The following is a 144179-nucleotide window of genomic DNA, read 5'->3' on the forward strand; positions in this document are numbered from 1 at the left end:
GATAATGTTTAGAGTCCAAATATTACTAAGGGCTAATAATATTTGACTGTTTCTATTTTTAGCCTGGCTGTCTAAAAATAGACTTTGATCACTCCGCTGTGAACTAAAAATAGAAGTCCATCTATTTTTCCCAACATGACCAATCATCCATAAACAGCATCCTGCAACTCATAGACCATGATCCATATGTCTAAAAATAGACATAGTCTAAAAATAGACTTTGCGCCAAAAATAGCCTGCGGGACCACTTAGTGAAGGCGACTCCTTTCCACTAAGATCCATCATCTTGTTGCATTTTCAACAACAAACTCTTGGCGTTCCATCTCCTAGGGTTAGTGTTTTTGTTGTTTGGGGTTTCTCTTTATTGTTCAATAATATAAAGGCCATTAAGCCTCATTGTAACACAATTCAGAGGCATGTATCCACCACATCTCTTCTAAGAGATAAGCTACCATTACCCGAGCTAGTTTATTTACATTTTGTATGTAAGCATCATTCAGTTTTTTGATATTAATGAAATGATGATTTATTTTTGTTGCATTTATGGGTTTATGTTTATATCGGTATTCTGTTTTGTTCCTACATAACTCTGGATTAGTGGAAGACCCAAGGGTTAGCTCAACTGGTCAAATAAGTGCCTCACCGTTCGGGAGGTCACAGGGCCAATTCTCCCCGAAGCCCTTGGGGTTAGGCCTAACTATTGGCTGCAGGGCTTGACACCCTTGATCAAGCTCAGATATTTCTGTGGACATAGCAGTCACCCAGTGACTGCGGGTGTCTGTGAACCACACGTAAAAAAAGTAGTTCGGATTAGTGGTATCAGAGTGGTCTGCTCTTTCTTTGTCTTTTTGTGCATGTCCCCAACGAGGTCGGGGTATAAGGAGTTAGGGCTCGAACTGGTTGAACCTTTTCAAGATGGACCTTTCCGACCTTGATGACCTCCCATGGTGGAAGAAAATAAAGACAAGGGAGCAATGGATCCTTTCAAAATATTGCTCGAAGAATCCCTCGAGCGACAAAGGAACGCGATGATGGATAAATTTGCTCATATCCTTTGGAAGATGCCCACATACGACACATCTTCATCCGAAAACCACTCTGGAGGTGCCACTCCCTTTAAGGTACAAGTCAACTTTGAAATTCCCATATTTGAAGGCTAGATACATGCAGATGTCGTATATAAATGGTTAATTATGTTGGAAGGATATTTTTCGGTTCATGATTTTTACAATAGGGAAAATATTACTTTTCCACTGCTCAAAGTCACTCCCCATGTCAAAGAATGGTGGGAAACCTACTATGAAGAAAGGGACGAGAGGGAATCCTCACCGTTCTTAGCTGCACTCACTTTGAATTATTTTCGAGAAGCCATCAAAGAACATTATTACCCTGTTAGAAGCTATGACGACAAGTACATACAATGGACTACATTGCGGGAAGAAAGGGATCAATATGTGCATAAGCTGACGCATCTTTTCCATACCTTGCACATAAAGATGGGTATCAACAATTCTAAGAAACATTCGGTGCTCAAGTACCATAGTTGTTTGCACAAATACATTCAGGTGGAAATGGAGTTCCTAGACATCTCCTCGCTTGGTGTAGCATATCGATATTCTGCCAAGATTGAACATAAGTTCAAGCAGAATAAGCAAGATTTTAGTTTTGCGAACCCAAAGAAGAGAAAAGGTGCCCCCAAGCCATAGAGAAAGTGGTCTGAGTTCCATAAAACTCCCACTCACAAAATGAATGAAAGTCGCATAAAGTAGGCATTGGTGACTGACCTAAAAGACTTAGAGACGTATCCATGCTCTGATTTTGAGCTGGAAACTAAAAAGGGAAAGCAAGTCATTGACACAAAACCCACTACAATGCTAGCCACCACCAAGCTCCAAAAGGAAAAAAATAAGGATCCAGAGGAGGGGGAGTGCCTCTTCCACTCGTAGATATGGGTAAAGGGTTCATAGGTGCAGTTCATCGTTAATAGTGGGAGCTAAAATAACCTGATCTCAGCTGAGGTCATTAAGAGTGTGAAGCTACCAACAATGCCACACCCACAGTGGTACACCATCGGGTGGCTCCACCAAGGGTAGGATCTCCGTGTCAGCCAATAGTGTCGCTTGCCTTATAGCAGTAAGCCCTTTGTAGATGAGGTATTGTCGATGTTGCCCCTCTGGAAGTTTGTGATATTTTATTAGGTTAGACATACCTATGGAAGTGCCATGCTGTATATGAATCCATACCATGTTCTGTTTTATTATTTTGGGTCAGAAATTGTACAGGATACTAGAGGTAGCATCGCCTACCACCTTTTATTTGATATTTGCTAAACAATGTAGTAAGATCATTTTCTAGACCCGGAAATTTGTCTTCCTTATGATTTGCCCTCAAAGAAAGAGGAAGATTGTGGCCAAATCCACAACCTCAAAACATGGCTCATCTGCACAGAAACAATAGATGGACAAGGTCATGGAGGAGTACAGGGACATCTTCACCTCAACTACAGGGGTACCCCTACAATGTTAGGTCAAGAATTCTATCGATCTAACCCGGAGCATGTTGCTACCTAATGGACTGGTCTACTGACGCTTTGTTTTGGAGAATGATGAAGTCAAGAAGCAGATTCATGACCTATTGCAGAAAGGGCACATCAGGTTAAGTTCATCACCCCATGGGAGCTCGATCGTGTTGGTACAAAAGAAGCATGGAACCTGGAGGTTTTGTATTAACTATCGAGCATTGAATAAGATCATTATCTAGAATATGTATCCAATCCCCCTGATTGATGACCTTCTAGACTAGCTCAAGGGGACCAAATATTTCAACAAGATTGACTTGAAGTATGGTTATCACCATATACCAATTGAACCCTCTAATGTGTGGAAGACTGCCTTCAAATCCAAGGAGGGCCTTTTCGAGTGGTTGGTCATGCCTTTCAGCTTAACGAATGCCTCAACAACCTTCATGAGGTTGCTAGGCAGTATATTTGGCCCTTCACCAACTCATTCTTGGTAGTGTATTTGGATGACATCCTGATCTTTAGCCAAAGTTGGGAAGAGCGCCTACACCATATTCAACAGGTCCTCCAAACCTACGACAACACAAATTGTGTGCCAATTTGGAGAAATGCACTTTTGGTATGGCCCTGGTTCAATATCCAGGGTACATTATTGATGAGCGAAGTGTGCATGTGCACCCAACCAAGATACAAGTTATTTGGGATTGGCTAGCCCCAACCACTCTAATGGAGCTGTGCAGCTTTCTGGGTCTTGCCAATTTCTATCACAGGTTCATGTGGGGATTCTCTCATATCACTTGACCTTTGAGTCAAGTCACCAAGGGCGGAGCAAAAGAAAAGCTGTTTTGGTCTAAATCCCAATAGAAGGTGCTTTTCGAGTTGAAGAATCACCTCTGCTTTGTAGCAATGCTCGCATTACCAAACCTGCAACAACCATTTAAAATTGAGACAAACACCTCCAATTATGCTATTGGTGCAATTCTTACCTAACAGGGGCATCCAATGGCATATCACAGTGAGACACTTTCAGATACAGTCTGAAAGTATTCCACCTATAACAAAGAGATGTATTCCATTGTGTAGCCTTGCTGTTAATGGAAGCATTGCATTCTAGGGAAGGAAACGGTCATCCACACTGACCACCGACCCTTGCAGTTCATACAGACACAAGGAAAGTTGTAGAACAATCGCCATCAAAATGGTCCACATATTTGCAACAATTCCAATTGAACATTAAGTACAAGAAGGGAAACACCGATAATGTTGCATACTTCCTCATCGGACCGCCGGTTATGGCATTGACCAATGTGCTCGAATCTTGTGGACATGAGACTTCAAAATGGACACATATTTACAAGAGTGATCCATAATTTGACACCACATACCATATTCTCTTGGAAGGCAAGCAAGTTCCAAACTTTCACCTCCAGGACGCATTGTTATGCCACCTGGGACACCTTTGTGTTCCTTCAAGCGAGCGCGCCAAGATGATTTGGGAGGTGTACTACAGTCGCGTTAGTGAACATTTTGGGTAGAAAAAATAATGGCAATGTTGTAGAAGTATTTTTATTGGTCGAACTTTCGACAAAATGTTGTGAAGTACATCAAAAATTGCACTTCCTGCACCATTGCCAATCCTACAATCAGGAAGTAAGGCTTGTATACTCCTCTGCCTACTCCTAACTGACCCTAGGAATCCATCTCCATGGAGTACATGTCGGTGCTTCCTTCTACCAAGCATGGCAACGATTGTGTTTTCATCGTCGTGGAGAGATTCTCTAAGATGGCCATTTTGGTGGTATACAAGAAGAGTATCACAACAGAAGCCACCTCCAAACTCTTCTTTGAACGAGCATGGGTACACTTTGTGATCCCACAGTCCATTATCTCAAATTGGGACAATAGGTTCCTAAGTACATTATGTTCAAGCCTCTAGTCATTGTTGGATACCAAGGTCACTAAGTCCATGACCTTCCACCCCCAAACTGATGGCCAAGCAAAGGTTGTCAACATGATGATCATGCACATCCTGTGCATGTACAACTCGAAACATCCATGCACATGGGATGAAATCCTCCCCTATGTCCAGCATAGCTACACTAGATCTCTCCATAACTCAACTAGCCACAATCCCTTTCAGGTGGGGTTGGGATTCCAACTGCTATGTCGCATTGATATTGACATACCACTTATAGCTACTCAATCAGATTCGGCTCATGTCTATTCCAAAGCTAACATAGTTACCAGCTTCATTGAATGCATTTAGCACATCCATCAGTATGTCCATGACATATTGGACCGAGCAAATGCTAAGTACAAACATCATCACGATTAACATCAGGTGCCACACAAGTTCAAGGTGGGCGACAAAGTTTGGTTACATTTGTGAAAAGAGTGCCTTGCTATGGTCCACTGCAAGCTTCAACCACTCTGATATGGGCCTTACACCATCAATAGGGTTGTATTAGACAATGCTTTCGAGCTTAGCATTCCATATTACCTTGTCCTGCACCCAATATTCAATGTGGACCGACTTCGACCATATTTTCCTCCACTGTTGGACACATCAAACATTATTGAGCTACTGACACCAACAGAGCTCAACCCAAGTTGTATCGAACAAGCCAGGAATGATATTATCATGGACACACAAATTAAGAACACTCACCAACAGAGGATCCATCTATATCGAGTTGTCAAAGTAGGCCAACTCCTTCACTAAGGCAAGTGGTTCACAAGGGACCAGGTTCAACAAAAAATTCCTCACCTCATGGATGCTCTACACGCAATGGGGACCATTCCTTCCTAAGGAGGGAGGACTAATATAGGTGGATATTGGTGGCCACCCACCTGTTCCACTTGGACCTCCAGCTGGCTTCATCAGTTTCCTTGATTATAACATAGTTTACTATTTTTAGCAGTTTTCAGGTCTTGAACTTCCGGAGCTATTTTGACCCCCTAAACGACATTTTTGGGGGTCCACAATAAGCCCATTGCCATTGGCAAGGACTTGCTGCAAATATTCAAGTACTTTGAGAGATATTTCTAACAAGGTATCGTACATGTAACAACCTTGGTTAAAAATTCATATAAAAATATATAAGACCACATCACAGGACACATATTCCAAGATGAATGGTGGCAAAACATTGTAGTGGGTGTTCATTTCAGTTATTATGGCTAAAGAAATTGGCAAAGGCTTTGGAAAGGCAAAATTGCATTTTGGTACATTTATTTATGAAAATAAAGGAAATTAGGAGAAAAGGGAGGTGAAAGGTCACATGTTGCATGTGAGGAGGAAAATGAAAGAAAATAATGGAAAATGAAGAAAATAGAGGCCTCATTAATAAAAAGGCTTCAGAGGATCAGTTGGAAAGTTTTTGGCTCAAGCTTTTGACAGATTTTTGTGGAGATCTCTTCTATTCTCTCTCTCTCTCTCTCATGCTCTTGGACACTTAGAGTTTTCTTGGAGCACTCTTGGAGAGTGTGGCATACTTGGAGTTTTGGAGCAGGAAGGCATAGGAAGAGTAGGAAAGTGCAAGAGGACATCGGGATCAACAACTACAAAATTTTTGCTTGTAGGTACTGAGTTGCATGTATGTTTTCCTCACTAATTTTGGCATGCATGGCATATGCATGTGGTTTATTGGTCATGATCTATCATTGACATGGAGGATTGACTGGATTGACAGTGGATTTGCCTAGCCTCACCATTTCTTGAATAACCATGATGTTTTGGGTTCATTTCTTTATTTTTTTTGGTTGGTTCTCATGTTTCCTTTAGCTTGGGTTGAGTTAATAGTTCTTGGAGCCTTGGTTGGACAAACACTCTCGATCCCTGTAACAACTTGGGTTGATTTACTAGTCCTGGAGCCTTGGTTGGACAAACACTATGGAGCCCTTTGTGGGTTGAGTTACTAGTCCTAGAGCCTTGGTTGGAGAAATGATCTGGAGCCCTGTATAAGTTGTGGGTTGAGTTATTGGTCCTGGAAGCCTCGGTTGGAACAAACACTCTAGAGCCTCAGAAAGCTCGGGTAGAGACCAATCTGGTGATGGTTGTGATGTCTGATAGTGAGGTGGAATCACTATTTTATGGGTTGAGGTGGTTTGGCCTCTAGAAGCCCTAGATGGTTTTGATTGATGTGTTTTATGAGATCCCACATTCATGCTTGTAATATGGCATGAGGGTGATTGGCTAAATAGAGATTTGGCTCAACCAATCTATGGTCAGGTGGAATGTGGTAGTCCCATACCGGGTTGGCTTTTACATCATTAATATGAGGTAATTTCTTTTTTTTATTTCATGAGTATTATACTGGTTTACATGTGGATTCTATGGCTAATGTATCCTTGATATTTTTGTTTTTATTATGTTGGTTATAAGCATGTATTATGACAATGATGATGTATGGATCTCCTCATGTTTTGACTTGTAAATGAATATATCTATGGCCTAATAAATGAAATTACAACTAATGATATAAGGGAACAATGCTTCTTAGTCACTCTCAGATGAGTATGAGATCCCTATGCTCAAATCTATTATTTAAACCTATAGATTACATATTTGTGATATGTTTGACAAAATGCCTGTCATGGCTAGTAGGGGTCCAGTTTAGTCCTTGTTGATGTTTTTGCCAATGCATCATTTTTATGTTGTGTAAATTCATTTCATAAAGTGTCATTGAGTTCTAGGCAGTGGCCTGGGCTCTGGGCCTGAAAAAGTGGCACAAATCTAGGAGGCGCGAGCACAATTATGGGCTAAAAGTCCTTAGACACATGCATACCCATGTTGTGGGAGTGTCTAGAGCCTCCTGGACTCATGCATGCCCATATCAAGGGAGCGCCTAAGAGTTTAATGGCCTAAAAACTCAGTGGGACCCAGGGGTTGATTACTTGAGTGGTTGGGATGGTTCCTGGGAGTTCCTGTTGTTGACGTGGAAGGTTTGTATGGTGTGTTTTTGTTTGTTCCACTTCCTTAAGGTGACTTAGGAGGTCGAATCATATCATAGTAACTTCTCATCACATGTTTACCCCGGTTGGCCGGTTACTTGGGTAGATGTGGGAGGAGGGTGTTATAGAGTGGTACCAGAGCATGGTTCACCCCTCAGGCTAGATGGGCAGTGTGTTGGTCATGCATTCATGTCGGTTCCATATGTGTTGCTTATGCTTATAGTCCATGTGCGTGTTGCATTTGCATGGTGTTGATCATGGTTGTAGTGATGTCACCATATGAAGGTTGATGGTGTTGTTGTGGGATGTGTCGTCATGAGTGTATGGTTGTATATGCATTTTTTAAGCATGTTGGTATCTATATCTTGTTATGCATGCATTGTCATGGTTATGGTTATGCATGTATGGTAGATCGGACATGCATTGTGAGGTCATTGTATGTAATTAGGTCATCGTGACGATATTGGTATGTTATGATGTTAATGTGTTGGTTGAGATAGAGCAAGAGATGTAGATCATCAAAGTGAAGTTGCAACATTGGACCTCGAGGCAAGAACATGTCGTCCTATAAGTTGTATGTGGGCATGTAGGTATGAAGGTTAAGGATTGTTATATGCATTATGGTTATGTCTTTGCCTTTCATTCTATTGATGTTATGGTTACATACATGATAGACGATATTTGATTAGTGTAGTCATAAGCACATGTGTCAGATAGTCATGAATGATAGTAACATGTGGTTGTATGCATTGTTATTGTTGTTTTATGTTAGATAACTTGATGATTAGGTTATATGTTGCTGATGAGCATGATATATAACTTGTTTTTATTATATGCTAGTAACTTGATGATTAGAGTTATTACATTAAGATCTTCATGTTATATGTATCATACTAAGTTGGATTGGTCTATGCAAATGATTAGGGTTATGACATTCATGTATGAGTTAATATGTTGTGACATTATGTCATACTAATCTAGACTAACTGTGCATATGTGATTATTATGTATGAATGATAAATTATGTGAACATGTTAGTTAGTTACTGTTATGGATATCATGATCTTATTTGTGCTTGGGCTGATGTGTTGTAAAGTTATATTATGCTAACTAGATTGCTTGTGTAGACAAGATAACCTCCCCTGAGATACATTAAGGTATGAGTTTTCTTATGTCGTATATTTGTTGCTTGATTGTTTGATTATGTTGTCTAGTTGATTAATTTAACATGGTATGTTTGCAAGTTGGTTGGATGTTTGATGAATTGAGACACTTGATATGTACTTGACTATAGTAGGTGACAATTGTAGCATTATGTCTAATGACTATGAGTTGACTATGGATTATGACATGAATTTTAGTCTTGGTAAAGGTTGATTTCAAATTGATAGATATGATTGTCTTGATACTTGAAACATGTGGTTGACATGTGTAAATAGTTGCAGGAAACATGCTTGGTATTAGCGTGACAAGGTAACAATTGATGTGTTTATATAACTAACAGTTGGGTGATGTGACAATACATAGTAAGCCTCGATTGCAACAAGGTGAAAAGGTTAATGAAAGGAATTGGGCAAGAATTCCTTTGGCTATGTTTGGAAACCCAAATTCCAAAAGAATGAGTGCTTTGCATACCGAAAGTCTTCTTAAACTTGATTTCGTTTGACATTATGTCAGTGTGTGTTATATTCATGGACATGTATTTGATAGGTATAACAACTAGTGTCTAGTTATAGCTAGATATGTCAAATGAGTTGGAGTCCCTTGATTGATGGCATGGATGTGTTCAGTTGCAAGATAACATGCTTGGCACAACAAGGTAAGGTAGCCATTGTATTGTTATGTTTATTTACGCATTGATAGTTATGTGTTGATGGCAGTATGATGCAAGGGATTGCATGGAAAAGAGGCTTCCATGAAATCTCGAAGAAGGATCAGGTTGAGCTTTCCCTTGGAAGCACTGGGAACCATGGGGATTGAGTCATGGCATCTGTTGTCAGTCTTGTGCTTTTGGTCTTTTGGTGATTTGTTGTGTTTGATTGCGGTTTTGTTTATGTCTTGTGCATGGCCATGCCACTTTGTTTATGGTGTCGTATTATTTTTGGTTTTCCATGGTTTTTTTCTTGTTTGCTTCTTAGTCTTGCCTTTATTTTTTTTAGAGTCTTGGGAATTATTTGGGAAGGAGGAAGTTAATGGAGCTTGGAGGGAGCTGTGTGGTACCTGGCAGGTAAGGTAAGACTCCGATGAAGCTCGGTGCATGTATAAGGGAAGAGTATGACAACCAGTTGGATTGGTTGGGTCCATTGGTGTAAATGGACAATGGCAGGATAGTCATGGGAAAGATAATCAATAAAGGTAAGGTGAACGGATTTGAGGCGTCGTATGCCTTGGCTATGTTGGGAGCTGTTATTCTCGATGTTGCGCATGTGTTGCACGCATAAATGGAGTTCTCTTAACCTTGACCTTATGATATCTAGTGATTATGTTGTGATCATGACTATGCTGATTTCTATATGTGTATACATGTATGTATTTCATGTCTAATAGGGTCATCATGGACCATGATTATTAATGCTAATATTTATATGTATATATATGTATGTATATATGTATGTCATTTTCTGACAGATTGTTTAATGATAATATTTATATGTATATATATGTATGTATGTATGTTGTTTTCTGACAAGGTCGTTAGGAATCATTCTTGTGAAGGAATGATTGCTTACCCGGGTGAATGACATGACGAGATTCTTGGTTTATGAGGAATTAAGTGGGAGAGTAGTCTTGAAAAATTTACGAGGTCAGTATCATGTGGTTATGAGTTGATATTATGTGATTATATTATGTCTATGTTATGGACAGGCTATATCGAGGGATATATCAACAAAATGAAAGCAGGGTTGTCTGCGACATGTTGGGACAAGCATGGATAAGACACTAGAAGCAAGGCTGCGATACTACTGTTGTGCATATGGTAACAACCCTCATGAAAATTCAATGTAAAAATATATATAAGGCCACAGTTGATGGGACACTTATTCCAAGCTGAATGGTGGGGGAAACATCCTAGTGGGTGTTGATTCGGTTTATTATGGCTAAGAAAATTGCTAAAGGCAATGGATAAGGCTTTGGAAAGGAAAAATGACATTTTTGGCACATTTATTTACGAAAATAATGGAAATTAGGAGAAAAGGAAGGTGAAAGGTCACAGGTTGCATGTGAGGAGGAAAATGAAGGAAAATAATGGAAAATGAAGAAAATAGAGGCCTCATTAATAAAAAGGCTTATGAGGATCAGTTGGAAGCTCTTGGCTCAGACTTGGTTAGTTCAGTGTTGGAGCTCTCTCATTATTCTCTCTCTCTCATATTCTTGGAGAATTAGAGTTTTCTTGGAGAACTCTTGGAGGGTGTGGCATACTTTGATTCTTGGAGCAAGAAGGCAAAGAAAGAGAAGGAAAGTGCAAGAGGGCATCATGATCAACAACTATAGTAGTTTTGCTTGCAGGTGCCAAGTTGGATATATGTTTTCCTCGCTAGTTTTTGCATGCATGGCACGTGCATGTCGTTTCTTGGTTATGATTTGTCACTAGCATGGAGGATTGCCTGGATTGACAGTGGATTTGTCTAGCCTTACCATTTCCTAGATAGCCATGCAGATTGTGGGTCTACTTTTAGTGCTTGATTTGGTTGGTTCTCATGTTTCCTTTAGCTTGGGTTGAGTTAGTAGTTCCTGGAAACCTTGGTTGGACAAATGCTCTGGAAGCCCTGTAACGACTTGGTTGAGTTACTAGTCATGGAAGCCCTATAACAACTTGGGTTGAGTTACTAGTACTAGAAGCCTTGGTTGGGCAAACATTCTAGAAGCCCTTGATGGGTTGAGTTACTAGTCCTGGAAGCCTTGGTTGGAAAAATGCTCTGGAAGCCCAAAAATGTTATGGGTTGAGTTACTAGTCCTGGAAGCCTTTGTTGGACAAACGTCCTAGAGCTTGGAAGCAACCGTGGGTTGAGTTACTAATCTTGGAAGCTGGGTTGGAGAAAATATTGTGGATCCCTAAAAGGTTGGGATAGAGATCGATCAGATGATGGTTTTGGTGATGTCCGACCATGAGGTGGAATTACTGTTTGATGGGTTAAGGTGGATGGCCTCTAGAAGCCCTAGATGGTTTTTAATTGATGTGTTCTATGAGATCCCACATTCATGCTTGGAATATGGCACGAGGGTGAATGACTGAAGAAATATTTGGCTCAACCATTCTACGCTCTGAAGGAATGTGGAAATCCCATCCCAGGTTTGGATTTTGCATCATTAATGAAAGGTTATTTCTCTTGGTATTTCTATGAGTATTATGATGGATTATATGTGGTGTATATGGCTATGATTTCATTGATATTTCTATCCTTATTATGTTGGTTATGTATATGTTTTATGACAACAACTATCTATGGCTCTCATCATGTTTTTTCTTGTAAATTAATGAAAGATGTATCTATGGCCTAATGGATGGAATGACAGTTAAATTTATAAGGAAACAATGCTTCAAGGCAAATCTGAGATAAGTATGAGACCCCTATGCTCAGATATGTTATTTACGCCTGTAGGTTTCATATTTACTAAGTGTTTGAAAAAATGTCTATCATGGTTAGGTCAAGCCCTTTATCAAGTTTTCTGTTAGAGGCTTTGCCTTCGTGTCATTTATTGTCTTGGAAAGTCTCATCAAGTTCTAGGCATTGGTTTGGAAACTAGCCCTAAAAAAATGGCTTAAATCTCGCAGTCTCTGGCACAGAACTGACTGAAGCAAACTACAGTCTCTCCCTTGCAGGCATTATGGGAGCAACTATAGGGTTCCAGTCACATGCATGCCTTGTCATGGGAGTGAATTTGGGTTTGGTTAATTGAAATGCTAGGTTGACTCAAGGGTTGGGCACCTGGAGTGGTGGATTAGCTCCTGGGGGTCCTGAAGCACCTAAGGGAGGTCTGTAAGGACTTGTTTTGTCGACTCTATTTCCTTAATGTCACTTAGGAGGTTAAGTCTTATCAAAGTGGCCTCTCGTCGCATGTTTATCCCGGCTGACCAGTTGCTTAGGTAGATGTGGGAGGAGGGTGTTAAAGAGTGGTATCATAGCATGGTTGCACTCTCCTTGGGCTATGTGTTGATCATGCTTTCATGTTGGTTGCATATATGTTCCTTATGGACTTAATCCATGTGCTTGTTGCATTTTCATGGTGTTGATCATGGTTGTAGTGATGTCGCCATGTGAAGGTTGAAGATGTTGTCGTGGAGTATGTCTTTATGTGTGCATGGTTGATTATGCATGCACATTAGTGTTCACATGTTATCAAGTGCACGTAATGTGGTTATTGTTTCCATGCATGAGGTCATGGTTTCTGTAGTCGATATTGTCATGCATTGATGAATGGACTCTAGCTAGAATGGTGTGTATATGGTTTTGTACGCATGTGTTATATGTCTATTTTAGTTGTTATGGATGCATGGTATTGGTTATATTTATGTATGAAATGTAGGTCAAACATGCCTTGTGAAACCATGGTATGTAATTTAGGTCATCATGGTGTTATTGGTTGTTATGATGCTATTGTGTTGGCTATGTTATGGCTTAAATCTACCTCAGGCTAAGAAAGGCAGGATCTAGGGTAACATCAAACCATGCTTATCCCGGTAGCTAGCCCTACCATGTTGGGAGAGGGCTCTCTCCTTGTCAATATTAGAAAGGATGGTCAATAAAGCTTGAGATGATTGATATTAAGACTGATTTTAGACTAGGTATGTGTACCGAGGAGTTTGATTAAATTTAAGATGGGTTTGCTGGCTTAATTGTGGAAGGCAGATTTGATTCCGGGGAATGGACACAGCCTTGCAGAGATCTCTATGGGGCGAGGTAGACAAATGGTTTAGTACTTCAAATTGAGTGATATGGAGAGCTTTTAGACTGGTGAGGATTTGGAGAGGGCATGAAAGTCTTAGGGATCCTCTTCAAACAACTGAAAATATAAATAACTAAACAAACCCTAGGTAGAACACTGCAATTTCAATGGATTCTACCTTTATCCTTGTTTGATTTAGTTAAGATGAGAAAATAGAGATGATGGAATACATAAAATACATGTAAACTTACAATTACAGAAGGAAACACAATACCAAATCAAGATGCCACAAGAATCCCATAAAGTGCTGCAAACCTTGGTCAATTCCTTTGCCAAACTGCTGAAAATAAATGTACAATAATGCTCAAAGCATTCACAAGAGTCCAACCTTTCTCAATGACTGAAAAACTACTAGATATAGACATCAAAAAACTCATGCTAGGATTTAGGGGTCGAGTTCATGAGTTTAGGAGCTGTTTCAACAAGATCTAAACTAAGAAATGAAAAGTAGGCAATGGAACAACATGCCTCTAAAACCTAGGAAACCGATTCATTCAGTTGAAAACTACCTTTTCATGATGAATCTACCTCTATGAGTGAAAATTTAGCATAATTACATCAAAATCCATCAAGTCACATTAAATTACATCATGATTTTGACTATTAGAAAGAGAAAAGTCAAACTATGAGGGAACTAGGTGAAAAACAGAGTTTTTTGGCCAAAATGAGCAAATTTCATCCTATGCGCCGCACTACTTTGGAGCTGCTTTTGGAGGCCTTCCCGTGCACCAAATTTTCTCCAAGTGGGCTTGTTTGAAAGGTATACCTGTCTACTTTCCAAAACAAGTAGAATTTCTTAATTTTGTCTTCATTTTCCCCTCCAAAACTGAGTTCTCCCAACAATGCTTCCCGTGTGTCCAAAAAGGGGCAGAAAGGTCATTTTTGAGGTGTTTTTGACCTTTTTGGAAGGTTAAAATTTGTCAAAATTTCTTGGCCATTTGAGCGAATTCATATTTTTCCATGAGAAATAAAAAAATGCTGAGTTTTCCTCAAAAGGACGTCTCTAGCAAAAGCACGTGCCAAGTCGCGCGGCGCATCAGGCAGAAAAACCTATTTTTTAGGCCAAAATTTTCAAAATTGCAAAAAGCTTCCCAAATTTCTTGAAGTGTTCCTCATCAGGTGCTTTGTTGGGCTAAGGAAGCCTCAACCAATATTTGGAGTCTATCTTGCTCTTTTCTCTTCCTCATGGCTTTCTTCAACTTGGCCTTCAAAATCCTGATTCTCGCTTTGCACACCTTGTTTCTCGCCAAGTAGTGGTATGCCATGTGCCTCAACATGTTTTTCTCTCTGTTGGCCTTCTCTAACATCCTCTCCAAGTGAAAATTTGTCCTCTCAAGCCAAGATTCATGATCAGCTTGAATTTCTTGTTCAAGTGTTGTCAACTTGATCTTCCTCCTCTTGGCAGCTTGCCAGTTTGCCTTTATGTTTTTGAGCTCCATGATGGTTTGCTGATCTTCTAGCTGTTTATTCCTCTGCTCCAAATAATTGATTATCCATTTGGCTCTTTCCAGGTTGAGGGACAAATGATGAATGTCATCTTGCTGCTCCCGAATGATCTCTTTGAGCTTTGAGCTTTGTGAGCCCAGTCATCATCCTGAATGACGATGAAATCTGCCTCTTGACCTCTTGAAGGTCCCTCATCATGCAAGGGTTGGTTACCCTTGTCCTGTACCTGCTCTGCTGATGGAGAAACTGAGAACCCTTCTACCCCAAGTGGAGATAGTACTCGTTTTGTTGCTGCAAACAATCTTCTAGTGCCCTTTTGGTATGTGACAAACACTGGCACACTAGTGGTTTGTGTCTCATGAACCTCCTGCTGATGTGAAGGCTCTCCTACCTCATGAAAAACTACTGGGGGTACTTGAGGACCTGAAAAGACCTCATGTGCTATGAAATCCTCCCATGAGATGTTCAATAAACCAAGCTGATGCAAGACCACAATTTTGATTAGTGCAAAATTGATATATGCTGTTATACTGCTGCCGAGGAGGCTTCCTTTGCACTAAGGTGGTCATCTTCTTAATTTTCCAGAAAATGAAATAAGGGAGGTTCATCATCCTCACCCTAGTAAAGTGCATCAACAATCTGATATGATAGGCGTACAGACGAGAAAATATGCCCTCACGGCTGAAATATCTAATTATGAGTTTCATCAAGGGAGCATATGTGTCCTTTAGATACTTGAATGGGAAAACTCTACTGACATGTCTCTAAAAACCAGCCTTGATATAAGGCTCATAATGATCTCTGTCTATTCGCTGCCTCTTATTCCACTGCTCACCTACATTTGGAATGCCGGTTGCTTGAGCAATAGTCTCAGGTGTCAAGGTGAATGTCACACCTGCCAAAGTGACTTGGCCATTATGAAGATGGAGCACAAACAATCTAGCCAGCTCATGGTGGTACTTGACTCTCTCCACCATCTCACAGAACTGATAACAAGATTGGTGTTGAAAACATGTAACAGCAAGAGGACAGGACAACAGTTCAGCAAGTGAAGTAGGCTCCTCTGGATTATGTTTTCCACTCTTATGAGGCCTCCTTGGTGCATGCATTTCTCTAGAAGAATCACTAACTGTTTCCTCATTTCTGTCATAGGAAGAATCTAACTCCATGTTTGCCAATGTTTGAGTTTTCTTAGATGACTATGAAGAGATTTGATGGTGTCTTTAGGTTTTTTGCTGCAAAAGATATGAATGTATGAGGGACTATGGAGGGAATGTGTATGAGGGGTTTGGGAATGCTACTGATAGCTTTTGGGGGAATGAAAGTGTTTAGGGAATAATATTTAAGCTTTGGGACAACAATTAGGGTTTGGGGATATTTGACTAGGGTTTGGGATAGTGGGATTAGGGATTTAGGTTTAGTAGTTTAGGGATATGGGGAATATGGAGTGGGTAAATATGAATGAAAAGGGGGGAGTAAATGAAGTGGGGGAGTGAGGGAGTAAGGGAGTGAAAATGCTTAGGAGTGGACTTAGCAACAAGAAATACAATTTATAAACCCTATGTAATGCCTTTTAACAAGCAATACAAGGAGGTAGGGTTTCAATTTTTTTCCCATTAAATCACCATAAACAGCAAGATAAACTCATTCATGGGCAATGAAGGAGTGTTAACTTACTTGGATAATGAGGAATTTGCCAATTTTGTGAGTTTGGAAGAGGCTGTGAGTGAATTCGGGCCTTGTAGCCCTGTGCGCGTGCCACCTCATAGGTGTGCCATGCTCTCTCAATGCGTCGCGCCAGTTATAAAATTACACTGCAGATCACTGCCCAATGCGCCGCGCTGGATGAGTGCACCGCGCTCCAACCCCAGTGTGCCGCGCCAGTGAGAATGCCAAACTTGCTGCGATTTTTGCCTCCTTTGCTTCAACACAACTTTTCAATTGCTCACTCTTTCTCCCTTGGACACAAATGAACTTTTTAAACATGAAAAATAGTTTATATACATATAGTTTTGATTTTTCATTTACAAAAACCCACTCTTCTAATGTTTGATTTTGACTTGCTTTTAAAACTCTGTTTTTGGGTAGTTTGCTTTATTTTTTGCCTTTGATGGACTAAATGCTTTGACTTTTTGTTTTCTTTGCAGGTGGTGGAGTTGCAGAGGCTTGACAAGGTGACCAGGGCTGCCTCTGAAGTTATTACATATGTAAAAAAATAAAATTACATCAAATTTGTACATGAAAACATAAAACACTCTGTTTTTCCTCAAAACAGGGTTTTGAGGAAAAATCAATCACTGAGCATGTGATTATGGAAATTATTGTTTCTGAGACTTTATTTGACCTCCTCATGTGCCTACTGACCGTTATTGAGCATTTACAAGACCTTATTGACGAACCCTAGACCTAATGAGACCTAAAACCCTAAAAATGACTTTTGCAGATTTAAAGACCAAAAATGACTGCAGATAATCTAAATGTATGAAAATGGACCAGTAGGTAAAGGACATGAGGAAAAATGTATAATATGCCCCTACCATCAGATGATCTATGACCCTAATGGAATGCAACTGATCGGGTGAGACACTTAACATGCAATGCAACAAGAGAATTTGATCACTGATGGAGGGATGAAGATACCGACACTAACAGGTTGAGATAGAGCAAGAGATGCAAATCACCATAATGAGGTTGCAACATTAGACCTTGGGGTAAGAGTAGATCGTCCTGCAGGTATTGTATGTTTGGCATGCATGTATGTAGGTTAAGGATTGTTATATGCATTATGGTTATGTGTATGCCTTTCATTCCATTGATGTTATGGTTACATACATGATAAATGATAGTTGATTAGTATAGTCATATGCATGTGTCAGATAGTCAAGAATGATAGTAACATGTGGTTGTATGCATTTCTATTGATTATTTTATGTTAGATAACTCGATGATTAGGTTATATGTTGTTGATGAACATGATATATAGATTGTTTTTGTTATATGCTATTAACTTGATGATTAGGGTTATTTCATTAATATCTTGATGTTGTAATTTGGATTGGTCCTATGGGTGATGGTTATGTTCATTGCATTAAAGATCTTGATGTTATATGTATTGTGTTAACCTAGTTTGACCTATGCAGATGGTTATGGTTGAGATATTCGGGTATGAGCTAACATATTTGTGACATGGTGTCGTACTAATCTAGACAGATCGTACATATGTGATTGTTATGCATGAGCGACAAATGCTTATGAGCTTATGATGTGAACATGTTAGTTAGTTACTTTTATGGATACCATGATTTATGTTTGAGTTGATATGTTGTGAAGTTGTATCGTGCTAACCTAGATTGATTGTGCAAACAAGATCGCCTCCCTTGAGATACATTAAGGTATGAGTTTGCTTATGTCGTATATTTGGTACTTGATTGTTTGATTATGTTGTCTCATTGATTAACTTAACATGGTATGTTTGCAAGTTGGTTGGATGTTTGATGAATTACATAATATGAGTATGCGTTCCAATGATCTTGTTTTAAGATGATTGTACTAACACATATGTGTTGAGACAATTGATATGTACTTGAATGTAGTTGACAGTTGTAGCATTATGTCTAATCACTATGAGTTATGTCATGATTGTTTGTAAAAGTTGATTTCAAATTGATAGATATGACTATCTTGATATTTGGAACACATGGTTGACATGTGTGAGCAGTTGCAGGAAACATGCTTGGTATTAGTGTGACAAGGAAATAGTTGATGTGTTTATATAACTAATAGTTAGGTGATGTGACAATACATAGTAAGCCTCTATTGCAACAAAGTCAAAAGGTAAAAGAAAGGAATTGGGCAAGAATTACTTTGGCTATGTTTGGAAACCCTAATTCCAAACGAATGAGTGCTTTACATATAGGAAGTTGTTTCTTAACCCAAATTTTCCTGACATTATGTGGATACATGCTATATTCATGAACATGTACTTGATAGGTATATTAGCTAGTTTTAGTTACAGGTGGATCTGTCAAGTAAATTGGAGTCATTTGAGAGATGGAATGGACGTGTTCAGCTACAAGGCAACGTGCTTGGCACAACAAGATAAGGTATTTGGTATATTGTTATATTTTTTTATTCATTGACATTTATGTGTTTATGGCAGTATGATGCAGGCAATTGTGTGCAAAACAGACTGCCATGGAATCGTGAAGAAGACTTGGTTTGAGCTTTTCTTGGAAGCACTGGGAACCATGGGGATTGAGTCATGGTGTTTGTTATCAGCCTTGTGATTTTGGTCTTTCATGATTTTTTGTGCTTGATTGGCGACTTTCTTTATGTCTAGTGTATGGCCATACCACTTTGTTTGCAGAGTCATGTTGTTATTGGTTTTCATGGTTTTCTTGTTGTTTGTTTCTTGTGCTTGCATTTTAAGTTTTGAGTATTGGGAATTAGTTGAGAAAGAGGAAAGTTAAAGGAGCTCTGGGAGAGCTGTGTGGTACCAACAGGTAATGTAAGACTTAGATGAAGCTTTGTGCATGAGTAAGCGCAGCGGAAGGTAAGACTATGATAGTCAGTTGGATTGATTGGGTCCATTGTGGTAAATGGACGATGACAAGACAATCATGAGAAAGGTAACCAAGAAGGGTAAAGTAAATGGATTTGAGGTGTCAAGTGCCTTGGCTATGTTGGGAATGATTGTTCTAAATGTTGTGCATGCTATGCACAAATAAGGAATTTCTCTTAACCTTGACCTTATGTAATTATGTTGGGATCATGATTATGTTGATGTCTATATGTGTATACATGTATATATGTATGTCATTGACTAACTAGATCATTATTATTTTATGTTGATGTTTATATGTATGTATGTGTATGTATGCATATTGTTGCCTGATAGGATCATGATTGTTTATGCTAATGCTTGTATATGTGTATGTATCTATGTATCTGTGTCACTGTCCGACAGGGTCATTAGGAATCGTTCTTGTGGAGGAATGATTGCTTATGCAAGCAAATGACATGAAGAGGTTCCTGATCTTACAAGGAATCAATTGGGAAGAGTAGTCATGAAAAATATATGAGGTTAGTATCATATGGATATGAATTGATATTGTATTCTTGTATTATGCCTATGTTTATGTTATGACATGTAACACTGAGGGATGCATCAGTGAAATGAAAGTAGTGTGGTCTGCGACATGTTGGGACAAACATGGATAAGACACTGGAAGCAAGATTTCTTGGTAGAGACAATGTGCTTTTAGATGTGAGGTACTATTGTTGTGCATATGTTGTACATGTTGCATCTGTGATGTTGTGTGCATGCAATGTTGTATGCATATAGTGTGTGTACATGTTGTTATGCAATGATTATGTACAAGGTGGTACATATAGTGTTGTGTGCATATGGTGCTTTGCACATGTTGGATAAGTGGTGCTGTGTACAGATGATGCTATGTACATGTCGGATATGCAGTGTTATGTACATGTGGTGTTGCATGCATGTTGTACATGTGGTGTTATGTACACACGGTGTTGTGAGCATGATTGTACAAGTGGTGCTATATGCACGTGGTGTTGTGTACATGTTGTACAAGTGGTGTTGTGTGTAGTTGGTTTTGTGTACATGTGGCACTGTGTATAGGTGGTGTCATGTACATTTCATGTATGTGGTACTATATACATGTGGTATTGTTTACATGTTGTACAGGTGGTGCAGTGTACATGTGGTGTTGTATACACGTTGTGGAGGTGGTGTCGTCTACATGTGATGAGCATATGTTGTGCAGGTGGTTGCGTGTACAAGTGGTACTGTGTACATGTAGTGCATATGGTACTAGTGTACGTGTGGTATTATGTGCATGTCGTACATGTTGTGTTGTGTACATGCAGTACTATGTATGTGCATTGTGCAGTCATCATATCGTTACATGTGTATTCATCATGTTGTACTATGTGTAGGTACATGTATTGTGTGGTGTTGTACATCGGGTATAGATGTATGAGTTGTGTTGTATATCGGGTGTATGTGTATGCATTTTGTGGTGTCGCACGTTGTGTGCGGAATGTATGTCTTGTGATGTACATTATGTACGTATACGTGTTGTGTTGTGTCGTACACCGGATGTAGGAGTATGTATCGTGTTGTGTTATACACTGGGTGTAGGTGTATGTGTTGTATGTCAGGTGTAGATGCATGTATTGCATGGTGTGGTATGTCGTGTGTGGTTGTATGTGTGGGATGTACACTATGTGTGTGTGCACATGGTTGAGGAGAAGGCACTTGGTGTTTTTCGGGTCTGGCAACCGATCCATAGTGCGTACAGAATAAAGACAAGGTAGAAGCTAATGATCCACCAAAGGATAAGTATCACTAGTTTATTTCAGTTTTATTATGCATGTGATATATGATTCCGGTCTATGATGATTACATGTGATCTATGATTCTGGTTTATGATGGTTGGATGTGATTTATGATGTTGACCTATGATGGTTGTGTTCTGAGCTAACCTGATGTGATATGTTTATACATGATGATTTGATCAAAGATGCTAGTTTGACTTGTTGTGATAGGAAGTAAACAAGATTGCAAGTGTACCTTGTTGACAAGCCACCAATGAGGTATGATGTGGATTTATTTCAATTTAATTTTGAATTTAATGGAAATTATGTTCTTGTTATGGGAATGCATGAAAATTCCCAGTTAGGTGGTTGAAATTGATGGCAAGAATTAGCAGCGCCATCAAAAGGAATTGGAAAATGCAGCAGTATGCTACTAAAGAACTTTAGGAGTAGGGCCATTGTGGGATGCTGGTACCCAATAGTGTCCATTGATTGCCATGAGCATGCTATGATTGACATGATGGTTTGAGGCAGGTATATGCCTTGGTTTTGTATCTTCCGATGCGAGGAAGCCTTGCCAATGGATGGATTGCCCGAGATGGGGGTGCCAACAAAACTTGGAAGGTGAATGATTGCATGGAAGGGGATGGCTGGATTGCCCGAGGGACTATATAACAGAGAGGGGAAAGTCAAAAATGGATTTTTTTTGGTCATTAGCATTATCGGATGGAATCAGATGCACATTGGGAGTGCACCCTGGAATAATAAGCCAATAACTGTTCACTGAGAGGACAAGTGGCGTGAGATTGTAGCACTAGACATTGGATGCAGATTTGAATTGCAGTGGATTCTGGAATTATTGGGAAGGAGGTGAATCCTGGTATTAATTTGAGTGTGGAGGTGTGACCCTCTAGATTCCCTTGTTGCGGATGCAAGCATCGTATCATTTTATTTGCTGGTTGAGCAAATGTGCATATGTGTATATGTGTGTATTATTATAAATATTGTATCAAGTTGGATTTATAAAGCTCCATAGACAATATGGTTATGTTTATATGTGGTTATTGTAAATACCGTAATGAGATATGTTATAAAGCTCTAGTAAATGGTATGATTGTCATGTTTCAACAGTGGTCATTGTAAATACTGCAATGAGCTGTTTTATAAAGCTCCATGGGCATTATTTTTTGTTTTCAGCAGTCTTGTTGGTTATATGTGTCATTGAACACCGAGGACGATGTTCCCCCAAGGGAGAGGGTTCTGTAACAGCCCTGGTCAAAATTCCATGTAAAAATATATATAAGGCCACGATTGATGGGAACGATTGATGGGACATGTATTCCAAGCTAAATGGTGGGGGAAACATCCTAGTAGGTGTTGATTCATTTATTATGGCTAAGGAAATTGGCAAAAGAAATGACTAAGGCTTTGGAAAGGCAAAATGGCATTTTTGGCACACTCATCTATGAAAATAATGGAAATTAGGAGAAAAGGAAGGTGAAAGGTCACAAGTTGCACACGATGAGGAAAACAAAGGAAAATAATGGAAAATGAAGAAAATAGAGGCCACATTAATAAAAAGGCTTATGAGGATCAGTTGGAAGTTCTTGGATCAAGCTTGGTCAGTTCAATGTTAGAGCTCTCTCATTATTCTCTCTCTCTCATATTCTTGGAGACAGAGTTTTCTTGGAGCACTCTTGGAGGGTGTGGCATATTTGGATTCTTGGAGTAAGAAGGCAAAGGAGGAGCAAGAAAGTGCAAGAGGGCATTAGGATCAATAGCTACAACAATTTTGCTTGCAGGTACCGAGTTCCATGTATGTTTTCCTCACTAGTTTTGGCATGCATGGCACATGCATGTGGTTTCTTGGTTATGATCTGTCATTGGCATGGAGGATTGCCTGGATTGACAATGGATTTGCCTAGCCTTACCATTTCCTGGATAGCCATGGAGTTTGTGGGTTTACTTTCTATTAGTCCTTACAATTTCCTAGGCTGAAAAGGAAATCGAGAAGGGTAACCTCAAACCACTTCAGCTCAGTTAGCTAGCCCTACTGAGCATGAGAGGGATCTCTCTAAGTCTCTTATCAGTGATATGACTTTAAAGAAAATGAGTTTAGGCTAGATATATGTATTTTTTTGTGTGTTTGTGAAAATTTGGGTTTTAGGGTTTGCTGGACTAGGGTTTGGAGCCACAAATAGGTCTAAGCTGTAGGAGTGCAGGAGAAAATATGAGAAGGATCTAGATATCAAAAGCCATGGTGTATTTAGAATATTGTCAGTGTAGTATAGAAGATAAAGTGTAGAAGAAACTAATGAGCATAAGTAAACATGATTTCATTAGCTTAGGAAGACATAAACATAACTATGAAAACCAGATAAACAAAGCTTGAGAAACAAGAATTCTGTATATTTCACTGTAAGGAATCCATAGAAATAAGAGATATCATGTAGATAAAGATGTTTTAACCTTTATAAAACAAATAGAATGAAGAAAAAACACCATGAACTCACTGGGCTAGAGTTCCTTGAAAATAGCTGCAACTGTCTCTGTATTAGCTGAAAAGATGATTACATGCAAGCCTCCTCCACAAAAAGTCCAACCCTTCTCTATGAAAGAGAAATGATACATATAGACTCTCTTAGACCACTTTCCCACCTTCAGGAGTCAAATTCCTTGGTGGAGGAACTGACTCCAAGATTCTCTCAACCAACAGGTGAGAGTGAGAAGGTGAAACTCAAACACTTCTTGGAGATTTTGTTTAGGAGTTTGCTTCCTTTATGAGGCCAACTAAACATAAAAAACAACCTATGATGTACATTTATTCATGTCTACATCACCTAGGCTTGAAACTAGTGCCATTACATAAATAGGTTTTACTTTGAACAAGTCAAACTAGAAACTATAAATTTTACATAGTGAAATTTACAAATTAAAACACAGAAAAGTGTAGAAGCAGAGCACTGACTTTGAGATGATTTTCTGGTACCTTCCTGAGGTCCAAATGCAAATTTAAGACAACGACCAACTATCCCTTCACGTCTATTTTCCATAACAGTTTGAATTTTTGAATTTGGCCCATGGGAAGGCCCTCAAAAATCCATCTCACAAGGTCACTCCAGGAACACAACGCCTATCAAAAAAGGGTCCATAATGCTAGTTTTTGCCACTTTTTTGCACTTTTCTCCAAAACTGAGCCACCTCTGGAAAATCTGAGCAAATGGGTTTTTAGAGGATGGTAAGATATTTATAAAAATGTAGACTTTTCCTGAAATAGATGCCTGAGGAAAAATCGTAGCGCCAAGGCGTTGCGCTTCTGGAGCTGCTAATTTTTTGAATTTAGCTCCAAAAGTCACAAAAAACCAAAAGTTCTCAGAATTTTCTCAAAACTTGCTAGGAGTTGTAAAATTATGTATGTTAAACCTTTATATATGCTTCAACAAGCATCTCCAATTTTCCCTCATCCTTTTGGTCCTTTTTGGCTTCTTTGAGCTTGTTTTCAAGCTGCTTGACCTTAACATTGGCGATCATGTTTTGAGCATGGTAGTGGTGCGCCATATGTCGAAGCAACTGATTATTCCTGTTTGCATTCTCAAGGAGCTTCTTCAAGTGTTCATTCACCTTGTTGAGCCAATACTCCTTGTCTTGATTGACCTCAAGAGCAATTCTGTCCTCTAGGTCTATGTCTTCATTCAACAGGATGTGTTCTTCCTCTTCTTGTAATGCCTTCTTTAGGCCCATTGTTCTTGGCCTTTTCCTCTTACATTTCCATTTTTCTCCTTCAGGCTCACTTGGCTCTATGATTTCTTTGTCGTTGCCAACCTGCTGCAATAACTTGGTTTGCTATTTTTCCATGATCAATTGCTTTGCTTTGAGCTAACTATTCTCCTGTTCAAGGAATGAAATGATGTATCTATCTCTCACCATGTTGACTGTAAGCTCCTTGATCTGATAGTCTTTATCTCTGATTGTCTACTGCATGCTTGAAGTCTGATCCTATGCCTTTAAATCAACTAGCTCAAACTCATGCTCAACTGTGTCTTTATCCCGCGCTGCTGATCCATGCTTTGTTGATGTAGAAGGCTTGGCCCCTTTTTCACCATGAGAAGCAAACACAAGCCTCTGTCCTCTCTTGTACATCCTGGTCACGTCAGGCTTAGGTGTTTTAGTTTTCTCAACTGATTTACTAGAGGACCCCACTTCTATTTGCTGTTTTGGTATGTTAGAGGATTGAGTTGCTTCATTGGCTTCATGCCATTTCAAGGCTGTTTCCGAAAAGGTCTCCCAAGTCATACCTTTCTCTCCAAGCTGGTGAAGGACTATAGTCTTGTTCAGACCATGATGAAACAAGCTTGGGTAGTGCTCCTTGTTCTTCATTTGAATCTTCTCTGACATTTTGGAAATACTCTTGAATAGGTAGTTACACTTGTTGAGTGGCTTTTGAGAGTTGAAGTGCATTAGGAGGCAAATATGATAAGCATACAACCTAGAGAATCTTCCTTCACATGTAAATAACTTCATGATAATCTTCATCAAAGGGGCATATTTCTCCAATAAGTATCTGAAAGGCATAGTGCAGCATGTTTTTCCTTGTATGGTGTATTTAAGAAAGGCTTATAATATTCAAGATCTAGGTTCATTCCCTTGAACCAATATTCACCATTGTTCGGTAGCCCTGTAGCAAGTGAAATGGGGGCCACTGAAAAAATGAATTCAACACCAGAAATAACAACAATTTAACCCTTCAACTGAGTTTCCACCCAATCTGGCAACTGCTCATGAAAACCCACCTCACTCACCCTATTGTAGAAATCCAAGAAATGTGAATCTTCAAAGCATTGTTTGATAAAGGGATATGAGTTGATTTCACTGCAATTTGATGGCGCATATATGAGGATTTTCCCTCACTTGTGATATCTCTTCCTCTCTGGTGAAGATTCTGCCTCCATGATGACAAAAACCCTAGCAGCAGGAAAGTGAGAAAAGCTGTGAGGTATGAGTGGAAAATGATGTGATGTGAAGGTGGAGTTTGACAAAATGGTAGAGGAGGTTTGCAAGATGTGGAAATGAATTAAGGAGAGTTGATGAAAATGAGTGGAACAAAAATGGAGGAATGATCTGCTTGTGAGAAGGAAAAAGAGAGTTTTTAGTGAAAGTGCCCAAAAATCCCTAGGAATGAACTAGGGTTTCACTTTTGGAGAGGTAAAATTATGTTTTGAGGTTGATTGAGTGGTTAAAATAGTTTATCAAACATGTATATAGATGTAGGTCAACATTTTAAATGTTTAGAAACCAAGAAATAAAAATGGTCACCTCAACCTATCACTTTCCATGAGAAATTTCACTACAAACCCTAATTGAAAAAAATCACTGGCATGAGATGATTTTGAAAAGCAAAGAAGGAAGAATAATGGTGTACTTACTTGTTGCTTGGCTTAGGAAGCAATGAAATCAGGTTAACAAGCCAAAAAAATGAATTTGGGAGAGATTTGGGCATTTTCTTGATACATTGGCCTGTGTGCAACACAGTTAGGATGAGTGCAACGCAATGTATCTGTGCGCAACGCTAGGCCTCCAAGCGCAATGCCTTGTCTCTGTGCGCAATGCCTTGATATTTTTTTCCAATTTTGCCTAAAAAATTGACTTTTTCTCTCTTTTGGAGTGGAGAGCTCGATACTCAAGAGTGAATAAGAGGTAAATGAAACAAGTTTGGGGCTTTTGAGTTTATATAGGCAAAATTATTTCTCTTTTTAAAAAGAAATGGGACCCACAAACCTTTGAAAAACTGATTTTTTCACTTTTGAAAATAGAGTCACCTTTAATACTGAAACCTGAGCTGTCTTTTCACTTTCCTGAGTACTGGAACTTCTTCTTCTGGAACTTTTCAAACATGAAAACATGATGAATGTGTGATAACTCACAAATCAATACCAAAGAGTTGCTTGTCATGCTCTTTTCACTGCTGGATTTATTCATGAAAATGATGGACCTTGGAAACCCTAGCGACCTAATGGATGACCTGAAACTAAATGGAATGATGATGATGACTGACTTGTTTTTATTATGACACCTTCATAGAAATGTGATAGGTGACTAGCATGAGTGAATTTTCAAAAGAATGACCTCATTTCTAGACTGACCAAACAATGACCAAATTTTACTGTGTAAACCTAGTGACATAAAAATTTTGATTTTGATAGTCCTGACAAGCATTGTAAAAGAACATTTGATCCAGATGACAGGATAACAAGACTGACACTAACACTTTTAGTGTTTGTTTTGCTTGGTTCTCATGTTTCCTTTAGCTTGGGTTGAGTTATTAGTTCATGGAATCCTTGGTTGGATAAATGCTATGGAAGCCCTATAACGGCTTGGGTTGAGTTACTAGTCCTGGAAGCCCTGGTTGGAAAAATGCTTTGGAAGCCCTGTAACATCTTGGGTTGAGTTACTATTCCTAGAAGCCTTGGTTAAGCAAATTCTCTGGAAGCCGTTGGTGGGTTGAGTTACTAGTCTTGGAAGCCTTAGTTGGAAAAACGCTCTAGAAGCCTGGAAAATGTTGTGGGTTGAGTTACTAGTCCTTGAAGCCTTAGTTGGACAAATGCTCTGGAGCCTGACGAAAGCTGTGGGTTGAGTTACTAGTCCTAGAAGCTGGGTTGGAATAAACACATTGGAGCCTTGGAAGGTTGGGATAAAGACTGATTAGATGATGGTTTTGGTGATGTCCGACTGTGAGGTGGAATCATTGTTTTATGGGTTGAGGTGGATGTCCTCTGGAAGCCCTAGATGTTTTTTTATTAATGTTTTCTATGAGATCCCACATTCATGCTTGGAATATGGCATGGGGGTGAATGGCTAAACAAATATTTGTCTCAGCCATTCTACCGTTGGGTGGAACGTGGAAGTACCATACTGGGTTTGTATTTTATATCATTAATGAAAGGTTATTTCTCCTGGTATTTCTATGAGTATTATGATGGATTATATGTGGTGTATATGGATGTGATTTCATTGATATTTCTTTCCTTATTATGTTGATTATGTATATGTTTTATGACAACTATGTATGGATCTCATCATGTTTTTACTTGTAAATGAATGAACAAAGTATCTTTGACCTAATCAATGGAATGAAAATTAAAGTGATAAGGAAAAAATGCTTCATCGTGAATCTCAAATAAGTATGAGACCCCTATGCTCATATCTGTTATTTACACCTGTAGGTTGCATATTTACTAAGTGTTTGACAAAATGTCTGTCATGGTTAGATTTGGTTAGGTCAAGCCCTTGATCAAGTTTTGTGTTAGAGGCTTTTTCTTTGTGTCATTTATTGTCTTGGAAAGTCTCATCAAGTTCTAGGCAATGGTTTGGAGACTAGCCCTGAAAAAGTGGCTTAAATCTCATAGTCTTTGGCACAGAACTGGTTGAAAAATACTGTTGTCTCTCCCTTGCAGGCATTGTGGGAGCAACTATAGGGTTCCAGTAGCATGCATACATTTTCATTGAGCAACTTTGGGTTTAGTTCATTGAAATTCTAGGTTAACTCATGGGTTGAGCACTTGGAGTGGTGGATTAGCCCCTGGGGCTCCTGAAGTACCCGATGGAGGTCTGTAAGGTCTTGTTTTGTCGATTCCATTTCCTTAAGGTTACCTAGGAGGTTGAGTTTTATCATAATAGTCTCTCATCACATGTTTACCCCGATTGGCCAATTGCTTGGGTAGATGTGGGAGGAGGGTGTTACATATATGTTGTATATGTTGTACATGTTGAATCTATGATGTTGTGCACATGCGGTGTTGTGTATAAATAGTATGTGTACATGTTGTTTATGCAATGTTATGTACCGGGTGGTATAGATATTGTTGTGTGAATATTGCATATGAAGTGCTGGGTATAGATGGTGCTATGCACATGTTGAATATGTGGTGCTATGTAAATATTGTACTGTGCGCATGATGGATATGCAATATTGTGTGCAGATGGTGCTGTGCGCATGTTGGATATATGGTTTTGTGTACATATGGTGTTATGTACATGTTGTATATGCAATGCTATGTACATATGGTGTTGTGTGCATGTGGTGATATGTACATATGGTGTTGTGTGCGTGATTTTACATGTGGTGCCGTGTGCATGTGGTGTTGTGTACATGTCGTATATGTGGTGTTGTGTGCAGGTAGTGTTGTGTACATGTCGTGCATGTGGGGCTTTGTGTACATGTGATGTTGTGTACATGTCGTGCACGTGGTGTTGTGTACACATTGTACAGGTGGTGCTGTGTACATGTGGTGGTGGGTACACGTTGTGCAGGTGGTGTCGTGTACATGTGATGTTGTGCACACATTGTGTAGGTGGTGTTGTGTATAGGTGGTATTGTGTACATGTTGTACATATGGTACTGTGTACATATGGTATTGTGTGCATGTCATACATGTTGTGTTGTGGGCATGTGGTACTAGGTATGTGCATTGTGTAGTCATGGTACCATGACATGTGTATTCATTGTGTTGTACTATGTGTACGTATTGTGTTGTGCTGTACTTTGGGTGTAGGTGTAATATGTATTGTGTTGTGGTGTACACCAGATGTAAGCGTATGTATTGTGTTGCATTGTACACTAGATGTATGTGTATGTGTTGTATGTCAGATGTAGGTGCATGTATTGCATGGTGTTGTATGCCATGTGTGTGATTCACACACTGTGTATGTGCACATGGTTGAGGAAAAGGCACTGGGTGTTTGTTGGGTGTGGCAACCGATCCACAATGTGTACGAAATAAAGACAAAGGTAGAAGCTAAGGATTGATTAAAGGATAAATATCAATATTTTATTTCGGTTTTATTATGCATGTGATTTATGATTCTGGTCTATGATGATTATATGTGATCTATGATTCTGGTTTATGATGGTTACATGTGATTTATGATTTTGATCTATGATGGTTCTATTTTGAGCTAACCTGACGTGATATGAATCATGATTATACATGATAATTTGGTCAAAGATGCTAGTTTGACTTGTTGTGATAGGAAGCGAACATAATTGCAAGTATAAATTATTAACGGGCCACCAATGAGGTATGATTTGAAGTTATTTCAATTTATTTTGACTCTAAAGGAAATTATGTGCTTTGTACAGGAAAGCATGAAATGCCCAGTTGGGTGGTTGTAATTACAACAAGAATTATCAACAACAGTTAAAGAAATTGGAACAGGCAACAATATGTTGGTAAAGCACTTTAGGAGCAAGGCCATTCTGGGACACCGATACCCAAGAGTGTGCATTGATTTCCTTGAGCATGCTATGACCAGTATGATGGTTTTAAGGCAGGGATATGCCTTGGTTTTTGTATCTTTCAATGCAAGGAAGCCTTGCCAAGGGATGGACTGCTTGTGATGGGGGTGCCAACGGAACTTGGAAGGTGTGTGACTGCATGGAAGGGGTGACCGGATTGCCTGAAGGACTATTTATCAAAGAAGGGAAGGTTGAGGATGGATTTGTTTTGGTCATTAACATTGTCAGGTGGAATCGGATGCACATTGGGAGTGAGCCCTAGAATAATGAGCCAGTGACTGTTCACAAAGAGGACAAGTGGCACTATATTGTAGCACTGTGCATTGGATGCATATTTGACCTTGCATTGGATTATGGACTTCCTGGGAAGGAGGTGAATCCCGGTACTACTTTTGAGGGTGGAGGTGTGAGCCTTTGGATTCCCTTGTTGATTGATATGGACATCATATCCTTTTATTCTATGGTTGAGAAAAAGTGTATATTATTGTAAATACTATATCGAGCTGGTTTATAAAGCTCCATAGACAATATGGTTATTTATTGGTTGAAGCAAATGTGCTTAAGTATGTGTGGCTGTTATTATAAATATTGTAATGAGTTGTGTTATAAAGTTCCAATAAATGATATGATTGTCATGTTTCAACAATGGTCATTGTAAATACTGCAACGAGCTATGTTATAAAGCTCCATGGGCAGTATGTTTTGTTTTCAATATTCTTGTTGGTTATAAGTGTCATTGAACACTGAGGATGGTGTTCCACCATGGGGGAGGATTCTGTAACAACCCTGGTTAAAAATTCATATAAAAAATATATAAGACCACAGTCATGGGACATGTATTCTAAGCTAAATGGTGGGAAAAACATTCTAGTGGGTGTTTGTTTCGGTTATTGTGGTTAAGGAAATTGGTAAAGGCTTTGGAAAGGAAAAATGGAATTTTGGCACATTTATTTATGAAAATAAAGGAAATTAGAAGAAAAGGGAGGTGAAAGGTCACGGGTTGCATGTGAGTATGAAAATGAAGGAAAATAATGGAAAATGAAGAAAATAGACGCGTTATTAATAAAAAGGCTTTTGAGGATCAGTTGGCAAGTTTTTGGTTCAAGCGTTTGACAGATTTTGGTGGATCTCTCTTCTATTCTATCTCTCATACTATTGGACACTTAGAGTTTTCTTGGAGCACTCTTGGAAAGTGTGGCATACTTGGAGTTTTGGAGCAAGAAGAAAAAGGAAGAGCAGGAAAGCGCAAGAGGACGTCAGGATTAGCAACTACAACAAGTTTTTCTTGCAAGTACCGAGTTGCATGTATGTTTTCCTCACTAGTTTTGGTATTCATGGCATATGCATGTGGTTTATTGGTCATGATATGTCATTGGAATGGAGGATTGCCTGGATTGACAATGGATTTGCCTAACCTTTCCATTTCCTGGATAACCATGGTGTTGCATTTTTTTTTTTGGTTGGTTCTAATGTTTCCTTTAGCTTGGGTTGATTTACTGTTTTTGGAGCCTTGGTTGAACAACTGCTTTGGAGCCCTGTAACAACTTGGGTTGATTTACTAGTCTTGGAGCCTTGGTTGGACAAATGTTATGGAGCCCTTGGTGGGTTGAGTTACTAGTCCTAGAGCTTTGGTTGAACAAATGCTCTGGAGCCTTGTATAAGCTGTGAGTTGAGTTACTAGTCTTGGAAGCCTTGGTTGGAACAAACCCTCTAGAGCCCTAGAAGGCTTGGGTAGAGACAAATATGGTGATGGTTGTGATGTCCGACCATGAAGTGGAATCATTATTTGATGGGTTGAGGTGGTTTGGTATCTAGAAGCCCTGGATGGTTTTGATTGATGTGTTTTATTACATCCCACATCCATGCTTGGAATATGGCACGAGGGTGATTGGATGAAGAGAGATATGGCTCAGACAATCTACCATTGGGTGGAACGTGGGTGTCCCATACTGGATTGTCTTTTGCATCATTAATATGAGGTAATTTCTCCTTTTTATTTCATGAGTATTATACTGGTTTATATGTGGATTATATGGCTAATGCATCCTTGATATTTATGTTGTTAGTATGCTAGTTATAAGCATGTGTTATGACAATGATGATGTATGGATCTCCTCATTTTTTGACTTGTAAATGAATTAACAATGTATCTATGGCCTAATAAATGAAATTACAACTAATGATATAAGGGAACAATGCTTCTTAGCGATTCTAAGATCATTAACGCAAAACCCACTACAATGGTAGCCACCACCAAGCTCCAAAAGGCGAAACTTGAGGATCCAAGGGAGGGGGAGCACCTCTTCCACTCACATATGTGGGTGAAGGGTTTGGCAAGGTAGTTCATCGTTGACAGTGGGAGCCAAAAGAACCTGATCTCAATCGAGGTAGTTAAGAGATTGAAGTTGTCAACAACGTTGCACCAACAACTGTACACTATCAGGTGGCTTCACTAAGGGATAGATCTTTGTGTCATCCATCAGTGCCACCTTCCTTATAGAATCAATCCCTTTGCAAATGAGGTATCGTGTTACGAAAATGCAACAATAAATTCCTAATTTAATTTTCCCTTGATTAAATTAGGAGACAATCGAAATTCCACATCACTAGACAACTTGAATGATTTAATTGAGTTGAAATAGTTGCTATCACTCAGTTAGCTTAGTTAATTCGATTTAGGGGCATGAAATTTAGTTGCGTGAAATTATTCCTAAATTTTAGGCGCCTAAGTTGAGTTAATTTCATTTGTAACAATTTACATCAGTTATATTGAGTTATGGTCAATTAATCTAGTTCCAACTCTTGGAGAAACTAGTGGAGGGTCTAGTAGTGGGGTGTGTTCACCTGTGATCAACTAGTTAAATGATCAATCAGCCTAAATTAGCTCATGCATCCAGATAACTCGAGTTACCCAGTTGAGATTTGAGTTCAAGGGAAGTGTACTATCAGTTGTAGACAATTCCATATTGTACAGGGGGTGCATGCAATTAGAGAAGAGCCTACAGGGATTGAGCAGTTTTTGATGGGGATTTCCCAAATTAATAGGGCGCTAATTCCTTGAGAAACAATGCAAGGAAATAAGGACTTGGGAAGGCTTGAAATTAGTTAAGTATTGACCATATTTAGTATGTGAAGTAGTGAGATAGATTTTAATAGTGTAGAGGTTGCTAGGGCTTGAGAAAGCATTGTAAATCTTCTCTATTTTCTAACTAATGTAATACATAAAAGAAGGGGTTTTGAGTAGTTGCTTTCGCCTTAGATAAATATCCGAGAATTTGTGATTGAATTTTGTCTCATGTTTATGTTGTGATTTCTCAATTGTTTAATTGTTTCCATTGATGAGTAGAGTAGATTCAAGTCTTTTGTTTTAGCACATTACATTAGTAGTTTGAATCTAAAAGGAATTTATACACGACATTGAAGCAGGAATCCCAATAGAAAAGAGAATTCAAATTTTTCTTTGCATGTTAATTGAATTTGCAGTATCATTCTTCAGAGTCAACAAGATGTTGTTTTATGGATTGAGACTTCATCATTCACTTGAAGGTAGCTTGAATTATATTACTTGGAAGGACAGGATGGAGGTAGTGTTGGAAGATAACGAGATGAAGGAATTCAAAGACAATGATATTCCCAAGGGTCCAACATCTGATGCTCAATATCTAGTAGAGTGGAAAAAGTGTGTGGCAAAGACGAGGAGGATCATACTAGAAGGAGTTCGAGATCATATTGTCTTGAATCTCCATGGGAAGGAGACTCCATATACAATGTGGCAAGCTTTTATAGACTTGTTTCAAAACAAAAGTGACCACAGGAAGCTGGCATTGAAGGACAAGCTTCGGAAGATCAAGATGGAAAAGGGCGACACAATACCACAATACTTGAGCAAGTTCACCCAATGTCGGGATGAACTTGGGAGAATTGGTATTACAATTATTGAAGATGATCTGGTAAGCCTAGCACTTCTAAGACTTCCCAAGAGTTGGCATAACTACCAAGATTCGGTAAATGGGAGGGAGAAGCTACCAAATTGGGAGCGATTGTGGTCCAAATTGGTGTAAGAAGAGAAAAGCTGAAATACCAGAGATAGGACCTCATCCAAAGAAGTGGAAGAGGACTTTGCATTAGTCAGCAAAGGAAAGAATTCCAAGGGAAAGAAGTCCCAAGGTGAGGATGATTCCAGCCAAGAGTGAAAGAAGAAATACTTTTCCAAAATCAAGTGTTTCAACCATCATGAATTCGGGCAATATGCCACGAAGTGTCCACACAAGAAGGAGAACAAGAAGGAGCCTATAATAGCGACAACTGGTGAATCTTTGGCTTCATAGTTCGAGCTTGATTTCACTCTTATCGCAAGCATGTTAAACAACATGATGGGGAGTGTGTGGTATCTAGATAGTGGTGCCCCCTTTCACATGACATGGAATATAAAATTCTTCAATGACTTATAGGAGAAATATCTGAAGAGGAACATTGAGTTTGGAGATGACAGAAGGTACAATGCAACTGACATTGGCACTGTTACTTTTTAGAGGGAGTCAAGCTCCCCTCTCAAGCTCAAATATGTTTTGTTTGTTTCAAGTGTAAAGAAGAATCTTGTCTTCGTAGTGGTGTTGGAAGACTGTGGTTATGATGTGATATTTAGTAAAGGTAAAGCCTTTTTGAGGCACATAGCCATGGGATAGGTGAAGAAAATCGATGCTAGAGTCAAGAACTTGTATGCACATGAGGTAGAATATGCATGAAAATCCTTGAGGAACAAGGAAAAGGTTAGAGACATGGTGGTTGAGAAGAAGCATAATTTACCTATCAAAATGGAGCCTCAGAAGCAACCTCAAGAAGTTGTGGATCGGCCACAAATGGAGAAGCAGAGAGGAGACATCCACTTAAGCAAATACCTCCAGTAGGGGGAAATTTTGAGCGAAGTGGGCAGAGGGAGCATATGCATCCATACCTCCAGGTGTGAGGTGGGGCGATATGAAACCTTAGTCGAAGAGTTTTAGAAATTGGGTAGGGTCCATTGAGGTGTGTTTGTCTCATGGATCATTACCTTGCTATGGGGGGCCCACAATATTTAGTAGCAGGAGGATCAGTGTCAGTCAAATACTGAGGAGTGCATAACAATATTGAAAACAGAGTGGGAGGCTCAGTAGCAGAGTCAGTAACAACAAAATTGTCCCAATAGATAGTTGCAGACACAGTTGATTCAATTTGATTTTTTTTTATGCTTCTCAGTTGCATATGTTGCAGTAGCAACAACAATAGAGAGAAGTGTTGCATGCAGTACATTACCATGGTGCTAGATCGGGGTAGATGTTAATCCCTTTCTTGCTGAGAGGGAGTGTTGAAAATGCAGCAAGAAATTCCTAATTTAATTTTTCGTTGATTAAATTAGGATAAAATCGAAATTCCACATCATTAGACAACTTGAATGAGTTAACTGAGTTGAAATAGTTGTTATCACTCAGTTAGCTTAGTTAATTCGAGTTAGGGGCAAGAAATTGAGTTGTGTGCAATGATTTTAAATTTTAGGATCCTAGGTTGAGTTAATTTCAGTTGTAACAATTTAAATGAGTTAAATTGAGTTATGGTCGGTTAAAATAGTTCCAACAGTTTGAAGAACTGGTCGAGGATATAGTAGTGGGGTGTGTTCACCTATGATCAACCATTTAACTGATCAATTAGCCTAAGTTAGCTCATGCATGTAGATAACTCGAGTTACCCTGTTGAGATTGGAGTTCAAGGGAAGTGTACTATCAGTTGTAGACAATTCCATATTGTTTAGGTGGTGCATGTAGTCAGAGAAGATCCTACAAGGATTGCAAAGTTCTGGATGGGGATTTCCCTAATTAATAGGGGCCAATTTCTTGAGAAATAAGACAAGGAAATATGGACTTTGGTAGGCTTGAAATTGGTTAAGTATTGACCATAACTAGTATGTGAAGTAGTGAGATAGATTGTACTAGTGCATAGGTTGCTCGGGCTTGAGCAAGCATTGTAAATCTTCTCTATTTTATCACTAATGCAATACATATAGGAAGGGGTTTTGATCAGTTGCTTTCCCCTTAGATAAATCTCTAAGCATATGTGATTGAATCTTGTCTCATGTTTGTGTTGTGATTGCTCGATCATTTAATTGTTTTCACTCATGAGTAGAGTAGATTCAAGTCTTTTGTTTTAACACATTACATTAATAATTTGAATCTACAAGGAGTTTATATGTTGTGTGATGTTGCCCCTTTGGAAGTTTGTGATGTTTTATTAGATAATATATACCTATGGAAGCATCATATTGTATATGAATCCAGACCTCGTTATGTTATTATTACTTTGGGTTAGAAATTGTACATGATACTAGAGGTAGTGCTGCCTACCACCTTTTCTTTGATCTCTGCTAAACAATGCAATAAGATAATTTCCTAGGTCGAGAAATTTGTCTTCCTTATGATTCACCCTTAGAGAAAGAGGAAGATTGTGGCCACATCCACATCCTCTAGACAGGGCTCCTCCTCATGACAACAGTAGATGGACAAGGTCATGGAGGAGTACAAGGACATATTCACCACACCCATAGGGGTACCCCTACACTTCCAGGTCAAGCGGTCCATTGATCTGACCCCATGTGCGCCACTGCCTAATGGATCGATCTACCGACACTTTGTTATGGAGAATGATGAAATCAAGAGATAAATTTATGGGTTATTGCAGATTGGGCACATTAGGCCAAGGTCATCACCCTATGGGATCCTGATCGTGTTGGCACAAAAGAAGGATGAAAATTGGAGGCTTTGTATTGACTATTGGGCATTGAATAAGATTAATGTCCAAAATAGGTATCTAATACCCTAGATTGATGACCTTCTGGACTAGCTCAAGGGGGCTAAGTAGTTTAGCAATATTAACTTGATGTTTGGTTACAACCAGGTACCAATCGAACCCTTCGATGTGTGGAAGACTATCTTCAAATCTAAGGGGGGTCTTTTCGAGTGGTTGGTCATGCCTTTCGGGTTGACGGATGCCCCCACAACCTTCATGAGGTTGATGGATAATATCTTGTGTCCCTTCACCAACTTGTTCGTGGTAGTTATTTGGACGACATCTTGATCTTCATCTAGAGTTGGGAAGAGCATCTACACCATATTCAATAGGTCCTCCAAACCCCGCGAAAACACAAATTCTGTGCCAATTTGGAGAAATGCACTTTTGGTATGACCAAAATTCAATATATGGGGTACATTATTGATGAGCGGGGTGTGCATGTGGACCCAAACAAGATACAAGTTATTCGGGATTGGCCAGCCCCAACCACTTTAACAAAGCTTCGCAACTTTCTGGGTCTTACCAATTTCTATCGTAGGTTTGTGTGGGGATTATCTAATATCACTTGGCCTTTGAGTCAAGTCAATAAGGGAATAGAGAAAGTAAAGTTATTTTGGTCTGAATCCAAACAAAAGGCATTTGCCAAGTTGAAGCATCACCTCTGCTCTGCACTAGTGCTCGCATTACCAAAACTACAACAACCATTTGAAATTGAAACAAACACCTCTGACTATGCTATTGGTGTCGTTCTTACCCAGCAAGGGCATCCAGTGCACATCATAGTGAGAAGCTTTTAGATACAGTTTGAAAATATCCCACCTACGACAAAGAGATGTATTCCATTGTGCAGGTTTGCCAATAATGGAAGCATTACATTATGGGGAAGGAAACGGTCATCCACACAAACCAATGACCATTGTAGTTCATATAGACAAAGGGAAAGTTATAGAATGATCACCATCAGAAATGGTCCACATAAATGCAACAGTTCCATTTGAACATTAAGTACAAGTAGAGTTGTGGAGTAGGTAAATATCCTCTGCAGACGGAGGTGATCCCTTTAGCCCAAGAGTGGGTCTAGCTGTAAATAGAACAACCTAATGAAAACTTCCTTAGACTAGAATTGAATAAGAGGGCCTACCTCTTAGAATGCTAATCCGCTTGATGGTGATCTCGCTCCTTTGTTCCAGCTTCCTTTGAGTTATTTCTGTTCAAACACCTGAAACAAACACACAAGAGACAACAACAAACGTGATAGCATACAATCACATTCAATCTACTTAAAAAGTCAAGGAATCTTAAGCCATCAAATGTAATATGACACTCAATGTAGGAAATAAACCATTAGTTGTATTGATATAAAACTCAGAAGGAAATACAACCTAAGCCTTAACGTTGCAGGTCTCCTCCGACATATCTGGGTTCCCACACCACTACTAGCATCTCACGGTTAGCCTCAATAATGGAAGTTTAAGGCTTCTTCCCTTTAGTTCCAAACCACACCAAACACACTATTCTCCCTTCACAAACATAAACTAGAAGGCTAAAGTTGTAGATATCTTGTTGGTTATTCAAGCTCGAAAACGACCAGTTCAACTTGGAAAAGGAGGAGTTCATATAGCTTTGATGGAGGGGCGATGGTTCCTCTTATGATGGGATAGGGCTTATCTCTTTGGTTTGTTCCATCTTAATAGGGGAAAGGAGCCCAAATAGACTCCCTCGGATCTATCCAGCCGAACCATTTACCAAAATTCCGTTCACGAAGCTTCTAGACCTGGAAGCTTCGACTCCATTTTTAAAACTTGCCAAAAGAGGGTCGGTGCAAGTGATGAAGGACTCACTTGCGCCGTTCGACGCTAGGTCTGGTTTCAAACTCTGAAAATCGGCGTGGGGAAGGAACTGATCACTAGCGTCGGTCTTGAAAACTGGGATTGAAGGAAGATTCTTGGGAAATTATGCAAGAGGGGAATGTTCTACACATGAAGAGGGATATAAAGGCATGCTATTCATGATGGGAAAGCATATAGAGTTCATTGTAGAGGTCCTCCAGGATCGAGGAATAGGGAGTATAAGGATAGTGACAAAATGCTGTGTAACAAGAGCAACACTAATAATGTTGTAGACTGCCTCAACCGACTGCTAGTTATGGCGCTGACCACTATGCTCGACTCTTGTGGACACGAAACTTTGGTATGGCCACATATTTACAAGAGTGATCCAGAATTAGCCACCACATACCATATTCTCCTGGAAAGAAAGAAAGTTCCATATTTTCACCTCTAGTACACTATTATACCACTTGGGACACCTTTGTATTCCTTCAAGCGAGCGTGCCAAGATGATTTGGGAGGCATAGTACAGCCGGGTCACTTGACATTTTGGGGTAGAAAAAATAATGGCAGTGTTGCAGAAGTATTTTTATTGGTTGAACCTTTGACATGAGGTTGGGAAGTACATTAGATCCTACACTGCTTGTGCCATTGTCAAACCTACAATCATGAAGCAAGGTGTGTGTACTCCTCTGACTACTCCTAGCTAGCCTTGGGAATCCATCTCTATGGATTACATGTTGAGTCTTCCTTCTACTAAGCATGGCCACGATTGTGTTTCATGGTCATCGAAAAATTCTCTAAGATGACCATTCTGGTGGTCTGCAAGAAGAGTATCACAGTAGAAGTCACTGCCAAACTCTTCTTTGAACGAGTTTGGGTACACTTTGGGATCCCATAGTCCATTATTTCAAATCAAGACAACAGGTTCCTACGTACATTCTGGTCAAGCCTCTGGTCATTGTTGGATACCAAGCGCACTAAGTCCATGACATTCCACCCCTAAATTGATGGCCAAAAAGAGGTCGTCAACATGATGATCTTGCACATCCTATGCATGTATAACTTGAAACATCCACACACATGGGATGAAAGCCTCCCCTATATCCGACACAACTAAAACAACGTTCTAAATAGCTTAACTAGCCATAACCCCTTTTAGGTAGGGTTGGGATTCTAGCCACTATGTCCCATTGATGTTGCCATACCACTTGTAGCTACTCAAGTAGATTCAAACCATGTTCAATTTGAAGCTCACAGAGCTACCAACTTCATTGCACACATTGAACACATCTTCCAGCAGGTCCATGACATACTGAACCGAGAAAATGCTAAGTATAAACAATGTTATGATCAACATCAGGTGCCACACAAGTTCGAGATGGGTGACAAAGTTTGGTTATATTTGCAGAAAGAGAGCCTTGCTAGCACCCACCGCAAGCTTCACCTACACCAATATGGGCCTTAAACCATCACTAAGGTTTTAGGGGACAATGATTTCAAGCTCAAACATTCCACCTTTCCATGGCTTGCCCCTAATATTTAATGTGGATCGACTGCAACCATACTTTCCCCCACGGCTAAGCAACTAACACCAACAAAGCTCAACCCAAGCTGTATCGAACAAGCCATGACTGATAGGATCATGGACACATAGATCAAGAACACTCACTAGCAGAGGATCCAACTATATCGAATTGTCAAATCAGGCCAACTCCTTCACCTAGGTAAGTAGCTCACTAGGGACTAGGTTCAACAAAAAATTCTTCACCTCATGGAGGTTTTGCACGCAATGGGGACCATTGCTTCCTTAGGAGGGAGGATTGATCGAGGTGGATATTGGTGGCCACCCACCTATTGCACCTATACCTCGAGCTGGTTTCATTATTTTCCCTTATTATAGCACAATTTACTATTTTTAGTAGTTTTTTGGGTCCTGAACTTCCAGAGCTATTTTGACCCCCTAAACGACATTTTTGTAGGTCCACAATAGGCTTATTGGTAGGGGCTTATTGCAAATGTGGTAGCACTCAGAGATATATTTTTGATAAGGTATCATACGCACCAAACAAATATCATATGACCAAGTTATGACCCTGGGAAGTTGGCTGTTCAACTAAGCCCAATGAGACCCCAAAAATATTGGCGTTCCATCTCATAGGGTCAGGATTTTGGTTGTTTATGGTTTCCCTTTGTTCTTCAATAATTAAAAATCCTTTTAGCCTTATTGTAACATAGTTCATAGGCATGTAGCTGCCACATCTCTTCTCAGAGATAAGCTACCATCATCTGAGCTAGTTTATTTCCATTATGAATGTAAGCATCTTTCAGTTCTTTGATATTAATGAAATGAAGATTTATTTATGTTACATATTTGTGTTTGTGTTTATATAGGTATTTTGTTTTGCTCCTGCATAAGTTCAGATCAATGGTACCAGAGTTGTCTACTCTTTCTTTCACTTTCTGTGCATGTCCCCAATGAGGTCGGGGTATAAGGAGTTAGGGCTCAAACTAGTTGAACCTTTGAAAAACCAGCATTGCTGACCTTGGTGGCCTCCCATGGAAAAAGAAAAGAAAGATGAGGGAGTAGGAGATCCTTTCAAACTATTGCTTGAAGAATCTCTCAAGCGACAAAGGAACGTGATGATGGAAAAATTTTCCCAGATCCTTTGGCGGATGCCCGCAAGTGACACATCTTCATTTGACAACCACTATGGAGGTGCCACTCCCTTTAAGGTACAAGTCAACTTGAAATTCCCATATTTCAAGACCAGATAGATGCAGATGTTGTAGATAAATGGTTAAATATGTTGGAAGGATATTTTTCAGTTCATGATTTTTCTAATAGAGAAAAGATTACTTTTGCACTCCTTAAAGCCTCCCCCCATGTCAAGGCCTAGTGGGAAACCTTCTGTGAGTAGAGGGACGAGAGGGAATCCTCACTGTTTTTAGCTGCACCCACTTGGAATTGTTTCTAAGACACCATCAAGGAATAGTATTACCCCGTCGGGAGCTACGATGACAAGTACATACAATGGACTACGTTGCAGCAACAAAGGTGTAACAACCCTGGTGAAAATTCCATGTAATAAAAGTTAATAAAGGAAAAATAATAACCATGGTTGATGGGACACATATTCCAAGCTGAATGTTGGGAAAGACATCCTAGTGTAGGTGTTCATTTGGTTATTAATGGCTAAGGAAATTGGCAAAGGCAATGGCTAAGACTTTGGAAAGGCAAATGACATTTTTGGCACATTTGGAAATTAGGAGAAAAGGGAGGTGAAAGGTCACAGTTTGCATGCGAGGAGGAAATTGAAGGAAAATAATGGAAAATGAAGAAAATAGAGGCCTCATTCATAAAAAGGCTTATGAGGATCAGTGGGTAACCTTTTGTCAGTTTAGTTTTGGAGCTCTCTCATCTCTCTCTTTCTCATACTCTTGGATACTTAGATTTTTCTTGGATCACTCTTGGATGGTGTGGAATACTTGTGTTTTTGGAGCAAGAAGGCAAAGGAAGAGCATGCAAGCACAAGAAGACTGTTTGTCAACTTAATTGTCTTAAATTGATTACATAAATTATCGATCGGAGTTGGTAAACTTGTGAAGTGTAAGCGCACAATATATTCTATAAGCCTTTTTATAAAGTTGGATTTATTAATTGATTGAGTTATTGGAAATGTTTCTTTAAGTTTTGTATTCCTATTTCAAAATGAAATTAGCATTTCTATCTAGTGAAAATAAAATGATTGTGAATTTGAAGCAATATTTCTTACTTGAAAGATGAAACCATAGAGAACTCACACTTGCAAAAATAAACTCACACTTGTAGAATGATAACTATATTAAATCAAACTTGTAAAAATAAACTCAATTAACTCTCACTTGTTGAATGTAAACTATATTAACTCACTCTTGCTTCAAAGTTGAAAGTTCAAGAAAGTAACTGCAAACAAACCACTCTTCTTCTGAAATTAAACTAAGATTTTTTTTGAATAAAAATGCTCTGAACATAAAGCTGAAAGAAATCTATATACCCAAATATATAGAGAGAAACATCTTATGCTATGAAGTTGAAATGCTTTTTAATGAACTTCCAAAGAAATCACAAGGAAATCACTGGTACTTTGATGATTCAAATAAGCTATAGAACTATAAAAGAGAGTTGTAAAGCTACCATAAGAATATCAACACTATAAATGGCTAGGATTAATATTTCTATTTGATAATTACATACGTGAAAATGCTACAACTAATAATAACAAAAAGGAAAATCTACAAGTTAAAATAAACCTCACTGTTTGTAGGGGCCCTCCATAAACATGCGGTCTCAAAGCTTCAACGAACAGTTAACTGCGCATTAAGTCTTCAAAGGTGCTTCCATTAAATCAAAACATAGAGTTTCAAAATGATTACAGTCACAAAATATTCATTCACCATCGTTGTCTGTTTTGTCTTGCCTTACAATATTTATAAAAGCCATTTAATAAATGTTTGAGGCTTTCATGCCTACTTTCGGCTAACAGAGTTCTAATTCAAACTATCAAATTGAGATTCCTAATTTTAGCTTCTAACAAATAGTGATTCACCCACGATTTGCTATTCGACAAAGCAAATTGTGAGGCGTTTTCATCTTGGACTCTCGCTCACTTGCTCCAACTATGTGTTTTCTTTTTTCCTTTGACCACATGATTCAGGCTTCTTCTAATGATTTGGTGCAGATAAATAGGAGGTGATCGTTGAGGGTATCAACCTATTTTTGCCCATATCTTTCGTGCCTTGAATGGCACCTCTGACCTTGTTCAACAATGGAGTTGGCTGCAAAAACGAATGTTAGTTGCATAATTGCACGAATCCGGTAGGAAATGCAAAATTTAACTTAATAATAAGGAACATTTTTGAAATATGAAAAATAGGATAATTAGTACCTTACCTATGTAAAAAACCTGTAATTTGATGCCTATCAAGTCAAAAATAATGGTTAAGGAGAAGGAAAACGAGTAAAGAAGAGTGTGAATATGAAGCACTCACGAGGCTCTACATTCCCCCACATGGAGGTCATTGCATGTCCTCATGCAAAAATGCAAAAATTAGTGCCCTTGTCAACTACTACATCTCCTTTGAAATTTGATCTAGAGCATCTAAATTTGTCTTTTTTACCTTTTTCCTTTCCACTGCTATCCTTGGCTTCTTCATCAGAATTTTGTATTTCAGATTTATCACTTTTCTTTTAAGGACCTTATTCTTTTGTTTTAACTTCTTATTTTTCTTATACCACAGGCTCAAATGTAAGAGAATATTGTCGTTTTTGGTTCTTTGGATTTCATTCTGCATCTTCAAGGCTTCATGTTCCTTTTGTATGTGTCTATTTAGCATCTCCAACTCAAATATTTCTTGTTTTAAAATATTTATGACTGGAGGTTCTTGTGGGCTACTAGACTAGTCTTATTTTTCAAGCACTGTTGAACCAGATGTCTTTTTCTGCAGCTTTCTTTTCCAAAGATTCAATATAATCATATATCTCTTGTTGTACTGGATCTATCTCTGGTGTTCCTTGGCCTGAGCTTTGAATGGGTGAAATGACAGTAGGTGAGGGAGTCCTCTGCTTCTCTATTTCCTCATATTCCATGAATTTTAGAGATGGTTCCTTCAATGCTTGATTAAGCCTGACACTTATTCTCACATTTAATGGAGGAGTGTTTTTGATTTGAATTCTTTTCTTTTCTGTTTTAACCTCCTCTATCTTCTTGGATTTGTTTTCTTCTTCTCTGTTGAATTTCTTTCTTCTAAAAATTTGCTTTTTTATGCTTCCTAAAATTTTTGCAATAGGATTTCATCCTCTGATTGTTCCTGGGACTGTTTTTGGGGTAACTTTTGAATAGGGCTTTCAGATACTCTTTTTCTCCCTCTTTTTCCTTTACTACTACTGGCATGTTCTTCTTCTTCTTCTTCCTTAAAATGGTTTCTAAGTAATAAGTTTTCCCAATCATCTCTTAAATCCTTTTGTGGAATTCAATAATCATTTTGATGAGGCCATGATGATACATAGTGGTTTCTATAAATTGAATCTTTTTTTGTACATTTCCTGACATTTTTCTTAAGCTAAACAACAAAAATTATGGGAGATTGATCACATTTCCTTCCAGAAAATGCATCATTAAGTGAATGTGATAAAAGAACATGCAGCGAAACCTTCTTTCATAAGAGATAAAATTTTGAATAACCAGTAATAGATTTCTCCATTTACTTTTAAGTGCAGTGCTTGGGATTCCTTTCTTGAAAATGGATGTGTCCATACCTGGATTCTTTAAGAAAATTTTCCATTCTTCACTTTCTATGCCTCTTTTTTTAAATCATCGTTCTCCTCCTCTAGATAGGGTGGTAGATTAAAAAATAAGGGACTTTTTCACTGTGAATTTAATATCTCCAATATCAACTTATACTCCATCAAAATCTTTGGCGAAGGATTTTGTCACCTCTTTGTTGAAACCATCAAATTTCTCCATGAAATGTAGCCACTGCGCTTTCTGCAACATCTCTTTCACTTGCGGGTAACCTTCCATGAACTTTCTTCCATTCGGTTCAGACCTCAAAATGATCCCCATGATTGAAAAGTTTTGCCTCTGACTTACTTCTTGATAGAAAATGGATCAAGGTTTTAGAATGAGGGGTTTCGACAAGGGTATAAACAAAAATGAGGACGAGAGATGAATGAGTGAAGTGACTGTTCTAAAGTATTTAATGAATGTGAGTTGGTGATTTCAACGATCTCTTCAATGGATTCAAATTTGAGTTGGGAGTGTTGTGAAATGATTGAAGACAAAAGGCGGTGTTATGGTGATATGACCAACCTTAGGAAATGATGGTTCTTAACTAGTGGTAAAATCATCATAAAATTCATATACTTATGTTTTTTTATCCTTATTACTAAATTATATGTTTGCATACCTTTGCATGCCCCTACATTGATATTTTTGACCTTTGTTTGCTCCTTTCTTCATTGTTTTCAGGCTTTCAAGAATGAATTTGATCACCACGTCAATTGCTCCAATTGGTGGCTCCTGTTAAACATCAACTGCATAATTATGTGAAAGCTGTAGATTTCTTGCTATTCTGTAGCTATTTTATTTCTGAAAAGAGAAAGAGGGACAAAAATAAAATGGGAATGGGAAAGAAAATTTAGAATGCCAAAATTACTTGGTTTTCAACCTAAATTTTTTGTATAAACATGCGAACAATGTTGGTTTTCATGTTTATATATATATTATGTATATATTTTTTAGAAAAGAAAAATAGTTATAAGTCAAGTTGGAGGAGAAGGAAAATCCCTCTTAACCATCTAGAAATAAGTGTTGCTTTGCAAATGTTTGATAAAATCCTGCTTTGTCAATGGCTTATGATAGGTTCTTAATCGATGACCATTCACAAGAAAAGTGGTTCTTTCTTCATCAATAGTTTTGATCCTAACTACAATATTATCAAAGACTGTTCCAATCTCATAGGGCCCAAGCCAATGAGTTTGAAATTTCCATTGGAAATATTCTAACTTTGAATAAAATAGTAATGCCAAATCTCCTGGCTGTAACTTTATTTCTTTGATATATTTGTCATGCCATTTGGATCTCTGTTGTTGAACTAGACTGATTCTTTGGATTGCATCTTGTCTTATTTCACCAAGTTCATTTAACTGCTCCATCCTTTGTCTTTGTGCTTCTGAAAGGTCAAGACCCAATTTAACCATTGTCTTGAAAATTTTGATGTGAAACTCAATAGGAAACATGACTTGCTTACCATAAACAAGCTCATAGGGAGTGTGCCCTGTAGTGTTTCTCCATGCGGTAGGTATGCCCATTAATCTTCTGGAAGCTTTTCTACCCAGTCTCTTCTATGAAGATGCACATTTTTGGTGAGAATTGCTTCAATTACTTTATTGGTGGACTCCACTTGTCCATTTGCTTGTGGATGGTATGGAGTGGACTTCTGATGTTTGATTTTGTACTCCTCCATTATCTTTTGTACCAACTTGGATGTGAATTGAGTACCTTGATCTATTACAATTTCCCTTGGGACACCAAAATGAGTAAAGATATCCTCGAAAAGAAATGAAACTACAACATTTTTAGTAGCAAAAGGAAGTGCTTTAGCTTCTACCCATTTTGTAACATAATCAGTGCAAACAAGAATGTACCTTTTCTGTCTTGATGGTGGATTGATTGGACCAACAAAATCCAGAGCCCATTTTTCAAAAGGCTCAATAAGTACTTGAGGTTGTAGAGGCATTTCATCAGAGGGAATGGGTTTCCCCATCCTTTGATAACTATCACATCTCTTGACATACTCCTTGGCATCCTTAAAAAGGGAAGGCCAATAGTATCCTAAGAGAAGGACTTTGTAGGAAGTTCTTTTGTCAGCGAAGTGTCCTCCACATGGCTCATCATGACAAGCTTTCAATATCTTTGGTACTTCATCTTCTCTAACACACCTTCGAATGATCATATCCGGCCCTATTTTATACAATTCTTCATTTATCCATGAATAAGATGCACTAATTGAATTACCTTCCTTTTTTCTTGAGGAGATAAATATGATGGTAATTTCCCTGTAGCCAAATAATTAGCAATATCTACAAACCAAGGTGATTTAGTAGATATTGCAAAAATATATTCATCAGGGAAATTGTATTCTACAGGTACATCATTATCATCATTTTGAATTCTAGACAAAAAGTCAACAACTGTAATTTGTTTCCCAGGTCGATCCAAAATAGTGATGTTGAACTCTGGCAACAATAACAACCATCTTGTAATTTTTCCATTAGTGACAGGTTTATTCATTCGGTACCTAATTGCAGAATGATTTGTATGTACTGAAGTTTCGTAGCTAGTAATGTAATGTTTGAATTTATTGATAGCATGGAGAACAACTAAAAACTCCTTTTCTGTTACAGTATAATTTAACTCTGCAGGAGTCAAATTTTTATTGGTGTAATAAATGGCACAAGAAGTTAAATCCTTTTGTCCTAATACAAAACCTAAAGTTGTGTCTAAAGAATTAGTTGAAATGTGAAAAGGTAATTTCCAATTTGGTCCTCTAAGAATGGGTGCTTCAAAGATTTTCTCTTTTAATGTTTCAAAGGCCTTTTGGCAATTAGAATTCCAATTGAATTCACAGCCTTTTGTGAGCAGTTTGAAAAGTGGAGATGCATTTTTGTAAAGTTTTCTATGAATCTTCTATAATAACCAGTGAAACCAAGAAAAATTCTAACATCTCGTTGACATGTTGGAATTGATAATTTAGAAATAAATTCTACTTTAGATATGTCTACTCTAATTCCATTTCCTGAAATATGGTGTCCTAAAACAATTCCCTTAGTAAACATCATAAAAAAAATTTCATGGCTTAATGAGAGATTTTCTTCTTTACATCTAATGAGAACTTTTTCCAAAATTTTAAGATCTTCTTCAAAATAATTTCCATAAACTGTAAAATCATCCATATACACTTCCGCACAATCATGAATTAGATCAGAAAAATGCTTAATACTACTCTTTGGAATGTTGCAGGTGCATTGCATAATCTAAACATAAGTACTTGGTAAACATAAGTTCCGCATGGGAAGGTAAAGTTAGTTTTATATTGGTCTTCTGGGCCTACTTGGATTTGATTATACCCACTAAAACCATCTAAGAATGAAAAATATTTCTTTCTTGCCAATGTATCTAAAAACTGATCTATGAAAGGAAGTGGAAAGTTATCTTTTAAAGTGGCTTTATTCAATTCCATATAGTCAATATACACTTTCCATTTTCCATTATTTTTAGGGACAATTACTAAGGGTGAAACCCACTGACTACCTGATATTAGATAAATGAAACTGACATTCAACAATTTTTTAGTTCCTTATATTTGTATTGATTCTTCTTTGAGGTTATGGAATTGGTTTGGCATTTTCTTCAATGTAGATATGATGTATACAAGTATTAGGATCAATTCCATTCATGTTAGTATATTCCCATGCATAGGCAAAGGAATGTTCTTGTAACATCTTTATTAATTCTTTATTTTGAAATTATGCCAAATTATTGTTGATATTCAAATTTTTTTCTTGAAAGATTTCAGTTATAGAATTGCCAAATTTTTCCATAGAATGCAAGGATAGTTGACGAGATGATAAATATTCAATATTGTATTGTTCTTGAAAACTCTGACTAGATTCATAATATGATGACGATTCGTTATTTTCTATTAAATTCAAAATTTGATCTTCTTCATCTATTTGTGAAGTAGCAAAGATTGGTCTTATATCAATTTCATCATCTATCCATTCTTCATTTTCAACCTCTATTATTGTTTTTGCAGGTGGATATAGTGTGAATTTATTTGTTGAGCTCCCATCAGAAATGAACATATCACTAGATCTACAACTTATAAAAGCATCAGTTGTAGCTAGCCATGGTCTTCCTAGAATCAATGGATGTCCTCCTAAGTTATTCTTGGGTGTTAAAATCATAAAATCGATAGGGTATTACCAAGAATCTAAGGATACATATATATCTTCTAATACACCAAGTTCTATTACAGATCTATCTGCCAATTGTAATAGTGTAGGTGTATATTGAAGATTAGAAAGTTTTAATTGATTCATAGTTTTTTTACTCATCATGTTTATTGCTGCTCCTAGATCAATCGATGTATTTGAGATTTCTACACCATTGATGTGTGTTTTCACAATGGGACTTCCTTGATCAAGATATTTTTGAATTGTTGTCTTACCCATCATGATATCTGCAATTTTTCCAACTAGTTGTTTTTTTTTATTTCTTTTCTCTTTCTTCGTGGGCCTTTTATGCTCAATTCCCTAATTGTCTTTGCGAAAATTGGTATTTACTTAATGGCTTGTAGCAAAGGAACCTTTATTCAAACATTATTCATTTCATCTAACATGTCATAATCAGGCAATAAAATATGTTTTTCTACCCCTTCATCAATTTTTAATCTCTCAGGAAAAGGTGGTTTTGAAACAGATACTGAAGGTTGTTCCATAATAGGAGTTGAGTTATTTGAATGTGTTGGAGTAACTTGTTTTTGAGTTTTTACTTTTTCATTAAGAGACTTATCTTCTTCATAGATCTTTTCTTTTTCACTTTCTTGAATAACAACGATGGGGAATTTTTTTTCTAATATTCTACCATACCTAATTTGAACATTGTTTATATCTAGTGTAGTTATCATGTAAGTTTGAAAATTTTGTCCTTCCATATTGTAAACAAGTTGTGAGTTTTTATTATTATTCGGATTTGGGAGTGGTTGGGTAGGAAATTGGTTTGGTCTTTGAGGAAATGGTAATGAAAGTTGTGGATTCAAATTGTGAGGTTGAGTTTGTTGAACGGGTTGAGGATAATATTGTGGAGGAAAAGTAGGATATGATTGTTGAAATTGTGGAAATTGAGGATATTGAGGGTACTTTCCATAAGGATTTTTCCATCCTTGTGACCAAGGTTGTGGCCAAGATTGCTAAGGAATTGGGGCAGTCCAATCACTTTATAGTGATTGTGCAAATGGTTGAGTGTTAAAGCCTTGAGCTATATTTGGATGTGGATTCTACCAAGGTATTTTAGTAATAAAACAAAGAGGATCTACCTGATTTGGTACTCCTTGATAGAAAGATTTAAGACCTGGTATTGAGGGACATTATTTTGTATCATGATTTTCCGCACATATAACACAAGTTTCTACACTCTTTAAATCAAGAGGACATTCTCTCAAGGCATGTTTCTTTCTGCACTTAGGACAAAAAATGGACAATGCAACATTTTCAGCTTTTTGCTTGTTTTTTATTTTAAGGGTGTCAATTTGTTCACTAAGACTCCCTAAAATATCTGTTTTAAAATTATCAAGCAAATTTCCTAATTCTGCTCTACTTACTATCCCAGTTGTAGATTTATTAATCCTTGATAAAAGAGGATCTCTTGGATTTTTCTCGGTTCTTGCTTTGCCTCTTGAAATGTGTATGCATAACTCACAAATTTCTCCTAGTGACAACTGAGAAATGTCTCCCTTACCCATTATATTGAGAAGATCAATCCACTCATCTATAATGGATTTCAATAAGAGAGCTTTCAAAGTTTCATCATCGAGATTATTCATTTTTTTCCCTTTTAACATTATAAGCAAATCTTTCAACGAAGTCTTCAAGATTTTCATCTTCTTTCTATACCATTTTAAAAACTTCATCCTTAATACTATGGGGCATACAGTAGTCCTTATATTTCTCTAAGAATGTATTTTTCTTTTGTTCCCATGTTCTTATGAAGTTTATTCCTAAACTCATAAACCATTTTAATGCTACATCTTTAAGGGTTGCAGGGAATAATTTCAACTTTTGAGCATCATGCAGATAATCATATGATCTACACAAGACTTCAAATTCAAAGAGAAATGTTTCAGGATCTTCACTCCTTAGTCCATGAATTTTGAAAGGATAAAGGGTGAGATATTTTTCATTGTCACAGTTGTATCTTCATTGAGGATTTGAAATCTAAAGGGTCCTGGATTTATATCTTCTCCTCTTCCTCTTCCTCTTCCTCCACCTCTTCCATCTTCCCTATTTCCTCCTCTTCCTCCTCCAATCCTAGGTTGTTAACCATTCAAATTATGTACCTCTCCTTCCTATTCTCTAGCCACTGTAGATTCTTCAGAACTAATATAGGGTTCTGGTTCCAAGATTGGGTTTTCAACTTCCTCTAGTTAGTTTGGTTCTTCTATCAATTGCATGTTAAAATAGGATTCTTCTTTCTCTCCTTTAGTAGGAACTTCTAGCTCTTGAGCTAGAAGTTGTTCTCCAGTTGAAAATAGGAAAATTACTCATGTTGTTGGGGACATGGGATCTTATTCTTCTATTATGGCTTCTGTTGATGAAGTTGGTGAATCTCTAGGTTGGATTTCAGATCTTAATACCTTAGGGAGTTTGTGTTTGTGTGCTATGAATGAAATTCAAGTTTGTGTGGGTGGTGTGGCACTACGAGGTCGTGGTGGGTTATGATGTTGTCAGAATTAAATTCTTTGCTCTACCTACAAATCTACCCCTAGAGTCTTTTTCCCTATGCATATCATGTTTTAGTTTTTGTTGTTGTTTGTTTTATTATCCAAAAGAAATAAAGACTTCTATTTACACTTCCCCAACAACGATGCCAAAATGTTTATCAACTTAGTTGTCTTAAATTGATTACATAAATTATTGACCGTAATCGGTAAACTTGTGAAGTGCAAGTGCACAATATATGCTAGAAGCCTTTTTGTTAAGTTGATTTATTAATTAATTGAGTTATTGGAAATGTGTCTTTAAGTTTTGTATTCCTATTTCAAAATGAAATTAACATTGCTATCTATTGAAAATAAAATTATTGAGAATTTAAAGCAATATTTCTTACTTGAAAGATGAAACCATAAAGAAATCACACTTGTAAAAATAAACTCACACTTGCAAAAATAAACTCACACTTGTAGAATGAAAACTATATTAACTCACACTTGTAAAAATAAACTCAATTAACTCTCACTTGCTGAATGGAAACTACGTTAACTCACTCTTGCTTCAAAATTGAAAGTTCAAGAAAGTAACTACAAACAAACCATTCTTCTTCTGAAATTAAACTAAGAAAAACTTTGAATACAGATGCTCTGAATGTAAAGCTAAAAGAAATCTATATACCCAAACCTATAGAGAGAAACATCTTATCCTATGAAGTTGAAATTCTTTTTAACAAAATTCCAAATAAATCATAAGGAAATCACTGGTATTTTGATGATTCAAATCAGCTGCAAAAACTATAAAAGAGAGTTGTAAAGCTACCATAAGAAGATCAAAACTATAAATGGCTAGGATTAATATTTCTATTTGATGATTACATACGTGAAAATGCTACAACAAATAAGAACAAAAAGGAAAATATACAAGTTAAAAAACCTCACTGTTTGTAGGGGCCCTCCACAAACAGGGGGTCTCAAGCTTCAACGAACAGTTAACTATGCATCAAGTCTTCAAAGGAACTTCCATTAAATAAAAACTATACGAACAATTAACTGTGCATCAAGTCTTCAAAGGAACTTCCATTAAATAAAAACACATAGTTTCAAAATGATTACAGTCACAAAATATTCGTTCACCGTTGTTGTCCATTTTGTCTTGCCTTACGGTATTTATAAAATCCATTCAATAAATGTTTGAGGCTTTCATGCCTACTTTCGGCTAACAGAGTTCTAATTCAAACTATCAAACTGAGATTCCTAATTTTATCTTCTAACAGATAGTGATTCACTCACGATTTTCTATTCAGCAAAGCAAATCGTGAGGCATTTTCATCTTGGACTCTCGCTTGCTTGCTCCAGCTACGTGTTGACTTTTTCCTTTGACCACGTGATTCAGGATTTCTTCTAATGATTTGGTGCAGATAAATAGGAGGAGATCATTGAGGGGATCAACCTATTTCTGCCCATATTTTTCTTTCCTTGAATTATACCTTGGACACTGTTCAACAATGGAGTTGGCTGCAGAAATGGATGTTAGCTGCAAAATTGCACGAATCCGATAGCCAATGAAAAATTTAACTTAATAATAAGGAACATTTTTGAAATATGAAAAATAGGATAATTAGTACCTTACCTATGTCAAAAACCTGCAATTTGATGCCTATCAAGTCAAAAATAATGGTCAAGGAGAAGGAAAATGAGTAAACAAGAGTGTCAAGATGAAGCATTCATGAGGATCTACAAGGAAATTGAGATTAGCAGCTACATTGGGATTTTCTTGTAGGTACCGAGTTCCATGTATGTTTTCCTCACTAGTTTTGGCATGCATGGCATATGCATGTGGTTTGTTGGTTGTGATCTGTCATTGGCATGGAGGATGGACGAGATTGATAGTGGATTTCCTATCCTTGCCATTTCCTAGATAGCCATGAAGATTGCAGGTTTATTTTCATTTTTTTTTTTGGTTGGTTCTCATGTTTCCTTAACTTGGATTGAGTTATTAGTCCTAGAGCCCTGGTTGGAAAAATTCTCTAGAGCCTTGTAACAACTTGGGTTGAATTACTAGTCCCATAGCCTTGGTTGGACAAATGCTTTGGAGCCCTTGGTGGGTTGAGTTACTAGTCCTAGATCCTTGGTTGGATAAACACTCTGGAGCCCAGTCAAAGTTGTGGGTTGAGTTACTAGCCCTGGAGCCTTGGTTGGACAAATGATCTGGAGCCCTGGAAGGCTTGGAAGGGCCCAATCTGATGATGGTTTTGTTCTGTCCGACCATGAGGTGGAATCACTATTTGATGGGTAAAGGTGTTTGGCCACTGGAATCCCTAGATGGTTTTGATCGATGTGTTCTATGAGATCCAACATTCATGCTTGGAATATGGCATAGGGGTGAATGGCTGAAGAGATATTTGGCTCAACATTCTATGGTCGGGTGGAATGTGGAAGCCCCATCCCAGGTTTGGATTTTGCATCATCAATATGAGGTTATTTCTCCTTGTATTTCTATGAGTATTATACTAGTTTATATGTGGATCATATGGCTGTGATTTCATTGGTATTTCTGTTGCTATTATGTTGGTTATGTATATGTTTTATGACAATAGCTATGTATGGATCTCATCATGTTTCTACTTGTAAATGAATGAACAATGTATCTATGACCTAATGGATGAAATGGCAGTTAATGTGTTGAGGCATCAATGCCTCTTAGTGATTCTCAACTAAGTATGAGACCCCTATGCTCAGATATGTTATTTACACTTGTAGATTACATATTCGTGATATGTTTGACGAAATGCCTATCATGGCTAGTAGGGGTCCAGTCAATTTCCTTGTTATTTTACTGTTCTAAAGACATGATTCAATTATGGGCAGTGACCTGGGCTTTGGGCCTAAAAAAGTGGCTCAAATCCCAGGGATGTTGGCACAACATTGATAAAAAGAGTCCCCAAACGCTGGCTTGCAGGCCTACGAGAGCGTCCAAAGGTCCCTGGATGTTGGCATGCCCATAGCATGAGAGTGTCCAAAGGTCAAGTGGGCCAAAAGCTCAGTGGGACCCAAGGGCTAGCTGGAAAGAAGTTTTGATTGGTTCATGAGGGTCCTAATGCTGATCCTGAATGTCTGTATGGCATGTTTATGTTAGTTCCACTTCTTTAACATGACTTAGGAGGTCAAATCATATCATAGTGGCCTCTCGTCGCATGTTTATCCCGACTAGCCGGTTTCTTGGGTAGATGTGGGAGGATGGTGTTACAAAGTGGTATCAAAGCATGGTTCACCCTCAGACTGGAAGGGTTGTGTGTTGGTCATGCATGCATGTTAGTTACATGTGTGTCTCTCACACTTGCATTCCATGTTCTTGCTGCATTTGCATAATGTTGATCATGGCTGTAGTGATGTCGTCATGATGAAATTGATGTTATTATTATGGAGTGCATTGTCATGAGTGTATGACTGGTTAAATGTTGTTATATGTCCCTTACATGTTATTATATGTCACTTGGTTGTATTCCTGTATGTTTGGTTACATGTATCATTCTTGTAGGTTTGGTTACAAGTATTGTTCATTTATGCTTGATTACATGTGTTTATGCATGTGTATGGTTGGTTACACATTGCTTATGCATGTTAATGTTTGCATGTGGTCAAGTGTAAAATGATGTAATTATTGTTGTCATGCATGAGGTCCTGGTATGTGATGTTTTTAAGGTCATGCATTGATGAATGGACCCTAGCTAGAGTGATGGTTGCATAGTTATATGCTTATGTGTTATGTTTCTATATGTTGTCATGATTATGTTACACATGTATCACGTTGATTTGTTGATCTTGCAGACAAGGTATCATCCCCCGAGCTGTACTAAGGTATGTTGGTTTATTGTGATTTGGTTTAGCTGACATGACATATCTTGTAGGAAGAAATATCAAATGGCTAACAAGGTGGTAGACTACAAAGACTCTCCCTGTGAATCAGAAGAGAAGTATGGTGTTGGGAACTCTTCTGATTTGGAAAATACACTGAGAAGCTTAAAGGAAGAAATAAGGAGTTGTAAGGCAGATAATGATAGAATCATATAGGCACAAGAGAAGCTAGTAGAGGTAAATGTAGTGATACTTCAGAGTTTGTCAGATTTGCAGCGATAGGGACCACTTCAGATCATCCATGAGTAGGAGGAAGAAACTAATGGGGCATATGGTAGTAGGTTGCATGGTGGTCACTAGTCAGATGGTGGTGACACAATCATAGATGGCAGAATGTTGGACACTTTGAATAGGAGGAGGGATAGACATAGGTACCATTCTAGTTCTGGTTCTAACATGCATAATGACAATAGGAGTGATAGGGGATACTTGCTAGATGAGTTTAATAAAGAAAAAACATCTACTTTTGATGCAGAGATGAAGAAGTCATAGGAGGCAGAGGCATGGTTGCTTGGTATGAAGAAGTTCTTTAGGTTTCATGACTATTCAAAGAACATGAAAGCCAGAGTAGCTACATTCAATATCAAAGGTAAAGAAGACATTTGGTGGGAATATGTGAAGAATGTCGAAGGTATACATGAGGAATATTTGACTTGGAATGAGTTTGAGTTGCTATTCAAGAAGAAGTATTTTTCAGAGAGATACTTTGATGACAGGGCGAAAGAATTCTTTGAGCTAAAGATGGGATCTATGACGAATTATGAGTACATTAGTAGGTTCCTGGAGCTACTGAGGTATGTACCTTACCTCAAGGAGGAAAAGGACAAGATTCAGAGATTCACTAGTGGGTTACCAATGGAATTCAAAGATAGGATTGAGCTCGATGAGCCTAGATCATTGGAGGAGGCCATCGGGAAACTAAACCATTGCTATGAACAAGCGAAGCGCAAGTCTAAGACTAAACCAGATTGGAAAGGTAATGCCAAGAATAAAAGAAATTAAGACAAGAAGTGAGTAAGGCCACATGATGAAGGTAATAATGATAATGTTGCAACACCTAAGAGGTTCAATGCATCAGATAGAGGAAAGGGACATCGATTTGAGGAGCAGAATAAGAAGCTAGTGTGGTGTTGGAATTGTGGAGGAGATCATTGCAGGAGGGATTGTCCACTAAATATCGGGGTGGTAGGCCTTAGATACATAGTGCATAGGATGCACAAATTGTTGGGAATGTTGGTTAGAGCGTTCCTCGTATCATTGTAGCATTGGATAACAAAAATGCAGACCATCAAGCATCTATCATTGAGATGGATGATAAGCTTTATGATCAAGTTATTTCTATTTTGATTGACCCTAAATCTAATTATAGCTATGTTAGTCCTGACTTGGTGGATAAGTGTGGTTTGAGTAAGGAATTGCATGCAGAATCTTGGTTAGTGCAGTTGGCTACAGGTACAAAGAAGCGAGTTCATCATTGGGTAAGAGCTTGTGCATTTGATTTGAATGGTATGCCTACCATAGCACATTTGAATGTATTACTGTTGGGATCATACAATATGTTGTTGGGCATGGATTGGTTGTACCTTCATAGAACCAAGGTGGATTGTTATGACAAATCTATTGAGTGCTTGGATGATAATGGGGAACCAAGAGTCTTACAGGGAAAGAAGAAAGCCACATTAGTTAGGATGGTGACAAATATGCAGGAAAAGCACAACCACAGAAAAGGGTGTGTGTTATTTGTGGTACACATTTCTAGTGATAAAGGTAAGGAAGTTGAGGATGTAGATGCATTGAGAAGATACCCAGTTTTACAACAGTTCAAGGGTGTATTTCATGAGTATATTTCAGAGTTTCCACCTCATAGAGAGGTAGACTTTTCTATTGAGTTAGTGCCACGGGAAGCTCCAGTATCAAAAGCACCTTACAGGATGAGCACACCTGAGTTGGTTGAGTTGAAGCTATAGTTGAAGGAAATGTTGGACAAGGGATACATTAGGCCAAGTGTATAACTATGGGGCGCACCAGTATTATTTGTGAAGAAGAAGGATGCTACTATGAGATTGTGCATTGACTATAGGTAGTTGAACAAAGTAACCATCAAGAATAGGTATCTGTTGCCGAGGATTGACAACTTGTTCGATCAGTTGAAGGGAGAAGCAATGTTCTTGAAGATTGATCTGATTGGATATCATCAAGTATGCATCAAAGAGGAATGCATTTACAAGACAACTTTCCAGACCAGGTATGGGCATTATGAGTTTGTTGTAGTTCCATTTGGTTTAAATAATGCTCCAACTACATTTATGTGCTTGATGAATAGTGTGTTGCATCCGTACTTGGATAAGTTTGTTATTGTGTTCATTGATTAGATATTTGTATATTCTAAAAACGAGGAAGAGCATGTCGAGCATTTAGCAGCAATGTTGAGATTGTTGAGAGAGCATCAGTTGTATGATAAGCTCAACAAGTGTAGTTTCTTTTAGATTGAGGTACACTACTTGGGGCATGTTGTGTCCAAGGAGGGAATTGCAGTAGATCTAGAAAAGATAAGGGCCATCATGGAGTGGGTAGCTCCTAAGAATTTGGATGAGGTGAGATCTTTCATGGGGTTGGCAAGCTATTATAGGAGGTTCATCAGGAACTTCTCACAGATTGCTTATCCTATCACGTTGTTGCAGAGGAAAGGTAAGAAGTTCGAATGGACATAGGAGTGTGAGGATAGTTTTGAGTAGCTCAAGCAGTTGTTGACACATGCACCAGTGTTAAAGATTGCAGATCCAAACAAAGAGTTTGTAATGTGCACAGATGCTTGCAAGAAAGGACTTGGTGGAGTCCTTATGCAGGATGGACAGGTGGTATGTTATGAGTCGTGAAAACTGAATGAGCACGAGCATAACTACCCCACACATGATCTTGAGTTGGTAGTAATTATACATGCGTTGAAGATGTGGAGACACTATCTTCTGGGCAGGAGGTTTACATTGATGAGTGATCACAATGGTTTGTGGTATCTATTTGACCAACCAAATTTGAATGGTAGGCAAGATCGGTGGTTGGTTACGATTAGTGAGTTCGATTTTGAGATCAAATATATCAAAGGTAAAGAGAACAGAGTGGCAGATGCTCTTAGCAGGCGGATACATGAAAATCACTTAGTAGCTATGAGCTACAATGGGACAAACTTACAGGATGGGATCTTGCAGGTAGGTCAGTAGGATGTCAAATATATGGAGACTATGCACAAGTTGAAACAGAGTACTGGTACAGGTACAGGTGATAGCACATGTACCTGTAGTGGTACGTGTATAGGTACATGTATAGGTACAAGTACAGGTACAGGTGTAGGTGCATAGGATGTGGATTACTGTCTTACAATGAACGAATTAGTTAGATTCAGAGCTAGGATACATGTGCTGGAAAGTAGTGAGCTCAATAAGGTGATCTTGAGAGATTTTCATGAGAAACCATATTCGGGTCACCCAGGTTATTAGAAGACATTGACTGCAATAAACTTAGATTTTATTATTAGACGAACCTTAAGAAGGATGTAGCAGATTTTGTGGCTATGTGTTTCAAATGTTAGCGTGTGAAGGTAGAATGTAAGCATCTAGGTGGACTGCTATAGCTGATTACGATTCCAGAGTGGAAATGGGAGGTCATTTCCATGGACTTCATCACATGATTGCCAAGGACACTAAGAAAACATGATTCAATCATGGTTGTTGTGGACATGTTGATAAAGGTTGTGCACTTCATTCCAGTGAAGTCTACATTCTCAACGAGTGATGTAGGATAGGTATTCATCAGAGATGTGGTCATATTACATGGTGTTCTGAATAAGATTGTCTCAGACATGGATGTAAAGTTTACTTCCAAATTTTGGAAGGAGTTGTTTTCAGGTTTGGGCATAGAGTTGGCCTTTATTACAACTTATCATCTGTAGATTGATGGACAGATAGAGAGGGTCAACATGATATTGGAGGACATGTTGAGTATGTATGTGATGCATCAACAATGAAAGTGGGAAGAGTACCTTCCACTGGTAGAGTTCTCTTACAACAATGGGTATCATGAATCTTTGAAGATGAGTCCATTTGACGCATTGTATGGGCAAAGTTACAATACTCCCATTAGTTGGAGTGATCCAGTTAACATGGTGTTAATTGGACCAGACATGTTGGTAGACATGGAATAGGAGATGTAGGTTATAAAGGAATATAAAGGCAGCACAAGATAGGTAGAAGAGATATGCATGTTATAGACATTTTTGTGCCTTACAGCATGAAGCATGAAATGTCAATAATCTAAGGGATCCAAAGTCCCTAAACATGTTGTTCCTACCCCTAGAGGAACAAGGTCAGCAAACCACAGCACTAAATATCAGTTCTCCACCTGAAAACACTCAAAAACAAGCTAATTCTGGATCATGTCAACTGCTCCACTGAGCATCTGCCCTGAATGTCAACTGCTCCACTCTGTACCTACGCTGAATGTCAACTGTAATGAAGGCTACCTGCACTGGGCGAGATTGGCCAAGTGGCACAGTCATTCCTCAAGGTGTCAATGCCCAAGAAGCTTCCAAAATGACACTTGGATCAGGGAATTCGCCTAGTGATGAGTAAGAGGATCTAGATCTCCAAGTGGAAGCAAGAACCTCCAAGTGGACTCAAGAACTGAAGAATAACTAAAGTGGGAGAGGACACTAGTCAGCTTCATGCCAGCCTCAAGCTGACTCATCCTTTCTCCAAAACTCCTATATATAGAGCTCTCTCATGAGGTCTAGGGAGGCTGGAATCTTGTGAATGTAAGGAAGTGCTGTTGGTTTGAGTATAGAACTATTGGGTGATTTGCTTGAAGGAGGTGAAGAGGAGATTTCTTTCTGCTGGGAGGTGATGCTGGATTGGGCCTATTATGGTTGTATTACTTCCTGAACTTTACTTCTTCCATTAATAAAGCATTTGAAGTTCTTCTATATGCATGTGTCTCAATGGCGTATTGATACTTGTATATTTGATTTATTCTAATCCTTGAATCAATTATGAATGTATGCTTCTTGTAGTTTCCCTCTCTTGTCATTTTGCAGGATCTTGGTGTAGCTGGGCCAGTGAAAGAGCAAGGAGCTGGGAGCAAGCAGCAAAGAGAGAAGATTGGATCAATCATTAGCGGAAGACAACGGTTAGTGGATCTCTTTCTCCCCTCCTTACATCTCATAAAGAAGTAATCTCGAATAGCTTTGCTTTGATTGTTGCTGAGGTACTATCACCCTTAGAGTGGGATAGGGTCATTCCGTATTGGATACTTTTCCCAAAAACAAATTGCCGACTCCGCTGGGGATCGTATCTTGTTGGTTGTTTGTGTTTTTGCTATTTATTTCATAAACACAGGGAGTACCGAATCGAACTGCATTTGGACCTTTCAAATGCAAAGTAGAGGGCAGCTACTCTAGCTCAGTTGCTGGGCAAGTTTATGATTTGAAGAGCTGATCCACAAGGACTCTAAATAGCTCTTAGTGATAGCTTTTCATCCTCCTTTTCATCCCTTAGTGTGTACTTGACTGATAGCTTCTGATTTAGCCAAAAACTGTGAATTTTTGAGTAATCTGTGACCCGGAAACTGAGAAAAACGAAAGTTTGAATCTTCAGTGCAGGCACTGTGAAGGCAGTCTGCATTTCAGCGCAGTTCCCGAAGGGGCTACCTGCGCTAAAGGTCAAACTGCCAGTGTACTACCTGCGCTGAACCAGTTTTTCCTAGTGCTACTGGGGTTCCCTGCTGTTCATTGCCCTGTTTTCACCCTTGTTTTTGCAGCCTGTTACCAGTCAATGTACCTATCTGAAACCAACTTTCCTTGCCACTATTCCGCCTCGGTTGTATAAAGAAACTGTGTTTGTTCTTTGTGTATTTCTTATATCATTTACAGTTTCCCATAACGAAAGTGAACTAGTCTTGCTGTGACCTCTTAGATCTAGACCTGTGATAAAGTGTCGTTCTGATCTTAAGAGTTAGTTTATTTGCTGTTCATAGCTGATTGAGCTTTTGCTTTCGTCATATGGTTTGAATTTATATATTTCTAGTGTCGAAACAAGTAAATCTTAAGGTGTCTTTTGATTTTGGACAAGCTTGTTTGCTTTCACTTGGAATTGAATCCAAAGTTATACAACAGCTTTCTTTTTGTATCGCACAAACATTAAGAAAGAGAAAAGAAATACCTGCATTTTGCATTTTGCATTTGATAAGTTTGCATGTTGATTTAGGAAAAAGTGCATTAGTGTGTGCTCTTTGATCTGTGTGAAAAGATGTTGTCTTTCTTTTCCCTCAGTAGTTAAGATTTTCATAAGTCGAAAAGATTGAAAAAGCTTGCTTCTCATCTTAGACTGCATTTATGAATTTGTATCAAACATCTCGTGGTGAACCTTGAAAGGCAAACTTTAAAAAAAGATCAACTTAAAATATATTGAATGAACCTAACAATGCTTTGAAACATAACGCAAACACATAGAGATCTAAGCTAGAGATGTGTTTCGGCGTCGTTAAACGTGATATCTTAGCGTTGAGTGGTTGGGTGATTCCTCCACGGTGAAGCGATAAGTATCAATACGGACTTGTGCTCCCACATACCATCGAGTATATATTGGGAGACCCCTATAGGAACAAAGCCTTTATCCATAGGAAACCGTGTCGGCCGCCCTACTGATCACAATGCAGTGAACACAGCATTCACGAAGATCGACCACCCGTATCGTAAAACGTATTCTGTGGTTTTGCGAAAAGTTTGGCACACCCTCTGCCTAGAACTCTAGAGCAGTTTCTTTTGGCCTTTTTCAAACTCTATAACTGAAAAAGTCCATCCGAGCATTTGTCACTTCGGGCTCGTTAAAACATCGAAGGAGACTAGAGTCATCTTTAGCTTTTTCTCGACTCTTAAAAAGTGAAAAAGCAAGTTGTGTCTAAAGTGTCGTTATAAAATTTATTTTAAACGGAACATAATCACCTCCTATTCCTGCGTTGATCTGTAGGTTGAGAACATGGAACGCCCCAACCAAGGAATTCCACATGATGGAAATCCTAGTCCTTTCTCCTCTTGGGGAGAAGTTGGTGCGCCCCACATGGCCACATTGTCGCTTCCAGGACTGACAATTGGCCTGCCAATTTGGCTGTTCTCAACCAATGTAGTTCAGAACACCATGGTTCCTGAACAGTCGAGTCAACTGTTAGATCAGTCTAGAGCTGCCCACCAGCCTTCAACTTCCTATAAATCTTCCTCCGATCCTTCATCTTCGCAAGGTAGAGCTGGCAAAAGCCAAGCTCCCATGAAGAAGAAGGAGAAGAAGGAGAGAGAGAAGAAGAAGAAGGAGCCTAAGGTGACTGGGGGCAAGCAAAAGACATCTGACAAAAATCCACACACAGCACAGACCGGGCCTAAATCGCCATGCGTCATATGTAAAGGAGACCACTTCCATAGAGATTGTCCCTGTATTCCCCGGATACTAAGGGACTGGTCCCCTCGGTTGCACAATTCGGGAGCATCAACCTCTGATAGCCATGTTGAATGCTTACCGTCAACTAGCGAAAGTGAAGGTTCAAGACAAAGAGGGGGAGCAAGATCCCCCTGCAAACTGTGTAAAGGCGACCACGCCATCCACCGTTGTCCCTTCTTAGACGAAGCGAAGAGAGTTTTGGAAGATCACCCGGTTTCACCATTGAGACTTCCTCCTGGATACAAAAAACTCGTGCCAAGTCCTTCGTTGGTTGAAAATACAGCTGGCCCGCTCAAGTGGTCAGCTGAAGCGTCAGTCATTGAAAATGAACCTACTGAATCCAGACCAGACGAAAGTCTAAAGGTCGATACGGCAGTTGACCCGGTTCTTCCTTCAGAGGTTTCATCCTCAAATGACACCGTCACTGAAGATTCATCTTCAAATGACACCCTCACTGAAGAGAATAAGGATGACACCATCCAGATTCTTTTCATCAACACCGACTCTGATGAGCATCAGGGCAATGTGCCCATTCCTTTATCGTAGGAAGGAACATCGTCAGGGTCATATCCGGCCGTGTATTCGGTCCCACCACCAAGCAACCTGGTTGTATCCTTTGATTGGAACCAACTAGGCAGACCCCGGTTGCCAGCCAGTGTACCATTCAGAATCATGGTCCAAATCTACAGAATGGTAATGGCTGGAACTATCATTGATGAAGGGGCATCTGTGAGTATCCTTTCCTCTATTGCTTGGAAAGCACTGGGTTCCCCGGAGCTTTTGCCTGAGATAAGAAATCTCTCGGGTTTTGATAAAGGAACCAGTCGACCATTAGGGATCCTCCCCAATGTACCTGTTACATTGAAAGGGAAGACCGTTCAAATGAACGTGATGGTTGTTCAAGGACCCTTGGATTATAACCTACTCCTTGGACGAGACTATATATATTGCATGGGAGCTATAGTCTCCTCACTCTTTAGAGTAATGTGTTTTCCACACGAAGGAAGAATGGTCAAGCTCGTAGACTAACTTTCATTTCCGGGATCACGCATCGCAAATAGTCACATACCAACCCTCAATGGTCTATTCACTCAAGAAATGTCTCCACCCCCAGTCCTCCTTCCCGATGAGTGCGAGTGATTCAGAAAGATGAGACTGGAATCCAGGGGGCATGCATCCTGGTCTGCTTCGGGCAGAGGAAACCTTGGGTATAAGGTAGAATTTCCGCGAAAGAATATGACTAGTCCGTACCCCGTCCGTGGATGGAAGAGGGGTTGTTCTAGAACAAGATTCTTTTGTTAAGGTTACTTGTTTGACAAAGGTCATTCACCATTGTCTACTTCGGTAGACAGTGCCGAGGAAATGTTTTCGTTTGATGGTGTTAACAAAACAATCTTTGGGTAACCAGAAAGAGGCAAGCCTCACCCTTTAAAACAAATGTTCTATCGGATAAGTAGGGGCAGCCTTGAAATTATACCTTACACCTGGGGGCATGCAACCTTTTGGAGTGCAAGCAAGGGACGACTATTTATTTTTTAAATTTTTAGGTCCTCCCTTTAAACCTGTAGGTCTAACCCTTTAAACTCGTAGGATTAGCCGTTTCCAAACTTGCATAAAGAAAGGATATGAGGAGCATAGCTTCGTGAGATAAAGCTCCATAAAAAATAGCTATCTCACAGGAGACATTTCTTATCTTATGACTGGTATTGTCGAGCAGTTTTACCGCGGAATTTATGCTCGTTAAAAAATAGAAAAGCGAGATCCGAGCAGTTTTAACGCGGAATTCATGCTCGTTAAAAAATAAACATAAGCATTGAGCAGTGTTTTGGCGCATTCAAGCTCATTAAAAAATGAACCCATCTCGGTAAATAACCATTGTGATCGTAAATTTATTAGCCATAAAAAGCCTTGGTCGTGTTTGCACCCGCCACCTCCATTCCATTTGGCCAATCGTTCACCTCCATATGATTGTTTACCTATTTTGAGGAACAACTACGAAGAGTGATTTCGCTTAGCCATCCTTGTGACACTGCCGTGATTGGAAAATTCCAACCTGTACCTGGAATCTGCTGCTATCCCTGTTTATCACTCGTTCCTCAAAAGACGAGTCTTCTTTGAGCTCTTTTCTCCTGACTCGTAAAATATGAAAAGTTTGCCGAGTTTTGGCCTTCCAGCTCGTTAAAGTGACCGGAAGAGCTATCCCTCCTCTAGATTTTAATCTTTTTGGACCTGAGGGATTATTACACAAAAAGGTCGAGCGCTTGTTTTATTCGGCTCGTTAAAGTTATCGAAAACTCATCCCTTCTGTATTGTTTTATACTTTTTCGGACTTAAGGGATTAGATGACGAAAAAGGAATTTTGGAGTTAACTTTCTGTACCTTTTCAGACTCTCTAAAAATGAAAAGGACCGAGTTTTCCTTGTCGTTAGACTCGTTAAAATGATTAAATAGCGACAAACTTGTCTTTAGACGAGAGCGAGTTTCCCTATCGCTAGGCTCGTTAAAACATAGCGATGGGCTTGTCCGAAGGGCAGGTTATAGAACAAGCATATGTTATCCTCCTCAAGCTTGACAAAAATAAAGAGGTACTGGTCAGAAATGACTGGGGAAAAATTGGGAGAACCTCAAAGCTTTAATGGTAGCAAGTCGCTCTTGAACATGACACTTTTCCTCCGTATCACATCGGGTTGGGTTGTTTCATTCACCGGTCTCATCACCATGGTCTTCGCCAAACCATCCACATTTGGGGTAATGCTACCGATCCATCACATCAGTGTCGTTATATGTTCAAGAGATGTTGTTCAGAAAGAGTCAACCGTGTCCCATCCACTGCCATACATTATCCTTCATCCACCCATGATCGCCACCCTGAATCATATTTCACAGATTGTTTTCACCTCCACTAAAATCATTAGCTCCGTTCCGTGTCACTGATGTGGGATTCATTAAGGCCCTCCTTTGATGGATTGCTTCTTGTCGACTTCAGCTCATTATCCAAGAAGTTGATCTAGGAACACCCCCCCTCAGTACTTTGAAGCTTGCATGCCTCAATGGCAAGTTTCTCACTTCCGGCGACAGGTATACATCAATGACCTTCGACCAGAAGATTTTGCGTGGTGTTCGACGCCAAGTCCTTTATTCACACCACGTGAATTGTACTGCAATACCTTGAGGGTCATTATCATTATCGGTGATTCCTCTCGCGCTTGTTAACGGTTTACATTATTGACCGGTAATCAAGCGATGTCTTTCCATGTTCGACTTCAGCGCAATTCTCACATGGATCGACTTGTACTTAGAGTGAAGATCGAACGAGTTTGAAGACCCCGGATCTAGTTTCATCCATCCGGGCTGCGGTATATATTCAGGAAATATAAAGACATTTGGCATGTACATCATTGCAGCAGATGATCATCCTACTCAAAGGATGATAATTTCAGCAGAGAATTATCAGTCTACCATCAGACGATCTTCTGTTATATGTACCAAAATGAATTTATAAAGCTGAGCATGGGAATGCCCGCCTCAGCTAGATCATGAAAGCAGAATGAAAAATAATGTATTGTATTGTATTTTATTACAGGTCACCTCTCAGCGATTGAATGAACTTCGGATCCTCCTGATAAAGCATTTCACCTGATAAACGACCTCATACTTTAGGGGGCAACTGTTATAGACATTTTTGTGCCTTACAGCATGAAGCATGAAATGTCAATAATCTAAGGGATCCAAAGTCCCTAAACATGTTGTTCCTACCCCTAGAGGAACAAGGTCAGCAAACCACAGCACTAAATATCAGTTCTCCACCTGAAAACACTCAAAAACAAGCTAATTCTGGATCATGTCAACTGCTCCACTGAGCATCTGCGCTGAATGTCAACTGCTCCACTCTGTACCTACGCTGAATGTCAACTGTAATGAAGGCTACCTGCGCTGGGCGAGATTGGCCAAGTGGCACAGTCATTCCTCAAGGTGTCAATGCCCAAGAAGCTTCCAAAATGACACTTGGATCAGGGAATTCGCCTAGTGATGAGTAAGAGGATCTAGATCTCCAAGTGGAAGCAAGAACCTCCAAGTGGACTTAAGAACTGAAGAATAACTGAAGTGGGAGAGGACACTAGTCAGCTTCATGCCAGCCTCAAGCTGACTCATCCTTTCTCCAAAACTCCTATATATAGAGCTCTCTCATGAGGTCTAGGGAGGCTGGAATCTTGTGAATGTAAGGAAGTGCTGTTGGTTTGAGTATAGAACTATTGGGTGATTTGCTTGAAGGAGGTGAAGAGGAGATTTCTTTCTGCTGGGAGGTGATGCTGGATTGGGCCTATTATGGTTGTATTACTTCCTGAACTTTACTTCTTCCATTAATAAAGCATTTGAAGTTCTTCTATATGCATGTGTCTCAATGGCGTATTGATACTTGTATATTTGATTTATTCTAATCCTTGAATCAATTATGAATGTATGCTTCTTGTAGTTTCCCTCTCTTGTCATTTTGCAGGATCTTGGTGTAGCTGGGCCAGTGAAAGAGCAAGGAGCTGGGAGCAAGCAGCAAAGAGAGAAGATTGGATCAATCATTAGCGGAAGACAACAGTTAGTGGATCTCTTTCTCCCCTCTCTTACATCTCATAAAGAAGTAATCTCGAATAGCTTTGCTTTGATTGTTGCTGAGGTACTATCACCCTTAGAGTGGGAGAGGGTCATTCCGTATTGGATACTTTTCCCAACAACAATGCAGATTAGAACAAGTTGTTCAAGGAGTTCCAAGTTGGGGAATAGGTGTACTTGTGCATCAAACCAAAGAATAGATCCTTACAGATTGGATCATGTGCCAAGCTGGCACCGCGGTTTTGTGGACCCTTCAATATCATTGAAAGGATTGGGCCAATAACATAGCAACTTGCACTACCTCTGATAGTGAAAGTCCATGGTGTTTTCCATGTTTCATTGCTTAAGAAGTATGTTAGAGATCCTGATCATGTGATTGACTAGTCTGTAGTGCAAGTGGAACTAGATGGTTAATTCTAGACAGAGCCTCAATGCATATTGCAGAAAAAGGTGTTCATGCTCAGGAACTGAGCAAGTTAAAGTGAAATGGAAGCACTTTGGGCTTGATGAAGCTACATGGGAGATGGTAGATCATATGCAGGCTATGTATCCTTTCTTGTTTTGCAGTTGAGACAAAGCAGTTTTGGCAAGGTGTTTTGGTATGATGTTTTGGTATATGTTTGGTGATGTTTTGGTATATGTACATATGTATATGTGAGTAAATACCACCATGAGCTATGTTATAAAGCTCCAATAAGTGGTATGGGTGTCATGTCATTATGATGTTATGTTGTTATGTTTTCATGTTGATTTGCTTCTTAGCAGGTTGATCATTGTAAATACTACATCGAGCTAAGTTATAAAGCTCCATCGACAATAAATTTTGCTTGCAATAATTTTTTTGTTATAGAGGTTGTTGAACACCGAGGACAATGTTACCCTAAACAGGAGGGTTCTGTAACAACCCTGGTGAAAATTCCATTTAATAAAAGTTAATAAAGGCAAAACAATAACCACAGTTGATGGGAAACTTATTCCAAATTGAATGTTGGGCAAGACATCCTAGTGTGGGTGTTCATTTGGTTATTAATGGCTAAGGAAATTGGCAAAGGAAATGGCTAAGAATTTGGAAAGATAAATGGCATTTTTGGAACATTTATTTATGAAAATAATGGAAATTAGGAGAAAAGGGAGGTGAAAGGTCACAGGTTGCATGTGAGGAGGAAATTGAAGGAAAATAATGGAAAATGAAGAAAACAGAGGCCTCATTCATAAAAAGGCTTCTGAGGATCAGTTGGTGACCTTTTGTCAGTTTAATTTTTGGAGCTCTCTCATTATTCTCTGTCTCTCTCATACTCTTAGATACTTAGAGTTTTCTTGGAGCACTCTTGGAGGGTGTGGCATACTTGGATTTTTGGAGCAAGAAGGCAAAGTAAGAGCAAGAAAGTGCAAGAGGACATCGAGATCAACAACTACAATGGGATTTCTTGCAAGTACTGAGTTGAATGTATTTTTTCCTCAGTAGCTTTGGCATGCATGTCATATGCATGTGGTTTGTTGGTTGTGATCTGTCATTGGCATGGAGGATGACTGAGATTGACAGTGGATTTCCTAGCCTTGCCATTTCCTAGATAGCCATAGAGATTATGTGTTTATGTTCATTGTTTCATTTTGGTTAGTTCTCATGTTTCCTTAGCTTGGGTTGGGTTATTAGTCCTTGAGCTTTCGTTAGAAAAACACTCTAGAGCCCTGTAATAGCTTGGGTTGAGTTACTAGTCCTGTAGCCTTGGTTGGACAAATGCTCTGGAGCCTTAGTTGGACAAATGCTATAGAGTCCATAAAAGATGTGGGTTGAGTTACTAGTCCTGGAGCCTTGGTTGGACAAACGCTTTTGAGCCCTAGAAGGCTTGGATAAAGACCAATCTGTTGATGGTTTTGTGATGTTCGACCGTGAGGTGGAATCATTGTTTTATGGGTAGAGGTGTTGGCCTCTGGAATACCTGGATGGTTTTGATAGATGCGTTTTATGAGATCCCACATTCATGCTTGGAATATGGCATGGGGGTGAATGGATGAAGAGAGATTTGGATCAGTCATTCTATGGTCGGGTGGAACGTGGAAGTCCCATCCCAAATTTGGATTTTGAATCATCATTATGAGGTTATTTCTCCTTGTATTTATATGAGTATTATATTGGTTTATATGTGGATCATATGGTTGTGATTTCATTGGTATTTCTATTGCTATTATGCTGGTTATGTATATGTTTTATGATAGCAACTATGTATGGCTCTCATCATGTTTCTATTTGTAAATGAATAAAAAATGTATGTATGACCTAAAGGATGAAATGGCAGTTAATGTTTTGAGGCATTAATGCCCCTTAGCGTTTCTTAGATAAGTATGAGACCCCTATGCTCAGATATGTTATTTACACCTGTAGATTACATATTCATAATATGTTTGACTAAGTTCCTGTCATGGCTAGTAGGGGTCTAGTGAAGGTCTCATTCAAGTGATTGCAATTTTTTTTTTTTGAAGTATTAAGGGGTTTTTGCAGTGCATTATATTAGATATCATTTTGGGATTCAACTGCATTAAGTAAGTCATTCATCTAAGACCATTCCATGAGAGGTAGTCGTAACTGATTAATTTCTCATGATTTTGAATAGTTCACTTAACACTCATTGCATTGGGTGATTCTCACAGGGGTGAAGAAGTGGGATTGAAACTAGTGAAATGAATCACATGGCGTCAATCATCCTTCTAGGGCTTGCACCCGGTAACCAGGACTCCCCGAGAGGTCACCCATCCCAGATCACCTCTGGCTCAAGCACACTTAACTGTGGAGTTTTCCCCATAGTCAAACCCACTTAGCTTGCTACCTCATTTGTAAAACCTTAGAAAGAATTGTGCCTCATGAACCATTCAAGTAGAGTTCCCTTCACTCTTTTTGAATTTAAGTAGAGTGCCTCATGAACCATCTCCTTGTTATTTTACTATTAGGAAGACTTGATTCAATTATGGGTAGTGACCTGGGCTCTGGGCATGAAAAAGTGGCTCAAATCCCATGGACGCTGGCGTAACATGGAAAAAAGAGTCCCTGGATGCTGGCATGCCTATAGAATGAGAGCGTCCAGAGGTCAAGTGGTCCAAAATCTCAGTGGGACCCAGGGGCTGGTTGGCAGAAAGTTTGGATTGGTTCCTGAGGGTCCTAATGTGATGTTGAATGTCTGTATGGTGTGTTTCCGCCGGTTCCACTTCCTTAATGTGACATAGGAGGTCGAATCATATCATAGTGGCCTCTCATCGCATGTTTACCTTGGCTGGATGGTTGCTTGGGTAGATGTGGGAGGAGGGTGTTACAAAAGGGTTCAATATGTGCATAAGATGACAAATATTTTCCATACCCTGTGCACAAAGTTGGGTATCAAACATTTTGAGAAATATCTAGTGCTCAAGTACCACGGTTTTTTGTACAAATACATTCAGGAGGAAATGGAGTTCCTAGACTTCTCCTTGCTTAGTGGAGCATGCAAATATAATGCAAATAATGAACCCAAAGCAGAGAAAAGGCACCCCTAAGCCACAAAGCAAAGGTAAAATCTAGGCCACGACCTCCCAGGACAACTCCTTGAAGCCGTAAGCCAAGAAAAACGGGAAGGCAAAGAAGGACATCGAGAAGTGGTGTGAGTTCCATAAAACTTGCACTCACAACATGAACGAATGTCATGCAAAGTAGGTGATGGTGGTCGAGCTAAAAGACTAAGAGACAGATGCATGCTCTAATTCTAAGTCAGAACCTGACAAGGGAAAATATATTATTGATGCAGAATCCACTATGACGGTATCCCCTGCCAAGATCGAAAAGGAAAAACGTGAGGATCCAGAGGAGGGGGAGCACCTCTTCCACTCATAGATGTGGGTAAAGGGTTTGCTAGTGCAGTTCATTGTTGATAGTGAGATCCAGAAGGACCTAATATTAGCTGAGGTTGTAAGAGATTGAAGCTACTTTGTACCCACAACCGTACACCATCGAGTGGCTCCACCAAGGGTGAGATCTATGTGTTAGCCAACAGTGTCGCCTGCCTTATAGCATCAAGCCCTTTGCATATGAGGTATTGTGTGATGTTTCCCCTTTGGAAGTTTGTGATGTTTTAGTAGGTCATCCATACCTATGGAAGCATCATGTTTTATATGAATCCAGACCTTGTTCTATTATTTTTAATTTGGGTAAAAAATTGTACAAGATACCAATGGTAGCACCACCTACTGCATTTTCTTTGATATCTGTGAAATAATGCAGTAAGATCATTTCCCAAACTGGAAAATTTGTCTTCCTTATGATTCACCCTCATAGCAAGAGGAATATTGTGGCCACATCCATAGCCTCTATACAGGGCTCCTCCGCATGGCAACAACAGAGGGAAAAGGTCGTGGAGGAGTACAGGGACATCTTCACCTCACCGATAGGGGTACCCCTACACTACCAAGTCAAGCACTCCATCGATCTGCCTTTGGACGTGCCACTACCTAATTGACATATCTATCGATGCTCTATTCTTGAGAATGATGAAATCAAGAGGCAAACTCAGGAGCTATTGTAGAAAGGGCACATAAGGCCAATTTCATCACCTTGTGGGAGCCCGATCTTGTTGGTACAGAAGAAGGATGGAACTTGGAGGCTCTGTATTGACTATAGGGGGTGCTGAATAAGATGACCTATAATAGGTATCCAATCCCCTGGTTGATGACCTTATGGACTAGCTCAAGGGGGGAAAATATTTCACCAATATTGACTTTAAGTCTAGTTATCACCAAGTACAAATCGAACCCTCTGATGTGTGGAATGCTACCTTCAAATCCAAGGAGGGCCTTTTTGAGTGGTTGGTCATGCCCTTTGGTTTGACAAATGCCCTCACAACCTTCATGAGGTTGATGGATGATATCTTGTGTCCCTTCACCAACTCATTCGTGGTAGTGTATTTGGATGACATCTTGATCTTCAGCCAGAGTTGGGAAGAGCACCTGCACCATATTTGATAGGTCCTCTAAGACTTGCGACAACAAAAATGTAGAAAATCCTATAGATTCACAAGCTAATGCAATTTTCTAAAGAAAGAGACAAGAATATAATTCCACTCTTTACAACAGAAACCCATAAACATCGAGCAAACAATAATAAATAGAGGAAGGGAATCAAACGCACATAACACAATAAATATCTGGGGAAATCCACAAATCAAAACCCCACTATGTATTTTGTATTAATTTGGAAAATCAAGATGAAATTACAATGCTTGTTCTCTCTAGAATAGTCCAAACACTCAACAAATTCAATCTCCAACTCGTAAGCAAGCTCAAGGCCAAAGCTTATCCTCTTCACAGGCTCTCCAAGTCTTTATTCTAATGTGTAATTCCTATGGAGGATAGCTTGTATTTAAAGGGAAATAGAGGCTCTAAAAATTGTGCAATCCCTCAAGGATCAATTCTTGATTGCATGCACTATCAATGCAACTCAGAAAAATCTAAAACAAATAGCACACTATCTCTGCACTCTAGTCTCAACTGGGTCTTTCTCTGATTTGACATGCATGAGTTTCTGATGAGTAAATATTTAGTTAACTAGAGTAGCACTAGTGGAATTCATTAGTGACACCACTGACTGCTAACTCACTATTAGTTCTCTCAGTCAGTTTGAGAACTAATTTAATTGAACTAACTCATGAATTGAGTCTTCTATTTTACAACTCACAATTAAATCATACTGGACTCCTACAAAGTAGGGAGAACATACACATGATGACAAAAAGACTTCCAACTCAAATTTCCTAAGTTAAGTAAGTTTAATCAACTTAATTTAACTATTTTAAGTTGTTATGAGAATATAATTCGAATTTAATTCATAGTTTAATTTAAGGACAAATTAAACTAGAATTTCTTTTGCCATTTCTAAACACTCCCTCTCAATAAGAAAGGGATTATCAACTACCCCGATCCTATCTCTGTGAAACTCGAATTTACATCTTGACAATGCCTTTGTCAAGATGTCATCATCTTGCTGCTCTGTGGGAATGTAATCTAACAACATGATCCACCTCAATACACAATCTTTGAGATGATGATACCAAATATCAATATTCTTGGACTGATCATAAGAGACTGGATTTTTCGAGAGTTTGATACAACTCTGATTATCACAAAAAATCACTATTAGATCCATCTGCTGACCAAACAAACCAACCAAGATCTTCCTCACCCAGATAGCCTCACATGTTGCCTGACTTGTAGCCATGTACTTTGCCTTTGCCCAACTGAGTGCAATCGATCTCTGTTTCCTATTGTACCAAGAAAATGATGCTAACCCAATATTGAAGATCCATCCTGATGTTCTCTTCCTCTCGGATGGACTCCCTGCCCAATCTACATTGGTGAAGCCATGAAGCTTCACTCCCTCTGTCTATTTGTACCATAACCCAAACTAAGTAGTGCCTCTGAGGTATCTCAATACATTCTTTTCCACCTTCCAATACAGCTTGGTAGGCCTAACCATCATTTGACTAAGATGGTTAACTGCATAACACATATTCGTTTGTGTGTTCACCAAGTACATGAGTGAACCCACAAGCTATCTGTAAATAGTAGCTTCCACAACTTCTCTTGAAGTAGCATCCTCCTTCCTCTAGTTACCAGCTAGAGGAGTCTCTATGGGTTTACTACTCTCCATTTGGAATCTCTTGAGTATCTCGTTGGCATACTTGCCCTGAGATACAAAGAACTCCCCATCTCTCTACCATACCTCCATGCCAAGAAAGTAATGCATGAGCCCCATGTCCTTCATCTCAAACTCTCTTGCAAGGTCCTCGTTGCAATATATGATGAGATTATCATCACCTCTCAGTATAATATCATCTACATAAAGTATAATGATCAAAAACTTACCTTCCACCACTATGTGATACAGGTTCACATCCACTTCACTCTTCGTGAAGCCCAACCCAGTGAAGTAGCTATCTATCTTGGTGTACCAAGTATGGGGTGCTTGGTTTAGCTCATACAACGCTCCCTTGAGTCGGCACACATGAAACTCACAGTCCAAGGTTTCAAAACCTTCAGGCTGCTCTATGTACACCTCTTCCTCAATCATGCCATTGAGAAAGGTAGTATTCACATCAATCTAATGGATCTTCCAACCCATTTGTGCTGATAGTGCCAAAATAGATCTGATTGACAAGTACCTTGTAACATGAGCAGAGGTCTCATCATAGTCAATCCCCTCTGCAACTTGCTTTACCTTGTAAAGCCAACGGGAGCTCACAACTGACTTGTATTTCGGTCTCGAGACCACATCCCAAACAGTGTTTCGAACTATGGAGTCATACTCCTCCACCATCGTATCGATCCAAACCGGCTACAACACTACTTCCTGAAAGGAACATGGCTCTATCACAACACATTCACCCATAAGTTCCATGTATCCAGTGTACCTCTCTGGTGACCTCCTCTGTCTGTGCTGAGAAGTGGGTGCTCCCACATTCTCTCGTGCATCATCCAACAATCTGACAACCTCTCTAGTGCGCTTTGTTCCCTATTTAGAAGACTCTACCTGAGTGGATGTCTCCACTCTATGAACCTCTACATGTGGCTGCTCCACATCAATCTGAAGCTGCTCAACCTTAGGATCTAAAAGTTCCTCATTCACATGTGGCTCAAGCTCCCTCTCAAGGGATACTCACATGGCCTTCTCCTCATCGAACCTGATATCCCTGCGAACCACTGTCATCCGACTAGTCGACATGTACACCTGATAGTTGTGGGGTGTATCAATGTACCCCACAAATATCCCCAACTCTGCTGTTGGCTCAAGCTTATTCTGTGCATCGTTGGTCACATGGAAATAAACTGATGACCCAAAAATCTTGAAGTGACTAACATGTGGCCTCTTACCAGAATAAGCCTCCTCTGGTGTCTTCATCTCAAGTATCCGATGTGGGCTACAGTTCTGAACATAAACCACTGTGTTTCATGCCTCAGCCCACAAGTGTAGTGGTAGGCCCTGATCATGCAACATCGCCTTTGCTGCCCCTACTATACTCCTATTCTTCCTCTTGGAAACTCCATTCCGTAGAGGGTTATGGGGTGTCGTCAACTCTCGTTTAATCCCTTACACTGCAAACTCATTGGAGACATACTCACCACTGTTATCAATCCATAGAGATTTAACCTTCTTGTCAGACTCTTTCTCTACCAATGTTTTGAACTCACAAAACTTTGTGAAAGTTTGATCCTTTTTCTACATTAAAAATACCTAGCATTTATGAGAATAGTCATCAACAAATATAACATAATACTGATTTTGGTCATGGATGCTATCGAGAATGGTCCACTCACATCTGAATGGACTCTCTCGAGAATAGACTATGCTCTACTACCTCTGTCTCCAAAGGAAGACTTGGTGTATTTTCCCAAAGTACAACCCTTGCATGTATCAACTTGCTCAAGCGTACCTTTGGGAAGACAGGTAGAGATTTGCTACAATATCCTCAAATCCCCATGATGCAAGTGGCCCAATCACTTGTGCCACAACTCGCTGACATCTTAGCTCAACATCTTTTCTACTTTTGAACACAAAGCAACACACTCCTATACCTCTATCTTATAGGGATTCTGAACTCCAATCCCTATCTTCTTTACTTGCCCCATGGCTATGTGTCAAAGGAATGCCTTTCGTTTTGAAAATATCACATCATAGCCTCTATCCTCAAGCATGGCAACAAATACCAAGTTCTTCATCAGTCCGGGTACATGCATAACATTCTTCAAGGTGTGTGGAGCCACATGCTCCCTCTAAAAATTAATAGTTCCCACACCAATGACACTATACTTACCTTCATCACCCATCTCGATATGCATCTTGAGATCTTTCTCCTCTAGTTCACTGAATAACTCTTTGTCACCAATCATGTGGAAAGAAGCTCCACTGTCAAGTACTAGACACTTCCCATCATTGAAGACACCATGCATGCAATGAGGGAAAAGTCCAATTTGAATTGGGAGGCCAAAGCCTCACCCGCCACTCATCCTGAGGAATTCTCCTTGGACTTATTCAATGGAGAATTTATGGCAAAGTATCCCATCTTGTGACAATGAAAGAATTTAACTTTCGTCATGTCCTTCTTCTTACTTCGATGATAAGAATCTAATTTGGAATGGGAAATTTTATCTTTACCCTTCCTCACCTTAATCACTAAGGCATAATTCTATTCATCATCAGTCTATGATGAAGAGAAATCCCTAGTGTTCCTCCTGATCTCATCCTGCATCAAATCCAACCATATTCGTTCCTAATTTGGTAGCTTTTCCCGACCATTGAAAGAGTCCTGATAATTATGCCAACTCTTTGGGAGTCCAAGAAGAGCAAGGATCACCATATCCTCCTCGACAACTGTGATTCCAACACTTCCAAGTTCATCCTGACATTGAGTGAACTTGGTCAAGTACTTTGGAATCGTCTTGCCTTTCTCCATCTTGATTTTACAAAGTTTATCCTTCAGTGCCAACTTCCTTTGATCACTGCTATTCTGATACAAGTCTGTCAATGTTTTCCACATAGCATGCGGGGTTTCCTTTCCATGGAGACTCAAGACAATATGATCTCGAAATCCCTCAAGGATTATCCTCCTTTAATTCGCCACACACTTCTTCCACTTGGCTAAGTTCTATGAATCAGTAGTTGCTGGCTTAGGAATTGCTTGTTCAAAAAATTCCTTCAAGTCATTGTCCTCTAGCACAACCTCCATCCTGTCCCTCCAGGCTATGAAATTCGAGCTTCCTTCCAAGGCATACTCAAGCCTCAACCGACGAATTCCATCTGCCAATCTTGAAGTATGTATTGCAAATTCGACTATCACCTGTAACCCAGAAACCCAAAACTTCGAAATCTCCTCTAGAGAGTTGATTTTAAATCAACGATCTCTCCCTCATATAAACTCTGATTCAACCAATTTTTTTTTTTGAATTTGGGTATATTTTCCCAAGGAATCTAGATCTGCAATTTGTTTTTGAAAATTTTGCACCGAAAATTTTAGATCTGCTTTGAAAACTCTCGGCCCAAAAAATAATCTTGCACCAATACCATGTATATGTAGGTTTTAACCCTGTACAAAAATTACCTGCATACGAATTCTAAGAACATTAAATAAACAATGCGAGAGCATAACACATAAAAAAACATATACACAAATATTTTCCCCTGGATCCCAAAAGCGGGACTACTAGCTTGATTTTTCATTATGTTCCTTTCAATGTTACAATACATTTTATACATGCCGAAGCATCCAATACCATGGACCGAAAATCATCGCATCCAAAACCATGGATCGAAAACCATCGTGTCCAAAACCATGTGCGTAAATCATGCAAAAAACCATAGGTGGGTCCGCCCAACCTAACATAGGGTCCAAAACCAAAATTTTCCGGGGTGCTGCCCCAGACCCCATAGAGTGGGGTTACCTGCACCCCTCAAACCCCTTGTGACTCCCCTCGCTATGCAATTGGTGCAACAAAGGGGGGGCTCTGCCCCGCTTTTAACCCCCCGGTTAACTATGTGGGCTAGTCGTGGAAAGAATATAACACAACCCAACATTCTCCCACTTGTTGTTTTCTTTCCATAGGGGGCCACACGAGAGCTTAGTCATTTATCCAACCCTGCAACACCCATTGTTTCTCTACACCAACAGAACTTCTCAGAGCTCATAGATTTTGTTAATGGATTTGCAATATTATTCAAAGTGTCCACCTTTACCAGCAACACATTTTTGTCTTCTATCATATCCCTCACAAAGTGATACTGAACATCAATGTGCTTTGTCTTTGAATGATATGTAGGGTTCTTTGCCAAGAAAATTGCACTTTGGCTGTCACAGTCTATCCTTATGGCTCCCTGTACTAACCCCATATTAGAACACAATATCTACAACCAAATTGCTTCCTTGCTTGCATGAGTGGCTGCCATGTATTCTATCTCTGTAGTTGATAGTGCCACTACAGATTATTTCTTACTCATCCAACTGATTGCACTTCCAAATAGGTTAAACACATACCCACTTTTAGATATTCTCTGATCCAGAACTCCAGCCCAGTCTACATCAACAAAGCCATGAATATCCAACACTCTGTCCAATCCTGGTCTTCCTTGGTAGCACAAACCATAATCACTAGTACCACGCAAATACCTGAAAACTCGCTTCATTGCTATCTAGTGCTTCTTCCCTGGTTTTGACATAAACCTCCTCAATACTCCCATTGCATGTGCAATGTCTGGTCTAGCACAGACCATCGCATACATCAGGCTACCTACTGCACTTGCATATGGAACACAAGACATGTCCTCTTCCTCTTCTTGTGTCTTGGGACACTGTTCAGCAGATAACTTTACACCTATAGGAACAAGAACCTTCATCGGTTTACTATCCTGCATATTAAACCTCTATAGTATTGTCTAGAGCTTCCTCTTTTCCCGATCTCTTTTAATTTCCATGCCCAAAATATAGTTTGCAGCGCCAATATCTTTCATGTCGAATTTGGAGGACAATTGGGTCTTCAAATCCTGGATAATTTCTTTGCCATTTTCAACCAGCAACATATCATCCACGTACAAGACCAGATAAATAAAACAGTCACCAATTAATTTAAAATACACACATGATTTGCTTTGCTTCTGGTGAAGCCAAGTCCCCGTATAAATGCATCAAATTTCTGATACCACATCCTTGGTGACTGTTTTAACCCATACAGAGACTTCTTTAACTTGCATACCATTTCTTTCTTACCCTTCATCGCAAAGCCTTCAGATTGCTTCATGTAAATCTCCTCTTCCAGATCCCCGTGAAGAAATGTTGTCTTCACATCCATCTGTTCTACCTCAAAATCAAAAGCAGCAACAACAGATAAAAGTATTCTAATTCAATTTACCTTGGCAACAGGAGAAAAAAATATCACCAAAATCAATTCCCGACACCTCGGAATAACCTTTTGCTACCAACCGAGCTTTGTATTTCTCCACCTTTCCTTCTGCATTTGTCTTCTTCTTGAACACCCATTTGCTGCCAATGGGTTTCCTTCCATCCGACAGCTCCACCAGATCCCAAGCCTCATTTTTGTGAAAAGATGCCATTTCATCAACCATGGCCTCTTTCCAGAGTTTTCCATCCTCTGAATCTACTACTTCCTTCATAGTTCTGGGATCATCATCAATAATAGATAAAACAAAATTTGAACATAAAGCAGATGGACTATACCTTTCTAGCTGCCTTCTTTCTTGAACTGATCTTCTCACACCTGGAGTTTGTGGCTCTTCATCTTCTGATTCCTTCTCTGCTGTAGAGTCTGATTCTTCCTCCTTTAGCTCAAACTCTATCTTCTCAGGTTCCTTTAGTTGGACTTCATGTTTAATAACATCTTTCACCTCTCTGAACACCACATGGCGACTGTACACAACCTTCCTTGTTACTGGGTTCCAAAGATTATAACCCTTTAAATCATCCTTATACCCAATAAATATGCACTTTTCAGATTTACTATCCAACTTGGTTCTTTTCTCCTTTGGAACATGTACATATGCATCACATCCAAATACCCTCAGATGTGAAAGAGAGAGTTTCTTACCAGTCCATACCTCTTGTGGAGTCTTATCCTCCAACACTGATGAAGGTGATCTGTTGACCAGGTAACATGCTGTCTCCACCGCCTCTACCCAGAATTCCTGTCCTAACCCGACACCACTGAGCATGCTTCTTTCCCTTTCCATCAATGTATTGTTCATTCTTTCTGCAACTCCATTTTGCTGAAGTGTATATGGAGTAGTCTTCCACTGTGCTATACCACACTTCTTACGGAATTCTTCAAATTCCTTACTGCAAAAATCTCCACCGTTATCTGTCCTCAACACCTTTATCTTCTTTTATTTCTGGTTTTCCACCAGAGCCTTAAATTCTTTAAAACTGTCAAAGACTTCAAATTTCTGCTGAAGGAAATATATCCATGTATTCCTTGAGAAGTCATCTATAAATGGTACATAGTCCACAGACTTACCCAGTGATGGAACCTTCACAGGTCCAAATACATCACTATGCATAAGCTCTAATATTTGTTTCGTACTTACCACCAGAGGGAAAACTCACCCGATTCTGCTTCCCATATACACAATTTTCATAGAAATCAAAATCCAGAGAGCTATGACTCATACCTTCTACCATACCTTTACCATGAAGTATTCAAAGGCCCTTCTCTCCAATATGTCCAAGCCTTTGATGCCACAACATGGTCTTCTCTCCAGAGACCACTAGATTTTCTGCTCCACTTTCAGGAACCATAGAACTGTTGCACCCATCAACAACAATGCTACTTTGCAGCTTGTACAGAGTTCCAATATGAACTACTCGCATCAATACCAATGCTACCCGAACCATCTTGCAGGTATCCTTCTCGAACACTGTTTTTACACCTACATCATCCAACTTGCTTACAGAAATTAGATTTCTGGCTAATGCAGGAATATGCAGAACACCCAGAAGTGTTCTAATCCTTCCACCTTGAAACTTCAACTTTACTTTTCCACGACCAATGATTCTAGCCTTCCTATCATCCCCCAAGAAGAGATCACCACCATAATATTTCTCATACTTGCAGAACCATTCTCTTTGGGGAGTGAAGTGAAAGGATGTACCTGAGTCAATCAACCATGCCTCGTGATCTACATGTGCACTTGAAGAAGCCAAGTACATATCCCCACCTTCATCTGAGGTGGTTTTCACCTCTGCAGAAGGAGCATCATCAGATCCCTTTCCTTTGTCAGGAGCTTTAGATTTACAGTCCCTTTTGTAGTGCCCTTCCTTTCCACATTTCCACCACACCACATTTATAGGTTTTCCTGGAGATTTAGATCTCCCTCTAGATTTAGATCTCCCACTCGATGACTTATTTTTGTTTCTGTTCTGGGACCGTCCTTGTACAAGCAAGGCATGACCATTTTGGCTCTCCATATTTTTCCGTCTCATTTCCTCTGTCAGCAAGGATGAGACTATTTTATCAAACTACAAGGCAGATGCATTGCTACCTATTGCAATAACCAGACTATCCCACGAATCTGGTAGAGAACAAAACAAACTAATGCACTTATCTTCATCTGAAATTTTGGTATCAATAGATGCTAACTAAATTACCACAGTAATAATGTGTTCAGATGCTCTGTCACCGAGTCTCCATATTTCATCCTCAGGTTATACAACTTTTTCCGCAGGAACAGTTTATTCACCAGAGACTTAGATTGGCACAAAGTCCCTAACTTGTCCCACAAAGCCTTTGCCGTAGCTTCCCCTGATACATTCAACAATACTAAATCTAAAACACACAATCGTATTGTGCTCTTTGCCTTCCGATCCAACTTCTTCCATTCTTCATCGGACAATCTCGTTGGTTTAGTACTCGAATCTATTGCGATCCACTAAGCTTTATCGACCAACAGATCCTCCATCTTGAGTTTCCACAACTCAAAAATATGACCATTAAATTTCTCAATCTCTATCTTTCCACTGCTCACCATCTTCTTTCACCACCAGAATTGATCTCACAGATCTCCCACTGAACAGGGTCTACCACAGGCCCGAGCGAAACCCCTCAGCAACAAAGGTGTCCCCTTGAAGCCAAAACAACTCTGATACCAAATGTAGGTTTTAACCTTGTACAGAAATTACCTGCATACGAATTCTAAGAACATAAAATAAACAATGTGATAGCATAACACATAAAAAACATATACACAGATATTTTCCCCTGGATCCCAAAACTGGGACTACCAGCTTGATTTTTCATTATGTTCCTTTCAATGTTACAATACATATTTATACATGCCGAAGCATCCAATACCATGGACCGAAAACCATCGCATCCAAAACCATGGACCAAAAACCATCGCGTCCAAAACCATGTGCGTAAATCATGCACAAAACCATAGGTGGGTCTGCTCGGACCCCATAGAGTGGGGTTACTTGCACCCCTCAAATCTCCTATGACTCCCCTCGCTACGTAATCGGCGCAACGAAGGGGGGGGGGCTCCGCCCCCATTCTAACCCTTGGTTTACTATGTGCGCTAGTCGGGAAAGAATATAACACAACCCACAGTAGAAAATCTTGTAGATTCACAAGCTAATGCAATTTGCTAAAGAAAGAGATAAGAATATACTTCTACTTGCTACAGAAGAAACCCATAAACATCGAGCAAACAATAATAAATAGAGGAAGAGAATCAAAGGCACATAACACAATAAATATCCGGGGAAAGCCACAACTCAAAACCCCACTATCTATTTTGTATTAATCCGGAAAATCAAGATGAAATTACAATGCTTGTTCTCTCTAGAACAATCCCAACACTCAGCAAATTCAATCTCCAACTCATAAGCAAGCTCAAGGCCAAAGATTAGCCTCTTCACAAGCTCTCCAAGTCTCTATTCCAATGTGTAATTCCTATGGAGGATAGCTTGTATTTAAAGGGAAATAAAGCCTCTAAAAACTACACAATCCCTCAAGGACCAGTTCTTGATTGCATGCACTATCAATGCAACTCAGAAAAATCTAAAACAAATAGCACATTGTCCCTGCACTCTAGTCTCAACTGGGTCTTTCTCTGATTCAACATGCATGAGTTTCTGATGAGTAAATATTTAGTTAACTAGAGTAGCACTCGTGAAGTTCATTAGTGACACCACTGACTGCTAACTCACTATTAGTTCTCTTAATCAGTTTGAAAAATAATTTAACTGAACTGACTCATGAAACTGAGTCTTCTATTTTACACCTCACAATTAACTCATGTTGGACTCCTACAAAGTAGGGAGAACATACACATGACGACAGAAATACTTCCAACTCGAATTTCCTAAGTTAAGTATGTTTAATAAACTTAATTTAACTATTTTATGTTGCTATGAGAATAGAATTCGAATTTAATTCATAATTTAATTCAAGGACAAATTAAACTGGAATTTCTTGTTTCCATTTCTCAACAATTCAATAGGTCCTCTAAACCCTGTGACAACACAAATTGTGTGCCAATTTGGAGAAATTCCCTTTTGGTATGACCCAGGTTCAATATTTGGGGTGAATTATTGATGAGTGCGGTGTACATGTGGACCCAACCAAGATACAAGTTATTCAGGATTGGCCAACCCCAACCACTCTAATAGAGCTATGAAACTTTTTGGGTCTTGCCAATTTCTATCATAGGTTTGTGTTGGAATTCTCTAATATCACTTGGTCTTTGAGTTAAGTCACCAAGGGCAGAGTGAAAGAAATGTTCTTTTGATTTGAATCACAACAAAAGGTGTTTTCCGAGTTGAAGCATTGCTTATATAACGTGCCAATGCTCGTATTACCAGACCAGCAACAACCATTTTAAATTGAGACAGATGCCTCAGACCATGCTATTGGTGCATTTCTTACCTAGCAGGGGCATCCGATGACATATCACAATGAGACACTTTTAGATATAGTCAGAAAGTATCCCACCTATAATAAAGAGATGTATTCCATTGTACAGGTCTTCCGACAATGGAAGCATTACATTCTAGGGAAGGAAATGGTCATCCACACAAACCATCGACCCTTATAGTTCGTATAAACACAAGGAAAGTTGCAAAACAATAACCATCATAAATGGTCTACATATCTATAACAATTCCATTTGAACATTAGTAAAAGAAAGGTAGCACCAATAATGTTGTAGACTACCTTAGTCGACCGCCAATTATGGCGCTGACCATTGTGCTCAACTCTTGTGGACACGAGGCTTTAGGATGGCATCTTTACAAGAGTGATTTAGAATTCGGCCCCACATACTGTAGGTTTTAACCCCGTACAGAAATTACCTGCATACAAATTCTAAAAACACAGAAAATAAACAATGCGAGAGCATAACACATAAAACACATATACATAGAGATTTTCCCCTGGATCCCAAAACCGGGACTACTAGCTTGATTTTTCATCATGTTCCTTTCAATGTTATAATACATATTTATACATGTCGAAGCATCCAATACCATGGACCAAAAACCATCGCGTCCAAAAACATGTGCGAAAATCATGCACAAAACCATAGGTGGGTTCGCCTAACCTAACATAGGTTCCAAAACTAAAATTTTCCGGGGCGCTGCCCCGAGCCCCATAGAGTGGGGTTACTTGCACCCCTTAAACCCCTTGTGACCCCCCTGCTATGCAATCAGCGCAACGAAGGGGGGGTTTCGACCCCCCGGTCAACTACGTGGGCTAGTCGTGGAAAGAATATAACACAACCCAACATTCTCCCACTTGTTGTTTTCTTTCCACAAGGGGCCACAATAGAGCTTAGTCATTTATCCAGTCCTACAATGCCCATTGTTTCTCTACAACAAGAGAACTTCTCAGAGCTCACAGATTTTGTCAATGCATCTGCAGTATTCTTCAAAGTGTCCACTTTTACCAGCAACACCTTTTTGTCTTCTATCATATCCCTCACAAAGTGATACTGAACATCAATGTGCTTTGTCTTTGAATGATATGCAGGGTTCTTTGCCAAGAAAATTGCACTTTTACTATCACAGTCTATCCTTATATCTCCCTGTACTAACCCCATACTTGAACACAATCTCTGCAACCAAACTGCTTCCTTGCTTGCATGAGTGGCTACCATGTATTCTGCATTTGTAGTTGATAGTGCCACTACAGATTGTTTCTTACTCATCCAACTAACTGCACCTCCAAATAGGTTAAACACATACCCACTTGTAGATCTTCTCTGATCCAGATCTCCAGCCCAGTATGCATCAATAAAGCCACAAATATCCAACACTCTGTCCAATCCTGGTCTTCCTTGGTAGCACAAAACATAATCACTAGTGCCACGCAAATACCTGAAAACCCGCTTCACTGTTGTCTAATGCTCCTTTCCTGGTTTTGACATAAACTTGCTCAATACTCCCACTACATGTGCAATGTATGGTCTAGTATAGACCAGTGCATACATCAGGCTACCGACTGCACTTGCATATGGAACACGGGACATGTCCTCTTCCTCTTCTTGTGTCTTGGGACACTGTTCAACAGATAACTTTACACCTACAGGAATAGGAACTTTCACTGGTTTAATATCCTGCATATTAAATCTTTGCAATATTGTCTGGACATACTTCCTCTGGTTAAACCAGAGCTTCCTCTTTGCCCGATCTCTTTTAATTTCCATGCCCAAAATATAGTTTGCAGCATCAAAATCTTTCATGTCGAATTTGGAGGACAATTGGGTCTTCAAATCCTAGATAATTTCTTTTTCATTTCCAACCAGCAACATATCATCCACATATAAGACCAAATAAATAACACAGTCACTAATTAATTTAAAATACACACCGTGATCTGCTTTGCTTCTGTTGAAGCCAAGTCCCCGTATAAATGTATGAAATTTCTGATACCACATCCTTGGTGACTGTTTTAACCCATACAAAGACTTCTTCAACTTGCATACCAGTTCTTTCTTACCCTTCATCACAAAGCCTTCAGGTTGCTTCATGTAAATTTCCTCTTCTAGATTCATGTGAAGAAATGTTGTCTTCACATCCATTTGTTCTACCTCAAAATCAAAATAAGCAGCAACAGATAAAAGTAATCTAATAGAAGTTACCTTGGCAACAGGAGAAAAAATATCACCAAAATCAAGTCCTGACACTTGGGAATAACCTTTTGCTATCAACCGAGCTTCGTATTTCTCCACCTTTCCTTTTGCATTTGTCTTCTTCTTGAACACCCATTTTCTGCCAATGGGTTTCCTTCCAACTGGAAACTCCACTAGATCCCAAGCCTCATTTTTGTGCAAAGATGCCATTTCATCAACCATGGCCTCTTTCTAGAGTTTTCCATCCTCTGAATCTACTGCTACCTTCACAGTTCTGGGATCATCATCAGTGATAGATAAAGAAAAATTTGAACAGAAAGCAGATGGACTATACCTTTCTAGCTGCCTTCTTTCTCGAACTGATCTTCTCACACCCGGAGTTTGTGGATCTTCATCTTCTGATTCCTCCTCTGCTGTAGAGTCTGATTCTTCCTCCTTTAGCTCAAACTCTATCTTCTCAGGTTCCTTTGGTTGGAATTCATGGTTAATAACATCTTTCACCTCTCTGAACACCACATCTCACCTGTACACAACCTTCCTTGTTACTAGGTTCCAAAGCTTATAACCCTTTAAACCATCCTTATACCCAATAAAGATGCACTTTTCAGATTTACTATCCAACTTGGTTCTTTTCTCCTTTGTAACATGTACATATGCATCACATCCAAATGCCCTCAGACGTGAAAGAGAGGGTTTCTTACCAGTCCATACCTCTTGTGGAGTTTTATCCTTCAACACTGATGAAGGTGATCTGTTGACTAGGGAACATGCTGTCTCCACCGCTTCTGCCCAGAATTCCTGTCCTAACCCGACACCATTAAGCATGCTTCTTGCCCTTTCCATCAATGTCTATTTCATTCTTTCTGTAACTCCATTTTGCCAAGGTGTATATGGAGTAGTCTTCTACCATGCTATACCACACTTCTTACATAATTCTTCAAATTCCTTACTGCAAAACTCTCCACCGTTATCTGTCCTCAACACCTTTATCTTCTTCTCTGTCTGGTTTTCCACTAGAGCCTTGAATTCTTTAAACCTGTAAAAGACTTTAGATTTCTTCTTAAGGAAATATATCCATGCATTCCTTGAGAAGTCATCTATAAATGATACATAGTACACAGACTTACCCAGTGATGGAACCTTCACAGGTCCAAACACATCACTATGCACAAGCTCTAATATATGTTTCGCCCTCTTCCTACTAGAGGGGAATCTCACCTGATTCTGCTTCCCATATACACAATTTTCACAGAAATCAAAATCCAGAGAGCTATTACTCATACCTTCTACCATACCTTTACCATGAAGTATTTGAAGGCCCTTCTCTCCAATATGTCCAAGCATTTCATGCCACAACATGGTCTTCTCTCCAGAGACCACTAGATTTTCTGCTCCACTTTTAAGAACCACAGAACTGTTGCACCCATTAACAACCATGTTACCTTGCAGCTTGTACAAAGTTCCAATACGAACTCCCCACATCAATAACAGTGCTCCCCGAACCATCTTGCAGGTATCCTTCTCGAACACTGTTTTTACACCTGCATCATCCAACTTGCTTACAAAAATCAGATTTCTAGCCAATGTAGGAATATTTAGAACACCTGGAAGTGTTCTAACCCTTCCACCTTGCAACTTCAACTTTGATTTTCTGTGACCAATGATTTTAGCATTCCTATCATCCCCTAAGAAGACATCACCACCATCGTATTTCTCATACTCGCAGAACCACTCTTTATGGGGAGTGAAGTGAAAGGATGCACCTGACTCAATCAACCATGCCTCATGATCTACATGTGTACTTGAAGAAGCCAAGTACAAATACCCACCTTCATCTGAGGTGGTTTTCGAATATGCAGAAGGAGCATCATCAGATCCCTTTCCTTTATCAGGAGCTTTAGATTTATAGTCCCTTTTGTAGTGCCATTCCTTTCCGCATTTCCAACACACAACTTTTTATAGGTTTTCTTAGAGATTTAGATCTCCCACTCGATGACTTATTTGTGTTTCTATTCTTGGACCGTCCTCATACAGATAAGGCATCACCATTCTGGCTCTCCATATTTTTTCCGTCTCATCTCCTTTGTCAGCAAGGATGAGACTATTTCATCAAACTGCAAGGCAGTTGCATTTCTACCTATTGCAATAACCAGACTATCCCACGAATCTGGTAGAGAAAACAACTAACTGATGCACTTATCTTCATCTAAAATTTTAATATCAACAGACGCTAACTGACTTACCACAATATTAAATGCGTTCAGTTGCTCTGTCACCGAGTCTCCATCTTTCATCCTCAGGTTATATAGCTTTTTCTGTAGGAACAGTTTATTCACCAGAGACTTAGATTGGTACAAAGTCCCTAACTTGTCCCACAAAGCCTTTGTCATAGCTTACTCTGATACATTTAGCAATACCGAATCTAAGACACACAATTGTATTGTGCTCTTTGCCTTCTGATCCAACTTCTTCCATTCTTCATCGGACACTCCTATTGGTTTAGTACCTGGATCTACCGCGATCCACTAATCTTTATCCACCAACAGATCCTCCATATTGAGTTTCTCGATCTCTATTTTTCCACTGATCGCCGTCTTCTTTCACCACCAAAATCTATCTCAAAGATCTCCCACTGAAAAGGGTCTTCCACAGGCCCGAGTGAAACCCCTCAGCAACAAAGGCATCCCCTTGAAGCCAAAATAGCTCTGATACCAAATGTAGGTTTTAACCCCGTATATAAATTACCTGCATACAAATTCTAAAAACACAAAAAATAAATAATGTGAGAGCATAACACATAAAACACTTATACACAGAGATTTCCCCTGAATCCCAAAACCGAGACTACCAGCTTGATTTTTCATTATGTTCCTTTCAATATTATAATACATATTTATACATGTTGAAGCATCCAATACCATGGACCAAAAACCATCGCGTCTAAAACCATGGACCGAAAACCATCGCGTCCAAAACAATGGATCAAAAACCATCGTGTCCAAAAACATGTGCGAAAATCATGCACAAAACCATAGGTGCGTCTGCCCAACCTAACATAGGTTCCAAAACCAAAATTTTCTGGGGCGCTGCCCCGGACCCCATAGAGTGGGGTTACCTACACCCGTCAAACCCCCTGTGACCCCCCCACTACGCAATTAGTGGAATGAAGGGGGGGCTCCTCCGCCCCTCTAACCCCCCGGTTAACTACTTGGGCTAATCGTGGAAAGAATATAACACAACCCAACACATGCCATATGCTCCTGGAAGGCAAGCAAGTTCAATACTTTCAGTGCCAAGGTGTAATGTTATGCCACCCGGAACACATTTATGTTACTTCAAGCAAGCATGCCAAGATGATTTGGGAGACCACTACAATTGGGTCGCTAGACATTTTGCGGTAGAAAAAATAGTGGCAGTGCTGAAAAAGTATTTTTATTGGCCAAACCTTCGATAGGATGTTGGGAAGTACATAAGATCCTACACTACTTGTTCCATTGGAAAACCTACAATCAGGAAGCTACTCCTATGACTGCTCCTAGCTGGCCACGGGAATCCATCTCCATGGATTACATGTTGGGCCTTCCTTCTACCAAGCATGGCAATGACTGTGTTTTCATGGTTGTCGACAAATTCTCTAAGATGGCCATTCTGGCGGCCTGCAAGAAGAGTATCACAGCAGAAGCCACTGCCAAACTCTTCTTTGAACGAGTGTGGGTACACTTTGGGATCCCACAGTCCATTATCTCAGATAAGGACAACAAGTCCCTAAGTACATTCTAGTCAAGCCTCTGGTCGTTGTTTGATACCAAGCTCACTGAGTCCACATCCTTCCACCCCCAAACTGATGGCCAAATAGAGGTCATCAACAAGATGATCATGCACATCCTTTGTATGTATAACTCAAAGAATCCACACACATGGGATGAAAGCCTCCCCTATGTCCAACACAAGTATAACATAGCTCTCCATATCTCAACTCACCACAACCCCTTTTAGGTGGGGTTGGGATTCCAACCACTATGTCCCATTGACGTTGCCATACAATTTACAGCTACTAAGGTAGATTCGACTTATGTCCAGTCCGAAGATGACAAAGATACAACTTCATTGAACACATTCATCACATCTGCCAACAGGTCCATGACACATTGGATGGAGAAAATGCTAAGTACAAACAATGTCATGATCAACATCAGGTGCCACACAAGTTCTAGGTGGGTGAAGAAGTTTGGTTACACTTATAGAAGGAGCACCTCGTTGGGGCCCACCGCAAGATTCTCCCACTCCGATATGAGCCTTACACCATCACTAAGGATGTAGGATACAATGATTTTGAGATCAACATTCTACAGTTCCTTAGCATGCACCTGATATTCAATGTGGTTGACTGCGACCATACTTCCTGCCATGGCTGGACACATCAGACATTGCTGAGAAATTGACACCAACATAGTTCAACCCAAGCTGTATCAAATAGGCCACAACTAATAGGATCATAGACACACAGATCAAGAACACTCACCAATAGAGGATCCAACTATATTGAGTTGTCAAAGCAGACCAACTCTTTCACCAAGGCAAGTGGCTCACCAGGGACCAGGTTCAACAGAAATTTCCTCACCTCATGGAGGCTTTGCACGCAATGGGGATCATTGCTTATGAAGGAGGGAGGACCGATCCAGGTGGATATTGATGGCCATCCACTTATTCCACTTGGACATCGAGCTAGTTACATTAGTTTCCTTGATTATAACACAATTGACTATTTTTAACAATTTTTTTTCGGGCTCTGAACTTTTGCAGTTGTTTTGACTTCCTAAATGATGGTTTTTTAGGTTAGTAGTAGGTTCATGGCCATAGAAAAGAGCCTTATGCAAATATTGTATTACTCAAAGAGATATTTCTAACAAGGTATCGTATGTGTCAAAAAAATATCATACGACCAAGTTACGATCCCAGGAAGTTGGTTGTCCAACTAACCCCAACGGGGCCCACAAACTCTTGGTGTTCCATCTCCTAGGGTTAGGGTTTTGGTTGTTTAGGGTTTCCCTTTGTTGTTCAATAATAAAAAGGTCCTTTAACCTGATTGTAACACAGTTAAGAGGAATGTAGCCACCACATCTCTTCTCAGAGATAAGATACCATTGCCCGAGCTGGTTTATTTCCATTATGTATGTAAGCATATTTCAATTATTTGATATTATTGAAATTAAGATTTATTTATATTGCATCTATATGTTTATGTTTATATTGGTATTTTGTTTCGTTCCTGCATAAGTCTAGATCAATGGTATCAGAGTGATCTACTCTTTATTTTTATTTTTGTGCATGTCCCTATTGAGGTCAGGGTATAAGGAGTTAGGGCTCGAACTAGTTGAACCTTTGCAAGACTGGCCTCACCGACCCCAATGGCCTCTAATGGTGAAAGAAAAGAAAGATGAGGGAGCAGGAGATCCTTTCAAAATATTGCTTGAAGAAGCCCTCGAGTGACAAAGGAACATGATGATGGACAAATTTTCCCAGATCCTTCAGCGGATGCCCACAGGTAATGCATCTTCTTCTAACAACCAGTCTAGAGGCACCACCCCCTTTAATGTATAAGTTGACTTTAACATTCCCATATTTGAAGACCAGATAGATTCATATGCCATAGATAAATGGTAAAATCTATTGGAAGGATATTTTTCAGTTCATGATTTTTCCTGTTGTAGCTCTGATACCAATTGTTGTAGCTCTGATACCAGTTGTTGTAGATCTAACCCATAAATATAAGATAATGCAAAGAAATCCAGAAATAAGATGAAATGATTCTTTATTGATCAAACCCTTAAGGTAGGGCAACACCATACATTCACTCCTTAAGGAAGGAGAGCACTCCACAAGCCATATGCCTGTTCATACAATAATACTTCTCTTCATATCTCTCCATGTGGAGTCTCTAGCCTCTATATAGGCCTCATACATACAATACCATGCATCATTACCATGGTTCCCTCATACCATCAACTAATACCATGGGTCCATTACATTATTATTAACTACTTGTGGTCCCTTACATGACATGGGTTAACCACCTTATTTATTACTATGGCCCATCCCATTATTACATTATTACCTTGGGTACCTCCCTTGGTACCCCATATTATCCCCCCTAGGTATATAACATTCCACCCCCCTAAGCATGTTTCGTCCCCGAATCATGGGAAGAACACAAATAATAAGATCTACTCAAAATAGTAGTCCACTGATACCATGCACGTGCATCTAGCCATCCAAGAGAAAGGTGAACCCTCGATCGCGTTGGTGCCTCGCTCGCTTGAGATGGAAGTTGACCATGGCAGCTCTTCTGTGTTGATGTGTAGTAGGTGGATCTAGGCTCCTTGCTATCCATCATACGGGGGTTGTTGTCCTTGTGACTAGTTGGTTGCAATCTTGTTGGTTGTTTTCTTGCGGGGTGATGTGGGTGATGATATGTTGAAGTTTTAACCCACGGAGTCTTTTTCTTTAATTCACCCTGCTGTAGTGCCTGTTGTCGTGGCTTCTTTTCTAATATGACTTCAACCACTGAACCCTCGTCAGATGTGTCAGCACCTGTAACCTGTTCTGCTTCAGCCTCTGTTTGTGTTTGATTGTCGACCATCAACTGCTCATCATCTGATATGTCAGTCCCTTGAACATCTTCTGCTTCAGCCTCCATGTGCTCTACCTGTTTATGGATGGAAATATCATGTAATGTAATTTTCTTCTTTTTATACCATAGCTTCAGGAATTTCTTCTGCACATTAATATTGATAGTACCCACGGATTCCATCCAAGGGTATCCCAAAACAACATCCATGTTATCCATATCTGAAGCATAAAAATCACCATGAAACACATACTTATCCATAGAAAGCTTCAAATCCTTATACACTTGAACATCCTCACCATCCACTTGTGTGTTTTCGACGTGTTTTGCTGGAATTTGCAATTTTTTGCCAAGTTGACATTTATGAGATTTTGTTTGCAACTCGGATTTATAGACACAATGATTTTCTCCTTCTGAATCAATCCATGAACCTGCAATAAGGAGATACCAGAAGAAAATAACCCTTTAGGTTCCTTGGTTTCCTTCTTTTCTATAAAATCTTTGCTAAGCTGTGTGTCTGTCTGTGTGATCTTATCCACAAGATTAGCTTTACGGTCAAAGTGGTCCATAAGATCTTTTGTGAATGTGTCCCAAGTCAAGGGCCTTTGATAGCAACGTTGATGCCATTGCCACCATTGCTGTCTTTCATTGTCCAAGTACATTATTCCCACACCCAACTGAGTCTCATCATCCATGATGTAATTCAATCTAAAATATTTCTCCATTTGTGCTAGCCATTTGGCTGGATGAGAGCCATCAAATTTATACAAGTCCCTGAAATTCTGACCTAGGGCCGCCATAAAGAAAAAATTCACTTGGAGAAAATTTGTAATTGTCACAGTTTCGTCAATATTGCTCAGAATCTCTATTATAACCTGTTTTTGGAAATGGAGCAACCATTCTGCATCTGCCCATGTTATAGAAATCCCGATTCAGACACTGGAATTACAGATCTGCGCTGCTATTTTCCCGCCGTCACCCAAAAATTCTGCAAAAAGAGCTGATTTTAAATTAGCGATATCTCCCTCATCCAGACTTCGATTCGACTGATTTTTTTTTTGAAATTGGGTATTTTTTCCCAAAGAATCCAGATCTGCAATTAAATTTTGCAGATCTTGTACCAAGACGTCTAGATCTGCGCCGCAAACGCGCTGCCCTGAAAATTGTCTGCAACCCCACTAATGTTTAAATCAGCGATATCTCTTTCATCCGGACTCCGATTCAACCGATTTTTTTTTTGAAATCGGCTATTTTTTCGCAAAGAATACAGATATATAATTAGATTTTGTAGATCTTGCACAAAAACGTACAGATCTGACTTGCAAAGTCGCCGCCCCCGAAACCCTGCAAAAAAAAATAAAAAATTTCTCCACTGTTTGCCCAAGAAAGTGCTTTGATACCACTTGTTGTAGCTCTGATACCAATTGTTGTAGCTCTGATACCAATTGTTGTAGATCTAACCCAGAAATATAAGATAATGCAAAGGAATCCAGAAATAAGATGAAATGATTCTTTATTGATCAAACCCTTAAGGTAGGGCAACACCATACATTCACTCCTTAAGGAAGGAGAGCACTCCACAAGCCATATGCCTGTTCATACAATAATACTTCTCTTCATATCTCTCCATGTGGAGTCTCTAGCCTCTATATAGGCCTCATACATACAATACCATGCATCATTACCATGGTTCCCTCATACCATCAACTAATACCATGGGCCCATTACATTATTATTAACTACTTGTGGTCCCTTACATGACATGGGTTAACTACCTTATTTATTACTATGGTCCATCCCATTATTACATTATTACCTTGGGTACCTCCCTTGGTACCCCATATTATCCCCCCTAGGTATATAACATTTCCAATAGTGAAAAAAATTACTTTTGGACTCCTCAAAGCCACTCCCCATGTCAAGGAATGGTGGGAAACCTACTGCGAGCATAGGTATGAGAGAGAAACATTTATGTTTTCAGTTGCACCCACTTGGAATTCTTTCCGAGACTACATTAAGGAATAGTTTTACCCTGTCAGGGGCTATGATGACAAATACATACAGTGGACTACGCTGTGACAACAAAGGGATCAAGTTGTGCATGAGGTGACAAATATTTTCCATATCTTGCACACAAATTTGGGTATCAAATATTCTGAGAAACATCTAGTGCTCAAGTAACATAGTTGTTTACACAAATACATTTAGGAGGAAATGGAGTTCCTTGACATCTCCTCACTTTGTCTAACATACCGATATGCTATCAAGATTGAGCAGAAGTTCAAGCACAAGAAGCGAGACTTTGGTTCTACAAACCTAGAGCAAAGTAAAGGCGCCCCCAAGCCATAGAGCAGAGGGAAAATCCAGGCCACAACCCCCTATGATAACTCCTCGAAGCTGTAAGCCAAGAATAACGGGAAGGTGAAGAGGACACTGAAAAGTGGTGTGAGTTCCATAAAACTCCCACTCACAACACGAACGAATGTCACACAAAGTAGGTGCCGATGGCCAAGATAAAAGACTCAGAGATGGATACATGCTCTGATTTTGAGTTGGAACCCGGCAAGGGAAAGCAAATCATTGACGCAAAACCCACTGCAATGGTTTCCACCGCCAAGCTTTAAAATGAGGAACATGAGGATATAAAGGAGGGGGAGCACCTCTTCCACTTACAAATGTGGGCAAAGGGTTTGTCGATGCAGTTCATCATTAACAGTGGGAGCCAAATGGAACCGATCTCAACCAAGGTCATTAAGAGATTGAAACTGCCAACCATGACTCACCCACAATCGTACACCGTCGGGTGCCTCCACCAAGGGTGAGATTTTCATGTCATCTAGCAATGTCACTTGCCTTATATCATCAAGCCCTTTAGAGATTAGGTGTTTTGCGATGGTACCCCTCTGGAAGTTTTTGATGTTTTATTAGGTCAGCCATACTTATGGAAGCATCATGTTGTATATGGATCCAAACCTCGTTCTGTTATTGTTATAGACATTTTTGTGCCTTACAGCATTGAGCATGAAATGTCCATAATCTAAGGGATCCAAAGTCCCTAAACATGTTGTTCCTACCCCTAGAGGAACAAGGCTAACAAACCACAACAATTCACAGAAGTTCTCCACCAGAAACTGCTCAAAAACAAGTCAATTCAGGATCATTTCAGTGGCTACACTAGCTGTTTGCGCTGAATGTCAAAGCCAACACTGGCTACCTGCGTTGAATGTCAAATGGAACACTGGCTACCTATGCTGAACGAGAGTGGACAAGTGGCAGGCTCATTTCTCAAGGTGTCAAAACCCAGGAAGCTTCCAAAATGACACTTGCCTCAGGGAATTCGACTGGTGATGAGTAAGAGGTTCCAAATCTCCAAGTGGAAGCAAGAACCTCCAAGTGGACTCAAGAACTGACAGAGGGAGAGGACACTAGTCAGATCTCAAGCTGAATCATCCTCTCTCCAAACATCTATATATGGATCTCTCCTCCATGAGATCTGGAGGCTGGAATTTTGTTATTGCAAAGAATTGCTGTTGGTTTGAGATTGGAATCATTGGGTGCTTAATGCTTTGAAGGGGGTGAAGATAGGAATTCCATTTACTGGGAAGGAGATGCTGGATTGGAGCCCTCTGGGTTGTATCTCTTCCTGAACCTTGTTATTCATCAATAAAGCTATCTTGGTTTCTCCTATATACTGATGTCTTTTTGATGTATGAATGCATTAGTATGTTTAGTTTATTTCTAATCCTGAACTAGTTATCAATATGAATCCATGTCTTGTGTAGTGTTCTCTTCTTGTGATCTTGCAGAAACCTCTTGAAGTTGGGCGAGCGAGAAGGCAAGTAGCTGGGAACTCTCCAAGAGAAGAGAAGCCGGATCGAGGGACAAACGGAAGACACCGGTTAGTCCATCTATCTATCTCTTCATTCTTAATTCATAAAGGAAGAATACTAGAATAGCTGTCTTTGTTTGTTGCTAAGGCACTGTCACACCTTAGGTGGATAGGATCGTCCTGCATAGGCATTTTTCCCCACAACAAATTGGCGACTCCACTGGGGAGATCTGTTTAGTAATTTTATTTGTGTTTCTATCATTGTTTGTTTCATAGACTTGACAACAACAATCGAACTGCATCATTCCCGGATGCAAAGTAGACAGTTGCTGCTTTGATCCAATCACTGGACTTGTCTATGATCTGAACAATGGACTCACAAATGATTTGATGATCCTTTGTGATAGATCTTAGTACCCCCTCAAAGCATCCCTTTGATTACACCTTGCTTGTTGCTTTTATTTGGCCTGAAACAGTGAATTAAAAAGCAATCTGTGACCCAGAACCTGAGGGAAACGAGAGTTTCTCCTTCAGCGCAGACCCAGTGAAGGGATTCTGCATTTCAACGCACTTCCCGTGAAGGCTACCTGCGCTGAATGTCAAAACCCCTGTGTTGAGGTTGCGCTGAACCAGTTTTGCCTTGTGCAGCTGGGGTTCTCTGCTCTGTTTTTCCTTGTTTTGATCTCTGATTTTTGCAGCCTGTAACCAGCATAGGTACCAGTCTGATAACTCCTTTTCTCTGCTTAGATTCCGCCTCCTTTTGTACAAAAGGACTGTGAGTGTTTTTATGTGTTTGTGGCGTCATTTACAGTTTTCCTTTGCATGAGTGAAATAGTCATCCTGTAGCCCTTGATTCAGATCTGTTGATTGTGATCTTAGAAGAGAGTTCATTGGCTGTTTGCAGATTGATTATACATTTGCTTTTGCTTATTGGTTTGAATTTGTCTCTTTTAAGTGTCGAAACAAGTCTTCATTTCAAAAATCGTTAAGTGTTGTAATCTCTTCTACCCTCTCTGATTTCGAAAAAGTAAACTTGTTTGTATTGATCATTTAAAAGCAAATTCAAAGTTGTGCAAAAAGCTTTCTTTGTAGGCATCAATACTAAGAAAGCGGAAAACAAACACCTGCATTGTGCATTTGCATGTTGGATTTAGGAAAAGTGCATTAGAGTGTGCTGATTGCTCTTTGAGAAAATATGGTGTCTTTCTTTTCCCTTAGTAGCTAGGATTTTCAAAGTTGAAAAGATATAAAGCTTGCTTATCATCTTTAGACTGCATTTAGGAATTGTATCATACATCTCGTGGTGAACCTTGAAAGGAAAACTTCTAAAAAGATCAACCTAAAATAAATTGAATGAACTTAACAACGCTTTGCAACATAACACACAACATAGAGGTCTAGGCTAGAGACGTGTTCCGGCGTCGTTAAGCCTGGTGACTGTCGATCTTGTGGATGGTGGGTGATTCCTCTTGAGGGATGATAGCGCCAGTACGGATTGTGCTCCCACGTACTGTCGCGTATATATTGGGAGACCCCTATAGGCATAAAACCTTTATCCTTAGGAAGCCGTGTCGTCCGCCCTACTGATCGCAATGCACTGAACACAACATTCAGGAAGATCGACCGCCCGTACCCTAAAAGGTATTCTGCAGTTTTGCGAAAAGTTTGGCACACCCTCTGCCTAGAACTCCAAAGTAGTTCCTTTTGGCCTTTTTCAGACTCTATAACAGAAAACGTCCATCCGAGCATTTGTCACTTCGGGCTCATTAAAACATCGAAGGAGACTAGAGTCATCTTTAGCTTTTTCTCGACTCTTTAAAACTGAAAAAGCAAGTTGTGTCTAAAGCGTCGTTAAAAATTTATTTTAAATGGAACAATCACCCTTATTGTTGCGTTGATCTTTAGGTTGAAAAAATGGAGCACACCAACCAAGGAATTCCCCTTGGTGGAAATCCTAGTCCCTTCTCCTCTTGGGGAGATGTTGGTGCGCCCCATATGGCCACATTGTCGCTTCCAGGACTGAAAATTGGCCTGCCGGTCTGGCTCTTTTCAACCAATGTCGTTCAGAACACCACCATTCCTGAACAATTGAGTCAACAGTTAGACCAGACCAGAGTTGCCAACCAGCCTTCTACCTCATCTAACTCTTCCTCTCCTCCTTCCTCTTCGCTTGAAGGAACTGGTAAAACAAAAAACCAAGTTCCTAAGGAGAAGAAGGAAAAGAAGAAGAAAGAGAAGAAGAAGAAGGAGCCAAAAGCGACTGGGGGCAAACAAGTGTCGTCTGACAAAAATCCACACACAGCACTGACCAGGCCTAAATCGCCATGTGTCATATGCAAGGGAGACCACTTCCACAGAGATTGTCCCTGCATCCCTAGGATACTAAGGGACTGGTCTCCCCGTTTGCACAATTCGGTAGCGTCGACCTCTGATAGTCATGTTGACAGCTCACCGTCAACTAGTGAAAGTGAAGTCCCAGGACAGAGAAGGAAAGCTAGATTTCCCTGCAAACTGTGTGAAGGCGACCACGCCATCCACCGTTGTCCCTTCTTAGACGAGGCTAAAAGAGTTCTGGAAGATCGCCCGACTTTACGAGCGCAACTTCCTCCTGGATATCAAAAACTCCTGCCAAGTCCTTCACTAGTTGAGAACCCGACTGGCCCGCCCAGGTGGTCAGCCGAAGCACCTATCATTGAAGATGAACCGTCTGGATCCATGCCTGATGAAAGTCAAAAGGTTGAGACGGCAGTTGACCCGGTTTTTCCTTCAGAGGCTCTATCTTCGAATGATACCATCACAGAGGAGAATAAAGACGACACCGTCCAAATTCTCTTCATCAACATAGACTCCGACGAACACGGGGGCAATGCACCCATTCCTTTATCGCAGGAAGGAAGTTCGTCAGAGCGATATCCGGCCGTCTATTCGGTCCCACCACCAAGCAACCTGGTTGTGTCCTTTGACTGGAACCAACTAGGCAGACCCCGGTTGCCAACAAGCATACCATTCAGAATTATCATTCAAATATACAGAATGGTAATGGCTGGCACTATCATTGATGAGGGGGCATCTGTGAGTATCCTTTCCTCTATTGCTTGGAAAGCGCTTGGTTCGCCAGCGCTTCTGCCTGAAATGAGAAATCTATCAGGCTTTGATAAAGGAACCAGTCGACCTTTAGGGATCCTCCCCAATGTGCCTATAACATTGAAAGGGAAGACCATTCAAATGAACGTGATGGTCGTTCAAGGACCCTTGGATTATAACCTACTCCTTGGACAAGACTATATATATTGCATGGGAGCTATTGTCTCCTCACTCTTTAGAGTAATGTGTTTTCCGCATGAAGGAAGAATGGTCAAGCTCGTGGACCAACTTTCATTTCCCGGATCACGCATCGCAAATAGTCATGTGCCATCCCTAAATGGTCTATTCACGCAAGAAGTGTCTCAACCCACGGTCCGTCCTCCTGATGAGAGCGAGTAATCCAGGAGGATATGACTGGAACCCAGGGGGCATGCGTCCTGGTCTGCTTCGGCAGGGAAACTTTGGGTATAGAGTAGGTTTCCGCGGGAGAATATGACTAGTCTGTACCCCGTCCGTAGAGGAAGAGGGGTTATTCTAGAATAAGATTCTTTTGTCAAAGTTATGTGTTTTGCACTCGTTGTCACTCACCTTTGTCTATTTCGGTAGACATTGCCGAGGAAGTGTTTTGTTTGAAAGATTAACGAGATAATCTTTGGGTAACCTGAAAGAGGTAAGCCTCTCTCGTTAAAACAAATGTTTTGATGGAAAAGAAGTAGAGGTAACCTTGAAATCGTACTTTATACCTGGGGGCATGCAAACCTTTTGGAGTGCAAGCAAAGAGCGGTTATTTATCTGTTTTTTGGGTTAGCCGTTTCCTAACTTGCATAAATAAAGGATGCGGGGCATAGCTTTGTGAGATGAAGCTTCGTAAAAAAATAGAATCTCAATGAGACACTCTTATCATATGACTGGGTAATCGAGCAGTTTTAGCACAAAGTTCATGCTCGTTAAAAAATAAACGCAAGATCCGAGCAATTTTAGCACATAGTTCATGCTCGTTAAAAAATAAACATAAGACCGAGCAAATGTTTCCACCCGCGTTTAAGCTCGTTAAAAAATGAACTATCCCGGTAAATAACCACTGTGAATATAATATCATCAGCCATTAAAGCCTTGGTCGTGTTTGCACCGTCACCTCCACTTTTCAGTTGGCCGATCGTTCACCTCCATATGATTGTTCACCCATTTTGAGGAACAGCTGCGAAGAGTGATTTCACCTAGCCATCCTTGTGACACTGCCGTGATTGGAAAATTCCAACTTGTACCTGGAATCAGCTGCTAACCCTGTTTATCACTCGTTCCTCAAAAGACGAGTCTTCTTTAAGCTCTTTTCAGCTGACTCGTAAAATATGAAAAGATTGCCGAGTCCTTGGCCTTCCAGCTTGTTAAAGGGACAGGAAGAGCCATCCCTCCTCTAGATTTTAATCTTTTTGGACCTGAGGGATTATTGCACAAAAAGATCGAGCGCTTGTTTTATTCGGCTTGTTAAAACTATCGAAAACTCATCCCTTCTGTATTGTTTTATACTTTTTCGGACTTAAGGGATTAGATGACGAAAAAGGACTTTTGGAGTTAACTTTATGTACATTTTCAGACTCTCTAAAAATGAAAAGTACCGAGTTATCCTTGTCGTTAGACTCGTTAAAATCATTAAATAGTGACAAACTTGTCTTTAGACGAGAATGAGTTTCACTATCGCTAGGCTCGTTAAAACATAGCGATGGGCTTGCCCGAAGGGCAAGTTATAGAACAAGCATATGTTATCCTCCTCAATCTTGACAAAAATAAAGAGGTACTGGTCAGCAATGACTGGGGAAAAATTGGGAGAAACTAAAGAAAAATTTGATGGTAGCAAGTCGCTCTTGAACATGACACTTTTCCTCCGTACCACAATCGGGTTGGGTTGTTTCATTCACCGGTCACATCCATGGTCTCGCCATACCATCCATATTTGGGGTAATGCTACCAATCCATCGCATCAGTGTCGCCACATGTTCAAGAGAAGTCGTTCAGAAAAGTCGACCGTGTCCCATCCACTACCATACATTATCCTTCATCCTTTCATGACCGCCACCCTGAATCATATGTCACAAACCATTTTCACCTCCATTAAAATCATTAGCTCCGTTCCGTGTCACTGATGTGGGATTCATTAAGGCCCTCCTTTGACGGATCGCTTCTTGTCGACATCAGCTCATTATCCAAGAAGTTGATCTAGGAACAACCCCTTCAGTACTTTGAAGCTTGCATGCCTCAATGGCAAGTTTCTCACTTCCGGCGACAGGTATACATCAATGACCTTCGACCGAAAGATTTTGCGTGGTGTTCGACGCCAAGTCCTTTATTCACACCACGTGAATTGTACTGCAGTACCTTGAGGGTCATTATCATTATCGGTGATTCCTCTCGTGCTTGTTAACGTTTACATCATTGACCGGTAATCAAGCGATGTCTTTCCATGTTTGACTTCAGAACATTTCTCACATGGATCGACTTGTACTTAAAGTGAAGATCGAACGAGTTTGAAGACCCCGGATCTAGTTTCATCCATCCGGGCTGCGATATATATTCAGGAAAAATAAAGACATTGACATGTACATCATTGCAGCAGATAATCATCCTACTCAAAGGATGATAATTTCATCAAAATTATCAGTCTACCACCAGACGATTGTCTGTTCTATGTACATAAAAATGAATTTATAAAGCTGAGCATGGGAATGCCCGCCCCAGCTAGATCATGAAAGCAGTATGTAATATAATGTATTGTATTGTATCTTATTACAGGTCTCCTCTCAGCATTGGATGAACTTCGGATCCCCCTGATAAAGCATTTCGCCCGATAAGCAGCCTCATACTTTAGGGGGCAACTGTTATAGACATTTTTGTGCCTTACAACATTGAGCATGAAATGTCCATAATCTAAGGGATCCAAAGTCCCTAAACATGTTGTTCCTACCCCTAGAGGAACAAGGCTAACAAACCACAACAATTCATAGAAGTTCTCCACCAGAAACTGCTAAAAAACAAGTCAATTCAGGATCATTTCAGTGGCTACACTAGCTGTTTGCGCTGAATGTCAAAGCCAACACTGGCTACCTACGTTGAATGTCAAATGGAACACTGGCTACCTACGCTGAACGAGAGTGGACAAGTGGCAGGCTCATTTCTCAAGGTGTCAAAACCCAGGAAGCTTCCAAAATGACACTTGCCTCAGGGAATTCGACTGGTGATGAGTAAGAGGTTCCAAATCTCCAAGTGGAAGCAAGAACCTCCAAGTGGACTCAAGAACTGACAGAGGGAGAGGACACTAGTCAGATCTCAAGCTGAATCATCCTCTCTCCAAACATCTATATATGGATCTCTCCTCCATGAGATCTGGAGGCTGGAATTTTGTTATTGCAAAGAATTGCTGTTGGTTTGAGATTGGAATCATTGGGTGCTTAATGCTTTGAAGGGGGTGAAGATAGGAATTCCATTTGCTGGGAAGGAAATGTTGGATTGGAGCCCTCTGGGTTGTATCTCTTCCTGAACCTTGTTATTCATCAATAAAGCTATCTTGGTTTCTCCTATATACTGATGTATTTTTGATGTATGAATGCATTAGTATGTTTAGTTTATTTCTAATCCTGAACTAGTTATGAATATGAATCCATGTCTTGTGTAGTGTTCTCTTCTTGTGATCTTGCAGAAACCTCTTGAAGCTGGGCGAGCGAGAAGGCAAGTAGCTGGGAACTCTCCAAGAGAAGAGAAGCCAGATCGAGGGACAAACAGAAGACACCAGTTAGTCCATCTATCTATCTCTTCATTCTTAATTCATAAAGGAAGAATACTAGAATAGCTGTCTCTGTTTGTTGCTAAGGCACTGTCACACCTTAGGTGGATAGGATCGTCCTGCACAGGCATTTTTCCCCACAACAGTTATTATTAGTTTGGGTAAGAAATTGTAAAATATACTATATGTAGCATCGCCTATCACCTTTTCTTTGATCTTCACAAAACAATGCAGTAAGATCCTTTCAGAAAATGGGAATTTTTTTCCTTACGATTCACCCTCAAAGCAAGAGGAATATTATGGCCACATCCAAAACCTCCAAATAGGGATCCTCCACACGAGAGTAGCAGATGGATAAAGGTTGTGGAGGAGTGCGAGGGAATCTTCACCTCACCCATAGGGGTACCCCTACAGCACCATGTAAAGCACTCCATCAATATGACCTTGGGTACACTGCTACCTAATGGACCAATCTACTAACTCTCTGTTCTAGAGAATGATGAAATCAAGAGGAAAATTCAGGCACTGTTGCAGAAAGGGCACATCATGCCAAGTTTATAATCACCCTCCTCCCACACCTACCCAAGTAACTGACCAACCGGGGTAAACATGTGACAAGATGGGCCACTATAATATGATTCAACCTCCTCAGTTAAGGAAATGGAATTGACGGAACATCTCAACCATAACTTCCACATCAGTAACAATATCCCCATGAGAAATCTCAGACATCCTACCCCTAGATCCCACTGATCTTTCATGCCTCCTGACCTCTAGATGCTCTCATGCTATAAGCATGATAGCGTCTAGGGACCTCTGGATGCTCTCACAGGCTTGCAAGCCATCGTCCAAGGACTTTTCCCAACAAACCTGTGCCTGTGTCTGCGAAATTCAAGGCACTTTTATAGCCCAAAATTTCGGCCACTGCCCATAACTTGTTATAATTTTCAGAATCCATCAAAGACATGATGACAAAGCTAATAAACCAGAAATCAAACTCAGGACTAAGCCTAACCATCCTCAACCGGGACTGACATTCTGTCAAACACTTGGCATCAATGCAATGTATAGGTCTAGGATACAAGACATAACATGAATGACTGAAAACACTCATGAAACATGACAAGAAGGATCACCACCTTCTCAATTCTGTTATAACATCAATTAGGTCTTGCATACATCATTTCAACAATTACAAGTAAATACATGAATTAACCATGACATGAACCAGTCACATAACCATGCTTATAACCAACATTAAACCATGAAAATAATAGAGATATAACAAACATTAAATCCACATATAAACAAGTGCAAAAGCAAGAGAACTTAGCTTTCATTAATCATAAGCAGATCTGACTAGGTTCGGGACTTCCACGTATCACCTGATCGTAGACATGGCTGAACAAAATCTTTCTTTCAGCCAATCACCCCTGTGCCATATTCCAAGCATGAATGTGGGATCTCATGGAAAAAGCAATCTAATAACAACTAAGGGAATCCAGAGGTTAAACCACTTCCACCCTCACCAAACCGTGATCACACCAAAACCGATGCTCCAATCACAATCGAACCAAACTTGGAATGGCATCTAGAATCCATCACTATTCTTAAGAAATTTTCCATCTCCTTGTCTCTCAGGCTTTACCACAATCCAATCCTGGATCAATAGACCCTAAAACAAGACCAATCTCTTAGGATTTAATGCAATCCAAACTCGGATCACTAGGCTGTAAACTGAGATTCCTCCCTCAGGCTTTATCGGGTATCTCGCCAAAACCGGTCAAGGGATTCCTATGCCTTTGGGAATGAACCTTGAGACCACCTTTCCCCCAGATTTTGAAATCCATCCGGTAAATCTAAAGCTCAAAACTGAGATAAACATCCCAACACACCATGGCATCCAGAAAAAGGCAAGGTTAGTCTGAAAACCACTGTCATAACTCGGCAAAACCATGCCACCGACAACAAGAGAACCATACACCAACATACAAATCCATGCATGTCCAAACCAACTAGGAAATCACACATGCAACATGTTACCTGCAAATATTCCTGTTGAAGCTGCCTGATCCTGATCTTCTTTCTTGATCCTTGCTTTCCTTCCTTTCCATTTTCTTGCTTTTCCTTCCTTGATCCAAAGCTAGAGTGTTCCAAGAAAACTATAAGTGACCAAGAGTGAGAGAGAGAGAGAGAATAATGAGAGAGATCCAAACTTGAACTGATAAAAGGTTAGCAAAAGCTTGCCAACTAATCCTTAGAAGCCTTTTTATTAATGAGGCCTCTAATTTCTTCATTTTCCATTATTTTCCTTCATTTTCCTCCTCATGCAACCTATGAACTTTCACCTTACCTTTCACCTTGGAATAAGTTTCCCTTAAGCATGGTTTTATTTTGGATTTATTAACTTTTATTACATGAACACTTTTCACCAGGGCTATTACAGAACCCTCCCCCTTGGGGAACACCGTCCTCGGTGTTAAACCACACCAAGACCTGAGCAAAACTGCTGACAATAAAACATACTACCCATGGAGCTTTATAACTTAGCTCGTTGCAATATTTACAATGAAGGACCTGCTCAAAGAAAAACATCAGGACAACATGACAATATTACAACCATATCGCTTATTGGAGCTTTATAACTTAGCTCATGGCGGTATTTACATTCATATACATATACGTACATATACCAAAATATCAGCAAAACATATGCTAAACATATACCAAATCCCAAACCAAAACTGCTTTGCCTCAACCGACAAACAATAAAGGAAACAGGGCTTGCATATGATCCACCATCTCCCATGTAGCTTCTTCAGGCCCAAAGTGCTTCCAATGCAATTTAAATTTCTATATGGCTTTGTTCCTGAGCATGAGATGTTTTTGTTGCAATATGCATTGAGGCTCTTGCTGGAACTCTCCTTCTCACCCCACCTGCAATACAGACCAATCAATAACATGATTAACATCCTTTATATACCTCTTAAATAATGAATTATGTAAAACATCATGGACTTTCCCTGTTAGAGGTAGTGAAAGTTGATAGGCCAATGGTCCATCCTCTCAAGGATCTCAAAAGGCTCGAATACCATGGTGCCAACTTGGCACATGATCCAATCCTTAAAGAACTTTTCTTGGGCTTGATGCACAAATACACATGCTCCCCAACTTGAAACTCCTTGAATAACCATGTGCTGGTCCGCATAACTCTTCTATCTATCCTGTGTTGCCATTAGATTCTTATTTATAACCTTCATTTCCTACTCCATGTCTGCTAACATATATGGTCCAATAAGTACCCTATTCACTAGATCACTCCAGTTGATGGGAGTGTTACACCTCTTTCCATACAATGCCTCGAAGGGACTCATCCTCAATCTCCTTATAACCATTGTTGTATGCGAACTCAACCAATTGAAGATACTCCTCCAATTTCCTTTGCTGGTGCATCACATACATCCTCAACATATCCTCGAAGATCCTATTGACCTCTCAATCTATCCATCTATCTACGGATGATAAGCCATACTGAAGGCCAACTCTATATCCAAACCTGCAAATAGCTCCTTCCAGAACTTTGAATTGAACTTTGCATCCCTATCCAACACAATCTTCTTCAGAACACCATGTAATCTCACTATCTCTCTAATGAACGCATGTGCTACCTCACTGGTTGAATACGCAGTCTTCATTGGAATGAAGTGAGCTACCTTGCTCAACCTGTTGACCACAACCATAATAGAATCATGCTATCTCACTATCCTTGAAAGGCGTGTAATGAAATCCATGGAAATGAACTCCAATCTCCATTCTAGAATCACAATAAGCTATAGTCAACCACCTGGATGCTTGCATTCCGCCTTTATCTAGTCACAATCTAAACATCTAGCCATGAACTTTACCACTTCCTTCTTCAGATTTGGCCAATAGTAGAACTTCTTCACCGTTGTCAACGTAATTTAATATCTTAGATGACCCAAGTATGGCTTGGTGTGAAACTCCCTCAAGATAAGCTTCTTGAGCTCACTACAATTCGACACATAGATCCTGTCCCTAAATCTCACCAACCCATCTGCCGTGAGATGATAGTCTGCATCCTGATCACTTATATCTATACTTATATCTATACATGAACCTGTACCTGTTCCTGTACCTGTACATGCACCTATACCTGTACATGCACATGTACCTGTGCTTGTATCTGTGCCTACACCCACACATGTGCCTGTAACTCTACTATGTTGTAACTTATTCATAATCTCCATATACTTGTCATCCTGCTATCTTGCCTGCAAGATCCTATCCTATAACTCTGTCCCATAAGAGCTCATAACTGCTATATGATTTACCTATACCTTCCCGCCAAGAGCATCTGCAATCCATTCTCCTTTCCTTTGATGTATTTGATCTCGAATTCGAACTCACTAAGGGTGGCCAACCACTTGTTTGGAATTTAGATTTGACTAGTCAAACAAATACCTCAACCCACATGGACCGGTCATCAAACAAACCTCCTACCAATAAGATAATTCCTCCACATCTTCAATGCATGTATGATCACTGCTAGCTCAAGATCACGCGTCAGAGAGTTCTGGTTGTGCTCATTCAGTTTCCGTGACTCATAGCATACTATCTATCTTTCTTGGATGAGAACTATGCCAAGTCCTCTCTTGCAAGCATATGTACACACTACAAACTCCTTGCCCGGATCTACAATATTTAGTACTAGTGCATGTGTCAACAACTACTTAAGCTGCTCGAAACTAGCCTCACATTCTTCTGTCCATTCGAACTTCTCACTTTTCCTCTACAATGATGTGATAGGATATGCAATGAGTGAGAAGTTCCTGATGAACCTCCTATAGTAACCTGTCAGTCCCATGAATGATCTCACCTCATCCACATTCTTAGGATCTTCCCACTCCATGATGGCCCTTATCTTTTCTAGATCTACTGCTATGCCTTCCTTGGAAACAACATGTCTCAAGTAATGGACCTCTGTCTAAAAGAAGCTGAACTTGCTAAGATTAACATAGAATTGATGCTCTCTTAGTAGTCTCAACACTGTTGCTAAATGCTCAGCATGTTCTTCCTCATTTTTAGAATATACCAATATGTCATCAATGAATACAATAACAAACTTGTCTAGATAAGGACACAACACACTATTCATCAAACACATAAATGTAGCTAGAGCATTAGTTAAACCGAATGGAACTACAACAAACTCATAATGCCCATACCTGGTCCTGAACGCAGTCTTGAAGATATCCTCTTCCTTGATGTGTACTTGATGGTATCCTGATCTCAAGTCGATCTTAGAGAACACTGCTGCTCCCTTCAACTGATCAAACAAATCATCAATCCTTGACAATGGGCACCTGTTCTTGATCTTTACCTTGTTCAGCTGCCTGTAATCAATGCACAAGCTGAGAGTACTATCTTTTTTCTTTACGAACAACACTGGTGCACCCCAAGGTGATAGACTTGGCCTAATGTATCCCCTGTCAAGCATCTCCTTTAAGTGAAATTTCAACTCTACCAACTTAGGTGTGCTCATTCAGTAAGGTGCCTTTGATGCTGGAGCTACCCCTGGCACCAACTCAATGGAAAAGTCTACCTCCCTGTGAGGTGGCAACACTGAAATTTCCTTAGGAAATACATCATGAAATTGCTGTAGAATTGGCTACATGCTCAAAACATCTGCATCCTTAACTTCCTTACCTTTGTCGCTAGAAATGTGCACTACAAACATCACACAACCTTTTCTACAACTATGCTTATCATGCATAGCGATACCATCCTCACTAATGTAGGCTTCTTTTTTCCCTGTAAAATTATCTTTTCCCCACTATTATCCACACACTCAATGGCCTTGTCGAAGAAATCCACTTTGGTCCTATGAAGGTATAGCCAATCCATACCCAAAAGCATACTATACGATCCCAATGGAAGTACATTCAAATGTGTTGTTGTAGGCATACCATTTAACTCAAATGCACAAGCTCTTACCCAATGGTGAACTCTCTTCTTTGTACTTGTAGCCAACTATACCAACCAATATTTTGCATGCACTTCTTTTCTCAAACCACACTTATCCACCAGGTCAGGATTAATATAACTATAGTTAGATCTAGGATCAATCAAAATAGAAACAACTTGATCACAAAGCTTACCATCCATCTCAATGATAGATGCCTGATGATCCGTCTGCCTATTGTCCAAAGCCACATAGATCCGAGGAATGATATGACCAACATCACCAACTATATGTGCCTCCTGAGCACTGTAGATCTAGGGTCTACTACCACTCTGATACTGCAGACAATCCCTCTTACAATGGTCCTTACCACATATCCAACACTGCAATGGTTCCCTACCACCACCTCTAGCTTGCCGCTCTCCATATCACTTCTCATTCATATTGAAACTCTTGTAAGGGACTACATTTTCTTTCTCACTTGCATCTTGAGGTATTTCTTGCTTTTGTGGCCATTTTCCTTTAGCATTCTCATTTCTTTTCAAGTCACGCTTAGGCTCAACTTTGCGCTTCGACTACTCATAAAAATGTTTCAACTTTCGGATGGCCTCCTCCAATGATTTGGGCTCATCAAACTTAATCTAGTCTCTATATGCTATCAGTAGTCCACTGATGAATCTCTGAACCTTGGCCTTTTCCTCCTTGAGGTAAGGCACATATCTCAACAACTCCAAGAACCTGCTAGTATACTCACCATCTGTCATGGAACCCATCTATACCTCATAAAACTCCTTAGCTCCATCATAAAAGTATCTTTCCAACAAATAATTATTCTTGAAGAGCCTCTCAAACTCATCCTCATGTATACCTTTGAAATTCTTCACGTCTTCTAACGAAATATTTGCTTTACCTTTGAGACCGAAAATGGCTATCTTTGCTTTCATGTTTTCTGAATAATCATGCAATTTGAAGAATTTCCTCATACCAAGAAACCATGCCTCTGTATCCTATGATTTCTTCATCTCCCCATTAAGGGTAGGTGGCTTTGCTTTCTTAAACTCATTTGGAAAGTATCCCCTATCACTACTCTTGTAAGGATGATAACAATGATGATCATGATGCCTGTTAGAACCAGAACTAGAATAATACCTGTGTATATCACCTCTCCTATTCGGAGTGTCCAACAACTTGCTATCTCTGATCATGTCGTCTATGTATGACTTATGACCACCATAAGACCCGCTTCCATATGCCCCATTATTTCTATCCTCTTGCTCATGGTTGATCTAAAGTGGTCCCTGTTGCTGCAGTTCTGAAAAACTTTGAAGTAGTATTGCGTTAGCCTATGCTTGTTTCTCTTGTGCCTGCATGATTTTTTCATTGTCCGCCTTACAACTTCTTCTCTCTTCCTTCAAGCTTCTCAATGTATTTTCCAAGTTATAAGATTTCCCAACTCCATGCTGCTAATCTGATTCATAGGGAGAGTATTTTTAGTCTACCATCTTGCTAGCCATTTTGATCTCTTTCCTGCAAGGCATACTATGTAAGCTAAACCAAATCATAGTAAACCAACGTACCTTAGCATAGTTCGGGGAGGATATCTCATCTGCAAGTTCATAAAATCAACGTGATACATGTATGACATAATAATAACAACATATATACATATGATACATAGCACATAACCATGTAACCATAAGTCTAGCTAGAGTCCAGTCATCAATGCATGAACATATCACTACACATATCATGACTACATGCATGACAACAACAACCATGACACCACTGTAGAATTGACCACATGCAAACATTAGCATGCATAATCAATGTGTAGTTGACCACACACACACATGAACGCATATAATCAAGCATAAGTGAACCATACTTGAAACCAAGCTTACAAGAATGATACATGCAACCAAGCATAAAAGAAGGTAACCAAGCATACAAAATGATACATGTAAGCTACATATAACAACATCGAACTAGTCATACACTTATGACGACATGCTTCATAACAACAACATCCTCATTCCCATGACAAAATCACTATGACCATGACCAACACCATGCATATGCAACAAGCACATAGAATACAAGGATGACTGACACACGTACAACTGACATGAATGCATGACAAACACATTCACCCAAGGAGAGTGCAACCACACTCTGATACCAATATGTAACCACCCTCCTCCCACATCTACCCAAGTAACTGACCAATCAAGGTAAACATGCGACAAGAGAGGCCACTATGATATGATTCAACCTCCTTGGTGACCTTAAGGAAATGGAATCGACAAAACACCTCAACCATAACTTCCACATCAGAAACAACACCCAGAGGAGACATCTTAGCCACTCAGACACCCTACCCTTAGGTACCACTGACATTTTATGCCTCTTGACCTATGGATGCTCTCATGCTATAGGCATGCCAGTGTCCAGGGACCTTTGGATGTTCTCACATGCTTGCAAGCCAGCATCCGGGGAATTTTCCAAACAGACTTGTGCCAGTGTCTGCGGAAGTCAAGGCATTTTTCTAGCCCAGAATTCTAGCCACTGCCAAAAACTTGTTATAACTTTTAGAATCCTCAAAGACATGATGACAAAGCTAATAAACCAGAAATCAACCTCAGGACTAAGCCTGACCATCCCCAACCGAGACTGGCATTATGTCAAACACTTGGCATCAATGCAATCTACAGGTCTAGGATACAAGACAGAGCATGAATGACTGAAAACACTTATGAAACATGATAAGAAGGATCACCAACTTCTCCATTGAATTGTTATAACATCAATTAGGTCATGCATCCATCATTTCAACAATTACAAGTAAATACTTGAACTAACCATGACATGAACTAGTCACATAACCATGCTTATAACCAGCATTAAACATGAAAATAGCAGAGATATAACAACCATTAAATCCACATATAAACAAGTGAAAAAAATAGAATTTATCTTTCATTAATCATAGGTAGATTCGACAAGGTTCAAGACTTCCACGTACCACACGACTGTAGACATGGTTGAACCAAATATTTCTTTCAGCCAGTCACCCCCATGCCATATTCCAAGCATGAATGTGGGATCTCATGGAAAAACCAATCCAAGAACAACCAAGGGAATCTAGAGGTTAAACCACCTCCACCCTCACCAAAACAGGTGCTCTGATCACAACCGAACTGAACTTGGAATGTCGTCCGGAATCCATCACTATCCTTTAGGAATTTTCTATCTCCTTGTCTCTCAGGCTTTACCACAATCCAATCCTGGATCACTAGGCCCTAAACCGAGACCAATTTCTCAGGATTTACCCCAATCCAAACCTGAATCACTAGGCCCTAAACCGATACTCCTCCCTCAGGCTTTACTGTGTATCCCACCAAAATTGGTCAAGGCATTCCTATGCCTTTAAGAATGAACCTTAAGACCACCTCCACCTCGGATTTTGAAATCCATCCAGAAAATCCAAAGCTCAAAACCGAGATAAACATACCAACACTCAATGACATCTGGAAAAAGGAAAGGCTAGGCCATGCATGTCCAAACCAGCTAGGAAATCACACATACAATATGTTACCTACAAGTATTCCTATTGAAGCTACCTGATCCGTACTTTCCCTTTGCTTGCTTTTCCTTCCTTGATCAAAAGATAGAGTGTTCCAAGAAAAATCTAAGTGATCAAGAGTGAGAGAGAGATAATAATAAGAGAGCTCCAAACTTGAACTGATAAAAGGTTAGAAAAAGCTTTCCAATTGATCCTCATAAGACTTTTTATTAAGGAGGCCTCTAATTTCTTCATTTTCCTCCTCACATGCAACCTACGACCTTTCACCATACTTTTCTCCTAATTTCCTTTATTTTCATAAATAAATGTGTCAAAACTGCCTTTTTACCTTTTAATGCCTTTTCCTTAGACTTTGCCAATTTTCCTTAGCCAAAAATACATCCAGTGATGCCCACTAGGATATCTTTGCCCAACATTAAGCTTGGAATAAGTGTCCCTTAACCGTGGTCTTATTTTTCCTTTATTAACTTTTATTACATGAACGTTTCACCAGTGTTGTTACAAAGTTCATCACCCTGTGGGAGCTTGATCATGCTAGTACAGAAGAAGGACAAAACCTGGAGGCTCTGTATTGAATATCAGGTGCTGAATAAGATCACTGTCTAGAATAGGTATCCAATCCCCAAAATTGATGACCTTCTAGACTAGCTCAAGGGGGAAATATTTTAACAAGATTGACTTGAAGTTTGGTTATCACCCGGTACCAATCGAACCCTATGATGTGTGGAAGACTGCCTTTAAATCTGAGGAGGGATTTTTCGAGTGGCTAGTCATGCCTTTTAGGTTGACAAATGCTCCTGCAAACTTCATGAGGCTGATGGACAATATCTTGCAGCCCTTCACCAACTCATTCATGGTAGTGTATTTGGACAACATCTTGATCTTCAGCTAGAATTGGGAAGAGCACATACACCATATTCGACAAGTCCTCCAAACCCTACGAAAAAACAATTGTGTGCCAATTTAGAGAAATGCACTTTTGGTATGACCCAGGTTCAATATTTGGGGTACATTATTGATGAGTGAGGTGTGAATGTGTACCTAGCTGTTGGGGAAATTATGTGTTATAATTCCTACATTAAATTATCAATCCGGGGTCGTAAGAGTTAGAGGCACAAGCATAGGTAACACATGATCAAAGCGTATAATCTAAACTAACATCTAACTATTTTGGGATAAGATGCTGAATAGAGTCGAAATTACTGTCCTTAAATTAATTTACATAATTAGGTACAAAATTAGAATTTCTGTTTCTAAATTAGTTTATAGAATTAAGTACATAACATAGTTTTTGTTTTTAAATCAAAAGCATTCTACAACTTATGATTTCCTAGCTTAGAACCAATCTGAATTAACACACACAGTTTCAGAAATAAATCTAATTAAATCTTACTACGAAATCAGGAAATAACAAATTATCTACTCTAATGATTAACCAAGCAAATAAAATAACACTCCGTAAATGGCATGCAATTTCTAAAGCATTAATACACAACCTATACTAAATAATAACACTATGTCTCTAATTGATTCTGAATATTCAAACAAAGCATAAGCTACAGGAGTCTCATGCCATTGATATATAAATTCATAAGCAATAAACACAAGAAATTCAATTTAAAACATAAAAAATTGTTTCTTCATAAATTCGTTTCAAATTGAAACTTTCCTTTTCCAACATTCATGAATTTGAAAGTGTAATCATGGAGTTAATCATGTACAGAGTATGGTCATAACAATGCTCCAAGGCTTGCAAAGACTTAGCAACAATGCACTTGTTATCTTTAATCCAAATCTATGAAAATAGAGAAACAACTTAAGTACGGAATTAAATGCAGAAATTTTGAAAGTCACTAATGAAAGTAATGAGAATTCAATCAACTATTTTAATTAATTCTAAATTCAAATTCAAATAAACTACTATCCCCGGGGTCACACCATAAATCAGAAAGCAATTACATAATCTAGAATGTAGAAATAAATTAACAAAGCAATTAAATCTAATTCAAACCATTTGCAAGAAATTAAATATAAAAAGGAAATAAACACTAAAATTCACACTTACATAATCTATGTTAACCCTGCAAACACGATGGGTTTAGGCGACCTTTCCTTTCCATGTGCTGCAGGTCAAAGCTCAATTCACAAAATGGACACCAAAGCTACAACAACTTCATCATCCTTTATTCATCCAAAAACAAAAGTTTAATATACAACAACCTTGTAGTTGTGCTTCCTCTCCTACGTAGCTCCTCTATGTGTAACCTTCAACTCTTGTGTAACTCTCCTCTATGTAACTCACCCTCTATATACTATGCTTTCAGAATTTGAGATCCAAAACTCAATGATCTGATCTTAGCCAAATGCCAACAAAATTACAAAAATACATTTCAAATGATAATTTTGGAATTGGTTATGGCAAATTTGTCTTGGAAAATCTCATGATCCATGCATAGCATGATTGAGATATAAAATATCTGATTGCAGCTCCATATAGCTTGAAAAAGAAACAAAATAAATCTTAAACTCGAAATATATGGAACCGTGGATGACCCGAAACCATCAAACCCAGTGATTCTGTACTTAACTTAGAATTCATAATCGATTCTGTATTTAACTCAGAATTCTGGCACTGATTTGGTACTTAAAAATTGTGTTAACCATAACTTCCTCATGATGACGAATTTTGACAAATGATTTATGGGTTACTTGAATGAGGGTAATTTGAACAAGTTCCATGTCTCAAAATCACAAGATTCTTCTTCATTTGATCACAAATTGAGATTTGAATCTACAACCATTCTATACTTAACATGTAGCAACTAGTTTAATTGACTTATGAAAAATTTCGGCAATGAATCACTATAGTAAATAAACATGGAAAAACCATCATTATCAAATCATATAAAAGTCATCTCTAATCATTTAAAAGTTAAGAAAACTAATTATAATCTACCACGAAGTGTAAGATATGAATTGGTGGCAATTTGTGGAATTATGGTATGAAATGAGTTAAAAATATAGGAATTTAGGTTATGAATAATGGAATTGTACGGTGGAAAAATGGGCACATTTGAGGCCCAACATCCCTCCATGCATGTGGTTTTTCATGTCCTCATGCAAACAAATACCTTGCTCATTTACAGATTCTTGACATTATTTTGTAGATGCTTGTTCTTATGGAACAACATTGCTTGAATATTTGGAGGTGCTCTTTCTTGTGGAGCAGCACTACTTGAATATTTGGAGGTGCTGGTTCTTGTGGAGAAACACGCTTCAAATTAACATATCATACTAATTTACTGAGCAGTACAAATTGAGGACAAGAAAGGGATGAATGAGGAAGAGATGATCGATGAAATGAGGTGGTGATGGAGATGGTAAGTATGTGAATGGATGCTTGCATACTCTGTCATCACGAGGCCAATGCTTATAAGTGGTTTCCTTTATTGTTTCATGGCAGTAATGAATTCATCCTACGAATATAATTCTAGGAGAAGACATGATAGAGACTACCTTTATTAATATACCATAAGGATTTGCTTTTAACATGGTCTTGCAATAAGAGTATAAGTCTTCTTTATTATGAGTGGCGAATGGATGGCAAACAGAAGGATAATGATTTATTAAAGATAAAATGCATAGAATGAGAAGTGGTGAATCATTAAGTTTCCTAAACCTTCTAATGAATTAGAGAATCTTAAGCCAAATTTACCTCAAGTTTTACCTTTATGGTTGATGTGCTTGGTGCTACAAGATGAAGTGAAGGAGGGAATGGCTGGAGTTGATTTGACAGCTGATCTGATCTGCTGAAGAAGGATGAAGGATGAAATGAAGGTCCCCTTCTTCCCCATGCCTGAGGAGTTGTATGTCCCCAAACAATTGAGGAAAGGTGACTGCTACTGCAAAGGAAAGTTTAGGCTGCTATATGGCAGCCTTTACTAAAATAAATATACTATTGCAAATGAAAATGGAAATGCTGATACAGATCCAAACTGCTGCAAATCTGTGTTTAGATCACAAAACAATATAGTCTTCAACCGCTACACACCCATGTGAAATCTTGCATATGTGAATAAATGGTGTCTATGATGAACATAAGAAAGAATCATTGGATTACCGACCATTGAGGAGGTCGTTAACCAATGCAAGATATCCCACCTTTGGTGTCAATGGGAATCAAGGCACTAGGTACATTCTACAAGCCATGAATGGACTGCAGAATTCATCCATTAAGAAACATTGATGTATTTCCTTAGTAGATGACAAGGACACCTGCCATTAAGGCATTTAGGCTCCCAGGTACCTTATCTAACCCTAAGCTTGATCCCAAATAATGTGCCAATGTCGATGGGACAAGGCTTGTTGGTATGTGGGCTTTAAGGGATCCCACATCAACCAACTCGAGTATAAACATAATGAATTGAAAGATACATGATTTGAAGAACTCATACAAATTTACAAACTTTATTGGGAACTTTGCCTGTCAGTTACCTAGCTTTCAAGCAAAGTCCCTATCCAGTTGTGCCAGACAAGCTGGTTTTCACAAAAGGACTTATTTTTTTCTTTACCATTTTCATTCATTTATTTATTACAATACTAACTTTATTACTCTACTGGAGAAAAGACGTCCTCCTTTAAGTGAAGGAGAACTTCCAATGAAGCCACGTGTGGATTAGGTACAAAGATATATTCATGCTCATATTTAACATATAAACTTTAAAAGGTACATGAGCATGAAAAATCAACAGTTTTGAAAGATGTGATATAAAGAGTATTTGAAGATGAGAGTGGTACTTTGACTGGATTGTGATCTGGAACCAACGCTTGATGTAATCCTGGTGGTATTGGCTGATTTCTTCATTTGGACCACTCTGAACGTCTCCTCGGTAATGTCAGGCAAACTTGGATAATTGGTCTCCAGAATGCCTACAAGGCTTGATGATGGGCATGGTGAAAGTTCCTTGATCTCAGGTTCAGAAGGATGCTCCTCATCGGATTTGGTACATGATTTATTGATCTCCTTGGTAGATAGGCAACAAGAATCAAGGGAGACTTCCAAATCCTTTTTTGGTTGTGGAGAGATAGATAATTTCTTGAATGTGGTCAAGATGAACTCTTCCTCAGAGGCAAATATCCCAACTAGTGCTAGGATTTGAGAAAGTACTTTGAGGGACATTCTTCAAGCTCTTAATCATTCATGAATTTATCCTGTTGGTTGATGATACCTATGTCATAGCATGGATTAGTACCTGGGGGTTCTTACAACACCCCAAAAATGTTTTATCTTTAAAGATATTTAAGTTTTAATATAAATGAATTAAAACTACTAATTGCCATAAAACTTACCAATATTGAACTCATCGCTTACTTGGACAACAAGAGTTTGAAGCGATCCCAAGCCAAAGGATATGCATGGCTCTTCACTCATGTGTTACCGTATTCTCCACCCTCTAGTTTCCCTACAACTAAGATCACACACAAAAAGAAACTTATGAAAGAAACTATGCTCTAATCCGTTTAGCACCTCCCCGACAACAATGCCAAAAATGTTGGGGAAATTATGTGTTATAATTCCAACATTAAATTATCAATTCGAGGTCGTATGACTTAGAGGCACAAGCACATGTAACAAAGGATCAAAGCATATAATCTAAACTAACATCTAAAAATTCTGGGATAAGGCGTTAAATAGAGCACGAAATTACTGTTCTTAAATTAATTTATAATATTAAGTACACAATTATAATTTCTGTTTCTAAATCAGTTTACAGAATTAAGTACAGAACATAATTTATGTTTTTAAATCAAAATCATTCTACAACTTATGATTTCCTAGCTTAGAACCAATCTGAATTAACACACACCATTTCAGAAATAAATCTAATTAAATCTCACTACGAAATCAGGAAATAACAAATTATCTACTCTAATGATTAACCAAGCAAATAAAATAACACTCCGTAAATGGCATGCAATTTCTAAAGCATTAATACACAACCTATACTAAATAATAACACTATGTCTCTAATCGGTTCTGAATATTCAAACAAAGCATAAGCTACAGGAGTCTCGTGCCATTGATATATAAATTCATAAGCAATAAACACAAGAAATTCAATTTAAAACATAAACGTTTGTTTCTTCATAAATTCGTTTCAAATTGAAACTTCCCTTTTCCAACATTCATGAATTTGAAAGTGTAATCATGGAGTTAATCATGTACGGAGTATGGTCATAACAATGCTCCAAGGCTTGCAAAGACTTAGCAGCAATGCACTTGTTATCTTTAATCCAAATCTATGAAAACAAAGAAACAACTTAAGTAAGGAATTAAATGCAGAAATTTTGAAAGTCACTAATGAAAGTAATGAGAATTCAATCAACTATTTTAATTAATTCTAAATTCAAATTCAAATAAACTACTATCCTAGGGGTCACACCATAAATCAGAAAGAAATTACATAATCTAGAATGTAGAAATAAATTAACAAAGCAATTAAATCTAATTCAAACCATTTGCAAGAAATTAAATATAAAAAATAAATAAACAATAAAATTCACACTTACATAATCTATGTTAACCCTGCAAACATGATGGGTTCATGCGACCTTTCCTTTCCATGTGCTATAGGTCAAAGCTCAATTCGCAAAATGGAAACCAAAGCTACAACAACTTCATCATCCTTTATTCATCCAAAAAAAAAAGTTTAATATACAACAACCTTGTAGTTGTTCTTCCTCTCCTACGTAGCTCCTCTATGTGTAACCTACAACTCTTGTGTGTAACTATCCTCTATGTAACTCTCCCTCTATATACTATGATTTCACAGTTTTAGATCTAAAACTCAAGGATCTAATCTTAGCCAAATGCCAACAAAATTACAAAAATACATTTCAAATGATGTTTTTGGAATTGGTTATGGCAAATTTGTCTTGGGAAATCTCATGATCCATGCATAGCATGATTGAGACATTGAATATCTGATTGAAACTCCATATAGCTTGAAAAGGAAACAAAATAAATCTTCAAATTGAAATATATGGAACTGTGGCTGACCCGAAACCGTGGCGGACCCGAAACCCCCAATGATTCTATACTTAACTTAGAATTTGGCACCGATTCTGTACTTTACTCAGAATTCCGACACTGATTCTGTACTTAAAAATTGCGCAGACCATAACTTCTTTATGATGATGAATTTTGACAAATGGTTTTTGGGTTACCTGAATGAGGGTACATTGAACAAGATCCATGTCTCATAATCACAATATTATTCTTCATTTGATCACAAATTGAGTTTTTAATTTACAACCATTCTGTACTTAATGTGTAGTAACTAGTTTAATTGACTTATGAAGAATTTCAGCAATGAATCCCTGTAGTAAATAAACTTGGAAAAAGCATCATTAGAAAATCATAGCAAAGTCATCTCTAATCATTTAAAAGTTAAGAAAACTAATGATAATCAACCACAAAGTGTAAGATATGAATTGGCGACAAGTTGTGGAATTATGGTATGAAATGAGTTAAAAATATAGGAATTTAGGTTATGAATAGTGGAATTGTATGGTGGAAAAAATGGGCATATTTGAGGCCCAACACCAGCCAAGATACAAGTTGTTCAGGATTGGCCAACCCCAACCACTTTAACATAGCTCTACAACTTTTTGGGTCTTGCCAATTTCTATGCAGGTTCGTGTTGGAATTTTCTCATATCGCAAGGCCTTTGAGTCAAGTAACCAAGGGTAGAGTGAAAGGAAAGTTCTTTTGGTCCAAATCCCAATAGAAAGCGTTTGCCAAGCTGAAGCACCACCTCTTCTATGCACCACTGGTCGCATTACCAGACCCGCAACAACCATTTGAAATTGAGACAACTGTCTCCGACTATGCTATTGGTGCATTTCTTACCCAACAAGACCATTTTGTGGCATATCACAGTGAAACACTTTTAGATACAGTCTAAAGGTATCCCACCTATAACAAAGAGATGTATTCTGTTGTGTAGGCCAACCGACAATGAAAGAATTACATTATGGGGAAGGAAATGATCATTTAGACAAACCACTGACCCTTACAGTTCATACAGACACAAGAAAAGTTGCAGAATGATTGCCATCATAAATGGTCCATATAACTACAAAAATTAAATTTGAACATTAAGTACAAGAAGCGAAACACCAATAATGTTACAGAATGCCTCATCCGACCGCCAAATGTGGCGCTGACCGCTGTGCTCAACTCTTGTGGACACAAAACTTCAGGATGGCTGCATCTTTACAACAATGATCCATAATTTGACACCACATACCAGATGTTCCTAGAAGGAAAGAAAGTTCCTTTAGGACACACTATTATGCCACCTGGGACACCTCTGTATTCCTTCAAGTGAACATGACAAGATGATTTGTGAGGTGCAATATAGTAAATTCGTTGGACATTTTGGGGTAGAAAAAACAGTGGCAGTGCTACAAAAGTATTATTTTTAGCCGAACCTTCGATAGGGTGTTGGGAAGTACATCAGATCCTGCACTGCCTGCGTAATTGCCAAGCATACAATTAAGAAGAAAGGTATTTATACTCCTCTGCTTACTCCTAGTGGGCCCTGGCAATCCATATCCATGGATTACATGTCGGGCCTTCCTTCTACCAAGCATGGCAACGAATTTGTTTTCATGGTCGTCGACAAATTCTTTAAGATGACCATTATAGCAGTTTACAAGAAGAGTATCACAGTAGACACCACTACCAAAACATTCTTTGAATGACTGTGGATACACTTTGGGATCCCACAACCCATTATCTTAAATCAGGACAACAGGTTCCTAAGTACATTCTGGTCAAGCCTCTGGTCGTTGTTGGATACCAAGATCACTAAGTCCACAAAATTCCACCCTTAAATTGATGGCCAAAAAGAGGTCATCAACAAGATGATCGTGCACATCTTGTGCATGTACAACTCGAAGCATCCACACACATGGGATGAAAGCCTTCCCTATTTCCAGCACAACTAAAACATAGCTCTCCATAGCTGAACTTGCCACAACCTCTTTCAGGTGGGATTGGGATTCCAACCTCTATGTCCCATTAATGTTGCCATACCACTTGTAGCTAGTCAAGTAGATTCGGCTCATGTCCAGTCCGAAGCTGTGAGAGGTACCAAATTCATTGAATGCATTCAACACATCCTCCAGCAGGTCCGTGACATATTGGACCACGTAAATGCTAAGTACAAACATCTTCATGATCAACATCGGGTGCCACACATGTTCTAGGTAGGCATCAAAGTTTGGTTACATTTACAAAAGGAGCACCTTTATGGGGCCCAATGAAATCTTCTCCCACTCCGATATCGGCCTTACACAATCACTAATGCTATAGGAGACAATGCTTTTGAGTTCAACATTCCACCATTCCTTGGCCTACACCTATTATTCAATGTGGACTAACTACGACCATACTTTCCCCCACTGCTAGACACATCAGACATTGCTGAGTATCTGACACCAACACAACTCAACCCAAGCTGTATCGAACATGCCACAATTGATAGGATCATGGACACACAGATCAAGAAAAATCACTAGGAGAGGATCCAACTATATTGAGTTGTAAAAGTAGACCATCTCCTTCACCAAGGCAAGTGGCTCACTAAGGACCAGGTTCAACAAAAAATTCATCACCTCATGGAGGATTTGCATGCAATGGGGACCATTGCTTCCTAAGGAGGGAGGATTGATACAAATGGATATTGGTGGTCACCCACCTATTCCACCTGGACCTCTAGTTGGTTTCATCAGTTTCCTTAATTATAGTAGAGTTTACTATTTTTAGTGGTTTTTCGAGTCCTTAACTTCTGGAGTTGTTTTGACCCCCTAAACAGAGTTTTTTTGAGGTCCATAAAATGCTCATTTCCATAGATGGGGGTCTGCTGCAAATATTGTAGTACTCTGAGAGATATTTCTAACAAAGCATTATACATGCCAAACAAAGATCATATAACCAAGTTACGACCCCAGGAATTTGGCTGTTTGACTAACCACAACAGGGCCCCACAAGCTCTCGCAGTTCCATCTCTTAGGGTTAGGGTTTTCGTTATTTAGTGTTTCCCTTTATTATTCAATAATAAAAAGGTCGTTGAGCCTCATTGTAACACACTTTAGAGGCATGTGTCTGCTACATCTCTTCTTAGAGATAAGTTACCATCGCCTGAGCTAGTTTATTTCCATTATGTATGTAAGCATCTTTCGGTTCTTTGATATTAATAAATGAAGATTTGTCTCTGCTGCATATTTGTGTTTATGTTTATCTCAGTATTTATTTCATTCCTGTTGTCTGCAGGATAAGTCGTTCTTGCGGACAAGACCGACCTCCCTAGTATCTATGGATATCTAGCGACAAGCAAACCAAACAAATTCTATCTTTCTCTAAATATGCAATTTATAAATAAAGGCAAACATGTGTTTTAGGCCTACCTCGGGTCCAGTGCTAGTTTGTGGAAGCCACGCTCCGTTGATCCAAATGAGCTCCCTTTTAAAGAATCTGCAAACACAAACAAGCACACACATTAAATAGCACCTGAAAAGCCAATATAATAAAGCATATTTATCATGATGATCAAGGAATTCATGAAATAAATCATAGAAGACAATTTATTGAGAAAAATTAATCTGATTGTATTAACTTTAATCAAAGAAGAAATTTACAACCTTGGTGCCTTGATGCTGTACAAGCTCCTCCCAGGGTCCAACAAGAATCTCCTCTACTTTGACAAGTTTCACTCTCTTCCCAAAGAAGCCAAAAGGTATGTAATCTCTCCTCTCAAGCTTAACTAGGAAGTCTCAATTCCAACAACATTTACCCTAAAAAATGTTCAGCTTCTAACCTCCCTAGCAACCAGCCCAATGCCTTAATTTATAGTGCAATGGAGGGAAGTTACTAGGTCCACCTTCAAAGGGATAAAGCCCTCCTTCAAAGGGATAAGCTCCTCTCATCAAGGGATTAGCTCCTTTAGTTATGGGATGCATGAACCACCTAGGAGCGAACCATCCACGTCAAGATTCCTTCTAGAAGCATCCAGAATTAACCAAAAGTGAGTTTTTAAGAATAAACTTGCGCCTTTTTGACTTTCACAGGGGTCCGCACCCACTCCTTTAGAGACAGAGCAGGCAGGTCCGCAGGTAACATGACCAAGGGGTGCGGGACCGCAGGTAATAGTAAGAGAAAGTGCGGAACCAGAGCTTTATTGATTTTCAAGGAATTTCTCTCATTTTTAAAGCTTGACATGAAGAGCTGAGGTTTGAGACTTTCAAAGGAGGACAATATGAGTGGTGATAGACTCACACTGACTGCAAATAGTCATGGTGACAATATTTTGTGTAATAGATTGCCCCCTAAAGTGCGAAGTCTGTAGTAGATGAGGATTTCATTTATCATCTAAGAAGAGTGAAGTACTTTATCATTTCGAGGATCATCTTGTGGAGAGCCCGGTTGGAACCTGTAAAAACATTCAATACAAAATATATATATGAGATCATATCATCGCTGAGGTAGGCATGCCCATACTCAGATCAAAACTGACTAGAAAACTAACTAAACTGCTCTGATGTAGGAATGATCTTGTAATACATCACAACTATAGACACATGTAGAAACAATATGGATGCAGCCATTTGTTTATGAATAGTCTACTATATAATGAATACAAAATTCCTCGCAGCCTGGATGGCGGAAACTAGACCAGGGTCTTGATTTCTACTTCCAGAAATAGTACGATTCTATCCATGTGAATGAATGTGTCAAAGTTGAACATGGTAGAAACCACTTGATTACCAGTCAATGATGTAAACTGTTAACAAGTGTGAGAGAAACCTCCATTAATGTCAATGGCTCTCAAATTACTCAGTACAATCCATGAAATGTGAATAGATGTGTTGATGTCAAACATATCACGGAATCCTTTGATCGAAGGTCAATGATGCAACCTATCGTCGAAGGCGAGAAACCTGCCATTGAGGCATACAGATCCCAAGGTACTGACGATTTCTAGATCATCTTTCTAGGTAATGAGCTGAGGTCGATAGAAAGCGATCCGTCGTAGGCAAGCCCACAACATGAAATCATAGATCAAGTTTGAAGAAATATAGTTGCAAGGACTGACTCAGGGATGGTCAAGATGGATGACAGATATTTTACAGATGAATGGTTTATTTGCACTGACCTCTTGAGCACATAACGACACAACAGATGGTTTGGTGACAATTGACCCAAAATTAATACCCAAAAACTGGCTGAAGACTTTCAATATGGTTTGATCAACTGTTAGGCAAAGGATTTCCCAACCCAGGTGAATAAAAAGTGTCGTGTTCAAGAGTGGTTAAATGTTTTTCTGAGACACAAAGTATGACAAACAGGCTCATTTTTCTCTCTTTTCCCCCACCATTTCTGGCAAGTACCTCTTTATTTTTGACAAGCTTGAGGAGGATAACATTTTCTTGATTATAAGCTCATCCTTTGGATGAGTCCAACTTAGTTTAAATTCGAACCCTAAGAAGGAGTGGTCCGTTCCTGTTTGTAATTGAACAGGTCCTTTACTGTTAAATTTTAACGAGTCCAGTATAGGAGAAACTTGGCGTTTTTCAATTTTAGGGAGTCTGAAAAATACTTAAGAAAACTCCATGGTTGTCCTTTTTCATAAATTTGTGTCTCCCAAGCCCGAAAAAGTATAAAATAATACTTGAGAGAACCGCTTGATCATTACGACCAAGGAGTACTTTTCATAATTAGTGTCTTTGATCCAAAAAAGTAAAAAAGCAACCACTGGCACGCCGTTTTATAACCAATATCGAATTTGAAACGACAAAAACCCGACAATCTTTTCATGTTTTTATGGTCAGAAAAGGGCTGTAAGTGGACCGTCTTTTTAATTCCATTTTAACGAGCTTAAAAAGAAAAACTCGACAATCTTTTCATATTTTAGGAGTCAGAAAAGAGCTTAAAGGTGACTCTAATGTTTTTTGTCAAAAATGACCAATTTTGCACGAAAAATCCGTTATCCTACATAAAAACTCAAACATTACTCATACTTGTTTAAAATAGATAAAAATGCTTCAAAAGTTACCTATTTAAAGTGAAAAATAAACAAATTAAAAATTCATTTATTCAAAAAAGCTTATAAAAAGGGCTTTTGTAAATTCATTTTTACCGTTTGACTTTAGAGTGAGAAAAGAGAGCTTTTGTTAAGAAACTTCCCGTGAAGATTGCGGAAAATCCGTCCGTTGGAATCGAACACCGTCACCTCCAGGTAATCCACATCATCTTACTCTTTCATTTCATCCGTTTGAAATTTATTTTTAGGGTTTTATTTTCATTCTTTGGAAATTTTTAGGTTAAAACCCGCGCGCGGGGGTCCGCAGGCACAACATAGGAAACCTACGGACCCCGACTTTTTCGTAAAAGGAAAAAAGTCAGGGGCCTGCACCTGTCGTTAAGGAAGAGTGCGGACCTACGCACTGTCTCTAACAAAGAGGGTGCGGTCCCCGCAGCATAGGTTTTCAAACTTAAAATTTTCAAATTCCGCCCCAAAAACTTTGATTTAAATGTTTTAATCTGCCTTTTTATTGAATGTAGGGTATACATCATGCTTGAATGGCGGGAACGGGAGCACGAGGATGTGGATCTTGCCGCGATTAATCATCAACCTTCGATTGATGCATTGAAGGCATGCAGTTTATTCAAATTCTGGGCCATACCTGGCATGAGGGCCCAAGTGGACTTTTTTTAGTGGCTGGTAGACAGGTGGAATGTACAGGACCATTGTTTCTTTATTGGTGGCCACCAGCTCGAAATGGAGCCGGAAGACATTTAATTTCTGACTGGTTTGCCTAAAAGAGGTGAACATTTGACTCTATTCGGGACTAGGCCAGGTGGCCAGTCTGTCGATAGCCTCCGGCTAGAGTTTTGTAACGACCAAACTAGAGACAAAGGGATTGATATCAAAACCATCTCCCATCCTGAACTCAAAGTGATTGCATTTACTGTTACCAGGCTCTGCGGAAGCGCAACACTACATGTGGCCACTGGATCCCAAATGCGGATGGCAGTAGACTGCTTTCGAGGCACCGTCTTCAACTGGTGCGAAGCTGGTTTGGCTAATGTAAAAGGCCAACTGACTAGAGAAAAGAACGGACAACCGAAGAACTTTGGATACGGTGCTTTAGTTGTGAGATTTGGTCTAGAGAGGGTCCCAATGTTGGTCCCACAACATCTTTCCGTTGGAGCTGGAATTCCCCGAGAGTCGAAACTGATGCGTTGGGTTGCAGTTATGGCCCGTCGTCCTGAGGAGGGAACAGAAGTCGTTCGATTTCCTCCTGAGTATTTTCATTGGTTGGAGAACCAATTTTTTGCTATTCAGGATTTCCTTATGCTGGGATGGATTATCGTGGTGACCCAGACATGGCTCTTCCACCAAGAGAGCAATGGGATGACTCAGGTAAAATCATCTTCAACATTTTCTAATTTAATTTTTTTTAAATCGTCCCAAAATTGATAGTAAAAGTTTCAAATGCGGATGTAGGTCCACGATGACCAGCCACTCTCCGGCCCTATGAGAGGAAACAGCCAGCTGCAGCAGCACCAGCCCCACAGGACGAATCTATAGAGACCCTGGCCGAATTGGAAAACCATCTAGAGCGTTTGACAGCAGACATTCCAGAGACCAGCATAGATGACATTCCTCTTAGGCTACAGCGCTATGTGATTGGGGTCCCAAGACCTTTCAGGAGGTTCCTTTGTAGGGTGGACCGTACAGTGGTTTCTTATCGTGATCATCACCAGTGATAGGATGATCGCCTGTTATAGACTCATATGACATTTTTGCTTTTTGTGCTATCATTTTTGCTGATCATAAGGTGTTTTTCAACCTATGATTGAAGACGATGTATATTTGACACACTTCTATGCTATGCTATATCACTATTAACGGATTATCTTGTAAAACATATTATGGAATGTTTTTAAATTTACTTGCTTGATTACTGCAAATGTCTACTTAACATTCGAGAAGCAATTGCATCTGCTAATGTATTTAAATATCTTGGAATATGCTGATATTCAATATAGTCAAATTCACGTTCCAAGAGACGAACTCTCAAAAATAATCTCAATAACACTAGATTTCTAATGGCATACACTCTATTAAGCTGTAACACAACGAGTTCAGAATCTAACCTCACAATCAAACTCCGAATCCCAAATGAGATGGATTCAGACAATAACTCAATCACTGCACTATACTCTGCAATGTTGTTCATTGTTTGACCAAGGCTTACCCCATGCATAGATACCAACTCATCAGAGGGCGAATAGATAACCCAAGCTGCGGAAGAAATGTTCCATGTATTACGACAAGCACCATCAGCAAAATCGATGTATGTTTGGAGAGACGTCGACATCTGCAATATCAAGAGTAAAATCAAGATAAGCAGGAATAATGATGAAAACACTCTCTAAGCTAAGCACACTTTTAAATCTAAAACACACCAGCTAGAAAGAAAACTAACCTAACTAAAAATCTCCACACCCAGATTTAAGCATAATATCTCTTTAGGTAAAGACCATTTTTGGGCTTACCTAAAGAGACCCCGTCAAAGTCTACCAATTCATAGGCCCCTTTTGCCAGCTTTCGCTTAACAACATAAGGACCATGCCGCATGGGTACGAATTTTGCAGCGCCTAATTTATCATTTGCTTGATCGTACAGTAAGACTAGGTCTCCTTTCGAAAAATTACGAGGTGTAACATTTCGATCATACTGAGCTTTAATACGTTTGGCATGAGCTTCGATTGCTAGTGCAGCATCACGTTGATTCTCATCTAGCTGAGCCAAGTATAACAAACATTTTTCCTCTTTGGAAGTGGCTAGAAGTAATTCTATGGCCATTTGTAATGATGAGATTTCGCATTCAATGGGTAACACAACTTCCAAACTGTAAACTAGTTGGAAAGGAGTGAAACCAGTTGATGTTTTGACTGAGGTTCAATACGCCCAAAGCGCTGAAAATAACATGTTATGCCAATTCAACCTATGAATCCCAATGATTCGTCGGTTCATGATGACTAGAACTTTGTTGATGGCTTCAACCAGACCATTAGCCTGTGGATATTATGGAGTTGAACTGTCGTGACACAGGCCAAGTTGGTTGTTAGTTCAGTCATCATAATGTTTCGAAAATGACGCCCATGATCAGTAATAATCGCTTGTGGAACACCAAACCTAGAAATTATATGATTGAACATGAAAATCGCAACAGTTTTGCCATCTGCCTCAAATGTAGGCATCGCCTCGGCCCACTTGGTAAAATAATCTACCGCAAGGATGATATACTCATGCCCCCTGGCTGAGTGAGGGTTACATGTAATAAAATCGATACCCCATTTCGCAAAAGGACCGACGATAATTATAGGGTGGAGAGGAGCAGGTGGAGCGCGCATCTTTCGATCAAAAATTTGGCAGTTGTGGCATTTTCGGACCGCGTTAATACAGTCTTTAAACAAAGACAACCAGAAATAGCCAGTGCGCAATATCTTTTGGGCTATGGCAAACCTAGACATATGACCACTCCATTCTCTAGAGTGACAGTCATTTAGAACCCTTTCAACTTCCTCGTGAATTAAACAACGTCGGAAAACAGAGTCCGCCCCACGACGATAAAGTGTATCTCCAATAATTTTGAATTGTTGGGACTGGAATCGTATTTTCCGACGCTCTGATCTTGAAATTTCAGGCCGAAAGGATTGGGTTTGGAGATAAACTATGATATCCCCATATCATGGATCTAAAGTGTTGATTAGAAACAAGGATTCATTTAATGCATCAAAAGATTTGTCAGCTATCTTATCCCAAGAGAATGGAGTATTCTGTTTTAACAACCGGGTAAAACCCTTTGTGATATCGGCGTAGTTAGGAATGAATCGACGTAAAAAGTTTGCTTTCCCTTGCAAACTTTGGATTTGGCGAAGACTCGAAGGAGGAGGAAATTTGACAATAGCTTCAACCTTCGAGGGATCGACACGAATGCCGGCTTTCGAAACAACAAACCCCAGTAATCGACCCGTTTCTATATAGAAAACACACTTATGTGGATTCAACCTAATTCGATAATGCCTACACCTCATAAAGATTGCTCGTAAATGGATGAGATGATCGGCTCGATGTAATGAATGAGTAGGTAGATCATCGAGATAGGGTTGCACAATGTGCTTGATGTCATGAAACGTGTAAGACATGGCTCTTTGAAAAGTTGCCCCGGCGTTCTTGAGCCCAAAAGGTAATTTGAAGTAAGCAAATGTCCCCCATGGACAAATGAAAGCTGTTTTTGGTTGATCAGCAGGTAGAATATTTATTTGATTGTATCTGGAAAAACCATCCATGAAGGAGAATATTTCACTGCCGGCACAATCATTAATTATTTGATCGATATAGGGAGTTGGGTAATTGTCTTTTGGACAGGCTCGATTAATATCCCTATAATCGATACATATTCTTATTGTTCCTTGCTTTTTGTTAATAGGAACAATATTCTATACCCAATCCGTTAACGGAATCGTATAAATGAAACCTGCTTTAAGTAATTTTTCAACTTCTGCTTTAATAGCAGCAGCTTTTCGTGGGTGAATCTGACGCAAACGTTGCCGGACGGGTTTAGCATCCGGGTAAGTTTTGATTTCATGAACAACAATTGCTGGGTCAATTCCTGGCATTTCCTCATATGACCAGGCAAACATGTCGTAGAATTCTTGAAATAGGGCCTTATACGTTTGAATTTCATCTTCCATACAAGAGGCACCTATATGAATGTTTTCAACAATTCCAGGCTTAACCGAAATGTCAATAGGAATAGTTCAAGAAATATTTCCCAAATTTAACTCAGAATCAAGATTTTTCATTGGATTCTAAGGTTCCTTGACATAATCAGTCGTAAAAAGAGATGAAAAATCATTTTCAAAGCGATCAATCTCAGGTAAAAACGAAGATTTATGATGAAGATCTTCCCATGGTAAATCATCAACACACAGGATTTCACGAATTTTCTCATCAGTGTGAACAAGTTCGGAAAACGTTGTTGAATCTGAGTTTGATGTTGAAAGTGATTTTTCATGGACCACATTCATTAAGTCAATTTCGGTTGAAGAAGGGTCGGAAAATGACTGTACGGCCTGATACACAATTTCATATGGACTCAAAGGCATAGCATCACCAAATGAATCTATCTCAGATTCGGAAGGTACGATCCAAGGATCATCATAAACAATAGTGTCTGATGAAATCATATAAATGGTTGCAGTAGAAGGTGATATGTTAGGAGGAGGAAAGGAAAAAGTTCCTAGTAAACCAGAATCTTTAACTAGTCCTACTCCAACATCCTTATAAGGGATAGTTGTTTTGCCGACATGCTGGATACTTTCAGAAGAGGCTGGGTCAGATGAAAAGTAAGTTAGTTGGTCTATAGTGAAGATATTTCCATTATGAGGGAACTTTATAAGCCGAAAGACCGATGAAACAACAACTGTCATAGCGTAAGACCAACTACAACCCAAGAGAAGGTTGTAATCTAGAGGGTCATCAACCACCTCCACATCTAGATTAACAGTTTTGCCTTCAACCCCTAGAGGTAAATCTTGTAGAATGCCAAAAGGATGGAACCCACAGCCATCAAAGGCCTTTAGAATCGTCAGGGATTGATTAAGTGTAGGAGAACCAAGTGATCTCCAACACTGAATCAACATAATACACGTTGAGGCTCCCTCATCAATCACAGTCCTATAGCAAGGTCTGTTTTTGACCAACACTGGAATCTGGAAAGCCATTTGATGAGGTAAGCGAGGTGTACTATTTTCTAGATCGAAAATTATAAGGTTCGAGTCCTGAATGTCAACAGCTCCTATAGTCGACAATAGCAATTTATGCTGTGCTGGAAATGATTGTAGCACCTCCAAAGCCGACATTGCTGAAGGTGAAATAACCAAATCTTCAACAATGTTATAGTTTGGAGCAGCTCTCGCATGTGGATTGAAAGCTGCCTTTCGAAGTATACCCTGGGCAAGCAGTTTGATTACTAAGTCTGGGTTAGCTTTCTCGATCTGTAGTGGATCGGAACCGGGAGTTGAAGTTGATGGGTTCGAATTAGAAGATTCTGCTTCCTTACCACCAACAGGACTTTTACTTCCATAATCTTGCGATCGTGTCGCAATCCTAACATGGGACATCATCAATATGGGTTCTTCGGAGGCATTTGAGGAAGAACCTATCATCTTACTATCTTGAATAGGAAAAGGATCCTTCAAAACAACAGGCATTTGGGAACCTTTGACGATTTTCGCAACCTCAGCGCGATGAGGGCAGTCTCTTAATAAATGCTCTTCGTCACAAATGAGACAAGGATAACGAGGTTTGCGTTTTTCATCAGTAGATTCCGTTTTTTATAGTTTCTCTTTTGAATTTTTATCTGTTTTATTTTTCTTCTTCCCTTTCTTTTTACCGCCGGATTTTGATTTAGCTGTAGATGACTCTACAACATGAATATCGGCAGAAATTTCCGTGGAAGAATCTCCTGTCGGGGAATCTGGCAAAGTTATGATAGGAGAAGAATTCTTGGAAGATTTCTTCTTACTTTTGGTATTAACCATACCAATCATACCATCAACAGCATGAGATCCTGAAGGAGCTGCAGTTATTTGATTTTGTTTAGGAAGGTCGGGGATTTTCTTGTGTAACATACCTGACTGCGTATAAACCAGGTCAAGGTACTGAGCTTGAGCAATTACTTGTTCTTCAGTAATGACTCCTGCCTTAGCTACATCCTCAGTGATTTTTGGTAATAAAGATTTGACAAACCATTCAACTAAGATCTGATCCGGAATAAAAACTTTCACTAAACGTCGTTGACGTCTCCATTCATGAATGTGATATGAAATGTAAGTGGATGTTGACTGCTTTAATGAAGTCAATAATTCCGTGCCATTGTCATATCTGACTGGCAACTGAAAATGAGTTAAAAACGAAGTAGCTAACTGACTAAAATTATAAAAAGTGGCTCGCGGTAACTCAATGTACCACTTGGCCGCAAGACCAATTAGAGTGCATTGAAAAAGGCGTAAATGAATTGAATCATCTGAAATGGATTTAGACGCACACCAGAGGTGAGAAGTCATCACATGGTTCGACGGATCCTCTCTTGATTTACCTTCAAACTTAGGAATATCACTAGGCAACTTATTCGGCATTGGCGGCCAAAACGGAAAATAATTAATTGGATCATTCATAAGGTGCGACAAATCAGGCAAGTCCAAAGTTGCAATGAATGGTAACTGACGATTAGGGTCCCTGAAACCCTGGGTCATGAGACCAGCCCCAGGAGGAGGATATCCAGGATAACTAGGAATTGGAATTGCATTTGGGATATTATATCCTCCTGGAAAACCAGGATTAACTGGACCGTACTGGGGTTTTTGAGGTTGCTGATAAGTATATCCAGGGTACGATTGATACTGATAGACTGGGTTCTGCACAACAGGACCGAATTGGTACTGTCCCTGGTACGGTTGATAAGTAAATTGAGGTTGACTTGTGACAACCGTACTTGGACCAGGTTGTCCTACAGGCATTTGAATCGAGGCCTAAATTGTGGGTCTAGACTGAGGTAAAGATGCTTGAGGAGTTGATACAGGAACAGTAGAAACTAGAGTCGTCGATACTCCAGAAGTAGGTGGGGTAGATTGAACAGATGTTGAAGCAGTTGCAGCAGTCGTTTGAGGCGGAGCTCGAGGGGAACTGAGCCCAGGCTGAGAAACTACAGAAGGTGCAGAAGTTTGAATAGTAGACTCGACAGGTTGCTGGGTTGAACCAGAAACCAAGGGTTGTCCAAATTGAGATGACAACTGCACATTTGGTTGCAAGATCTGTTGTGATTGAGATGGATCCCACACTAAGTTCATTCCGGGGTACGGATCCATAACAGGTTGAGCATATTGAGGACCATAACCGGGTTGAGGGTAGGGTTGATAATTCAAAGGTACATTTCCAGTTCCTTGGACAAATGACTGATCGGAAGGTGGTTGGAAACCTTAGGTTTGGTATTGACCTTGAGGTTGATAACCTTGAGGCACGTACTGATACTGGGGTTGACCTTGAGGTACATATTGATACTGGGGTTGACCTTGAGGTACATACTGAGTCTGGGGTTGACCTTGAGGAATGTACTGTCTCGTAAGTATGTATTGTCCTTGAGGTTTCCCCCCAGGCAGTAATTGGGTACCTTGAGGTTGCCCCCCAGGCAAGAATTGAGGACCTTGAGGTTGCCCCCCAGGCGATAATTGGCCACCTTGAGGTTGCGGATTTGGAATAGTACCTGACATCATAAGAATATCTTCTACACTCAACAGCTTAGTTCCGTTATTACCAATTAATAACCCTTGTTCGATAGGTTGAGGAGATGCTCCCGAAAAAGTACCAGTAAGAGACTGATACCCAAAGGGAATCGAAGGACTGCCATATAAAAAGGTTTCTGGAGATTGAGAAAACATGGACGGTTGTCTCGACATATTCAAAGGAGGATAATAACCCCTAGGTGTTGGATGAAAAGGAATACGAGGTGGTGAAAAACTTAGTCCTGGGTTTTCCAAAAAGTTGGTTAATGAAAGATACCAAGCATCCCTCCTAGGTGGACTGTAAAAGATCAATTCACGCTCCCTAAGTTCTATAGCTGGTTGATTTTCAGGTATAGGTATACCTTCTTCCGGAGTAACAAGTTCTTCAATAGCAATAAGTCCAGAAGGAAGATTTTTGGTAATTAATCTTTCTACCCTTGGTGAACCAGGACCACTAGAAGTTGGAGAGGAAAATCCTGATGTTGGAGTAGTAGCAGGTTCAGTTTTAGGTTCAGATATTTCAGGTTCCTGGGCTAATTCACTAGTAGAAGAAAAACTACCAGTAACTTCGGAAAAAGAAACAGGTTCTAAAATATACTCTGGTGCTTGCACTTGGTAATCAGGATGTACAACCAAAGAAGACTCTCCTTCTTCAGGTGACCCAACTCTACTATCACTAGGAGTTACAAGGGCTCGTAGCCCTTCAAGCTGGCTCGGTGAAAACTCAGGAGGTTGGCCCCGAAGTCTACGTGACTTCCTCGGTAATTCAACCACGATTAAATATTTTAACTACTTCACACGCAAACAAAGAAAAATCTCAATGAAAACCACCTAAAGTCTCTAAAGAACCAAACAATTTTAAATCACACGCCTAAAGAATCTAGGAGGTCAAACCACACACAAACAGTAACTTTCCGTACCGAAAACACTAGTTGGTGATGAAATCCAACGTCGTAGAATTCAATATAGAAATGGCGGTTGGAACAGTTACCCCGACAACCTTCTTAATGAATAGAATGGCACAAGTTTCTCCACTAAACCGTCTCGAGTGAAGAGAACCCCCCAGAAAATCCAAGTGAGTCTAGCCGACGTCTGCTCCAGGTACAGTGGGATCTTCCCTCCACCGTCACCTTAGGAAAGAATCCTATAGAATATGGTCACTATGGTTGCCAACGGAAACAAATATACCTGGGGAAACAATCTGTGATCCGACACACACGCAAGGGCAGAGTAGCAAGCTCAATCCCCTTGAAGTCTCCTTGACATAATCCAAGGTTTACCAACAAGTGACCCCAGGCTCCTCGACAATGGTTAATCCGATGTTTACCGTTTTTAATACATGTATATCTTGTATCGTTCCCAATGAGGAAGGATTGATTACCCCACTGGTTCGGACACGATTTCGTGCTTGACTCCTATAAGAGGAGCTTCCAGGAGCATAGATGTAACAATTGGAATTTATCTTCTACTGCAAGATACAACTACTTGTTTGTTTTACTATCTTGGAGAGTTAATTACTCCCTACTCCAAGATACTAGCCTAAGCTATGTTGGTGATAAAGAGCCCTAGAAAATAAAAATATTGCTAGATAGATTTTACTTTAAGCGTTATTTTTATTGGTTTTTTCTTAAGTCAAAAGGTGCGGAGATGAAACTTTATGGTGTGAAGACTCGACTCCAAATCACTAAAAATGCACTTAAGATGAAAAACAATCCTTTTTCTTCAATGAATTTCTAGCTAAAGAAAGAGTTGAGAATGCAAATGCTTTGAAAAACAAATCTTTCCTTAACAAAAAAAATAAAAAGAAGAGCTTTTTGTCTTTTCCAATACACTAAAAAACGAGACAACTAGTTATGCTCACGAAAATTTCCCTTTCTTTTCGAACACTCAAATACTACTAAAACAAACTTTTTCAAAAGAGATTTTTTTTTTTAAATTTTATAAAACACTCAAAACTATTGAAAAATCTAATATTGAGATCTATAAATTCTAAAAAACTAATTGAAGTGAAAGCTTACAAGTTTTCTTTTCAAGGATGTTTTACTTAGTTATGAGCAAACTAAGGACTAATTTGTCTAGAATCACAAATTAATCAAAAAACAACCAGCTTTTGTTTTCTTTTCTAAAAATGAAATCCAAAACTTTCAACACAAGTTCTTTCGAAGTTTTGCAAAGAGAAAAACAAGATGGATTCCTCAACAAAGGCAGATTTTACAAAACGGTCAGACTCATAAGAAGGCCAGCAAAAACCAAGGTGATCTGAGGTTTCTAAGGCTTCTAAGCTCTGAGTTACTACAAAGACCAAACGAAAATCAAGCCTGGCACACAAAACTTCTATGAATTTCACCTAAAACCTAAATGACAATGGAATTAACCTACGAAAAGTTTCTGACAAGTCACATGCTAATATGGGCAGAGGCTAAAAACACATAAACAAATCCTAAGCTGACTGAATGAGAAAATTTCAAGTTTTTCAAAATTTTGACAGGGTTTGCAGGCCCCCAGTATACCCAGGTGCGGTACCGCTCTGTGTGTAAAGAAAAAGTGCGGGGATGTCTGCACTGTGTTACAAGCAGAGGGTGCGGTCCTCTTCCAAAAGCATGAAAAACAAAAAATAATCCAAGATCTACTGAACCTACCCACACAACAAGCAAAAACCAGAAACAGAGAAACAGTTTCTCAAGTCAAAGTAAAAGCAAAGGAAAAATAAAAAATTCAAGTCCCCAGTGGAGTCGCCATTTTGTCTACCGGATAAGTCATTCTTGCGGACAAGACCGACCTCCCTAGTATCTATGGATATCTAGCGACAAGCAAACCAAACAAATTCTATCTTTATCTAAATATGCAATTTATAAATAAAGGCAAACAGGTGTTTTAGGCCTACCTCGGGTCCAGTGCTAGTTTGTGAAAGCCACGCTCTGTTGATCCAAATGAGCTCCCTTTTAAAGAATCTGCAAACACAAACAAGCACACACATTAAATAGCACCTGAAAAGCCAATATAATAAAGCATATTTATCATGATGATCAAGGAATTCACGAAATATATCATAGAAGACAATTTATTGAGAAAAATTAATCTGATTGTATTAACTTTAATCAAAGAAGAAATTTACAACCTTGGTGCCTTGATGCTGTACAAGCTCCTCCCAGGGTCCAACAAGAATCTCCTCTACTTTGACAAGTTTCACTCTCTTCTCAAAGAAGCCAAAAGGTATGTAATCTCTCCTCTCAAGCTTAACTAGGAAGTCTCAATTCCAACAGCATTTACCCTCAAAAATGTTCAGCTTCTAACCTCCCTAGCAACCAGCCCAATGCCTTAATTTATAGTGCAATGGAGGGAAGTTAATAGGTCCACCTTCAAAGGGATAAGCTCCTCTCATCAAGGGATTAGCTCCTTTAGTTATGGGATGCATGAACCACCTAGGAGCGAACCATCCACGTCAAGATTCCTTCTAGAATCATCCAGAATTAACCACAAGTGAGTTTTTAAGAATAAACTTGCGCCTTTTTGACTTTCACAGGGGTCCACACCCACTCCTTTAGAGACAAAGCCGGCAGGTCCACAGGTAACATGACCAAGGGGTGCGCACCAAGCAGGTAATAGTAAGAGAAAGTGCGGAACCAGAGCTTTATTGATTTTCAAGGACTTTCTCTCATTTTTAAAGCTTGACATGAAGAGCTGAGGTTTGAGACTTGCAAAGGAGGACAATATGAGTGGTGATAGACTCACACTGACTGCAAATAGTCATGGTGACAATATTTTGTGTAACACCTGTATAAGTCGAGATAAGTGGTATCATAGTGGTCTTCTCTTTATTTGTCTTTTTGTGCATGTCCCCAACAAGGTTAGGGTAAGGAGTTAGGGCTTGAACTGGTTGAAGCTTTGTAAGACCGGCCTCACCGACTAACATGACCTCCCATGGGAAAAGAAAAGAAAGATGAGGGAGTAGGATATCCTTTCAAAATATTGCTCGAAGAAGCCCTCAAGTGAAAAATGAATGCGATGATGGAAAATTTTGCCCAGATCCTTTAACGGATGCCCACAGGCGATGCATCTTTATCTGACAACCACTCTGGAGGCGCCACTCCCTTTAAGGTACAATTCAACTTTGACATTGCCATATTTGAAGCCCAGATAGATGCAGATGCCTTATATAAATGGTTAAATTTGTTGGAAGGATATTTTTCGGGTCATGTTTTTTCCAATAGGGAAAATGTTACTTTTGCACTCCTCAAATCTGCCCACCATGTCACAGACTGGTGGGAAATCTACTATGAGCGTAGGGACGAGAGGGAACCATCATTGTTTTTAGCAACATCCACTTGGAATTCTTTCCGAGATGCCATCAAGGAACAATATTACCCTGTCAGGAGATATGACAACAAGTACATACAATGGACTACGCTATGGAAACAAAGGGATCAACTTGTGCATGAGATGACAATTTTTTTCCATACCCCGCACACAAATTTGGGTATCAAATATTCTAAGTAACATCTGGTGCTCAATTAGCTGAGTTGTTTACACAAATACATTCAATAGGAAATGGAGTTCTTGGACATCTCCTCGGTTGGTGCAACATATCAATATGCTATCAATATTGAAAAGAAGTTCAAGTAGAAGAAGTGAGACTTTGGTTATGTGAACCCAAAGCAAAGCATAGGTGCCCCCAAGCCACAGAGCAAAGGGAAAATCCAGGCCAACAAACCCCACAGACAACTCCTCGAAGCTGCAAGCCAAGAATAATGGGAAGGCGAAGAAGGACACCAACAAGTGGTGTGAGTTCCATAAAACTCCCACTCACAACACAAACAAATGTCGTGCAAAGCAGGCGCCAGTGGCCAAGCTAAAAGACTCAGAGACGGATGACCCCAGGAAGTTAGTTGTCTGGGTAACCACAATGGGGCCCAAAAACTGTTGGTGTTCCATCTCCTAGGGTTGGGGTTTTGGTTTTTTAGGGTTTTCCTTTGTTGTTGAATAATAAAAGGGCCCTTGAGCCTCATTGTCACATAGTTCAGAGGCATGTAGTTACTACATCCCATCTCAAAGATAAGCTACCATCGTATGAGTTAGTTTATTTCCATTATGTATGTAAGCATCTTTCAGTTCTTTGATCTGTATTAAATGTGTTAGGATATTCTGACACATAGGAAATAATTAAGTATAACTTGGTCTAGTGTATAGTTAGGTAAAGTGTGTTTCTTTAGTATGTACATTTTGTAACTTATAATCTAACGATCATGATATGTTCTAGACATGAAGTGATCCGATGGTTCATTCTCTCCTCAGTATTATCGACACTTGATCCATGGCTTAACACCCGATTGGTCCATGATCTTTAGGTGACGTTCATGAGAGAAGCTTATGTAAATTTTCTTTCTTTTACATTAATAAATTGCTTTAAGTGGCCTCGTTGGCTCAGGTCGTGGACTGTTTCCCTCTTTGAGGTTTTTAACCACGTCAAGGATACTAGTGTACTGATATGTGATTTGTTTGTGAGCGGTGTCCTTTGGTGTTCTATCTAAGGAACTTACCCTGTAAGTTCCTACATGGTGTCAGAGCTATTCGGGGGTCACATCCATTGGTGATCCAAATTCGAAGCTAGCACAACTACGTACGACTGTCAATTCCTATATCTATTGTTTCTGACTGCTTTCGGGCTAAGAGGACTGCACTATTGTGTTAAGAACACCTGTTCCAGTGAGAAACCCCTTTTGTTTCATGCGAAAAGGTTTTTGGTAGCCCTAGCTACGTCATTTTTAAGATCTAGAGGTATATAATCTTTATTTCCAGTTATAGTTATTTGTCTCTTTGTTTATTTCAGTTTATAGTCATCTATAATTTTTTATATTACCAGATCTATACCTTTCATTTTTATGTATTCTCTTTACCCCGCAACTCTATGGGATTTGAGCAAACCAAAAACATAAAGATAGGATTTTTCTCATGTGTATGCTCTTTTCCACTGTGTCTTAGTGTGATCTTGGGAAATTAGAAACATTGAGGGAAATATTTAGTTTTCGACGAAATCTAGCTTTGAGCTGTAAGGTTTGGATACTTTTGCTTGTTCGTTTGGATTGTGTGTGTGTGTGTGTTTTTTTGCAGGCAAAAATGGGTTTTTCAAGCAAGCATGCACCCCAAAGCTTCAATGAGCAAAAAAAAAAAAAACTAGCTCACTTGCTGTAAAGTTACTTTATGAGAATAGAGGTCTTGGGTTCAAGTCTTTCTTTTTGTTGAGTTATTTTTTCAAAAAGTACATGTATCTTATGTTTTAAAGTCACTTTATGTAAAAGTGTTCTCACCCATTATAAAAAACGAGTCACTTATAATTCTAAAGTCACTTTATCTTTTCTTTAATTCATAAAGTACCATTGTAAAAGTGACTTTCACTTATTTATAAAAGTGGGTCACATAAAGTGATCTTTTTTTAAAAGTGAGCTAATTAGATTAAGTTTGGAAATGAGATTTTTTTTTTAATATAACATTATCATTCACTTCCCAACATTCACGTGGTTCATCGACATCTTCAAAAACGTTTCTTAAAAAAACCATAACTTCTTCATCTGGAAGCCGTTTTCAGATCGATTTTTTTGAATTGGCCTAATTTTTTGAGATCTTTCCATTTGAACACTTAGTTTAAGCATATACAATTTCATTTTCTTTTAAAAGTCCATGCCTAGTTATTCTTGACAACACCAACTACTTAAAATGGCTATCCTACATTGTGGATTTACTTAGAAGTAAAGTTCTTTATAGAATAGCTTCAGGCCAAGAGTCTAAACCTCAAGATGAAAATAAGTAAGTCAAATGGGAAAATAAGCAAGATAAAGCTCGTTGGTTGATAGGGATGTCTATTTCTCTTGACCTTAGATTTCATATCGCAAAAATTGATACCTCGATGAAACAATGAAACAACTCAATAAAGTTTTTGGAATTAAAAATGAAATTAGAGCCCATCAACTCGAAAATGATTTGCTTACGTTGGGCCCCAATAATTTTTCTTCCATTGAAGATTTTTTGTCCAAGTTCAAGACCCTTATACTTCTCTTGGAAGGTGTTAAGGTTAAGAAAGAAGATGGTGTAGAAATTCTCACCTGTAGAACAAACCGATATATGCAATGTCCTAAAGCATAATACTTGTTCTACTTCTACAAAACATTAAGCATAAGCATAATCAAATTCATGAGAAACATCAAGTAGAAACATGCATAACTGATCAAGAGAAATAATCACACATAACACAAGATATATCCAAGAGAAAGCACCAGCATAAAACCCCAACTATGTATTATCAATCAAGTGGAAATCCTCTTCACAACACAAAAGAATTAGCTCTCAAGCTATTCAGTTCTCAATGAACTATGAAGATATGAAGATATCTCTCATGAACCAACCAAGCCCTGTATATAAAGGCTTTACCTATGGTCCAATCCCTATTTCCTTGCACAGTTTGATTAGGAAATAATAGCAAAAGCATATGCAATTAATTCCAAACATACCAAGTTAACCAATGGTCCAACTACGCAATCCTTGAGGACACTAGTTCCTTAACCATGCAAAATCTACTTACTAGAAATAGTCAAGCATCTGATAGTACACTGTCCCACATCTGATCTCAACTGGGTCTCTGACAGAACTGACATGCAACAGTTATCCATGAGTGAATCCTTAGTTATCTAAAATAATAGTTGTCACATGCATGCAAGCATTAACAAACTATATTTTATTATTTTAACAACTTGTTAAAATAATCTATCTGGACTTGACTAGTTAGAACTAAGTCAACTGATTGTCTCATTATAGAACTCATACTTATTCCCTCAAACAATGGAGGAAATTAAGGATAAATTCTTCAATCAGTGGGACAACTCATGTGCATGCTCACAAAGACTTCAAATTCAAATTTCTTTAACTAATTAACTCAACTAAATTAATTAATTAATATTTCCAACTGCTGTTAAGACCAAAATTAATTTTACTTCCTATAGATAGATTAGGGACTGCTATAAATAGGAAGGGACCCAGAAATGATATTTTTAGAACTTTCTATTTTTAGCAGTTTCACCTCTCACCTAATGTGGCCAATGACCTCACTGGCCAAATTGCTATTTTTAGACATGCTAATTTTAGCAGGTCTATTTTTAGCACATTCTAAATATAGCATTTCTTGTTGCACATTTTTCAACAGATGGTAGCCTTATCTATTCCATTCTTACTAATTTAGGACCAACCTACTCCGTGTTTGTTTCCACCTTCCATTCTTTAGATAAGCCTTTATTTCTCAAGGACAAGACTAAAAGGCCCCCTCTTTTGATGCCTTTTGTGATTCTTTAATAAGAGAACAAGAAAAATCTTATATCTTGGTCTTCTTAATACTAGAAACTCTTCTAAGAAAGCCTTAGCAGCCCAACAACAACCAAGTTCAAAGAATCCTAAGAAGAAGCATCATAAAAAGAATGGTCCTAAACCAAACAAATGTCCTAAGCCATTTCAGTTTCAAAATGAAAAATCAACTCAACAAATTGATAAGACAACAAAAAACAAAAGGAAGAAGATCGATAGACATTGCAACTTTTGTAATTGTGATGGCCACTTAGAATCCAAATGATTTAAGAAGATGGAAGCCTTGGAAGTAGTAATGAAGAAGCATAACATCCATTTGGAGCACTCTTCAACTTCAACTTCATCTTTAGGAATAACACTTTCTACATGTGGTTGTCAAGCATCTCGGTCTGGTTATGCACTAAATGTATCTTCTTCTTCTCATTCTTATGAGTGGCTCATTGATTCTGGAGCTTCTTATCACATGGCCAAAAACAAAGCCATGTTTTCTTCTTTAAATGATTGTAACACCAAAAATATATATGTTGGTGATGATAGATCTCTTAGTGTTGTAGGGACTGGAACTATTCATCTAGAAAAAAGTCAATTTAATGATGTATTATGTGTTCCTACCTTATCCTGCAACCTTCTATCTGTATATCAAATAACTCATTCAGGTGAAAGTAAAAGCATTGAATTTTCACCTCATGCTGTTGTAATTAAGGAC

This window comes from Pinus tabuliformis, chromosome 5_2 (assembly GCF_031772625.1).
Source record: "Pinus tabuliformis cultivar Carrire ecotype Pingquan chromosome 5_2, CPIR1, whole genome shotgun sequence".
Classification (NCBI taxonomy): Eukaryota; Viridiplantae; Streptophyta; class Pinopsida; order Pinales; family Pinaceae; genus Pinus; species Pinus tabuliformis.